The sequence below is a fragment of the Anolis carolinensis genome, chromosome 2, assembly GCF_035594765.1.
Source record: "Anolis carolinensis isolate JA03-04 chromosome 2, rAnoCar3.1.pri, whole genome shotgun sequence".
Classification (NCBI taxonomy): domain Eukaryota; kingdom Metazoa; phylum Chordata; class Lepidosauria; order Squamata; family Dactyloidae; genus Anolis; species Anolis carolinensis.
The window spans coordinates 82,230,207-82,374,385 of NC_085842.1; the positions used below are offsets into that span (position 1 = coordinate 82,230,207).

Here is a 144,179-nt window from a genome sequence, read left to right on the forward strand (position 1 = left end):
TGAGATTTCCTGCTTCTTGGCAGGGGGTTGGACTGGATGGCTCATGAGGTCTCTTCCAACTCTACTATTCTATGATTCTATGACTGGAAGTTTCCCCCCCTGTGAACAAAGGACTGATACATATTTGTGCCAAGTTATTATTATGTTTGCATTATTTCCTGGTAAGTTACTGCAGATATGCACCTAATGACTCTGTTTGTGGACTTCCACTTTGAGTAGTACTGCACTAAGCTATAGGCGGAATGGTAGATAGAATGGGCCCTCTTAGAACAAGGAATTTAACTACATCCCCTGAATATGTCTAACTCCCTTAGACCAGCACTCCTCAAGATAGTGGTCCATGGATCAGTGCTGGTTCATGAGCCAACAGCTGCCAATCCACAGAGAGTTTCCAAGAGAAAAAAACAAAACAAAACAATCATAGCCACTAGAAAGAAATATGGTACAAGTTACTGGTACATTTAAGGTGGGGAGGAGAAATGCCAGTCTTCAACAACAGCTGTTATTAGAAACACTGCATTAGATGACATACAGAATAAATGAGAGATTCTGAAGGAAAATTTACATTAGTAAAGAAACAAAATAGTCTTTACCTGTTCCAAAACTTATGTGATATCTGATAGAATCCTTTCAACTTGTGCTTTTCATGTTTATTTCTTGGTCTTAAAGAGAGAGAAAACATAGGAGGTTGGCATGCTGCTAAGCCTTCAACTCTTTTCTTTTCCAAAAACACTGCTTTTGTATAGTATGAATTTTGCCTTCTAAAATATGGAACATTTCATGAATTTGGGTGCCTTCTGAGTCTTGATTGATTGATTGATTGATTGATTTGGTGTCTGAGCTATTTCGATTTGGCTTCTATGTTGAAACAAATATGGTTCTGTGTTTTGCAGATAAGATTCCCATCCATCCCACCCCCACCACTACCGTATATTCCGTTATTGAGCAGGTTCCATTTTTTGTGTTGTGAATGTCTACTCACACCATAGCTCTCACTTTGTAAAGGCATTTACAACATTTTCTCAACATTTAAGAAAGATCCAACAAAGGTTGGACATTTCTAGGATCAAGGGGAGATTTGTTGTTTCTCGAGCTGAGGGGCAGCCCTGTTATAAAAGGTAAAGATTTCCCCTGACATTAAGTCCAGTCATGTCTGACTCTAGGGGTTGGTGCTCATCTCCATTTCTAAGCCGAAGAGCCAGTGTTGTCCGTAGACACCTCCAAGGTCATGTGGCTGGCATGACTGCATGGAGCACCGTTACCTTCCCACTGGAGTGGTACCTATTGATCTACTCACATTTGCATGTTTTCGAACTGCTAGCTAACAGTGGGCGCTCACCCCCCCCCCCCGGATTTGAACCTGGGACCGTTCGGTCTGCAAGTTCAGCAGCTCAGTGCTTTAACACACTTCGCCACCGGGTATCTAATGATAAAAGGGGAATCTGGGGAGCTTGTTATTTTTGTTAACTGCCTTCAAATCAACTTTGACATATAGCAACCTTATGAATACCTTCAGGTCACCAACAGCCCTGCTCAGATCTTGCAGACTCAGAGCTATGACTTCTTCAATTGAGTCTATTTGTGTATAATGCAATCTTCCTCTTACCACCTTCTATGTCACCAAGCATTATTGACTTTTCTAGTGGGTCATTTTTTAAAATGATATGACCAGAGTACAACAGTCTCGGTATCGTCATCTGGGATTCTCAGGTGAGTTCAAGTTTGATTTGCTCCAAGATATATTTATTTGTCTTCTTAGCAGACCAGAATTTCTGCACAACTTTATTCCAGCACCACATCTCAAATAAATTGTGTTTCTTCTTAGCAGCTCTTTTGCTATCCAGCTGGCATAACTATTAGGCTTGCTCAAATAATTCGATTTCCCCGTTACCCGTTATTAATTCGTTACTTTCGTTTGTTTTGAAGCAATATACGGCCTTGATTGTCCACACGTCTGGATATCGCGGTTTCGAACCGCGAGAGGCCGTTTTTTGTTATGTCGTCGTTTTTTTCGTTAGGAAAAAAAGCTTTTGCAAATCACCCAAACTCCCACCATTCAGGCCCTTTCCTTTTGCCCCTCAGCAAAAGGGGCGTCACGGGCTCAGCCAATGGGAGGGGGCGAGGGGGAAGGAGGCCGAGGAGGAGGAGGAAGACGGAGGGGGGAAATGGCCGCCGCCGCCACCGCCTCGCCTCAGCTCAGACCTGGTGTCTCTCTGTGAGGCAGGAAGGCGGCAGATGGAGCCGGGAATGGAGAGACCGAGAGAGACAGAGACACGCAGAGATGGAGGCTGGCGCGGGGCCCGGTGGTGAGGAGGAAGAGGCCCGGGATGTGAGGGGGTGTGGGCCAGGCCCGTCCTCGGCTGCTCCCAGGGAGGGAGGGAGGGAGGACTACAACTCCCAGGGGCCCAGATTCGCACCCTCCCTCCCCCCAATACAGGTCTCCATACGACGCTACATGAACTTGAATGGATACTGTGGTTGTGTTGTCGAAAGCTTTCATGGCCGGGATCACACTGTTGTGGTATGTATTCCGGGCTTAGAAATGGAGATGAGCACCAACCCCCAGAGTCAGACATGACTGAACTTAACGTCAAGGGATACCTTTACCTTTACCTATATATATATACACACACACACACACACATATATGCAGGGACTATATATATACAGTATATATCACACACACACCAATTTAACAAAGTTTCAGCCACAAAAACAAAGTTTCTGAAGTAGAACAATGACTTTCACAGTAAAGACAACCCAATTTAACAGGAAATAAGACTTTCAAACCAGGAACAGATTTCTGCAATTATTAAAAAATGGTTTTTTAAAAAAGCTATGAAAATTCGCCAAAAATCAGAGGATAAGGGAAACGTTCCAAATTTTGGTGAGCTATCAGTGTTAAATGTGTTCTACCACTGTACCAAGTTTGAAGAAGATCACTCAAAAAATGAGGGCGGGAGAGTCCTGTAAAATCTCCCCTCGTGCTGTTTTTTTTGGCCACTGCGCATGCGCGTCCGCCATTAACGAATTAATTTCGAAAATAACGAATTTTCGTTAATTTCGAATTTTTTGAGGGGCAAAATTTGGAAATGACATCAGAAACGAAACGCTGGCGCCCCCAGCTTTTGAAACGAGTTTAGAATCAATTTTTTCATGGATCGCTCAAGCCTAATAACTATTACTAGTAAAAGAAAACGTGATGGCATGGATCATCCTAACTTGAGTATTCAGTGATATACTGTAATTAATATTTAATTATATATAGCTGCCTTATACAAGATGAGATTATCGGTTCATTTAACTCCATGCTATTCAAAGTGGTGGTCACTAAACTGATGCTAGCCTGCAAGCCAGTGGCTGCCAGTCTGCAATCAGTTTTGAGGAAAGAAACAGCTATTGAAATGAATACAAATAAGCTACTGGTCCCTGCCAAATTAGTAAAAATAATGCCAGTCTTCTACATCACTGATCAAACTCAGCAGTTTTTGAGTTACACACATCAGATGATTAAATGTGGGTTTCCAGTTAGGAGCTAAACTAATCCTACCTGGTGACACCAGGAATTGTACCTGAAATCTTTTGAATGTAAAATTTGTCCTTCTCTGCTAAAAGGTGCTGGTGGCTTACCTGAGCTACAGCCATTTTCTTTCATGCTGTTTTGACTTATTTGTGCTGTCATGCAACTCATAGTCATACATTTTTTCTCTCCCAGGATACCATTTTCAGTCCCAAATTCAGTCTTTGGCAAACTGCTCTTTTATTTGTGCGTACTGAAACCAGGAGATGCTTTTATATTTATCTCTTATTTCCTTTTGACTTTTGGCCTGTAAGTTACCATTTGTTTTTGTTAAAAGTTCCTTATATGTTGGCCACTTTGTCCATCCTAGAAGATTTCTTTGATTGGCTTCCAGAGGTGAGATCCACACTGGAGTATTTTTGTAAAAAAATTCTTTGTATCTTTCCCAGACTCTAATTGGTGAGGATCTGATAAAATTATTCCCAAAGTTTTTCTCAATCTTCCTTTTTTCGTACCAAAGGTACACATGCCATCCCCGCCTTAAATTGTATCCTTCTAGAGTTACGATATTTTCGTTATTCAGTATTTCCCATTCTCTCACCCATTGTAAGGCGCAGGCTTCAAAATATAATTTTAAGTTAGGGAACCCGAAGCCTCCTCTTGTTTTCAAATCTGTCATGATTGTGTATTTGATTCTGGGATTTTTATTCTTCCAAATGAATTAAGAGTTTTTTTTAATTCCATTCTTGAAATGTTTTTAAATTCCGTATTATCGGTAGGTTCTGGAGCAAAATAAAGTAATTTAGGCAGAACATTCATCTTTATTACCGTTATACGTCCTAATAAAGAGATATTTAAGTATTTCCAATTTTGTAGATCTTTACTAATTTTTTTTCCACTTTACGTGGTAGTTGTTTTGTAATAATTGGACATTCTTCGAAGTGATCCAGATTCCTAGATATTTGATTTTTGTTGTCACCTTTATGCTCGTTTTTTCTTGAAGATTTTCTTGACTCTTTTTTGACATATTTTTCATTAATAATTTAGTTTTTTCCTTGTTTATATAGAAACCTGCTAATTCCCCAAATCGTCCTATTTTGTTCAGCCAATTTGTCATTTGAATTTTGGGTTCCTCTATGATACAAATAAGATCATTGGCAAAAGCCCAAATTTTGAATTCTTGATTTTGTATTCTTGTACCTTTTAACTGTTTATCTTGTCTAATATTTCTCAGGAGTATCTCTAGGGCGAATATAAAAATCAAGGGTGATAGAGGACAACCTTGATGTGTCCCTTTGCTGATTGTAAATTCCTCTGAGTAATGTCCATTTATCATTATTCTAGCCTGTTGTTTTTCATATATAGCATCGATTGCATTTGTAAAATGAAAGCCAATATCAACTTTTTAAATACAGTAGAGTCTCACTTATCCAACACTCGCTTATCCAACGTTCTGGATTATCCAACGCATTTTTGTAGTCAATGTTTTCAATACATTGTGATATTTTGGTGCTAAATTTGTAAATACAGTAATTACTACGTACCATTACTGTGTATTGAAGTACGTTTTCTGTCAAATGTGTTGTATAACATAATGTTTTGGTGCTTAATTTGTAAATAATAACCTAATTTGATGTTTAATAGGCTTCTCTTTAATCCCTCCTTATTATCCAACATATTCGCTTATCCAACGTTCTGCCGGCCCGTTTATGTTGGATGAGACTCTACTGTAATAGTTTGAAAAAATTCCAATTAAGGTTGTCAAAGGCCTTCTTCGCATCTATTGCAAGTAAGGCCATTTCTTTCTGATGGTTCATTTCATAGTATTCAGTTATCTCCAAAATACACCTAACATTGTCTTTCATGTTCTTATCAGGTAAAAATTCTCTTTGTTCCTTCCAGATCCAATTGTTTAAAGGGCTTTTGAATCTATTCACCAAAATGGTTGTAAAGATTTTATAATCAGTATTTAAAAGAGATATGGGTCGATAATTCCGCACGTCTGACAAGTCCACATTCTCTTTTGGGATAGTTACTATCTCTGCATGCACCCAGGATTCTGGGATTTCTTTTTCTGGCAGAACTTGATTCATTACTTTCTTTAGATGGGGAATTATTTCCTCTTGCATTGTTTTGTAAAAACTTGCAGAGAAGCCATCTCTGCAATTTCCTCATCTGTTGAATATGTGTTGTCCTTTCCCCTAATTTTTGTAATGTATTGTTTTTCTTTTCTGATTTTCCTTGCTAACCAGGCACCTGGTTTGTTTGCATTTTCAAAATTATTTTGCTTAGCAAACTTAAGTTGTTTTGCTATTTGCTCTAATTCTATACTTTCTTCTTTTTCAAATTCTTCAATTGATCTATTATTTGTTTATTTTGCGGTGGTTTTTCAGTTTTTTTTCTTTAACTTGTATTTTTTTTTAGTTATTTCCCTAATTTTCTGATATTTCAATTTGTTCTTTCTGTTTTTTTATTGGATAAAGTGACCTTTTATCACCACTTTGTACGTGTCCCAAATTATTTGATCTTTTATTTCAGGGGTTGTATTGAACTTAAAAAAATTCCTTGGTTAGCTTTGTATTTTTATTTATGTCTTCTCATTTTAATAAGTTTTCATCGAATCTCCATTTTGATGGTACTCTTTTATAGTTAATCATCATTTCTAGTGGGTTGTGGTTAGATCTGTCTCTGGGAAGAATCTTAATTTCATCTATCTTTGTACATAATGAATTTGACAACCAAATCATGTCTATCCTAGACCACGTTTTATGTCGATGTGAGTATAGTGTATAGTCCATTGAATTCGGGTTGTGAGATTGCCAGGCATCCTGTAGGTCAAATTCTTCTTTCAATTTTATAAAATTTTGAGGAAGTTGTCGAATTCTTTTTACCTTTCTCTTTTTTATCTTATTGCTAGTGTCCATTTTAGTATCCAGTATTCAATTAAAATCTCCTAGGATTATTAGGTGGTCAAATTCTGTTAGTGATATGGTCCCTTAGCTTCTTTATAAATTGTGTCTTCAGGCCTTTTGGGGTGTAAATATTACAGATTAATATTTTGCTGCCCCATTATTATCTTCACTGCTACAAATCTGCCCTCTAAATCTTTAAATTGCAATTCTGTATTGATATTGTCCTTTACATATATAACTACCCCTCTTTTTTTCTTAGTGTCCGCCAAATAAAATTCTCTACCAATTTTGCTATATTCCATAAGGCCCACATGTTTTTGTGAAATATGCGTCTCTTGCAACATGATTAAATCATAGTTTCCTCTTTTGATTTGGTTGCAAATTAGTTTCCTTTTATTTGGTGAATTCAACCCATTCACGTTATTAGAGTAACATTTCAACTGTAGTGTGAGAGATCATTCATGTCCTTGATTCTTCTCTTCGTCATCCGCGTCTTCTGGGGCCTCACTTTCTTCTTATTCCTCTTCCTCTTCTTCTGCTCTGTACAAATTCATTGATTCCATTTCTGCATCTAACCTTTGATTCTCTGGGGAAAGATATCTCCCCCTTTTTGGTTTCTTTCTTTTTACTGAAGGTGGTGAGGTTGTTCCTAGGGATTTGTCTTTTTTCCCTTTCAAATATTTTTTATAGAAATCTTGGGATTCTCTTCCGAGGTAAGCCAGAATTTTTCTTGTTTAAATGTGACCATTATTCCCTCGTTCCTTTCCCATCTGAATCATATTCTCTGTCTTTTAAGTTGTCTGTTAAAAAGAAGTATTTTCTCCTACCATTCAGGGATGTCAGGGGGAATTCTTTAATAGCACAATCTTTTTTTCTTTGTAAAAGATGGGGTTTCAGCTATGTGTTGTAGGACATCATCTCTGATCTCCTTTTTCACAAAGTGGACTATAACATCTCTTGCCACCTTGTGTTTTCTGGCGTAGTTAGTTTGGATTTGGAATGTTTTATCAATTTCATTTTCAATTGTCTGTTCTGGTTGTTGTAGGAGATCTGCTAACAATTTAGTGATTGTTTAATATTTTCATTTGCTTCCTCCTGGATATTCTAGAAGCGAAGTTGATATTCCTTTTCGTTTTGTTCCAGTTTTTCTTGTAGTCGCTCGACCATTGTGTTTTTATAGTCCAATCTCTCTACTTTCTTTTGAAGTTTAATTTGTGATTTTGTCAATTTTGCATTTTCAATTTTTAGCTTGTCCAAGTCCTTATGTATCTTCTTCAATTCATATTTTAAATTGCCGATCTCATCTTTAATTTCTTTCTTCATTTCAATAATCTCCTGATGTATCTCTCTTTGTTGTTTATTTTGTTGATCTAATTTTGCCTGGAATTCCTTTTGATAATTGTCCTGTTTTTCTGAGAGTTTTTGAATCTCTCTTAATATGTCCTTCAGATTAATTTCTTCCGCTTGCGAGGGCCTTCTGGCCAATATTTTGTTCTTTTATGTCTTTTTCAAATTTAGACTTGCTTCCTGCCATATTTTGTGTCATATTTGTGTGATAGACCTCTTATCTGTGCTATGTTCTATTTTTCTGTTGTTGTTGTTATGTCTTGGCCTTCTCTTTCTTTTCTGCCTTATGTTGTCCTTAGTTCTCTCCCTAAGGGCACTAAAAGTTATGTTATTATTTTCCTCTTATTTGGGTCACTTTGTTTCTTTGTTAATTGTTGAAATTTTAATTTATTAAACTTCCAGGTCTCAGTCAATGCCTCTGATCCCTTTGTTATTCCCTAGTAGTAAAGCACTGTCCAGTCCTTGATGTTCCCCTTGTCTTTCCTTCTGTCCCACCTTCTTTCGCTATGCTATCCCTTCCTCTTTCAATCCACCTGTTTACACTCCTCATGCCACCGCTTGTCATTCCACTGCTCCGAGCCATGTTCCTGCCGCCGCTCGTCATTCCGCTGCTCCCCGCCGTGTTCCTTTTGTCTTCAGTCATCTGCCTTCCCGTTCCTCTTCTCCATCTAATCCCGGTTGTCCAATTTATTATTTTAGTTGCTTAGTTTGATTGACTAATTTGTTAATTTTGGTTTTATCCTCCCATTCCTTCTTTCCCTTCTGACACGTCTTTTCTCTATAGTTTTAGACCTCCAGTCTGTCTTATGTCTTATTCTCCCCGGGTGCTTCCGCTGTCTGTTTCCGCTTGGAGGTTCTATGGTAGTACACATTCAGCCTCCCTCCGTGTGTTCTTCTTTGCAAACTAGTTCTGCCCTTTTGTTGCACGGGGGTGGGGGGGTGGAGATTATTCTCTGCTTTTCTCAAGACACACTTCCTCTTGTCGGTCTCCGGATGTCCGTAGTCAGCTCAGGAGAAGATTGTTTACAAGAACTGGAAGATAGTCATAACAATATGTCTTCAAAGTCAGTCCATCCGGAGATCCTTAGACAGTATGATATGTCCTTTTTCCCCAACTAAAGTTCCCGGCCACTCAGTCCTTGTCTGTTTTGTTACTTTTCTGGTTTGAGTTTTTTTAATTTGAAAAGCCCTTTCTCTCCCAAGTTATCTCTTTCTTTCTAATTTCCTTCAATTAATGTATCAAGATTCGTAAATGTCAAAAAATATACTTTAAATACTTTAATCAACTGAATCATAATACTGCCGCTCCAGAAGGGAATTTAATTTGTTGGAAAACTCAGTTCCCCTTGCCTCACTGTTTTGTCTTCTTTTTTTTTGCACTGTGTAAATTAGTTCATACAAACTCAATCCATTTGCCACTATGTACATTATATACATATATATACACATTTCTACCCCACCTTTCTCACCCGAGGGGACTCAAGACGGCTTACAAAACTGGCAAAATTCAATGCTGATAATACAAACCACAGTAATAAAAAAACAAACATTTAAGCACCTAAATATAATCAAATAAAAACAGTATACAAAATTTAAAACATATTGCTTAAGTCCGTTCGTCCAATAACCTTGTGTGTCATCCTTAATCCAGACCATGTTGAGCTATAAAATTTACTCATTAAACGCTTGTGCACATAGCCAAATCTTTAGTTTTTTCCTAAAACCCAGGAGAGAAGGAGCATTTCTTGTGGCTCCATGAACAACTTTTGCTTCAAAAAGGACTCCATGGCTGAAAAAGTTTGAGAATATCTGGTCTATATTGTATTCTTTAAAATGCTTTTAGAGTTATCCTATTTTGTACAAAAATAAATAAATCCTGTTGAACCGTTACAATCGTCCACCATTTTCAGAGGCCTGAACGGCCCCAGACCAGTGAAGGCAAACCTTGCTGGGAGCCCAACATTACTAGGTGAGATTCCTACTTCGTTTCAGAATGAAGTGACAGCTTTCTGAAACCAAAGCATCTTTGGTAACAATAGAGAATCGATCAGCCCACAGTCTCCACATCAGCCTCTACTCTTTGAAGTCAATATTAAACATGTGTAGTTGATATTACTGCACCACCTCCTGGCGGTTTTGCAAAGCTCCATGTTATTTCTAGAGGCTTTTCCAGGAAATCTGAAAATTGTCAGACAGATGCAGCACGCTGTCCCCAAAGAAACCCAATCTCCAGCCGCTTCAGGGGAGAAAAATAAAACCCAACTTCTGCCAATTATAGCTCAGAAAAACAGCTCCTCTGTCTTTATAGAGGCTCCAAGGAAATTAAAACATGTGCCAGCTAACTAAGAATGAGGTCTATTAAATTCTGATATTACGTAAAATGACAAAAATTGCAATATTGCCTGCCTGCAGCTTTAGAAAGCAATTATGAACTCCTCAGCGAGCTTGTAGTCAAATTGTACACTTTCAGTACTCCAAACCACCCTCTTGAGGAAAATAGTAGACCTGGGAGGAGTGCTGAGCCTTTAGAGGCTACCATGTTAATATATTCTGAAAAACTTCTATCCTGTTATTCCAAACATGTATTAAATATTGTGGTACAAAATGTCCTGAAAAAATGGCATGCTTCCTCTTTTAACAGGGCTTTCTGACAAGGAAATACAACTTCAGGAAGGAAGGAATGGCATTTCTCTCCACCCATGTCCTTAAGAGGCAAGGTCTGTTAATGTGGGATTTGTGTATTGATAGTGTTTAAATGCAATTTGTGCCATGCTTGTATTGCAACTGATTGCATCATCCAAAATGTACCATAGTGTGGAAAGTTAATTGCCAAGAAGCTATGATGTCCTTGATGTGTGGCTGGAACTAGGGAGTATCCAGACACAAGTGGTTGTGCATATCGATTGCGTCAGTTCAGTTGAGTTCTGTCTGCCTAGAGTTCGAGTCAAGTTCTGTTGAAGAACAGAACAGTCCTGTGTTCATCTATCATCTGCAAGTCTGTTTGTGTTGATTATTGCTGCATACAGTAAAACTTTGTAAATAGTTTTACCAACGTCTCTGAGTGTCTCTTCATTCTGCGCTCCACTGCTTCCATCCAACTACTGCTGCGCTGCAAATACTCTGACAAGGTCAACAGTTCCCATGCCATCTCACAAAATGTGCCTTCACTGGAGCAAGCATTTATTAAATGGAGAAAAATGTGAGGACAGAATATAGAAATATATACTCAGGTCGTATGAGCTTGATGGCCATGGGTGCAAGTTCTATTGAGGCAAATTTAACTCTGCATCACTCATAAATTAGGAACAATGGCAACAGATTTCACAGGACTACTACTAGGAAGAGTAAAATAAGGATTGCAACAAACAGCCCTTGCAAGCATACACTGCTAAAGATGTGAACACTAAGGGCCCTTTTCACACAGCCCTATATCCCAGGATATCAAGGCAGAAAATCTCACAATCTGTTTTGACCTGGGTTATCTGAGTCTACACGGCCCTATATTCCAGTTCAAAGCAGATAATGTGGGATTTTATTCAACTGTGTGGAAGGGGCCTTAATATGCTGAAACAGAGCAACTTGGGTATCTCTTTACACACAGTACCCTAAAATAGACACTGAGAAATATAATGCAAGTAAGATGTTTGCTATTATAAACGTATTTAAGTTGTTTTTGAGGGCTGTGTCACCACATAGCTATATAGAAGAACCAAAGGGGCCAAAAATGAAGGTAACATTAAAAATGATGCGAATTACACTGTTTCCTAAGTAGACTAATTGCAGTCCTCTCAAATATGTAAGGCACCCTAATACATCTTAATAGCTGGTATTCCTTTTTACAGAAGAAAACAGCCAGAGAATGGCAGGAATTGTTCACTGTTGCCTTTGTGTTAAATTATTAGGAATTAGAATTAGAATCTGTTCTGACAGATTGCTAATCACTTGGTAATCTACTAGTACGTTCTGATCAACTTTCTGCCCGTCCCACCATTAAAACTTGCATTTCCTAAGTCATAAATAATGATGTTCTCATGAATGCCTCTTCAAGTAACTTGCCTAGAGGTTCACAAGAAAAGCAGTAAGTAAATACCAGAAGTTAATTTTTGCTTAAAATCACAAGATGGCTTGTTCCTTTGTCTATATTCGGCTCCTGTTCACATTCAGTCAGTAATCTACTGGCTAGCTCTGACTAGGAACCAAGCCACCTATTTGGAAATGAAAACCCTCTACTATTTGTAACACACACTTTGTTTTTTTTCCCTTCAGGTTCATCTCCTTCTTCTTTAGACATTTTTCCTGGTGGAATAATTTTTCCTGATAAAAAATATGAGGAAAACAAGTCTATAAAGGGGGCTAATGTATAAATCACAATCAATTTTAATGGAGATTAACATCTTGTAAATGAACTTGCTGGCTTGCATGGATCTGGCACAATAATCTTGTTGCTCCACGTGGTAACACCAGGCACCAACAGCTTCTGTCACATTTCAAGTGAATTTGAGGCATACACACTGCTCAAATCCCAAAGTTTAACTTTATCCATTCTATTCTGCAAAGTTGGCCTTCCACTGAACTTCTGATAGCACCCATATGAAGAGACAAAAAGCAAAGGAATAGACCTTTTTCAGTTTTCTTTAGCCATCATATATAAGCTGTGCACTAGAAGAAAGTAGCAGCTGTAACTAAAAATTTACATTTATGAAAACTTCCTGTCAAAAGTTTGATGCAAAGTTGTGTTGAATGTTACAAGGTTTACAGTGGTTGACAGTGTTTCAGTTGGAATGTTCCATTACAGGCAAAGCATTCTGATCACATGGATGCCATGTCTACCAGCATGAGGCAAGATAGCACGTGATCCTCACACAAGCACTGCCTGTCTCAGAATCCATCCTTCGCAGCCACTAGTTCAGGCATTAGAAAATGGGGCAGAAACTCGGGTTTCTTTTACAGCACTAAGTTTCTTTAAAGTTTTTTTTAATGAAGTCATCCATCAATTGATAATATTTTAACAATCCTGCATTGTGTAGAACACCTTTTGGTTTATGTTTTCTTTTATTTTTTCCCTCTACCTTCCGACACAAGCCATTATAGATAGTATCTGTTACAACACTTCTAACACATTGCAGGATGTACAATATATATTGTATTCAAATACCATATACAATTCAATCCACTGCATTGATTTCATATTTGAAACTTCTCAAGCTGGTGCAACTCCTTCTCATCCATTTGATTTTGTTGGATGACACTTTCCATCATTCCTCCACAACAGTTATGGCAGCTAGGGCTGATGGGATTTGCAGGCCATGGGTAACAAGTTGCCCATTCTAATAATTCAGTAAATTTGCATCTATTCCAGTAAATACATTAAAAGGAGTCCAGTTTTTCTGAAACATCAGATCAAAGTCTATGCAACCAGTCCACAGCAATTTGTAAGAAGTACAGTAATTTTATGAATAGATATAAATTACTCATATTCTCTTTTCCCACTGGACAACCAAGCTGACTGCCAAGATTTTGCTAACAGAATTTTCTCTGATTGTAGAAGACATATTCTTCACTGGGTCAGTGACACTAAAAGACAACAATGATGGGAAGTCAGAAATAGTCATGATCTTCTGTGGTCTTTACCGCCCATGCTTCTGAATATGCAGGAATCTTAGTCTGTATAGGAAGAAGACAAATCATAGTCTTAAACCTTATGCGATAAATTATGCAAGATACAAATTAATCAGTTAAATGTGGTATAAATCTTTGAAGCTACATGACATTGCTGGATTTTGTAGCTGCTATTCCCCTTCATAAAATCACTTTAGCAAAGCATGCATGTTCTAAAGCAGGCATGCACAACATCTGGCCCTCCAATTCCCAGAAGCCCTGGCCAACGGTCAGGAATTCTGGGAGTTGAAGTCCAAAACAAGTTGTACGTGCCTACCTTAAGCGTCCTTTCATCAAAGTGCTCCAATATTTAAAGCACAGAGCACCTTATTCCAGTATTTATCACTTTTGTGACATCACTTCAGAGGGCAGCATTTGTATATTTATTGTTTCAACTTTATTCCATGAATTTAAAAGGCCTTCTGGAAAGGCTTTTCTGTATAACACTTTAATAACTTCAGGGTAGGCCTTTCTTTTACTTTCAATACATTTCCAAACATGTTTGGTGGGAATCAGTGAGAGGACCCTCTCAATAATTATCCCCAAGTTTCAGAACTGCCTCTCTAGGAAAGCCAGAATGCCATTCTCTCCTTGCTATTTTTCGGCAAATGGAATTTTTTTTTATTTTTACAGGATCTTAGAAATGAACCAAAATGGACCTTTAAATTATTTTAATTTTAAATGTTATCTAATTGCATTTTAATAAGTTTGTACATTTTTATTTATGTTTTTGGAGGACATTTAATTTGTGCTTGTCTTAATATTGGTAAGTCTCCTTGAGTGCCTGTATTAGGGAAAAAGAAGGAATATAAATAAACTACCACCACACTCTAGAGCACTTCAGATATTGGGCAGCACAATCAGTTAGCAAGCTAACAAATAGAATAAGAAAGAATGTTAAAATTCAGATTTACTTTCCGCAAAAGTCCTTGTGTGTGCCACAGACAACAAGAGACAGGTCAGGGTGACCACGCAGCCAGTTCTTCACCATCTCTGGGTGTCTGGGCTCAACTTCCAGAAAAACACTCCTGAAAGCAGATGGAAGAAATAAGAGAATATTTTAATCAGCATTTCTTTGAGGGTAGGCAGACACTTCACAAAGTCAATCTGGATTGTTGAAAATATAAGGTTTGCCGATCCATGTCAAATGAAGCACAGGCTGAAGTGATTTTGGTGTGATTGCTCAACCACACTGAGCTTCTGTTTCCACCACATTTACTGCTCACTTCTGGCAGCATTGTAGCTTCATAAGCCTGAATTAAATGAAGAGCTGGAAGAGTGCTGACACAATTATATCCTTGTTTGTCCACAGATCAATTCTTAAGACTATGAGAGCATGGCATGTCACTATCATCAAGTACAGTACAGAATGATCTAGATGACATAGTCCATGAAATCTACTGGAATGAAGTTCTCCCCTTTACTTGGGGGAATTAAATATGACATTTTAATTTCATGTCTCAGATGTTTCGCGGGACCTTTGAGAAAATGTTTTCTGTGGGATCCCTCTGAGTGAGTCCACCTCAACTTCCTCATTACTGCCCATCTCCATGCTTCTCTCTTTGGTCCAATTGGCAGAAGATGTGATGGGAGATGTTTCGGCTCATAATCTTAATGAATTATACAATTTTTATAAACCTACAAATTATAAATATTACAATATTAAAATACATTTAGATGTCACCATTATTAATTATTACTATAGAAGTTATTGTTCATTTCGCTTGCTTCTTTGACTGGTCACTCTCAGATAGAGAAGCAAATCACAGAAGAATTGAATAAAAGCATTAAACAATACCAGCCCTAACAGTTAAACTTAAAACAAAATCAAAGAAACCTTCAATTATCAATTATATAAAAAAGAAAAACTTAAAAACCAATGGGGACTTTAGCTGCGACTTTTCTAATAACCTAATAATCTACACATCTATACAGAATTGGTTTGAATTCCAATAACCCTAAGGCAGGCCTTCTTGGGCTATATGCAGGGTCAGTCATTCTCTCCTACCTTCAATATTCCAGGGACTAGTATCATATTTAATAATAATAATAATAAATAATAAAACTTTATACCCCGCTCCATCTCCCGAAGGACTCAGGATGGCTTACACTGGGACAAGACCAAAACAGTATTACATCAATAAAAACAGTAACACAATAAAATCACAATGTAATAACACATCTTATAAAAGTTAAAATAACTTAAAACATAGACAGTAATTCCAATCAGTAGCCAAGCACCATAGGACATGGGCCATTTTAAGGGGAAATGAAACCTGAAAGTGTATATATTCTGCTGAGTTAAGATATGAAGATTTTAAGAGAGGTGTTCTCTTTGGGGACCCTATAGTCATGAAGTAGGCACTTCTTTCTCTTGGATTCCTGTCCAGGTGGTTGTGAAGATGATGTTTCTTCATAGCTGGGAAGTCTGGGCCCATTCCCACTTTAGAATTATAGCATTATGTTTCCACTTTAACTGCCATGGTTCTGTCCTCTGGAAGTCCTGGTACCTTGTTCCGTTTCATGTCCTGGCTTTGGCGAGGCCCTGATCTGTTTTCATCTGACCTCCTGAAATTGGGAGGTCAGACATTTGTTTTGTTTTTGTTTTGTTTTTTGGAGGCGGCGGGAGGCGCCGGCCAAGGCCACAGCACCAGCCAGCGGTGCTCAAACGCCCGGTAAGGAGCCAGGCAAAGGGAGATGAGGGGAGGCGCAGGACAACTCAGCCACCACAACCTCCCCGCTCATTGACGACAACTTTCCTGGAAACACTCTAGAGTAGTACTCAATGGTTTATGGAGCAATACTGGTCCAGAGCACCACTTTGAGTAGCAGTGCCTTAAAAGCCAATCAATACCACATATTTGTATGCAGTTAATGTATTAAAATCTATCATATCCTATTACCTTGAAGATATAATAGTATAGTTTAGCTGGAAGTGTGAATGTCTCTATAAATGACAAAAAGATGACAGGTCAGGTATAGAATGGGCTGATGCAGATGTCCTTACAGACAAATGATCCTGCGCCCATGTGCATTTTTGAGGCAATATAGTCATGTGAGGATTGTACCATGTATACAAATCTTGCCAAAAATTTGAATTGGCTTTGAAGACCAGAATTATATGTTATGAAACAGACTAGGGAAAAACTACACCTTTTAATAATAATAATAATAATAATAATAATAATAATAATAATAATAATAATAATAAGGGTCAGAAAAATTCTCAAAAGCAAGCTCAATGGAGGCAACACCATCAAGGCCATAAACACCTGGGCCATACCTGTCATAAGATATACTGCTAGCATCATAAAATGGACACAGGTGGAACTGGACAATTTGGACAGAAAAACAAGAAAACTCATGACCATTCATCATTCACTGCACCCCCGCAGTGATGTTGACCGGCTATATCTGCCTAGAAGATCAGAGGACTCTTACAAGTAAAACAAGCAGTCAAAGAAGAACATTTCCTGGCAGAATATGTAAAGCAAAGTGAAGAACCTGCTTTGATTGAAGTCCAAAATCAGAAACTCTTCAAAACACAGCAGACAAAAAACCAGTACATGAAAAATGAACTACAAACTAGAACTGATAGCTGGCACAACAAAACATTGCATGGAAAGTTCCTTGACAAAATTGAAGGAAAAGCTGATAAGGAAAAGACCTGGCTGTGGCTCACGAATGGGACCCTGAAGAAGGAGACAGAAGGCCTGATCCTTGCAGCCCAGGAGCAAGCCATCAGAACAAATGCAATTAAGGCCAAGATCGAAAAATCAGCTGATGACCCAAAATGCAGACTCTGCAAGGAAGCTGACGAAACCATTGATCATATCCTCGGCTGCTGTAAGAAAATCGCACAGACAGACTACAAACAAAGACACAACTATGTGGCTCAAATGATTCATTGGAACTTATGCCTCAAGTACCACCTGCCAGCAGTAAAGAACTGGTGGGATCACAAACTTGCAAAATTATTGGAAAACGAACACGCAAAGATATTGTGGGACTTCCGAATCCAGACTGACAAAGTTCTGGAACATAACGCACCAGACATCACAGGTGACAGTCGCATTGACGAAAAACAACAGGAAAAACTCAGCCGCTATCAGGACCTCAAGATTGAACTTCAAAGACTCTGGCAGAAACCAGTGCAGGTGGTCCCGGTGGTGATCAGCACATTGGGTGCCGTGCCAAAAGATCTCAGCTGGCATTTGGAAACAATAGACATTGACAAAATTACGATCTGCCAACTGTAAAGGGCCACCCTACTGGGATCTGCACGCATCATCCGAAAATACATCACACAGTCCTAGACACTTGGGAAGTGTTCGACTTGTGATTTTGTGAAACGAAATCCAGCATATCTATCTTGTTTGCTGTGCCATAATAATAATAAATAATATTATTTCTTTTTTTCCTTTTTTTTCTTTTTTTATTAACTTTTAATTATTAACAGATATTAAAAGCAAAGAAACGAAAAGAATTGTCCATGGGGATTGTGAATGGAAGGGGTGGGTATGGGTAGGGTAAGTATACTGGGGGGGGGGCAGAGAGTGCGGGTATGGGTAAGGTCAGTGCGCGGGGGGGGGGGGGCATTTGATGATGTGTACTTCCAGGGCTGCTCCGGGGTCGTTTTGCATTCTGCCTTTCTTTCTTCTTCTTATCCGCTGTCTTTAGTTGTCTCTTCTCTGGTTCCGGTCCGGTATTTCTTCCTAAGGTCAGTTCTGCCTCGCGCATTATAAGATTTTCTTTGTATTTAAAAAGCTTTCTACTTTATTCCAATCCGTTTCCTTTCTTGGTCTTCCTTGTTGTTTAGCCAATAGATAGGTCCGTCTGTCCATATTCTTAATTTCCGCTACTTTTATTAACCATTCTTCTATTGTAGGGCCTTTGCTCTGTCTCCAATATCTAGCATACACAGTTCTGGCTGCAGTCGAAAGGTATGTTAAGATCTTTTCATCATTCGAACCTGCTTGGATTCTTGATATATTTAATAAGAATATTTCTGGCAGTTTTTTGAGTGCATTCGTGAATCTTTATCCAGAATTCCTTTGCAATTCTACAAGTCCACCACATATGATGGTATGTTCCTTCCATCTCTCCACATTTCCAGCACTTTGTACTATTGTTTTTATTTATTGAGCCTAATTTCTTAGGGGTAAAGTGCCACCTATAAAACATCTTCCACCAGTTTTCCTTCATATTGTAAGAGTACGTGAATTTGATCTTCCTGTTCCAACAGTCCTCCCATTCTGCCATTAAAATGCTCCTTCCAATATTTTTAGCCCAATTCGTCATGCAGTTTTTCACTATTTCAGTTTCAGTATTCCACTCGTTTAGATATTTATAAATTTTTGAGAGAGTTCTATCATCTGAGATCCAAATTTTGTCCCACTTATTCTCCTTGTCCATGAAACCATGACTTTTATCCTTATTGAAGAATTCTTTTAATTGCAATTAAATAATATTATTTCTTACTCGCCTCTCCTCATTGTAAAAATGCCACAAATACACATATTAAAATGTATTTCTATAAAATATACATATTAAAGCATATTTCTATGCTTAAACTATACAAAACAGAGATTAAACAAAGGACACACCTTTAAAATTCATGTTTAAAAACTATTTGGGTAGGCCTGCCAGAAGAGATAGGTCTTTAGGTGGTTTTAAATTCTGACAGCTCATTTAGCTGTTGGAGCTCTTCTGGCAAGTCGTTCCACAGTCTTGGGGTGGCTGAGGAAAAGGTCCTCTGGTGACAGTTGCCAGTCAGGTTCTGGCTGATTGGAATACCCACCCCCCAGAGGACCTAAGTGTCCAGGGTGGATTGTATAGGAGAAGACGATCTTTTAGGTAAACTGGACCCAAACTATGTAGGGTTTTAAAGATCAAAACTAACCTATAGGTTAAATTCAAAGATGATGGGAGGCCAAAAAATGTCCAAGAGTAAATTTTGTGTCCTAGGTGAATAGATTTATTAATCTTTCCTCTACTGGATGACTGATAAATCCTGCACATCCTTCCTCCCAGAAACGTCCCTCCTCCCCAATTTTTTCAGCACTCCAAAAGAGGAAGGCTTCTGGCTCTACTATGTGAAGAAACAAAACACAAAAATAATTTTGGTACAGATAACTAACTGGTATGTCAGAGAGTAACAAACTGTCCACCGAAGTGTTTATTGATATATAGAGACATATAAAATCACAATCTGGTGGTATCACTGCTTTGTCAGAATGGAAGATTATGTCATAAGAACATATGGGAAAAAGTTTAAAGAAAACAAATGGAGCTGTGAAAGAAAATTGTTGGACTCTTGCCTTTCAAGGTTCCAGCCACCTCAGGTTATACTTTCCTCCTCCTGTTTTATCTTTCATTTTAAGTTTATTGGGGTTTTTTTGTTTTGCTTTTTTAATGGTCGGGGACACTGACCAGATGCATTTAAAAAAATAGATTTCTCAACTAATTCCAGTGGGTAATGCTTAGTTCTGACTCTAAACACATTTTACAATACTTTCTTACAGTGAGCCAGCAAAAGAACTTTTCAATCAGACATAAAGGTATTTCTGCCTCCCTTATCTGTGTCTGTTTCTCTTTTTTCAGTTATTGAGTTCCACACCTCTGCCTTACTCATTCATCAGGTTTCCATGCCTCACCTCCCACACTTCCAACTTTCCATACTATTAAGTTATCACTGGGCTATTTGGAGGGGTTTTCCCCTTCAGTGCTTTCAAAAAGCTTTTTCATACCCCTCAGGGGTGAGCCAAGGTTGTGTGTGGGTAGTGAATGGGCTGGGTTATATTTGCATCAGATTGGAAAACTTGTGAAGGAATGAAGCTGCTAACTCGTGTGAACAGCTATGAAAAGGGAGGGACAAAACAACTTTGCATAATTACATGGGAGCCTTACTGATCTGAAATCCTTCCAAGAAGCAGGGCATACCACTCGTATGTTTTTACTAGTATCTAATCTGAATAATGATTACTTTGTTTTGTATTTCATTTCCTAAAACTATAGTACATAAGTCATATTAAACACATAAGAATGAAATATCAAATGCATTACAAAATACTTTGCATGATAATATTGTACATGCTTTCAGGAACTGCTCCTTCGCAGAATTCCTACAACATGCTCAGATTTAGATTTCTGAAAAGCATCTATGGCAGGAGTGGGCAAAGAATCACACAGTCCTAAAAATGCCACTTTAGTTCTTCTTTTAGCCAACTATAAGAGTTCTTCTCAGTTTTCAATCCAGCAACCATACTCCCAAGAGCTTCTGTGTGTATGTTTATATGTGTATGTGTGTGTGTGTGTATGTATGTATGTATGTCACCTGGGGAAGTTTTTCCTAATATCCCCCTCCCCTAATCACAAGCAATTTTAGGCTCAAGGGAGACCTTTTCAACACCATGGCCAGTAAAAAAACGGAAGTGAGGATTTTGCATAGTATTTTGAGGGTTTTTTTTAAGTAAAAAGAAACTAGCTAAATTCAAAAAATAATACTTCTCTTCTGTGGTGTCTCAACAGAGGGCTCTCGTCCCCAGGACACCTGCTTAACAATTATTATTTCCTTTCTTTTCCCAACCATGAAAAACATGTCCTCCCCCCCCCCCCCCCAAATTTTACATCAAAGCCTTATTTACAGGTAGGGGTGTGGGCCTTAGTGATTTTATTCAAATGTGGACAGGCACATCATTTTGAAATTTTTCAGTTTGCTGTAAGTTGTTTAACCGGATTTTGGGTTGTTTTAAAAAAGATCTCTCTTTTTAAATCATTTCAATGTTAATTTTCTTTGTATGGTGTTCTGAGATTTTGTCATTTTAGGGTGTTGTCTAAGATAACTGAAAATCCAAAAAAAAACTAAATAATCTTCTGGGTAGCTAAAACAATTATTTCACATGAGGCACAAAACAAAACAATTAGGACTCCCCCACTTAAATAGGATCTATTTTAAGTACACAGAGTAAATATCAGCGATCATACCAGACTGCACATGGTTCATCTTCTTATCATGACAGTGGCTGGTGTTAAGAACTGAGTGAAATCATGATTGAGAACAATCAAGATTGAGATGGCTGTTTTGAGTCCCATTTTCTGGGAAAGAGAAGGATAAGAAATGAGTCCAATAAATAAAATAGGATTTTTTTTTAAAAAAAAGCCAAATTTCTTGAATGTGCTGTCAGTCTCAAGCTAACTTCCCAGCGGAGAAGAGTTTCTGGGTTGAGAAACTTTTCATCAGAACAGACAATAACAGAATGATGGGGGTTACTATATGTACTTGTGTACAAGTCAACTTCATGTTTCAGTTAGGGCAGGCTGTAGGACCAAAACACTGAAGATACTTTGAGGCTAAAAATGAAAAGTACTTCTATAAATCCGGAAGCATGAGATTACAACACTCCTGCCCACACTTTACAGAACAGATTTTAAGATGTTTTTCTTGGGCTGTTAAGTCAACAGGGCTTTTGAAAACCCACAAGAATGTACCAATATACTTGCTACCAGTTTTTACTCTCTTATGTTCCAGGGGGAAAAAACCCAGTGCAATCTTATTTTTCCCCTCCAAAACTGCATGTTACTCTTCCAGAAAAATATGACTTTTTTTTAAGGCCTCTGTTCTAAAAGTAAATCTTTAAGCCTTTCATTTTGGGATGGCCGAGTTAGCACATTCTTGAATATTAATGGTCAAAGCTTTCTGAAAGCCAGGGACTTTGCCCTGCCAAGCTGCTCCATGGATCACACATTGTCACCACTGCGTCAGTACAAATTTCCCCACTCCTGCATCTCTAGCATATGAGCATCCTCTTCTTGAAACAGAAGTCTTTGAGCAGAGCAGTTTTGGCCAAAATCTGTTCTCAGTTTTCCTTCTAGCATGAGGACAGAGAGATGTTGTGATCACAAGGGGTCCTAAGTCATGACTGTTTGGTGTTAGGAATTGAAGACTACTGCAGTATTGCTTGACTCCCAGGAAACTGTGCTAGGCATTCAGATGTCATGAACTTAATCGTCTCTCTCTTTTCTCCTGAGGTTGTGAAGAATAAGTTTTTGGAGTCTTCCTTTCTTCTCTGCTAGATAAATCAAGGGAGTTGGCAGTCACTTGGAAATGTCATATGATATACCAATATTTGTTCAAATGGGGTTCTTCAGACCAGCATTCTTTTATATTAGCAATTATTTTATTGGTATTTACCCTCTGTATCCAGGTTTCCTTTCATTAGTTTACCATGTCACCTCCTTTGTCATTTTGTTTATGTTACTCCATTAATAGTAAAAAGCCTCCTTTAGTGCAAAGGTCTTTCCTTGCCAAGAGTAGAATATGGAGGGAGACAGCCTAGACTGCCTCAGAAGTAAGTTTTAAAACTTGAGAGCAATTGGAGAGATGGAAGGTTTCCCAAGTCATCTTGTCAGTAATCTCTGACAGATAGCCATTCAACCTCTGTTTTAAAAAAGTCCAATAAAGTGTGTTCTACCAAGAAAGTCCTGTCTTGTGTATTTGCTAGCTGTTCCCTGTGAGTGTCATGGAAATTGTCCTCTATTTTCCCCAGTCTTGGAATTGCATAAGGAGAAGGTCAGAAATTACTTGTTCAGCATACTGGTATGTTTTTTTTTAATGATCTCATTTATTTTGTTCAAGAGATGATTCATTTAAACCTCTACTTGTAATAATCTGATTAGTGAAGCCAACACAACCATTAGAGCGCTTTCTCAGCCTTGTTTGTTTACATCTACCATGGTTTCTGTCCTCCCAGTCTTTCCAATATTCCCACCAGCAGAATTACAGTTTTCTTTCTCTTAATGGGTGTATCCTTAATACTAGGGAGCCACACCTTCTAACAATGCAGTTGTAGCAGGAAAAGGTATTCAGACACTGCTACTTACCTGCATTTCCCCCAAAAAGAAACTGCCTCAACTCATTGTGCTACAGAAGTTTAGAATTACCTTTCCAGAAAGTGCCCAACCCTTTAGACTTACCTTTTTAATGAATGACTTGAAAGAGAATTGATAGCAATTTTCATGTTTTTTCAATTTCTGATATTTATTTATTTAATGGCTTTTGACAAGGGTTACTACAGCCAACAATGCTGATACTTAAAAGACTGATGTGTTGGCGCTTGGGTTATATTTGAAGAACTATTGCATTGGCAATCTCTTTATGCACTCCACACACAATAATTGTTTTGAGAAAAATGTTTAATTAAAGTTTGTGTGTGTTTGTGGTGGGAAAATGCAAAGCTAAACACTGTAAATGTTCTGTCATCAAATACCGTGCTTCCGTTCTCTGCTATCTAAAAGGATAAGATTAGCAAGGGAAAAAGAAATGAGGGCCCACACAAATAACCCACATCAAAAATGAAAGTCTTCATGATGCACCCCAGCATTAGACTCTTTTTTTCGTTTATATGAAAGAACACCAGAACGGGGAAAAGGACTACACTCACTAAACAAACATTGGATCACTCCTTCCAGTTATGTGTTCTTCCCAATTCTTGCTTTATCTGAGATCAGAACAATGCTAGAAAAGTACAGGAAGTGAGAAATAGAAAAGTCTCTCTCATTTGCAAACTGCTGTACTTCTTTGTTCAAGCTATTTTGATTATGAAAGCAGACAACATCCTTTCGGAAACCTTATTTCCCTAATTTTGAGCTCTGTAGTAGATTATGTGAATAGTCAACATTTGATCTCACCCATAGTCCTTGAGAAGATAACAAGCCAGATGTAAAATCTCTCTGATGATGTTCATCCCATCACTCCCTCCATCCAAGGCACCAAGGTCTTCATAGCTAGAAACCGAAAACAAGGTTTAGTTAACAAGGAATTATCTAACTCCACATAGAATCAGCATGGTGTAGTGGTTTGAGTGTTCGACTATGATTCTGGAGTTCAATTCCCCTCTCAGCCATGGAAACCCACTAGATGACTTTGGGCAAGTCACACACTCTTGACTTATCCACAGGCCTTACCAAAATCCATAATTTTGGACACCAAACCAAAATGACTTGTACATGAGTATATATGTGATTCAAGAGAGATAAATTTACATGTAACATGTAAAATGCCGTGCAAGATATGACCAAATTGGTTCGTTTACCTAAACAGAGGCTTCCTCTAATCACCAAAAATGGCTTTTATGATTGTTTTAACAACCAATAGTTAGCCAGAATGCCTCTCTCATCGCACCCCAGGCTCTGCATACTTCGTAATCTGGAACTGACTGAACAGAAAAACCCTGAGTAGATGGGAACAGAGCATGAGAAGTGGGTCATGTTCCTGTTACTCATTTTACAATGTTTGGAAGAATGACAGGCATTTAATAAAGGAAGATTTAATAGTCTTTAATTAAGGAAGACTAAACAAATGAACCTGAATCTATAGTTCTAGACACATTATTTCATTTCAGTCTAGATGAGCCCTTAAGCAGCTAAAATAGTCATAGCTCCCTAGAGACTAGTTCTAGCTGGGTCCCAACGCTGATTATATATTCAGAACCAAATAGGTCTGACACAGGGAAACAATAAAATAAGATTGTTCACGTTTTTCTATAGAGCTAGTTGCAATGATGAGAGTTCCCATTATGTACACTACTCTGTGGAGACCAGTCTGGCTGCAGACAGATGCATCTGGCCAAATTCCTTTAGGTATTATTTTGTTTCTTTCTCAATTCTTGAATTTTGCACCACCTAACTGCTGTTGGTGGTGTGGTATTGTGTATTTATTTATCATGTCAGAAGCGAATTGAGGGTACAAGTTGTACTGTATTTGAAAACACAAAGTTTAAAAACTTGACATTATACCAAATGTCCTTTGACCAGTAGCTGGCCATTTGAAGTGCCTCTGGTGTTGCTATAACAAGACCCTCCATTGTGCATGTGGCAGGGATCAGACTGCATTGTAGTAGGTAGTCTGTGGTTTGCTCTTCTCCATATTTGCATGTCATGGACTTCACTTTGTGGCACCATTTCTTAAGGTTGATTCTGTATCTCGTGGTGTCAGAGTGCAGTCTGTTCAGCGCCTTCTAAGTCTGTTTTGGTCTAGCCTGTGATAGTGTCTGATGTGTCTGATGTCAATGAGGTTTCTATGACTGTGTCTGATTGCAATGGGGATGATGGTAGTGACAGGCTTGCCTTAGAGCCAGAGGTTTTTGTAGAATTTATTTATTTATTTACAACATTTCTACCCCACCCTTCTCACCCAAGGGGACTCAGGGCCGTTTACAACAACCAGCAAAATTCAATGCCAAACAAATCAATAAAAACAGCAACACATCTAAAACCATTAACAATAATCAATAAAATACAATAATCAAGCTTAAAACATATAGTTACTTATTACCATTCTTCCAAGGAACCATTGCACATAAACCTAAGTTCAGACCATGTCAATATAGTATTTATTCATTAAATGCTTGCGCACAAAGCCATGTCTTAACATTCTTCCTGAAGCCCAGCAGAGTTGGGGCCTGCCAGATCTTACTGGGGAGAGCGTTCCACAGCTGAGGAGCCACCACTGAGAAGGCCCTGTCCCTCGTTCCCACCAGCCACGCCTGCGAGGCTGGTAGGACCGAAAGCAGGGCCTCTCCAGACAATCTTAGTGTTCTTGATGGTTCATAGGAGAAGATACGTTCGGACAGGTAAGTTGGACCAGAACCCTTTAGGGCTTTGTAGGTCAAAACCAGCACTTTGAATTGGGCTCGGGTAGCATATCGGCAGCCAGTGAAGCTGGCTTAGCAGGGGGGTGGTACGCTTCCTGTATGCCGCCCCAGTTATTAATCTGGCTGCCATCCGTTGTACTAATTGGAGCTTCCGGGCCGTCTTCAAAGGCAGCCCCACGTAGAGGCTGGAGGCTCAAGGCCACATTCCTGAAAGGGGCTGGTTTTCTGAGGAGGATTTTGCAGATGCAGATGGAGAGCTTAATGAGCTTACAGATAGACGCCAAGGCTTCTGTAAACAGAGAGAGTTCCCAGGTCCTTCAAAGATCAGTTCACCTTCAAGAAAAAGGGCAGATAAATTATCTGGTGAGAAAGTTAAATGAAATGTTTTTTTCTCACTGCAGGAGGCTTTTTAAGATAAAGGGAAAAGCCTTTTGTTTCATTGGGGTCCATGTTGGTGAATCAAGCCAGTCTTGTCAAGTTCATGCTCTAAGTTTCTCAAATAGATTTTTAGCTTCCTGGTTCTTGTCCTGCCAAGTTCTTGCTCTTTGATTGCAAGTATGTTTTAGTTTTATGGTTCCAGTTTACCAAGTTCATGCCTTGACTATTGGGATTTTACACTGCCTTGTGTTTTTGGATTTTGCAACCTTTTACCTACTTTGTGCTTTATTCTTTTATCTTGGAAGTTGTGGACTATTGGTGATATTTTGAAGAAACATTTTTGGACTGTACTTTTATATCCTTGTTATTGCTTGGCTTTTATATATTCTTCAATAAACTGCTTGCTGATAATACCCAGCTGGCATGATGTTTTAAGGTCAGAGGGGTTCCAGCTCAGGCATACAACAGTCGCCCAGCCTTCTGTGTGCCCAGGAAGGAGTCTCTCATCAGGCGTCCGCCACTGATGTAAGTTCCAGGTTTTAGCCTGCGACTTTTTGGACTTTCGCTTGCTGAGGTGTTTCTGCGAGTATCTCTGTAGATCTTAGAAAACTATTTCTTGATTTAAGGCATTGGCGTGCTGGCTGATATCTGAACAGGGAATGGGCCGGAGATGTCAATGCCTTGGTTCTTTCATTGCTGGCTGCTACTTCCCAACGGATGTCAGGTGGTACAATGCTGGCTAAACAGTATCATTTCTCCAGTGTTGTGGGGCATAGACATCCTGTGATAATATGGCATGTCTCATTAAGAGACACATCCAGGGTTTTTTTTGAAAATATAACATTCTTTATTGTTTACTCTAATTCAAAACATTTTCAAAGCAAAATCCACCAGTTACTTCTCCCCCCTCCCTATCATATGCAGAAATCCTTAAAAAAAAGAAAAAGACTCCTTGCAAGGTAGGGAATATATCTTCATGATCAATAGAATTTCAGAGTATGTCTAAACACATCATGACATCACATTAGTAAAAAAAAAAACCCCATAAGAATGAGAACAGGTAATAAAATATTTTCTGTGGTATGAGCTTTTTGACTATTTTACATACACCAGTATGGATAGCTATAAAAACCCAATTTGCATAAATTTAAAGATGTTTAAAGTCATAATTAAATGTTTAATTAACATTATTCCAAGATATTTAACCTTTTCAGGAATCAATTATTTCTAATTTTGTAACATTCCAGCTTGTCCAAATGGCATTACATATTTCTTTTTCTTTAAATATTTTTTCTTTTTCCTCTCCTTTTTTTTCCTCCCCCCTCCTTCCCTTCCCTTCCCTTCAGTGCCGGTCCAACGTAGCGGCCAATGTAAGCACCCGCTTGTGGCGCATTTCACCAGGGGCGCTGTTGGGGACCATCGGGTCCCTCCTTGCCAAATGCGGAAGGCCTCAATTGAGGCCTTCTGCATTTGGCGAGGAGGGACCCGATGATCCCCGCTGCCGCCGCAGGTATGTGCGGGGCCTTGGGGAGGCGCAATTTCAGGGGCGCGCGGCCACTAGGTTCACCTACAAGGCAAAATTACCTAGGGTTGCTTCTGCTTCCTTTCCTTGACAACCGCACATAATACCTTTTCTGAACACAAACTTAACGATCACATCTCAAGGGTTCTGCGATAATACATATACTAAAGAAAATAAAGTCACATCAAATAGTTTCAAAGGATTCTTCATCATGACATTCTTCAGAAAGAAATTAAACCATGTGATGAAAATTTAGATTTTATAATAGTCAAATGTGAAACCCACACATTGAAATAGTCTTTCCTACTAAGAACTTTTTGAAAGGCTCCCAGTCTTTCCTAAACTCTACAGGGTCTTTTGACTGGATATACCCTGTCAGAATGTCCATCTCAGCCACCTCTGCCACTTTCACGATCCATTCCTCAGGGCGGATCACATTATAACACACATAGGGCAAACATTCAATGCCCATAAACACATCAAACAGAGACTGAGAGACACACGCAGAGGCAAGTTAATGGTCTTCTGAGGGGATGTTCGATTCTGGCCACAGGGGGGAGCAGCTGCTTCATCATCCACACTGACGGCACTTCCTCATTCCAGGTCGTAAATTAGTTAATCTTGCCTCCCCACTTTATAAGTGGTACCTTATCTCCTACTTGATAGATGCAACTATCTTTCGGGTTGCTAGGTCAGCAACGAGCAGGGGCTATTTTTTATTTTTAATTGACGGGTGCTCACCCCGCCACGGGCTGGCCTCGAACTCATGACCTCATGGTCAGAGTGATTTAAGGCAGCTGCTCAACAGCCCGGCCCCTGTTTACATTTCCAAGAAGTGTTTTTTAATTGTGGCTGCATTTTGGCTAGTTTAACAGGTGTCATATAGGCTTGATAAAACATTTTGTAGAAATAATTTTGTAGAAATTATTTTTACTTTCCAGAGGTATTCCCATTTGTGTAAGCTGATCGAGTGGCCAATGTTTTTGGCCCATCCACTGTTTTAATGTGGTGAGATGTATTCCACACTAGGCATATGTATCTAGCAGCAGAACAACAAAGTACAAGGGCAGATATCTTCACTATGTCTGGTTGTGATCCCCAGGTTGTGCCAGTTAGCCTTCATAAGATGTTATTTCTAGCAGTCACTTTTTGCTTGATAGTAAAGTAGTGCTTCTTGTAAGTCAGAGCACAGTCCAGGGTAACACAGTCTCAAGTATTTTGGTGTGCTGCAATGCTCAAGTGGGATTCCTTCCCAGGTAATCCTCAGAGCTTGAGATGCTTGGCTGTTCTTAAGGTGAAAAGCACATGTCTGCGTTTTAGATGGGTTAGGGATCAGCTGGTTTCCCCTGTAATAGGCAGCAAGAACACATAAAGCTTTGGTACTGTGTAGCATGGCGGGATCTAGTGCAGAATTTAAAACTCCAATGAGAATCTGAAACTTCCAGCACCCTCCTATATTTTTTTGCCCAAATCTGGATATTTCTGGCACTATACACTTTAAAAATGCAGATATGCAGCTAAAAATAGCCCTCTGAAGGGCTATTTTTGCTTTTCAAAGTGGCAGCCATGACTGACAAATACTTGAGAAACAGAAAGGTTTTCAATTTTGTGACATTTTAGGGGCCCCCAACAAAAGTATTGTCGAACTTGGTTATAGTTTTGTTTGTTTGTTTTTAAACAGCTCATGGACTACAGAACTCCTTTCTGTATTTCTGTAGATACATGGATCTAATACGTGTCTGGTTTGGTTCACAGACTCTGAGCAATCTTCATCAAAGAGAGGAGGAAAACAAAACAGGAGAGATAAATACCTGTGGATTTCTGTTGCCAAGTGAGTCATGTCTTCATGGAAAACATAAGGCGGATTACTGATTATAGTGTCTACTAAACCCCAGGGCAGTAGGTATTTCCAAGAACCTGCACAGAAGTAAAGATTGAAAACAAAATTGACACATAATGATAGACCAAATTATATGCATGTGTACTTCAGTTGAAGTATTTTTTCACAAACAGTTGGGGAGAATTCCTGTTCTATTTTTACCTCTAGCTTTGATCATATCCTGACTTCTGTTCAGACAGTTCATAGTTATGTCTTGACTGGAGAACCGGATGTAAAGTTGATTAACAAACAAGAGGCCTTTTCATACTACATGATTAGAGCACTATACAGTATTTCTCCTTTAACAGACATGGTTGCATCCTATTAAATCCTGGAGTTTATATTTTGGGAAAGTAGATCTTGTAGAGAATTCTAAGTGCCTTCCCTGAACTGCAAACCCTAAGATTTCACAGGATATTCCCATGACAGTTAAAATGAACTGTGAAAAGGCCCCAGGAAAATTAAGCAGGATACATACCTAACTTGTTCTCTTTTGGTGTGTCTTTTTCAGCATAGGGCAACCCTAACATGAACCCATCACAGGGGTTTTTTGGCAAGATTTTTTCAAAGGGCCTTTTGGATGTGTAAAGCAACATTACTCCAGCGTTTCTAGTTTGAACATTACAAACAATTCTCCATTAATATAAACCAAGATCTTCATGCCAGAGCCAACATGTGATCAGGTGACAAAGAATGCTCAGCTCCAACAGTTATTTTCAGTTAGATAAATAATTGTTTATGAAATCTCAATGAGCACAGAAACCAGCTCATTGCTTGCCTCTCCCTGCATCTATACATAAAAAAAATCAATCCTATTCAACCTTAGAAAGAATAAGTTGCAAACAATTTTAACTGAATGTATATTTGGTTGAATCTTTACAAAATGATTATTAAAAAAACATGCATGCAAGCATCCAGCTTTGCAGTATCAGCATTCTGGATGATGCTCCTGAATAGACTGGAAATCAGTGACACTCTGAAGAACTTGGCAATGTGTTTCCAATGCCAGCTACCGGCCTACTATCAGTGTTTTGAACTAACTCTTAGTTTTGGAAGTCAAGTCAAACACAATGTAGTAGCCTAACCCAGAAACTATATGGATAATAATACACTCAGATTCTCTCCACCCATATGCAGTTACCAATCATGAAAAAGGCTTAGATACTGAAAGGCATTCTGTGCTACTGAGGTCAACCACAATATTTGCACACAGGAAAAACACTGAACATCTGAACAAACTTCCCACACTGTAGTTCTTCACTTTGCAAACAGTATATGAATGTCTGGTGTGGATGGAATGCACAAGGACATGATGTTGGAGGTACACAATACATTACTGAAAATTTTATTCTGCAAGTAACTGAAGTGTTTGCTGGCACACTTCGTGGGAACGGGGGAGAGGGCCTTCTCTGTGGCTGCTCCAAGACTCTGGAATTCCCTTCCTAGGGAAGCTAGGTTGGCTTCTCTCCTTGTTCTCTTTGTCTGTAGGCAAAGCCTTCCTATTCTAGCAGATTTTTGGGACGTGATTGTTTTCCATTTAAGATTATTTTTTAATGTGTGGTACTATTTTTACTGAAGGCTTTAAAAGCTTTCAATGGTTTTAATTTTATGGACAATTTAATAATATTTTAAGCTTTTGAGGTTTAGCTACACTTGGTTTTATTTGTTTTTCTTTTCATTTGAAAGACAACTTGAGTCCCAGTCTTGGGGAAAAGGCAGGGTAAGTAAAAGTGGCTGAAGTGAGGAAAGGTATAAAAGGTAAAGGTTTCCCCTGACATTAAGTCCGGTCATGTCCGACTCTGGGGGGTTGGTGCTCATCTCCATTTCTAAGCCAAAGAGTCGGCGTTGTCCGTAGACACCTCCAAGGTCATGTGGCTGGCATGACTGCATGGAGCGCCGCTACCTTCCCGCTGGAGCAGTACCTATTGATCTACTCACATTTGCATGTTTTTGAACTGCTAGGTTGGCAAAAGCGGGAGCTAACAGTGGGCGCTCGCTCCGCTCCCTGGATTCGAACGTGTGACCTTTTGGTCTGCAAGTTCAGCAGCTCAGTGCTTTAACACACTGGGCCACCGGGTATATCTTCAAGTAAAACAGATCTTTGCTCTCATCTGTGTTCTTTTCAAATTGGAGAAGAACTAGTAGGAAATATACTTACTTGAAGAGACCTCATGATGAAGGACGCTGACCCTCTCCTGCAGATTTAATCTACAGAGTAGATACCATATATTTAATAATTGAAAACACTCTTAAATCCCAGAAATAAAACCACATGATAGCAAATAAACAGTTATCAAACTGCAGAACTGTATACCAAGTTTGTTGTTTTCTTTAGCTCAAGTATAAAACAAAGCAAAGTGTTGCTGCTACTGCAACCAAGCAATAATGCCAGAATATTTTATTAAGCAATTAATTTTGCATTTTTTCTGTACTCTCACTCCCACATATTATACTACTAATTATGTTTTATGACACAATGATGCAAATTTAAAAGACTCAAAGCTAATTACTAAGGTGCTTGTGAGAGTCAAGATTTATTTTTGAAGTTCAGCACACTGGCCATTGCACAATGAAAATTTTAATTTAAGTTGGAAAGTCCTGCTCATACAGGCTAACATGTATCCCTTATTTGAAGTCAGATTCCCTGGCTTTTCTTCTCACTGGGATAGACAGTTCAATATTAATGAAGCCATGCTGTGTGAGAGCCTGGACTTGGATATCAAAGAACTAGCTTCAAGTGCCTATTATGCCATAAAAGGGACTAGGAGACCTGGGGTTGCCTGACCTATGACATATAGATGTAAGAATAAAACCTGGAGGGTGACATGCATGGAGGTATGGCAAGCTAGAACAGCAGATGATCAATATGGTGCTGTTATGATATGCTATGCCCAAATGCCCTGTTCCACTTAGCATCTACAGGAGAGCTTGTGTGAACTTTGCTCTTAGAACCAAAAGGAGTTAGTTCTGTGAAAAATAAGTGATCTAGATATCAACTTAGACCCAAATGAACCATCAAAACAGATATTAAAAAGAAACATGACTGCTAAGAGATATGACATAGTAGCCCCTCCTAACCCCATAAAGAAATACTTTATCTCAGATTAAAACCAATATAAGTTACAGCACATTTAGTTGGCTTAGTCAGACCATGCTGAATCCATCTCATCCACATTGTGTGCATGCCTTTTTATTTATGTTTTACAGTATTGTGTTATATTGTTTTATTAATTGATGTGTGGTTATTGTCCATGTTATATTATTTATTGTATTTGTTTGTTTTGCTGTAAGCCACCCTGAGTCCCTTTGAGGAGAGGGGGCGGGATATAAATAAAGATGATGATGGTGATTATTATTATTATTACATCATCATCATTATTATTATTATTATTATTATTATTATTATTTGTGTGTGGGTGACTGTGAAACCTCCGGGTACATAGGTGAGCAGCAATGATTTTGGTACAGTTCTGGTGCATGGAATAATTTCTGACATGCATCAAGATTTTTTAAAAGTGGGTTCACATCTTCACAGAGCTCATCATGCAGCTTTCAGCCAGCTGCTGTGCTAATGTGAGCATAAATGGGACAGCCCTGTGTAAAAGTCCCCCGCAGGCTCTATGGAGGATGGGCAGAGTAGAAATGCGATTAAATAAAATGAATGTGTGTAATTGTATCTGAGGCAGAGTAGATAAACTATGAACTGATGCAGGCAGATCAGCTGTTTGAGAAGTCCTTACACAAGCAGCAACAATAGTCTGGAGTGCCATTAAGAAATAAGGGGTGGAGGTGCCCAGCCTTGCCCATTTCTCATCCATTTCCAGAGAAATGAAGCCCAAAGCAAATCCCAACAAAAATCAAATGAGGAAAAAAGGGAGGGAGGGAGGGAAGAAAGAAAAGAAACTGCATCAGCCAGCAACTACAAATCTTTTGAGAGATACAGGTGTGGTGTTCATTAGCAAAATATTATTCTCCCAAGTTTTGCCCAGAGGGATCCACTAACACTGTAGCACAGAGTTTTAAAAGGCAGGGTGAGTTCGCAATTGACGAAGATTAGAAGATAACATGGCTTAACATGTTGGCATCATGCAAAACAACTGCAGGGAATGGGTTGGCAGTCTTCTCAAGGTTATAATTCGAAATTAAAAGGTGAATTTGAAAAGCCCAATGTTTGCTTTCCACCAGCCACTCCTAATCAGATTCTGCTGTGACAGCAGTTATAGAGTCTCTTTAGACAGTCTGATGCACTACAACACCCAGCAATGTGAAAATTCAGGTGGATTCTGCCTCATGGGCCAGCAGTCAGAATGGAACAGGCGGAGTCTGATTTGCTACAATTACCGCACTTCACCTTTTCATGTATGCTTCCTTTGCTGTTGTGTGCCTTCAAGTCACTTCTGACATGGTGACCCTTTCATAGGGTCTTCATGGCAAGATTTGTTCATAAGAGGATTGCCCTTGCCTTCCTCTAAGACAGTGTGACTTGCCCATGGTTGAGCACGCATTCAGATCCTGGTCCCCAGGGTCCTAGACCAACACACAAACCACTATACCACATTACATCTGTTTATTGTAATTTATTAGATTTATATGTCAGGACAAAGAATAAGGTTCACATGGAAACAATAGGGTGGATCTACACTACTGCAATCACTTTATCTCTTTATGTACAACTCATCTATTTATTTTATTTTTTAGACTTTAAACTACACCATCCCAGATGGTCTAGGCCTAAATTAAAAATATACAATACAAAACAACAATGAAAAGATAATAAATCCAGTAGACAACACAAAAAGATAGAATTCCCAGGGTTTTATCCCGAAATAATGTTTTCTAGATATACAAAAATAATAAAGCGTGGTTTTGCTATATCTTGCTACTTTCCATCTTGGGTTAATATTTGTAGATTATTCATAAGGGTAAAATAAATTGAGATGGAAAGGGGGCTTTGCTTGATGATTCTCCTTCAGTTCACGGCAATGTAATTTATTAATTCAATGAACAAAGAATTCATTTAAATCAAGGACTGACTATATCATCTCTGAATCATGTAAACAGAAGTAGTCCTTTAGTCCTTCAAGGCCTCATATGGCCAAGGAAATATTTCAAGAAGGCCTTTAGTTATATACTTGATTACATAACACACACACTGAAAAACAGTATATCCCATCCACACAAAAAAAGTACAATCTGTGAATGTAAGAGCAGACTGCAATTCTCCATAAGATACAGAGCCCCCCCCCTTCCCCCGGATCTGGATACGAGATTTTAACTGACCACAGATCATCACACCCCACATTATTAAATGGCAGGTGAAGTATGCATGTTCATGTTCATGTTGCTACATTTAATAATATGGGATGTGATTTTGACATGTGCAAAAGGTCCAGAAGCACATCCCTCAGATATGTTGGGTTCACATTACTGCTTTTCCCCATTTTCTTGGTGAGGAGGAGTCACATACTTTCCCCTTTCCTGGGTAAACATCCTTCTTCTGCATCAGGTATTTCCAAGGACTGAGAAATGTACATCCTTTGTATGAATCTGCTCTAACCTAAGTTAGATCCCTAATCCACTTAACTCATGGCTCAGTACTTTGCTTATTTCCGAACTGAGCAAACATGGTACACTTGTTTGAGTCTTGAATTATGACTCAGGAGACCAGGGTTTAAATCCCTGTACAGCCATGGAAACTCACTGGGTGATCTTGGGCAAGTCACACTCTCCCAGCCTCAGAGGAAGGCAATGTCAAATCTTCTCTGAACAAATCTTTCCAAGAAACCTATGTCAGGTTTATCTTTGGCTTGCCATAATTGGAAATAACTTGAAGGCACACACCTATATCCGGAGATTAGCTAAAACAATTGCCACATACTCATGTGGTGGCTCTAGGCTAGTTTTGTTGGCACTGTGACCTCCATGTTTTCCCCCACCCCCAGAAGGATGGTTAATTAAATCTGTGAACTAGAAATGGCACTCTTCTTGGGAAAGGTATGATCCTACATACATGTTACACCCATGGTTATATACCAGTATTACAACAAACTATTATTTGTAACCATTCAAATGAGTTTGGGTGCTGCAGAAAGGCCAAGAAAGAACTGCTCCTACTAACTGGAAGAGAAGGTATTACTTATATATATTTAAAATAGGAGTAGTTCATATAGGATTAAAGGAAATCATGTATATGTATACTTCCCCCTCACTCAATCATGCTTACTAACTCGTGACGCAATCAGTAAATCAAGTTGTATAAAAAGATTTGGGAAGATTAAAGACATCTGTCTAAAAACCTGGTTGAACTCTGGACAAATTAAAAAAATTCTGAACATCTCACAATAATTACTCTGACCAGACTTTTCTTCAGCACATAATTAATTTGAATGAGTTCTCATATTATACTACTGTGTTAAACTCAAGATATTGGAAAAGCAAAAAATAATTGTACATTAGACTACACAAGAAATAATTTGTTGTTAAATGTTTAGCAATGGTAAAATGCATTACTCTTCTGTTGCTTATTGCTTTATTTATTTATTTAAATAATCAAGGACTGAGAAAAATACCACAAATCTTGAAAAATAAGTAAACAAATGCCCTTTAATAAGTAGCCGGCATTCATTGTTGCTTCAAGTAAAGCAACTTGTTCCCACTTTTATATTTTAAACATGTAACTACACTACCTCACCCCACTTACCAAAATGGCAGATAAGCATATTACAGTGTTCCCTCACTTATTGCGGGGGTTACGTTCCAGGACCTCCCGCAATAAGTGAAAATCCATGAAATAGGAACACTATATTTAATAAATACAGCGTCCTTCCCTCCCTCCCTTAATGCACTGTACTGTATTCCTTCTTGTTCACTGAGGTGATGAGGCAGAGCCTACTGGCGCTGCCTGCGGGCGGCTGAGGACAGGGCAGGCCAGGCCATGCACCTCAGCCTGGGCCTTTTTGTGCCTGTGAGGGAGGGAGGGCCATATGAAAAAACCCGCAAAACAGCGAAACCGCAAAAAGCGAACTGCAAAGTAGTGGGGTAATACTGTACTTGTAACCTGTAACCTCTGGGTTAAACAGCCATCTACTGTTCTGAGCCTCTGTCTCTTTTTTTATATCACAAGCTAGGGTCCACAACTGTAAGCCCTGGACATAATGAACACGTATAAAATTGAGACTCTGTGCCTAAACTTCCTGACATATTGCTGCATGACCAGCACAACAACAAAAAATGTATTAAGCATATCCTCTAACTCTAAAGACACCACATCCCACCCGATCTTTAAGCTAAGCAGGATCAGCTATGGTTAGTTTTTGGATGTGAGACCATCAATTAATACTAGGTGCTGTAGGTTGTATTTCAGAGGAAGGAAAACCACTTCTTGTGATGACTCATGGGCCTTGTAGTCCTGTTCCTAGTACAATTGTGGCAGATGAAGAGGAAAACATGGGATTTTTGCCGGTTCAGCAAGAGCCGGAGCCTCTTCACCTGGAGGATGTTGACATTTGCCCTCAAGAATCCAGCCAAACAGGCCTTGGGCAGAACTCCCCCCCGTATTCCCAGAGGGACAATTATACCAAAGATAGGGGAGTCAGGCAGGCTAATCGCAGGAGCCTGAGAATCGCTGCCAAACAAATGGCTGATTAGGTCTGCTTCCCTTGGGAAATTCTAAGGAGTCATGCATCTGGACAGAGTTGAGTTTCGCTTCTCGTTCTCTTGGGAAAGAGTTCTGTTGGCGCGAAAATGAGACCCTATATAGGTGTTTGGCGCGAGGGAAACTTTGCGGAGTCAATTGATCAGCTTGAGGAGAGAGATCGTGTGTGGACTTCGTAATCCCAGTTCCTTGCTTCCCGGATCAAGCTTCAAGCCTTGCCTTGTCTCACGTTTTACCACGGACTATGTTTCATGCTTCATGTTCGTCTTGCCTCCAGTCAAGGATCTAGTCGAGAATCAAGTTTATTCCAGCCTTGTTGTCAAGCTTCATTGGACTTTAAAGACTGTCATTTCCCCACACTATTGCTTGGCAAAGTGTGTGTTTCGGTCAAGTGGATTAAAACTTTGAACTCTAATATCTTATATTGGACAATACATTTCCGGACTATATTTGACCTCATCTGAAAGGTCTGCTTCTGAACTATATTCTTCACTTGTTTTTATTGATTTTATATATTTCCTTAATAAAGATATTAGATAGAAACTGGCCTCTGTGCAAGGTTATTGGTGCTCTGCAGCCTGGGTCCTGACACTTCTGCTCATTTCTTGCCTAGGGAAACTCTATGAAATTCATAGTTGACAGGTGACTTAAATGTTGAGTTCTATTAGCTGTCCACATTTCAGGAAGTGGGCTCAATTAAGAAACTGCACATTTTTTGGAAAAGATGTCTTAAAGGGTTCATTTAAAAAAATCCTCTTTGGATTACATTCACAAAGGACACTTAGGATACAGTCAGTAGCATTTACAGAGCAAAAGAACCAGGGCTAAAAGATCAAAGAAAGGAAATACCGTAGGTGTATCTGGAAGCTATATCACAACAGAGCGTACTATGAGGGATAGTTAAATGTGTTTGGATTTTTAAACCTAGTTGCCTTAACTTGCAATTCCTAGGCCTTTTGTCACATGAGTAAATATTAAATGTCTAATATTAATTCTTCCCTAAACAAAAGACCCTTTAAAAATCATTTGTTTTAATGCTCTGTATTTGGATTTAGGCATATGAGAAAACAACTGCTGGGGAAGATAAGCCGATTACTTATTAAAACAAATACTTGTCTCTTGGACAGCCTCCAGAGTGCCTTACAGGGGCAACTGGACACTCGATTAACAAGAAAAAACAAACAAACAGAATACTATAACGTGGGATGCTCCTGTTCAGAGTTTAAGATATTCCTTTCTATCTCCTCTCCTGGAACCTTTCCAATAGTCAGCCACCATTCGGTGCCCATCCAGCAGGCTCAATCCTAAAGATTCCCTTTTTCCTGAAGTTTTTTCTTATTCACTCCCATGTGGAGTGGGTGATGTTTTGATGAGATGAAGTGCTAGCTCAGTGAAACCTTGTTTGACATTAGCATACAGGATGGGTTTGTGTTTACCTTTCTGCATTTTCTTTGGTGAGGTTCACAGCAGCTTCCAATTTATCAATAGCAATGACCTTACTCTGAGGGAGGGAGGGAGGGAGGGAGTGGAGAGAGAAACAAGCACAACAGATGCAAACATGAAAACAGTTCTTGGGTAAAAATGAATGTCCTTGAAGAAAAGAAAAACTGTGGGGAGACATGTCAATGTTTTGGAAAATGCACTAAGTTTACAAAAGTGTTATGATGAAAATGCTTAAGAAACGGAGAAAATATATCCATTTTAATGTATGATGCAATTCCATGTTTTCTGCTGCACACACATCATATTTAAGATAAGGGCAATCTTGTTCTAAGAAAGTGACAAATGTTCACCAAAAAACTATATACTCAGCAGAATACAACTCCCAGACCCTAACCCATAATGGCTAGGGGATTGGTGGACCTATAGTCTCCCAAAATAATTTTTCCCATAGTGACAGTCCAAATGTCCACATAAAATCTAAAACCAGAAAGGCAACAAGCCTCTCCAATTGTTTCTCTTGAACAACAACTGCTGCTTCTATCCCTGAAGGCCACCACATGGCATAGTTATTGATAGTCTTAATCTCCATGAATATCTTTATAGCCCCTTTCAAGATATCTGAGTTGGTGGCTATCACAACACCCTGTTTCAAAAAATTTATCAGTTTAACTATCCACTGTCCTTTTGTCTGTCCTGAATCATATACCACTCAGCTTCACTGGATACTAGTATTGTTTCTTCCTTTTGGCCTGCTCATGTTATTCCAGCAGGACTAATTAATTCCCAGATGAGCTGGTCTTTGGAATGTTGAAAACTAATGAAGACTGCCTCCAAACTAAGATATGAATGTGGTATTTGGTCTTACTCTTCATTTATTAATTTAAGCTTATTTAAATCTCATTTTCTCACAATACACTATAAGACACAAGGCTTAGCATACAAGCTTTTGTAAGCAGTGGCACCCCCTTCTACTTGTTTGTGTTATTCCAGATGAAAAGGGGGTTATGTGTTATATTTAATGAATATAACAAACATGTAACTCACATGAGGGAGTTTTTTCAGAAGACTGAGTGCAATTGCCCCTGAGCCACAGCCGACTTCCAGGATCACAGGTCCATGGGTCTCTGGGGGCAGCCTGGGCTCTTTGCAGTCGCTTGAGGGCAACCTCTTCCTGCATTCTTCATCCACAACAAGAGTGACCAGTTCCTAGCAAGAAAAATTAATGACTGTGATTATTCCATCACGTTATTGGTTTCCTATCTGAATAAAGAGTGTGCCATGAAACCAACATTCATTGGTTTCTTGAGGCCCTTGGTTTGTAACTGACAACCCAGGATACCAAAGGCACTGCCCATTCTACCTACATTGGCCTGATGAAATTAGCTCTTGTCAATGAAAGTTCATGCCTCAGAAAATACTAACACCTTGTGCTACAGCATATGGGCATTGGTTATAACAGAATTGTTCAACAGAAATAAGGACAAACCTAGACATCTGCTGTCCTCCACCATAATCATTTCATCCAAAACAGAAGTTATGTATTTTCCTTATGCTAGAAGCTTGCACATTTGGAAAGTGAAAGATGCTGGAATTGTACTTCAGACATGACAATTTTGTAAAATAAATAAATAAATAAGAAGACATTTGGGCTTCCTGTTCCAGCCAGCCCACCCATTTGTACAAATCAGTGTTGCTCTCTCTTGATCGCGCTCTTTATAAGACTTGACCTACATGTTCATTAAAAACAAAATATATAGTACAGCGAACTCCCATATCTGCCCCCCCCAAAATTCTAACACCCTTTTAAAGCAATACTGGACCATGATACTTGAAACAGTGTATCTCCTACTATGTACCCGGAAGGCAACTTTGATCGAATGAGGAGGGACTGCTGACACCTCTACACCCCTCCCAAATGTGGCTTCAAGCTACTCGAGAATGAAATTATTGTCCACTAGTCACTTGTGCATTAGGAATAGCAGCAGCAAAGGGTTGGGCAGGGCAGAATGGGATAACAACAACAACAACTACTACCACTTTATTTTTGTACCTTGCCTCCATCTTCCCGAAAGGACTTGGGGCGGCTAGCATGGGGCCAAACCCAGGTAATCACAATATAACAAAAAATACATACATGACACACATCATCAACAGCAAATATTAAAACAAAATAAAAACACAGTTGTACACAGTGACAAAGTAAAATAGTAAAATTGTAAAAAGTGACATAGTAGAACATGCTTTTAAAACAGAGCAAGGATTAAACAAGAGCAAACTGGGTCAAAGTGCGAGGAATGTATGGATGAGGTAGGTGGGTAAAGTGCTGGATTTAATGGAAGACTTGAGGTGGGATAAACAGTGAAATTATTTCCAACTGATGGAGCAGATGCTAGGAAAAGAAAAATGAGAATTTCAAAATAGTTCCTATGTTGAAGGTTAAAGCAGTAGTAGGAAAGCATGTGATTTCTATAATCAAATCTACATTCTAAGTTTTCCAGTTACATTGCATTCCTATATTGACTTAGAAGTCAGCTTCAAACAAATACTGTGGGCGTTTCTCCCAGTTCTGTGCCCTTAGGATCACAGCCTTCTTTCAAAGGCAAAGTGTTGAAATAAGGAGAATCCTGTTTCTGGCAAACATACAACCAAAAAGTGGGCCATACAGCAAAAGAGGCCTTTTGTCAGGACCCAGGCTGCAGAGCACCAATAACCATGCGCAGAGACCATATTCTATCTAATATCTTTATTAAAGAAATATATAAAGACAATAAAAACAAGTGTAGAATAAAGTTCAGAAGCAGACCTTTCAGGAAAGGCCAAATATAGTCCAGGAAAATATTGTTCAATATAAGATATTAGAGTCCAAAGTTATAATCCATTAACCGAAACACACACTTTGCCAAGCAATAGTGTGGGGAGATGACAAGGTCTATAGTCCATTGAAGCTTGACATCAAGGCTAGAACATAAGCTTGATTCTTGGCTGGATCAAAGACTTGAAACGTGGCAACATGAAGCATGAAGCAAGGTCCGTGGCATGAAGCAAGGTCCGTGGCATGAAGCAAGGTCCGTGGCAAAACGTGAGACAAGGCAAGACTTGAAACTAGATCCGGGAAACAGGGAACAAGGAATACGAAGTCCACACACGATCTCTCTCTCAAGCTGATCAATTGACTCCGCAAGGTTCCCCTTGCGGCAAAACCCCTATATAGGGTCTTGTTTTCCCGCCAACAGAACACTTTCCCTGGAGAACAAGAAGCGAAACCCAACTCTGTCCAGATGCATGACTCCTTAGACTTTCCCAAGGGAAGCAGACCTAATCAGCTAGTTGTTTGGCAGCGATTCTGAGACTCCGGCGATTAGCCTCCCTGACTCCTCTATCTCTATTATAATTGTCCTTTCGGGAAAACGGGGGAGAATTCTGCCCAAGGCTTGTTTGGTTAACTTCCTGAGGGCAAACATCCTCCAGGTGGAGAGACTCCGCTTCAAGCTGAAACGGTGTAAATCCCATGTTTTCCTCCTCATCTGCCACAATAGCACTAGGAACGGGACTACAAGGCCCATGAGACATCACACCTTTAAAGCTTAGAAAAGAAACTCACCTCTCTTCCTTCGACTCCCCCTCATCAATGTGTTTGTGTGACATGAAAGCGAGTTGCGAAAACAAGATGCTACAAACAAAATACAGCAGCTAAGGCAGAGAAATCACTGCAGATTTCTTACATGTATTCCAGGGTACTAATTAATGAGTAAACCTGTGTTAGCTATATACTTATGGTAGTATACTTAGAGGACAGAAATCTATAACTGAGATACAAGAGATTTATTTATTTATTTACAGCATTTATATTCCGCCCTTCTCACCCCGAAGGGGACTCGGGGCGGATCACATTGCACACATAAAGGAAAACATTCAATGCCATGACATAGAACAGAGACAGAGACAAGACGCAGGCACCGGGCTGGCCTCAAACTCATGACCTCTTGGTCAGAGTGATTTTGTTGATTTGTTGCAGCTGGCTTGCTTTCCAGCCTGCGCCACAGCCCGGTCAATATGATACAATATCATAGTATGATATTGTTATATTTGAAACATCAAATGTGTTATGTGACAGGTTTTATACTTATACTAGCTGTGCTCTGCCACGCGTTGCTGTGGCCAATTGGAATTGCACTGAATAGCCTTGCTGCTTCTAAGCCTGGGTGCTTTCTATATCGGCGTCTCCATGCTTTTGGATCAGGGGTTATCCTTCCGAATTTGGTGTCATCTGCATCCAAGTCATTAATAAAAATGTTGAACAGCACCAAGCCCAGGTGGCACTCCACTAGTCACTTCTTTCCAGGATGAAGATTGAACTATTGATGAGTACCCTTTGAGTTCAGTCACTTAACCACTACAAATCCACCTAACAGTAGTATTATTTAGCCCACATCTTACTAGTTTGTTTGCAAGATCATGGGAGACCTTGTAAAAGGCCTTACTGAAATCAAGATATGCTATATCCACAGCATTCCCTGCATCTATCAAGCATGTAAACCTATGGAAAAAAGAGGTAAGATTAGTCTGACATGACTTGTTTTTGAGAAACCCATGTTGACTTTTAGTGATCCCAGTGTTCTTTTCTAAATGATTACAGACTGCCTCCTTAATGATCTGCTCCAGAAACTTTCCTGGTATTGATGTTAGGCTGACTGGATGGGGACACTTACTTTCTTTCAGTCTGTTAGAACATCTCCTGTTTTCCAGGAATTCTGAAAGATTGGCAGTGGTTCTGAAATTACTTCTGCCAGTTCTTTTAATACCCTTGGATGTATTTCATTGAGCCAGCAGGCCTAGCCGGAACAGCCAATGCTTTGGGAATACTAGGTGCTGAAGTTCAATAACATCTGAAGGGGCAACATGACTGGCTTACCCTCAGAACAGGTTACAGCTGTAATATACTAATAACAACGAAAGTTTATGACATTACCAAAGGATAGAAATGTGAGACAAGATTCCTACACAGACTTGTCTCCCTGTCCTAGTTCTGTATGTGCCAGCATCCCCCGATCTGCAATGTGCCATTAAAAGAACCACAGCTAGTTACTTTATCCTCCTTTTATATTCAAATCATATACTATGCGCTCTCTTCCATTAATGCAACTGATGTTAAGGACTTATACCCACTTCTGTTAAGTCATGTTATGGTTTCAATCACTTTATGTCCTGGGGACTATGTTTTACTCAAATCATCTCAAAAATGAACCTCTCTAAAGTTGCAATGTTAGAAGAAATACTTGTTTTAAGTATGCTATCTGTTAGAAATGTTTACAAGAACAAAATTTCAGCTCAGCGAGTCCCTCTGTGAAAATGAGATTATAAAGTTTACCCAATGAGAACCTCACATCACCTACGAAATAAAAACAGGGGTTGGACATGATCCTTTCATTTCCTCACACCTCAATGATTGTATTTGGCTACTTTGGCTATCTCACTCCTCAACAGAAGCCACAGTTCTTCTAGAATAAGGCTAATTTTGCTATAAACAATGACAAAACCTAGTGTTTCCTGGCACTCTTGGGATGCTTGAGGGCAAGAAATGGATAGCGTATGGCTTCAAAAATGTTATGATAGAATTAGAACATGTTGAATTGCCTACTTTAATAAGGTCAGGTCAGGATAACACTGCTTTTTACAATGATGGAAAATTTGGTTTTAGTGGGTACAGTGTTGCCCATGGAATATTTTTATAGCAACATCAGGAAGGACTGAGGTCACAACACAAGCAAAACTCCATATCCAGGACTTTCATTTGTTTGGCTCTTTCTTTTTTCAAGCAGAGGGGGAGGAAAATAAATATGGGAATGTGCTGTTTGCAGTTGTGATAACAAAGGCTCTTCCTCAAAACTGAAGATGAAGTTTGTATCTATACCTAGAAATCTTATTCAGCAAATGTAACCTTGAACATGTGGGCCTTCTAGTATTTTATTACAATGTGCTAGACATACAAAGGTTTCAGCACTTTGGGAGAATTGTAAGTTATTACAGAATGCAGATAAATTGTTCACTAATCTAAAAACACAGTTCAGAAGGCTGAATAGCAGAAAGGAAGGAACCAATCCCCCTCCCGCTTTTCTTAATCTCTTTTCTGTTCTTGTTAACTAAATTCCAGTTCCTGAGGTGAGATTATCTGGGAGGAAAAGGAGTGGGTGGTGAGAGAAGGGGAAGACTGAGAGTGAAAGGCTATGGCCAGGGAGGGAACCTAGGATCTCTAGGAGCTGATGAGCTACTAATCCAAACAACATCTCAACACCCAGAAATTCCCCACCCCTGGGCGGAGGTGAGGTTTGCAAAACACATGAGGAAAGTTACATTCATATGTTAGATTTGTATCTCACCTTTCCTCATACCAGCACACATGATCTTCCACCTTCTCTCTTATTCTCACAACAACTCAGGATGTGTGAGTATGACTAGTTCAGGGTCACACACAAAGTTTCATGGCCCAGTGAAGGTCTGAATATGGATCTTTGAAGTCCTAGCCAAACAATCTAGCCACTATACTACAATAGCTCTTGAATTCTCTCTTTTTTCTAAGTCTACTGATGACTAATCACAACTGCAGTTATTCAGCATTTAGTGTACCTACATATCTATTTATTTCTGGTAATCTCAGAAGAACACGGACAGTATGTATAGAAAATGCTCAAGTCTCAAAAGCAGAAAATGGAACACAAACCCTGCTGTGGGTCCAGCCAGGTTATGAAACAATCAGGGAGCAAATTGCTTGTGCTGCAGTTTAATGCTAGAGGAATGAACACAACATTGCTCACTTTCTCCATGTTGTCTATAGCTTCTTCCATGTGTCACACAGCAACACTGAAGTTACATCTGACCTATTTTCATATGCCTACATCCCTGGACAGATGAGTCATCAGGTTGGTGGAGAAGCATTCAAGCAACAGGACTATTACCATACAAATCCTGCTTAGCACAGGCTAGTTACTCACACATCCCACATGCTAGACATCCTACTGGCCTGAGTCATTGGCACAGGTTACAAAACAGCATGGGGAATTCAGCACCTCTTTCCTAGAATTAGCAGTGGAGTAAAAGCTTTTTCCAAGTGAAATCGCCCACTCCTACTCCAGCTAGTGGAGTGAGGGGAAGAGAAAACTCAGCTATCAGCCTTTTCAGGTTTGGTTTAGAAAAGCGCTTCTTAAACTTTTTCGAAATTCAACCCTTTTCTACCTGAGAATTTTTTTTTCATGATCCCAGGTATATTGGTATATAAAACAGGTATAAAAATCCAACATTTACTGATAAATCAGCATTTATAAGGCTTGCATAATACACTGATTTTCTTTTTTTGGGGAGTACAGTCCACTGTAAACACTGCATATTATTGCCAACAGATTTGTGCAAATGGGTGGTGTTCGGAAACCTTTTACTGTTGCCAAATTTTTCCTGACCCCAGCACTCATCTATATACCGTTGGATAAAAGGTACTTCCCCAACCACATATACCATTCCAATCTGGAATAAGAACAAAGACAGCATTTAGCAACCAGTTAGAGCTGGAACCAGATCTGAAAAGGAAGAAAGATGAAAGAGGGCAGAACAGGAATCTGTCATAGTAGTAATAATGTGAACTCAGGGCTATAGCCAAAAAAAAAAAAAAAAAAAAGGGGGGGGGTATTAGGGGTTCAACCCCCTACCCTGAATTTTTTCAGGTTTAAAAAAAAACCTGGTTTACTTATGAATTTTAACTGATTAACCAAATCCCCGTAAGTATCCACTGAAGTTTATCTGTCTTGAGTGTCCACTTAAGTATATTGATGGAGCCTGATTTCTAAATTATTTGGCATTATGGAACCACTGTTCATAATTCGCTAAAACAAAATTTCACACACCCCCCCCCCCCCATTTTTTTCCTGGCTATGGACCTGTGTGAACTTATGCTCAGTCTATATCTTTGTACAAATAATTTTACATACTAGAAGGCTCTGTTGTTTTTATCCAAAGGATTGTAAATTTTGAATCCTTGAAACATCTCAGTGTTTAGAAGTGGAGGGCAAAAATTATACAATATGTAAAAGAAAGTGGGATGAAGCAGCATTGGAAGGGCCATGTTATAATTGAAAAGTAGTATGTGGGTGAGACAGTGTTTCTGCATGCAAGCAGTGCTTAACGTTTCCCAGCCCACAAATATGGAATCTACCATCCCTTATGAAGTATGAATCCTGTTAGCAAGTTCCTATTGCATTTCTTTCTTCCTCTTTTGATTTTTAAAATACTTTACTTAAATGCTTTGCTTGTTTGTTACGTCCTTCAAGTCAACTCTGACTCACAGTAACACTATCAAATATTTTTCTTTGAAAGATTTGCTCAGAGGTGTTTTGCCATGGACTTCCTATAAAGTTGCGAAAGAGAATTCATTCCATAGTTTCCACAGCTGAGTGATGATTTGAACCCGTCTCCAGAAATCTAGTCCAATGCTCAGAATACTACACCATATTGCCTCTTTCTTAGATGAGTTATTTTATTTAAAATCATTTCCATCATTTTTATCTCCTTTTCTGCCTTCCTCTCGTGCCCCAGAAAGTGGGCTCTTAGGCAGACGCTTACTTTTTTTCTATTTCTGTGTGCTTTTTAAGTTAAAAATATTAAATTAAGATGCCAGCAATGATGATATTCTTACTAGATGCTTTAATGACAGGGGGTGGTGATCAAACTATGTTAATGCTTTGCAATCCAAGTGTTATAGTTTTTATATTATGTTTTTAAAAGGGTTGAAGACAAAAAAGGAAGAGCCGTGGCCTTCATTTGGGGATAAGTTACCAAAAGTAGCAAACTGCTAACTTGAAGAATATTTCTCCTTATTTGTAAATTCTGGGAGTTTTTCCAGGGAACAATCATATACAATTAATGTAAATATAACCAATATTTGTTCACAGTCTGTGCCCAGTGTCCTGCTGAAAACTCAACTGGGCCAGATTTTAAAACAATCTAACAAAGCAGTGCAAACGTTTTATGTATTGTCTGTGGGCAACTTGTAATTGTCTAACTTTGGATGATGAAGTAATTAACAAATCCCAGCTCAGCACAGCAAGACAGTTTTAGTAATACTAAGTTCTTCTGTTTCTTTCCAAATATTGTCTTTAAACACTAAAGAAAGTCATGTGTTTCACTGCCATCCAACTCTATCCTTTCTTTCTTACCTAAGTTCTACAAAACTGGTTGACTTATAACAGTGTCTTATAATAATAATAATGGACTGGATGAGGACAAAGCTGGAAAAGAGACAAATGTGTTTGGCCAGTCAAAAGATAGATGTCCAGTAGTGCATTTCTACAACAAACTGCGCCTTCTAGAAATGTCTGATTTTTCCAGTGACCCATATTTTAGCAATATCCTGCTGGAACTACAGTAACACATTCAGCATGGAAACTATTTGGAAATATCCACTGGTCCCCAATGTTCCCGCGTGTGACTTCCACTACTATATCTTTTCTGCTATTCCTGTCTGTTCCTGGGAACAATTCAAAGTTCTTCTTTATGACTCCTATGCAACTTGCGGCCAGACTGTTTGAAGACCCCACGCTCCTTACTAGGTCCTTTCTCTGGGTCTTGATACCCTCTGAGCCATGATTGTGATGCTGAAATCTTTGCCAAGAGAGACTCAGTTGCCACTTTCTCTCTTCTGAAGACAGGAAAATATACTTTTTATCCCTACAGCCCATTTACATCTAAACTGGATCGCTCTTAATGAAGTTTTATCATCCTAAATATTATTACTTTCATAATATATTTTAAATGTGTGTTTATGTTTTAGATATCTGTTTATGTTATACTGTATATTTTATCTAAACGTCATTACTATTAGCTGATTGAATGCTATATTTTTATAGAAAAGTGAAATGTAAATTTAATAAATAATACAGACTATATTTCATAATTTATTTTCTTACTCTTTTCCTGCTTCTCAAGGGCCACTGCAGGGTCAACACTAATATGTTATGGCTTCAAGTCATTTCAAATTACTATTTATAGATTCCAAGCACTTTCCAAGGGACAACTGAATGGTTTCATCTTGGGAGCAATAAACTTTTTTGTTCGTTTGTTTCTTGTTATTGTGGGAAAATGGAGGCCACATAGGAAATTGGAATGCACCTAAATCTTCTGTACTGAGCAAAGGGTTTCTTAGTTTAGTTGTGGAAAGCCCAAAAGACATTGGAGCCCTGGGGGAGGCAGGATGTGTCTCTTCGGAAATTTAGGACAGCAGAAAAGGACTTGCAGTGTCAAAAAGGGAACTAAGTACTTTGCAGCTATAAAGTACAGTGTTCAAATTGTGAATAAACTAATAACACAGAAACAAAAAAATCTGCAGAAAGAAAATAGGTTGGCCACTAAAGTACAGAAACAAATAATCCACTTGCATTTTATATCAGTATATCTCAGGTTGTCTGATATGGGGATTATATTTCCCCTCTGCAATGTGCCATGGGTTGGTACTATACATATGTCTGTCGACTATAATTGTTTCTTTCTTTCTTAGAAGCTTTCCACGGATCAGTACTCAGCGGCTCACGGTCCAGCATCTGTACATGCTTTGAGGAGCACAATTATATATTGCACAGGAGGGTGGCACACAAATAGTTATGACTTAAAAGAGTGCCATAAGAATTCAAAGTCCTCAGTAGTTTCCAAGACACAGCTGCACATACTGTACTAAAGTCCACACTGGCTACATTTGCTAGAAAACAGTAACATACAGAAGTTGGAAAAACGAGAGAGAGAGAGAGAGAGAGAGAGAGAGAGAGAGAGAGAGAGAGAGAGAGAGAGAACACAGCTAATATCTAACCTCAGGAGAGGAACTTATTCTACTGCTAGAACATATTTTTTGTATGCAGTGGTTCCTCATTCAGCTCTGGAATGCCACTCCTGCCAAATTCATTTAATTTTATGGAGAGCTTGGGTTGATTTTTGTCAGCAAACATGACACTACCTGACTGCATGCTCTGAATCTTGGTGATTGAGCTGAGCACCAGGGCAAAAATTATTCTCAAACTTTTTTGGGACAGTTCCACCCTTTCTTCTGATGCAGACCAAACTGTGCTAAGCAGCTAGCTTTGGTCCTGGATGCAGACTTTGTCTGGAGCAGATGCCCATCTCATCTGCTCAGTATCTTTGGAAACTAGATATTTTGGTAGTTTATTTGTGAAGAGCTGTGGCTTTTAGAACAAATATCCCTAGAAATGCTGTGGCTGAGGAAATGCGTGTGTGTGTGTGTGTTCTCTGTAATTCTCCGAATCAACAGAACAAAGACCAGACATAAGTTTTTCCTAGAAGAAAAGGGGGATTTTGAGAACTAGAAATGAACTTTAACCAAACTTATTCCAGTTGCCCTGAAAAGGGAGATATCAGTAGGGAAGCGAAAGAGGAACCAGAAAGCCAATTAAGGGGAGAACAATAATTCCTGGAAGTCATAACAAATAAGTTCTCTCTCAACTGAAAAACTGGACTGCCCTCTGGAGGCCAAACCTATTTGTTACTGAAATAAACACCAACAAAAGAAGAAAACACTCCACAGTAAATTTTCCTAAAAATTAAGAAACATCAACTCCTCCAATAAGCTCATAGAAGCATGAGAGATATCGAGTTAAGAAGTCTGGATGTCCCTTGAAAATGCAAATCCCAGGATTCCACAGGATCCATCCAGCCAAAGTGGAACTGTAGTGCTATAATTAAGAAGTGTGAATGGCCTCCCGCACTTCTGTGGGTAGCGAAAGAGAAGAGTGCTTATTTATTGCTGAAGTGTAAAGCTCAGTTTGTAAGAAGGAACTGTAATAGTGGAAGAACGTTTTATTTGCAACTGACAGGATTGTCTGGTCTCCCTTATTATACGGGACATTACACATTTGGTGTCTGGAACAGTTTTCTTTTTAAATAGACGGACCAAGATGTCCATAAATCTTCTGTTTCGGTGTGTGCCCACTTCATAAAGACAGACAGGGTCACTGTGTAAATTATGAATGTGGGCAATGCGTTAATTGTACAAAGAAATACATGAATAGGTTAACTGAAATCAATGCTATCATTTGATATTTAGGTAGAACACAAATAGCTATTGCCTGATTATCAACCCTGAATGACTTGAATTTTGATTGTCCCTTACTTTGAAAACTTGATAACATTAACCACTGAGAAAGCTGTCATTCAAAATAGAGCTGCCCTTTGATTTTTTTAAAAGACCTGCCAATACCCTTATCTATTCACTTCCCTTCAGCTACAGGTTTGTGCCTTATGGTCCTCCATCTTTAGTGCTATGTATCAGTTTGCACTACATATTCTCTATAGGAATAACTGAACACTTGCTACTCCAAGTTCTTTCCTTGAGGGATTTTCCCCCCAGATAACATTTAGAAATCTAACTAAAGTCTATATTAGGTCATCTTTCAGTAAGCAAACCATACAGCCCAAATGCAGCTGGCTTTATTATAGTTGGCCTGCTTCACCCACAATGTAAGTCTGCATGCTAACAACCTAGTGCAAATAATTTCTAATTGGTGAAAACTTATACCCATAAACAAAATGGGCATCCCAAATTGCATTCACCTAACACTTGCTGGTGATTCCACAAAGCTTTATGTTTATATTCAGCCTTGGTAGGTGCTTTTGGCCAAGGTCTCCATCATTCAATGTAACATACAGATATCTTGATGGGCAGTTAACTAATGTAAACACAATGTGAACTGCCTTTCTTCCCAACCTGCTGTATGCTGGCTGTGGAATTTTGTGAGTTATAATTCAAATAACCTGTTTAAGCTCTGATATAGACCACCAACAAATTGAACTAGCACCAATGGACATGACACACAAGGAGTCTTAAGTAAAGTATTTTATTTAAATTTTGCATATTCAGATTGCTTTAACTATGTTACCTTCCTAATGTTGCCAGCATTCTAGGAAGCTAGACTTGTGTGTGTGTGTGTATATATATACAGACACACACATCTGGGGAAAGGGAATATATGCACCCCTTTCACATATCTTTGTTCAAATACGGTGCCCCTAAATGCGCATTCCAGCTTCTCAATGGATGGAATGCAGAATCAAAGTTAGCCCTCGCAAACAGTGAGCTAAGAATTCCAAAAATTCAATACAGTTCAGGTAACATCTAGATAAAAATTGAGAGGTGGCTTGGGGAAAAAGTTCAATTAGATTTGAAGATGAAAAGAAAGCTCATTCCTGCTTTTTAAGAATATAGCCATTGGTAGGTCTTTGCCCATTGTTTTTGTTAAGTTCTTGTTGTAAGTAAACTCAAACTGGCGTAAGTCCGTGAACTAAACTTGGTTGGCCTGGCACAGATTGGTGGTAATGATGCAATCTATGGGCAGACTGAGAAATACTATAACTGCTTGCATCTCATAAGTAGGCATTTGTTTAATGATTGAGGATGGGTGAGGCTAGTGTTGTTTGAGGACAATGAGAGCATGGCACAGAAAGGCACAACATCCCGGGCCCTGTCAGATTTTTACCTGAGGTGTCCAAACAATGCCTCAGGTAAAAGCAAAGTAATTTGAGACAAAGCAGGTAAACCCTGCTTTGTCCCGAATTCTTTAGCTACCCCATTAGATCTGGGCTTTCCTAATGGGGTAAGGGCCCTGTGGAGACGGACTAGTCTGTCTCCATAGCCCAATTAGCCCTATGAGCCTGGAGGAGCGAACAGGGTACCTCCCACCCAACAGTCTAAAAAATAAAGGAAAACATACTGGGTCGCCATTGGGCCTCTCTGCAGGCTTCTGGAAGGAACCAATGAAGTATGCTGAAAACACACAGTTCAATTTCTCCCTGTTATCCATGTCAGGTGAGGCCATGCAAGTGATGGATTAGTACTTGGAAGTAGGATTGCGTTGGATGAATCAATATGCACTAGACCTTGACAAAATGGTGGTCCTGTGGTTAAGTGGCTTTTTGATTAAATAACCTTTCCCACTGAGTCTCTGCTCAGTATTACAGCCTCCAGGACTGTCTTTTAAAAATCTGGCTTGTTAGAGCATGAAGGAATTGCATGCATCTCAGCAATACTTGTTGTTTGCATCTCATGTGGAAATTTTCAAAAAGTTTGGTTGAAGGTCTGGGAAATTGTTAGCAGAAATAATTATTCATTTGGCACACATTTATTTATCCCAATGAACTCAAAATATAGCTTGCAATAGACATGTGTACGATTTCACTATAAGTGTATTACTATAATTATTTCCTGAGCTTTATAGATGAAGCAACCAAGGTTTTTTTGCCCCCATTTACGAATAGTTTGAGTCAATAAGGAAATCAACAGTTCCCCATCTCTTGTGCTGCCCATGCTGCAAAACACCCACCAATTAGGCTTCAAATTCTATTTTCGATAGAGTTACGAGTTGGGTCGATACAGGGAATGCCGTGGATGTAGCGTACCTGGATTTCAGTAAGGCCTTCGACAAAGTCCCCCACGACCTTCTGGCAAACACACTAGTAAAATGTGGGCTAGACAAAACTACGGTTAGGTGGATCTGTAATTGGCTAAGCGAACGAACCCAAAGGGTGCTCACCAATGCGTCGTCTTCATCATGGAAAGAAGTGACAAGTGGAGTGCCGCAGGGCTCCGTCCTGGGCCCGGTTCTGTTCAACATCTTTATTAACGACTTAGACGAAGGGTTAGAAGGCACGATCATCAAGTTTGCAGACGACACAAAACTGGGAGGGATAGCTAACACTCCAGAAGACAGGAGCAGAATTCAAAACGATCTTGACAGACTAGAGAGATGGGCCAAAACTAACAAAATGAAGTTCAACAGGGACAAATGCAAGATACTTCACTTCGGCAGAAAAAATGGAAATCAAAGATACAGAATGGGGGACGCCTGGCTTGACAGCAGTGTGTGCGAAAAAGACCTTGGAGTCCTCGTGGACAACAAGTTAAACATGAGCCAACAATGTGATGCGGCTGCTAAAAAAGCCAATGGGATTCTGGCCTGCATCAATAGGGGAATAGCGTCTAGATCCAGGGAAGTTATGCTCCCCCTCTATTCTGCCTTGGTCAGACCACACCTGGAATACTGTGTCCAATTTTGGGCACCACAGTTGAAGGGAGATGTTGACAAGCTGGAAAGCGTCCAGAGGAGGGCGACTAAAATGATTAAGGGTCTGGAGAACAAGCCCTATGAGGAGCGGCTTAAAGAGCTGGGCATGTTTAGCCTGCAGAAGAGAAGGCTGAGAGGAGACATGATAGCCATGTACAAATATGTGAAGGGAAGTCATAGGGAAGAGGGAGCAAGCTTGTTTTCTGCTGCCCTGCAGACTAGGACACGGAACAATGGCTTCAAACTACAGGAAAGGAGATTCCACCTGAACATCAGGAAGAACTTCCTCACTGTGAGAGCTGTTCGACAGTGGAACTCTCTCCCCGGGGCCGTGGTGGAGGCTCCTTCCTTGGAGGCTTTTAAACAGAGGCTGGATGGCCATCTGTCGGGGGTGCTTTGAATGCGATTTCCTGCTTCTTAGCAGGGGGTTGGACTAGATGGCCCATGTGGTCTCTTCCAACTCTACTATTCTATGATTCTATGATTCTATGATATCACCTTATTTGTTTACCGTCAATTGCCAAGTTCTAACTAATAGATCATATAATATCTTTTATCTCTACCTTAGTAAAACTCCATCAATCAAAATCTTTAACAAATATATCTGCAGTGATGTTTTTGGAATTATTCTAACAGGGAAGAAAGCAATGGTCATCTCTAAAAGTTTATACGAGACTGGAGTTTTAGACCAACACAAAACATGTTGGAGAAGACATTAATGTGCCAGTGCTCTGGAATAAGGATCGAAAGTGACAAGGTATAAACAGTTTCTTGAAAGACAACTGGCACACTGTTTCCTCCAAAGGACAGGGCTGGGTGGGAGTACATTTGAAGCAACACAACTCACTAGAGAGGCATTTCTGATTACTTGCCTCAGTCTCTCGTCGAGGAATGAAGACCGGAGGTTTCATCTTGAGTGTCAGATCCTGGAAATCCCACTCTCCGAGAACATACTGCACTGGCATTCTGGAAATGAAGGAGGCAAGTTACATGGTGTACCTGGCCTGGATTCCAATTATTTACAAGAGCTTTTTATCACTTTCAAGTTACCATTGTGCCCTCCAAAGCACAAGCAACTGTACTGGCTGTACTTTCCTTAATGGGTAAAACACAAGGGAAAGAGAACACTCAGTGCTCCGAGAAAGCGTCCAAATGTTATTTGATGAGAAGTTAAAAGAATGTAACCACTGGTGACTAAAAAGATACCATCAGTTTTCCATGACAGACTGTATACTATTGTGCTGCCAGCTATTGGACCAGAGTCTTCTTTCACAGGTTTTCTTTACTTTGCCATTACTAGAGAACAGCTGAAATACATGTCATTGAAGACCAACTAAGAAAGCAACCTATATCTCATCCCTGGGCAAAGTGCTTAACATTTTCAGACTGGGAATTGGGATATCTGGGTTCAAGTCCTCACAGAGCAATGAAACTCAGTCTGAACTACCTCAGAAGTCTGATGTGAAGATAAAATTAAGACATCAATGAATGTTCCTTTATGGAATATAAATGTAAATAATAAAGTAGTAAGTGGGCTGTAGAACTTCAGGCTTCATAAGCACTGCACAATAATGTAGAATATATTCCTGCTCTTCCATAAGGCTGCATTCAATGTGCAATGCAAACAGGTTGAGCCTCTGTTAACTGAAATGCTTGGGACCAGAGGTTTTTCAGCTATTTTCATTTTTGGGATGTCTGTATTTGCATTTACATAGTATATGAGGGGTAGGAGTGAAAGGAGGATAGATACATATCCAGCTTCCACTGGATTTTTCTCAAGGAGCTCATGCCCCACCGCTCTCAGAAGTTTGACAGACAAAGGAGAAGAGAGGAGAACTGTAGGTTTTGAAGCTTGTCTTGCATAAAGCCTCTGTAAAAAGCAAATGTCACTGGAGGGAAACATCCACATGTATCCAAGTGCTCTGGCTGCCCAGCCAATCCACACTGTGTTCACCATCTGCCCACCCCAATGGCAGTGAGTGGCAGTCAGGCACTCTAGAAAAGGAGCACAAATGGCATGAATTAGGCAGGCAGCCAGAGCTTTCCAACATTTCTTGAACCCATCATCTGGATGCCTTTGGACTTTTCCATCCCCTGACATCTGCTTTTTACAGAGGTCTTGGGTAAGTCAAACCATCAAATTTCTACCAGTGAAGAAGCGAGAACTTTTAAAGAAATACTCTGCACCATTTCCTTACAGGCTGAATTGGAGACAACAACATTTTTCATATTTGGAGACTTTCAATTTTTTGAAAAGGGAGACCCAACTTTTACTTCTAGATCTATTATGATAGTCCATACAAACCACAATGTAATTAAACCTTCCTCATTATTCTTCCTTTCTACATGGTTAATTTCCAATGACTTCTGTTCATTAAAAAGAATATAGCAGCATGTGATGTGGCCAATTTTATCCAGTAGGACAGAATAAATTCAGGATTCTGTCACCTGGTTCAGCATTTTGATTATCACTATATATATGCTCTTAGATGCAGCTAGCATAAATTAAATACTGTAGTAAATACAAAAAATAAAACCTCTAGGGAAGACCAGGAAGTTGCTGTATTTCTGCAACTACAGTAGAGTCTCATTATCCAACATAAATGGGCCGGCAGAACGTTGGATAAGTGAAAATGGTGGACAATAAGGAGGGATTAAGGAAAAGCCTATTAAACATCAAATTCCATTATGCTTTTACAAATTAAGAACCAAAATGTCATGTTTTACAACAACTGGTAGAAAAAGCAGTTCAATACATGGTAACGTTATGTAGTAATTACTGTTTTTACGACCTTAGCACCAAAACATTGCAATCTATTGAAAACATTGACTACAAAAACATTGACCACCAAAAGGCAGACTGCATTGGATAATACAGAACATTGGATGAGCGAAGCTTGGATAAATGAGACTCTACTGTATCTCAATCAATCCCCTTTGTTGCCATCTCTCATAAGTCAGTCACACATCTCCTTCTAAGGAAGCATAAACTAGGGGACTGCACTCATCATCCATTCATGGCTTCGGAAACTGACAAGATTATACATTTTAGCTCCCAGGCACACTCAGATCTAAGTAATATAGATCAGAGTGTTTGGAAAGACATTGTGATTAAGAGAAGTGATCAAAGTGTTTGCATTGCTTAACAGATCTGATGAGTTGCTAAACTCAATCCCTTGCATCTCTTTTATTCTGCTTCTTTCTGTGTCACAAGAGGAAAAAACTACTGACATATATCTCTGTTAGCAAAGCCTCTAACAAAGACTACGTAATTGGTGCTGTTACAGCAGTCACAATGGCCCAAAGGTTTATGACCTACAGTTAATGTCCTGAGCCATTGGGCCTTTCTGGGTCCCATAACAGCACCAATCACACAGTATTCAGGCAGAACTGCCCAATATTTCCCCACTTATTATCATAGAAATCTGCAGGCTGCCTCATTCACTCCTCAACTTTTATTAGGTGTTCCAAATTTGCATAGATTGGACCTTGAAATATATTTTATAGTTGAGTTTTGAGACTGTTTTTGTTTTGTAGCTTTTAAAAATTAATGTTTAAAAATGTTTTAACCTTTTTTCAATAATAATTTCATCTATCATACATGATTCTAAGTACCCATTCCTTCATAGCTGAGAATCCACAAAGGAATACTTTTAATAAGTTCTACAGTTTCCATGAGTTATTCCAACTGGAATATGGTTTTCTTACTGATATTTTGGGATACAGAATAAGAAATGAAAAATGCTACAGAAAAGGAGCGACAATGTCCTGTGTTGTCCCCTATAATAACACAAACCATATGTCTGTATCTCTTCTGCTTGGTGAGATTAAGGGAAAAAAACTATTAAAAATAAAATCCCTCTGGTCAAAAAAGCTATAATCAAGTTTTCTTCATGTTTTTCCTCTCAAGGACTGTGCCAGCACGATTCTTGTTTGTTTTGTAAACCTCAAGTATAATTTTGCTGGAACAAACCTATGACCACATTCCAGATATCATATTTTAGGTTAATAAGGTATGATGAGAAGAATGAATCTCTTTGCTTCCCCATGTATTCTGGCAAATAAGTAAAGACTTCTTTAATTTAAAATTGTGGGCTGTTATTTCAAACCAGGAAACTCTGGCTAATAGCTTCAGAACCAGTCAGCATAGCACACCAACTTTAAACCATAGTTTTGTATCCTGGTGTGTCCCAAAGCTGTGAACTTTAGTGTCCTGGTTCAGACAAAATGAGGATCTGTACGTTACTGAAGATTTCCTGGCTTATACAGTGACTTACAAAAGGAAATGAGTGAATCAGTTACATGCACAACCATAAACTCATTCATGTTTCTGTTTATTAAGATGAAATAGGATTATCTACATAATCTCAACAAATGGCCATAGTCCAGTCAATAGGAATTAGGTGAACATGCATAGGATCATGCCATTTGGGTTCTATTACTGACTTCAGAGCTGAAACTATGGATACAGTTCTTGCTTTTTTAGGTTTTAAAATTTCATTTCTCCTGCTTTGCCTACAAAGCCTAATCACATGTAAATGTATCTGTACAATCTTCTCACTGATTTCATGAATGGAGATCTTTACATATGACAATTACTGCTACACTTCGGCATCTAGTTTTCCCATCTAATTTCAATCTCCTATGGAGAAATCAGCTTACTATGATTACTAACCTTTCCTATACTTATCAGGGTCAATTAACAATGATAAGGAGAATAAAGGAAACCCCTCCATCCATATATTTCCTAAGCCAAAACACCAAGTTGCTTCATCACACCTTAAGTCAAAGTTCTAATCAAACTGGAAGATGAAAAGGGCCAAATCAGCCATCCAGCTTTAATTTTTTATTTTTTTATTTTTTACTTTTAAAGGCTTTTACAGGCTGATTTAATAGTTTCCTTAGGTTACTGTCAGATACCCTGTTGCTTTTCTAATCAAACAGACTGCTGGAAAAATAGCTAGATAGCTAAAAAAGTGAAATCCCTAAATTGAAATGATATTATCCAGGGGTTTAGAGAGTCTCTTTCTACTCCATATCATGAAGCTTTCGAAATTCTTTACTATAAAGTTTTGGCGATGATAGCATGGCTTGAACATCCCTTATCCAAAATCCAAAATTGACCACATGAGTGACTAAGTTAGCAACGCCCTTGTCTTCTGGAGGTTCAATGTACATAAATTTATTTTGTGCACAATATTCTTAAAATTATTATATAAAATTACTTTCAGGCAATGTCTATAAAGTCTATGTGAAGAAGAAATGGATTTCATGTTGAGATGTGGATCCCACATCTAAAATATCACATTTACAGGCAAAAATTGATATTCCAAAATTCAAAATGCTCCTGGGTCCCAAATATTTCACATAAGGTATTTTCAACCTGTGTCACTTAATCCAGCCAAAACGTGTTTGGATATGGCTCATACATCTGTTATGGAGCCATGTTTGTCTGGAATCTAATCACATTTGATTTTTTTTAAAAAAGACAAGCATTGAAAAATAGCAAATAAGATTACAAAGACAGGACAACTTAGCACAACATAAACTACTGAAGTTAAGAATGTACTCATTCTAACTTTCTACAATTGCAATCCTATGTGAACCTATTCAGAAGACAGACCTACTGAATTCAAACAGGGCTTATCTTTGAGTTGACAAAAAAAGATCTGTGCTGTAAGTTTCCAGGAGAACATACTCTTTTTTCAAATTAGTTCTTGCTAAAACCATGCAAATACAAATCTATCTGTGGCTAATCAAAACCCAAGAGTTTCCATTATGGATGAAACAGAACTAAAATAGGGACATAATATACAACGTGGTGTACATGTTGCAGTTATTATGTCTAGGAAAGATGTGAGTGCTAGCGTGGAGAAGGTGTTCAGCATTTCCAATCCTTTTTCTCAGCACCCACAATGGCAGATGCTGTTATCTGGAAAAACCGATGCTTAGATGATCCATTTAATAATGTTGTTATAATCTTTCATTTTGAAAAATCCACATCAAGAACAACTCATTTGATCCAACAAGATTAATTAGTAGTTACATCACTGTAATATCAGGCCAGAGAACAAGCAAGCAATTTAAATGTACTCTTGTAAAATAAATCTATTACAACCTACTACTTCAAATCCTAATTGTCCCAAATACATAAATAATCAATAAAGAAAATTGCAACTTTAACAGACATTTAGAAATGCACCCAACCCAGGACTTGTAACTACAAATATCAATAATCTGGTGTCTAAGAAACCTATACAACTGAATGCTGTCCGATATGAACTATTTTACATAAATACCCTTGCGTAGCTACTCTATGTAAGCACGTTTTGGAATTGAGAATGTGAAATATTATCTCGTTCCCGTTTGTCTTTTATGGAAAATACTTCATTTATTTAAATTATATAAGACCACTTAATTTCGGAATGACATTTTTTTAAACCTAACTCTGCTTGTCACTTGCTTCTCTCTGCCAGCTCTGTTCTTACTAAAGCCCTGTGGATTTCAAGGGATTTACTTATGATTTATTTAAGTGCTAAATGGAAAACTATAGACCTTCTGCTGTATTGCAGAGTGGGGGAGATAACAACTACCTTTAACACTAGTACTTACTGAACAGAGCTTTTATTTTTTATTACTTGCTTTATATATATTTATTATGTTGTAAAAGAAAATACACACAAAACAAACTAGCAACAAATGAAACTTGAAAAAGCTACATCAACAGCCGAATCAATTACTAACCTACCCACCTTCTTACTCCCATCTACAAAGAAAAAGAATTTAAAATTGATTGCCCACCCTTCAAGCCAATAACTTGAATATATAAGCTTCTCTAAACTTTTGATACTTTTTCTTAAAAATTAAACAATAAAACTCAATTATCAAAACCCCAAAGTGTTGTTTTCTCTATTTTATTCTTTACAAATGATGAAAAGTTCCCAGTCTTTCAAAAAGATATCTTACATCAACTTCTCTTACATCATAGTTGATTATTTTTCCCACTTCTACCATTTCAAGTCTTCAAAAATTCAGTCATCTTTTGTTGGATGGTCAATATTTTTCTACGTCTGAGAATACAAAAGTCTCACTGCCAGAACCATGTAATGAAACATTTTACTCATCAGACTTTTAAGCATTTTTACTAAACAATATATAAGCATGCATCTTTTCTAAACTGGACAGATTCCCCTTCAAAAAAGTAACAAATGTAATACATTTCTTCATTTTTTTCATGGCACAGGCCTCAATGTCAGTGTCATCTGCTAGGCACCTGAGCTGACAGATCCCCTTCCTTCCTATTTGCCTACTTTTCTGTTAAGTCCTGGAAAAAGGCAAATTTGGTAGGTACTGCCACTCACCTTTGTAGGCGTTTTGCACACAGCTGCTCAACCTGTTCCTGTTGCTGTACTGAGAAGTAAGGAGAAATGTTGCCAGCATTTAAGCTCTGGAACTGAAAAGTCAATTGCAGGTGTTTAAATTTACCGTTAGCTCACCAAATCAAGTGTATAATAACAGACAATTGACATGAAGCCAATGGCAGAGTTAGAAAAGTTAAATTGGGACTACAGCATCTAATGGCCATGCTGCTAGGAGGACTGGGGGGAGGGGGGAGGGGGGAGCTTTTCTACACATTGACTCTAAAATAAGAGTCTTGCTTGGTTAGAGGCTGCCAGCCACAGCTCAGGATGAGGCTAGAGTTAGTCTAGTCTCCTATCTTGTTTTCCAATTACCAATGAGTTTGGAAAATCCAAAACCACAGAAAGAAAGCAACAACCCCATTGTTGCCAGTGGGGACATAATTAGAGATAAAATAGTCCAGTTAAAAAATAATGTTTCCATTTTTCCCAAATGGATCGTGTTTTTTTCTTCTAAAATGATAAATAAAATGTTTAAGGCAAGGTTTATGTATTTACTACTCTAAAACTATGAAAGATGAAAATATCTATATAAGCAATATCACATCATTGCAATTTTTGGACTTTATTTTCTTTTTTCAGTTCCTTTCATGGGAAGAAGTGCTTTATGCCTGCTTTGATACTGCGGAGAACCATAGGAGACAAAACACTTTCCTTCTTTGATACTCTCGTCTGCTTTTTTTTTTTTTTTTTTTTTACAAGTTTATCACACGCTGACAAACTCGGTTCAGTTCCTTATAGTTAAGGAGCTGCTTACAATTCAAGATTTTTATTCAAAGGTACTGTTTTGGCCAAACAGCAAAATGAAACAAAATAAAAAAATCCACAAAAGATTTTAACATGACAAAGAAGCCATAAAGAGGTTTGTGCGTTTTGGTCAAAAATGGTACCATGCTTTTGTGAAGTTCAGGATTTGTAACTCTATTGTAACCAAAAAGATTAAAATAAATTCAATTCAATTTGTATGAATAAACTATTTTAAAGTAAATAAAGCATGCTAAGTTTAATGGCAGACAAATTATATTTTACATTACTAAAACAACGAAGTGACTTGTAATCTTTGAAGGATGTTGATATTGTTATTTTTCCTGTTTTTTTCACACAGCTTGTGTGAATTTCACAAAATTTCTGAAAATTTCATATCTCTGGGCATTGTGCCTCTGAACACAGAGGGTACCAAGAGCTATTAGTTGTTAATTTCCCATAAATCCATCTTTAATTCACTTTTCAAGAAGGCTTGTATTTAACTTGTCTGGGATGCAAAGGGATCTTCTAACACCTTTGAGACTAAACGAGAGGAAGAAATTTGTAGGATAAGTTTTCTTAGACTAGGTCTATTTCCTCAGATGCCACTGATGAAGTAGATCCAGTGTTTTAAAGATTAGCATTACCAACATCTTTCTCTCAGACTCAAGATACCTCAATATCCCTTTGGATACTGACCTAGACTAACATCCTCGAACCTGCATGGTAGGCATAACGGTGAAGAAATTCCATGCAGGAGAATGAGACAGTTGGAAGAGGAATTTTTTTTTACACTTGCCACAGAGGTATAAACAGGATGAACTGTACCCAGATGCAACTGCAACATGCAAGTGCATCCTCAATACACCTTTGCAAAAGTAGAGCAGTTTACACTTTACATCTACAAGAGAAAAGGAAAACCTGTGGTTCTTCTGATGTTACTGCAACTCCTGTCATTGCTAGGGCTGATGGAAGTTTCAATGAAATAAATATGCAAGTTTAAACATTTCTCATCTCTGGTCTACAAGAAGCGCTCTTTATCCCACTGACTAGGTTTAGAATTAGATGGAACATCACACATGTTATAGGTCTCCAAATTCATTCCAATGCTTTGAACAGACTTAAAAAATACAACACTTCACAACACTTAACTGTTTTTGCTCCCAGGACATAAGAAACAATATATTCAGAAGAAGCCCGTGCTTCAGGGATCTCATTGGCCTCAAACACATCTTGCCAGTAGCTGACCAGTTCAGCAGCCGTCACCAAGCCTGCCTTAGAATGGGAATATTGTCTTAGCAGTCTGTGGCAGGGATGTAGGACACAGCCCCTGGCAAAAATCACTCCAAGATGGCCACAATAAGGGGACAAACACCAAAGTTTCCTCCACAAAGAACTGTAGAAAACAGTCATGGCTCCAGAAGGTAACAACCTCCAACAACAGAAAGAAATGTCTCCTTTTTAAAGGCCACTACAGTATAATGGGAATCTTCGACAGTATCTGGTTCAGTGATAGGTATTGATCTCTGTAGATCAGCCCCATCTCTTCATTCTTCTTAGATCAGCATGTCAACAGGCGGTTTTGCATGCCTTTCCCCTGGTGGAGAACTGAAATGATTCAACTGTCCTCTGAGAAACCTAAAAAAAAAAAAAGACAGTAAAAAAACCCCTCTCAGATTTAAAACAAGCACAGACCCTCTGTCGGCCTGCATAATTTAAACATGGGTCATTAAGTACAACCTGTGAATTCCTGTTATAGTTCTGGAAAAAGAGAGACACTTTGCTTTCAACAACTTTGGCTTCAATCATGTTTGCATAGAAAAGTTAAGCAAGAGCCACTGAAAATGCCCACACTTGCCTTCTTTAGCAACTCTGGCTAAAAGGCACTTCATGTTACAGAATTCCTACACAAACAAAACATTAATGTTCCTTAATGTGCAATTGTTTCTTTGAACATCACTCACATGCAAGCTATTCAAAATTGGGTTATGTCACAACTTGTATCTTCTCAGCAGTCATATAAAAAGTGTGCATCTCTTTTACTCATGACCTGTGATCTACAGCAATTACATACAGTATATATGAGAAAAGGAAGTCCTAGTTAGTGCTGTGGTGCTTAAAATATCTTTAAACACAATCATTCCTTTGAGTATGATTCTTTTATCAGTTTTAACCTGCTTAGAAAACACTGGAGTTGTTTTAAATGGATGTTTGGGATGGGGTTATGTGCTACCAAGTTTCAAGAGACTGCTAACAGATTGGTGATTTAATGCTGGAAATAATGCATGAGAATAAAAACAGAAAAAGCAGTAATAGAAACTTCAGTGGTTTTCATTTATTTATGTATATCCTGTCTTTCTCAGGAACATGAACAAGATGCCTGCACCAGCATTGAATTCAATACAGTTTTCCTTTCTGGAACAACACAAGGTTAGAATTTTTTAAAATTCCATTCTCAACAGATAATCAGGAATGACAAGAGCAAGATAAACAAAACCACGTGGAACAAAGGAAAGTGGTGTTATGCCACTCTTATTGCATGATACATGCACACATTTTATTGTCCTGAAATGCAACAGATGGAGGTTCCTTCCACACAACTGAATAAAATTCCACATTATCTGCTTTGAACTGAAAAATATGGCAGTGTGGGCTCAAGATAACCCAGTTCAAAGCAGATATTGTGGGATTTTCTGCCTTGTTATTCTGGGGGCCCTTCCAGGATCTGACCCTAGGTTTTCTAATTTACACAAGATTATATGAGGCTACACTGCCAAATAATCTGGGATAAACAGAAAACCTGGGTCCAGATCCTGGGATATAGGGCCTGTCTGGATGGGCCTTAGGTTATATGGCTGTGTGGAAGGGTCTGGAGATCCCTTCTACACTGCCATATAATCCAGATTATCAAAGCAAATAATCCACATTTTCTGCTTTGAACTGGGTTATAGGAGTCTGCACTGTGATATGATCCAGTTCAAATCAGATAAACCGAATTTTAAATGGCAGTGTAGAAGTGCCCCCTAGTGCTTTGACCCCTCCTATCACTCTTCCCCCTCCCCCCTCCCACACCTGCTACATTAACCTGTGTTTTAAAACTGTGATTTCACGGTATTTTTTTCTATAATTGCTTCACTAGGGAACTGTGTTTCCCTTCCCAGGGTGTTTGTGCCCCACTTTGTGCTGATCACAGACTGTAATAAAGATTGATTGACTTAGACCCCTTCCACACAATTGAATAAAATCCCACATTATCTACTTTGAACTGTGATATATGGCAATGTGAACTCAGATAACCCAGTTCAAAGCAGATATTGAATTTCTGCCAGAATTGTAAGCCGCCTTGAGTCTCTTCTGGTGAGAAAGGTGGGGCAGAAATAAATAAACAAATAATAACAAATAAATAAATATTGTGGGATTTTTTTTGCCTTAATATTCTATATAGCTGTGTGGAAGAGCCCTTAGAATGCAACTGTGCAGTTTGTTGCCCCTTTAACTGCCACGGATCAATGCAATGAAATTGTGCGAGTTGTAATTTTTCACGGTTTTTGGCCTCCGCTGCCAAAGAGGGCTTATGCCCCACTAAACTATAAATCTCAGGATTCCATAGCAGTTAGTGGTGTCAAAGTGGAAGAATTCTATAGTGCAGATGCACCCGAAAACAGTGATTCCAGCCCAAAATCCTGTCCTCCAGGTATTTTGGACTTCAGCTCCCAGAAGTCTCAACTGCACTGAACAATGATGAGAGATTCTGGGAATTGAAGTCCAGAGAGAAAGAACCGCAGACCTAAAATAATAAAACGCAGCATTTCAAGCTTCATATACTGTAGCATTGATAATCCCTTCAACAGAGCCGAGCCAACAGAGGACAGGAGGAACGGGGCTGAGAGATACACGCAGCGCATACAGCCCAGTGAGGAAGCAGGGCGGCGCCCAGAATGAGCTCCTGCCAGGGGAAGAGGGGCCTCTGTCCGGTGCGGCGCCCACCCGCTGGAATGGAAATGTTGTCGGGATGCCGAGCTGCTAACTGTGATCCTGAGGCACAGGAGGCCAAGGCGGCTCCGTTCCTACCGACCTCTCTAACGCGTACGGCGAAAACACCCCATGCACTTCCGGCGTGTGCACCGCTATTCCTGCGGCACGGGAAATGACGTTATGGTCATAAGGTTGCTGGAGAGACAAAGTCCCATCTCATCAAAGCGACGGATCCCTTTGAAGCGAGGGAAGCGAGAGAGCGGGGAGGGAGGCCTCTCGTGGCTGTACCGGTGCATTGCAACACTTGCGATACAAAGTCAAGCACAAGAGTTGCCGTGAGTTTTCTGGGCTGTATGGCCGTGTTCCAGAAGCATTCTTTCCTGACGTTTCGCCTGCATCTATGGCAGGGATCCTCAGAGGTTGTGAGGTATGTTGGAAACTAGTCAAGTGGGGTTTATATATCTGTGGAAGGTCCAGGGTGGGAGAAAGAACTGCCTGTTTGAGGCAGGTGTGAATGTTTCAAGGTCTGGCTGCTTTCTGCCTGGGGAACCCTTTGTTGGGAGGTGTTAGCTAGCCCTGATTGATTTATGTCTGGAATTCTTCTGTTTTCTGAGTGGTGTTCTTTATTTATTGTCCTGATTTTAGAGGTTTTTTTAAATACTGTTAGCCAGATTTTGTTCATTTTCATGGGTTCCTCCTCTCTGTTGAAATTGTCCACCTGCTTGTGGATTTCAATGGCTTCTCTGTGTAGTCTGACATGGTGGTTGTTAACGTAGTCCAGCATTTCTGTGCTTCCAAATAATACGCTGTGTCCAAGTTGGTTCATCAAGTGCTCTGCTGTGGATGACTTCTCTGGTGGATTGTTGTGCATTTTCCAGGCTGTATGGCCATATTCCAGAAGCATTCTCTCCTGATGTTTCGCCCACATCTATGGCAAGCATCTTCAGAGGTTGTGAGGTATATTGGAAAACTGAGCAAGGGAGGTTTATTTATCTGTGGAAGGTCCAGGGTGGGAGAAAGGACTCTTGTCTGTTGGAGGCCAGTGTGAATGTTGTAATTAATCACCTTAATTAGCATTAATGGCCTTGCAAGCTTCATTCCTGCCTGGGGGAATCCTTTCTTCTGCACACTGATTGATTCATGTCTGTAATTCCTCTGTTTTCAGAGTGTTGTTCTTTATTTACTGTTCTGATTTTAGAGTTTTTTAATACTGGTAGCCAGATTTTGTTCATTTTCATTGTTTCCTCCTTTCTGTTGAAATTGTTCTCTGGTGGAGTTAGTCTGCAGTGCCTTTCATGTTCCTTGATTCGTATTTGGGCAATGCTGGGTTTGGACTTCTACTGTAGAATCCACGCACTTAATTCCAAACTGGCACTGCCATGATTCTATAGTATTGAGCTTCAGCAGTCAAAGTGGTATCGAACTGCATCAATTCTACAGTGTGGATGTACCCTAAAAACCGATGAAGTCGTCCGGCTTGAGCCTTCATACCACACATTAGCTGTTGCAGGTTTGGAAATATGTAGACCAAAGTACAATCTAAGGACCCAAAGGGCCATTGAATCCATGGATAGAGAATCTGTAGATACCATAATTTGCTTAGTAGTAGTTGGTGCTTTTTCATTTTTACCCCTTTTAGGTTCCCAGAGCAAACCACAGACCACTTACTACAATGCAGCCTGAGCCCTGTTACATGCACAATGGAGGACCTTCTTATAGCAACACCAGAGGCACTCCAACTGGCCAGCTACTGGTCAAATGACATTTAATAGAATGCCAAGTTTTCAATACATTATAACTTGTACCCTAGGTTCACTTCTGACTTGATAAATAAATAAATGATTAGGAATTCGGGAGTCGTAGCCCAGAATCTGGAGGGCCACATACAATGACATGGCGGGCAGTATTTGGCCTATGGGCCTTGGGTTTGACACCTGTCTTACCTGAAAATCTGAAATAACTCCCAAATCTGAAATTGTCTGCATGGATGACTGAGATAGTGACACCAAAATTGTTTAAAATATCATGTGCAAAATTACCTTCAGGTTATGTGTATAAATGTACAGTCAGCCCTTCATATTTTCTGGAGTTAACAGTGAAAACCACATTTTTTATTTTAAAAATGCTATTTTTTAACCTAAAGGAGCATCTCTCTAGGAATCTTTAAGTCTTCCACCAGAGTTTGTCCATAGAATCATGCTGGAGGATCTGTAGAGATAACATTTTAAATACATTCCTGAATAACACTATGTAACAAAATTTGAAAAAAAAATCTGTTCTTGTTCAAAAATGTTATTTCCTGTTTAATTGTGTGGTCCTTACTTCGAAAGTAATTGTTACACTCCAGAAACTTTGTTTTTGTGGCTACCACAAACTATGTTGAATTGGTTGAGACTCTGTGAGATGTTTATTGAAAGACTATAGCAAAATGTGTTGCAGAACGTCCCACAAAATCAAAGTTTTTGCAGTTAAATAATTTTTTCCATGTTTTTATGATAGAATCAATTAGGACAGCGGTTCTCAACCTGTGGGTCCCCAGATGTTTTGGCCTTCAACTCCCAGAAATCCTAACAGCTGGTAAACTGGCTGGGATTTCTGGGAGTTGTAGGCCAAAACACCTGGGGATCCACAGGTTGAGAACCACTGGATTAGGAAATGACATTTATAACCCAGGAACAAAAATAGTGTTACATAATGTAATCAAATCTGTGAAAGTCAAACATGCAAGAGTGTAAGGCTGACTGTATATGAAATATAAATGAATGTCATGTTTAGATTTGGGTTCCATCTCCAAAATAATGTATGCAGACGCATATATTTCAAAATCCTAAACAATCCAAAATTCTGGTCCCAAACATGTTGGAAAAAGGACAGGGGACAGCTTATAAAGAAGAAGGCAACTGAGGAAAAACATAATAACAACAACCATTGAGAATAGGAAAAGCTTTATAGAAAGGAAAGAGAAACAGAGGATGGCTTTACAAAACAAGCAAGGAAGTGTCCACACTGCAGAATGTACGCAGTTTGACACCACTTTAATGTGCCATGGCTCAATACCATGGAATTATGGAAGATGTAGTACAGGCATGGGCAAACTTCGACCCTCCAGGTGTTTTGGACTTCAACAGCCGGTAGGCTGTTAGGAATTGTGGGAGTTGAAGTCCAAAACACCTGGAAGGCCCAAGTTTGCTCATGCCTGTTCTACATTGTAGGATTAGTGCAGTTTGACACAATTTTAATTCCCATGGCTCAATACTATGGAATCTTGGGATTTATAGTTTAGTGAAGCACCAGCACCCTTCAGCAGAGGTTAAAGATCTTGTAAAACTACAATTACTAGGATTACATAGTATTGAGTTATGTCAGTTAAAGTACTGTCAAATTGAATTGTTGAAGTCCAAAACACCTAGAGGGCCAAAGTTGGCCCATGCCCGATGTAGTAGATTTACAAGGCCTTTAGCCTCCCAACAGAGTATTCCCCCAGGCAGGAATCAGCCAGGATTTCAAACTGCAAGGCTTTTCAATGCTAATCAAGGTGATTAATTGCAACATTCACACTTGCCTCCAGCAGACAAGTTCTTGCTCCCACTCTGGATCTTCCACAAATATATAAACCTTACTAGACTAATTTCCCATATATCTCACAACCTCTGAGGATGCCTGCCATAGATGTGAGTGAACGTCAGGAGAGAATGCTTCAGGAACTTGGCCATACATCCTGGAAAACTGACAGCAACCCAGAATGAAAATAGTTTGACACCACTTTAACGTGCCATGGCTCAATACTATGGAATTATGGAAGATGTAGTACAGGCATGGGCAAACTGCAGCCCTCCAGGTGTTTTGGACTTCAACTCCCACCATTCCTTACAGTCTGCTAGGAATTGGGGGAGTTGAAGTCCAAAGCGCCTGGAGGGCCAAAGTTGGCCCATGCCTGATATAGTAGATTTACAAGGCCTTTAGCCTTCTCTGCCAAAGAGTACTGGTGCCTTCGCTAACCACAACTCCCAAGATTCCATAGCATTGAGCCAGGGCAAGTTAAAGTGGCGTCAAACTGCATTCCTTCTCCAGTGCAGATGTACAGTAGAGTCTCACTTATCCAACACTTGCTTATCCAACGTTCTGGATTATCCAACACATTTTTGTAGTCAATGTTTCCAATACATCGTGATATTTTGGTGCTAAATTCGTAAATACAGTAATTACAGTAGAGTCTCACTTATCCAACATAAACGGGCGGGCAGAACGTTGGATAAGCGAATATGTTGGATAATAAGGGGGGATTAAGGAAAAGCCTATTAAACATCAAATTAGGTTATGATTTTACAAATTAAGCATAAAAACATCATGTTATACAACAAATTTGACATAAAAAGTAGTTCAATACGCAGTAATGCTATGTAGTAATTTCTGTATTTACGAATTTAGCACCAAAATATCATGATGTATTGAAAACACTGACTACAAAAATGCGTTGGATAACCCAGAATGTTGGATAAGCGAGACTCTACTGTACTACATAGCATTACTGCGTATTGAACTACTTTTTCTGTCAAGTTTGTTGTTAAACATGATGTTTTGGTGCGTAATTTGTAAAATCATAACCTAATTTGATGTGTAATAGGCTTTTCCTTAATCCCTCCTTATTATCCAACATACTCGCTTATCCAACGTTCTGCTGGCTCGTTTATGTTGGATAAGTGAGACTCTACTGTACCTGAAAGACGCCCCATGGGGGTTTCCTCCTGACGGCAAATCCCGCGCAAATCCTAACCTCGAGGGCGCTCATTGGCCAGCGGGTAGGCGGCGAACCGCTCTCTTTGTGAGTGACATGGGTGTAGGCCCAATCGCGAGTCCTAGCGCCGCCCTCCGCGGGCCAATCCCAGGCGAAGAAGAGATCAAAGCCGACCCTCCAGAAGGGATCCTCCGCCTCCTGTCCTGAAGCATCCTTCCTCTTCTTCCCGGGGAGACACAATGGCCATCCGGAGCCGGGCGGGAGCAGCATCAGCATCGACTCCCGCTGCCCCTCCGGCGCAGGTAACCTCTATAGCCAGGAAGCCGGTCCCATCTGCCGCTGAGCTTCCCGCGAAGGAGGAGGAGTAGGAGGAGTTGGGAGAGGTCCTCCCGCAGGCTTGGTCCCTTGCCGGACCCTCCCTCCATGGCGAGGAGCGGGGTCGGAGGCAGGCTGGCCTCCAGGGCAAGAGGGAGGAGGAGGAGGAGGAGGAGGAGGAGGGCGCCCTAGAGGCAGGGAGACGGCCTGGTAAAGCGGGGAGGGAGATCCTGCGTCTACACCGGAGAATCAATGTAGTCTGACTCCCATCGAGCTGCACTGGCTCTGAATCTTGGGAGTTCTGACAAAGTGTTTCGCCTTCCCTGACCAAGAGGCCCCGAGTGGAATCAAACTGCATTCATTCTGCAGTGTAGACGCAGGGCCTCCTTAGTCGCCAGGTGTCAAACTGCATGGGTTCTGCAGAGGAGAATCAGTCCCAGGGAGGGAGGGAGGAAAGAGGGAAGGACTCACCACCACCTCTTCCTCCTCCTTGCCTGCCTGAGTGCTGATGTCATGGTTTTGGCTCACAGGACTGAGCATCCTCACAACACACGTGCACACGGGAGAGAGAAGGATCACAGTGCTGAACAATTTCAGACCAATCTCCAACCTCCCTTTCTTGGGTAAGGTGCTGGAGCGGGTGGTTGCCTCCCAGCTCCAGGGCTTTCTAGATGACATCAACTACCTAAATCAGTCACAGTCTGGTTTCAGGCCTCGTCACAGCACCGAGTCAGCCTTGGTCACCTTGGTGGATGACCTCCATAGAGAGCTGGACAGGGGGAGTGTGACCCTGTTGGTTCTCTTGGACATCTCAGCAGCTTTCGATACCATTGATCATGGTATCCTTCTGGGACGACTCTCTGGGATGGGTCTCGGGGGCACGGTTTTGTCGTGGCTCCGATCCTTCCTGGAGGGTCGATCCCAGATGGTGAAGCTGGGAGACGCCTGCTCGGACCCCTGGCCTTTGAGCTGTGGGGTCCCGCAAGGTTCTACTCTGTCTCTCATGCTCTTTAACATCTACATGAAACCGCTAGGAGAGGTCATCTGGAGTTTTGGAGTTGGGTGTCACCTCTATGCAGATGACGCACAACTCTACTACTCCTTTCCACCTAATTCCAAGGAGGCCTCTCGGGTGCTGGACGAGTGCCTGCCCGCTGTGTCTATCTGGATGAGAAGGAACAAGCTGAAGATCAATCCCGACAAGACAGAGGTCCTCCTGGTCGATCGTAAACCTGACCGGGGTATAGGGTGGCAACCTGTGCTGGACGGGGTTACACTCCCCCTGAAGCCACAGGTCCGCAGTCTGGGAGTCCTCCTGGATTCATCGCTTACGCTCGAGGCTCAGGCGTCGGCGGTGTCTGGGAGGGCCTTTGCACAATTGAGACTCGTGCGCCAACTGCGACCGTACCTCGCGAAGGCTGATCTGGCCGGGGTGGTCCATGCCTTGGTCACCTCCAGACTGGGCTCGGAAGTTCCAACTGGTCCAACGAGCGGCAGCCAGGATGTTAACTGGGGCCCCTTACAGAGAGAGGTCAACCCTTCTGTTCAAGGAGCTCCACTGGCTGCCATTTATTTTCCGAGCCCAATTTAAGGTGCAGGTGCTTACCTACAAAGCCCTGAACGGTTTGGGACATCCTACCTCCGTGACTGCATCTCCGTCTACGAACCCACGCGTTCACTTCGGTCATCTGGAGAGGCCCTGCTCGTGATCCCACCTGCGTCGCAAGCACGGTTAGTGGGGACACGAGACAGGGCCTTCTTTGTGGTGGCCCCCTGACTCTGGAACACCCTTCCCAAGGATCTCAGACAGGCCCCTACATTGGCAGTCTTCAGAAAGAACTTGAAGACCTGGCTGTTCCAATGTGCCTTCCCAGATTAATAGGAAATCTCCAATACCAAGTCCCATAAGCACTTTATTAGAATTAAGATCGCATATCGCACTCTGCACTTGCCCTATAAGCCTTATATATCACCTGTCACATCAGCACTTTTAATCTTGTACCCATTACTCTGGCCCGGCCCAGTTCTATTGTGTTTTAGCGTATTGTTATTGCTTGTTGTTTATACTGTTTTAATTGTTTTAATTTGCTTTTTGTTTTGTATTGTTATATTGTGTGTTGAGGCCTTGGCCTTTGTAAGCCGCATCGAGTCCTTCGGGAGATGCTAGCGGGGTACAAATAAAGTTTAATAATAATAATAATTATTATTATTATTACAGGAGAGAGCCAGGGTGGAGGAGGAGTTCAGACACTCTGCTCTGCTTCCATGCTAGGAAGGAAAATCGACCTGAAAACAGGCATAGGCCAACTTGGGCCCTCCAGGTGTTTTGGACTTCAACTCCCACCAAGTTGGCCCTTGCCTGCCATAGAAATTGGCTTTCAGTATGAGGGTCATGTCACAGCACACAAACTTGAGTATCCCTCATCAGGCATGTAGGCAGGGGGGAGGGCTTGAGGGGCTTCAGCCCTCCCTTCCCCGAAATTCTCAGGGTGGCCCACGAGAAGGCCTTACATTTATTATTTAAACTGTTATGTTTATCCATATCATGATCTGATCATCATGCTCAATATATCCCATATGCATGGGGGTATTGGGATAATGATACAAAAGGTTTGCTAGGGTAGATCCTCTCTCACCCAGACTCAGCCCCTTCCTCCCCCCCCCCCCCCAAACCAAAATCCCAGCCCCTCCCAAATCAAAATCCTGGCTACGGGCCTGTCCCTCATCCAAAATGCTTGAGACCAGAGGTGTTTTTAATGCTGTCAATCTTTCCTCAGAATTTGGAATGCCTGTATTTGCATGACCTTCTGGCAAGCCTTCTGGCAAACAAGCTAGGCAAAACTACAATTAGGTGGATCTGTCATTGGTTAAGTGAGTGAACCCAAAGGCCAATGTGTCTTCTTCATCCTGGAAAGAAGTGACGAGTGGAGTGCCATAAGCAGGTTTCCGTCCTGGGCCCGGTTCTGTTCAACATCTTTATTAATGACTTAGATGAAGGGCTAGAAGGTATGATCATCAAGTTTGCAGATGACACCAAACTGGGAGGGATAGCTAGTATTCCAGAAGACAGGAACAGAATCCAAAACGATCTTAACAGACTAGAGAGATGGTCCAAAACTAAGAAAATAAATTTCAACAGGGACAAATGCAAGATACTCCATTTAGGCAGAAAAAAATGGAATGCAAAGGTACAGAATGGGGCTCGACAGCAGTATGTGTGAAAAAGATCTTGGAGTCCTCGTGGACAACAAGCTAAACATGACAATGTGATGCGGCAGCTAAAAAAGCCAATGGGATTTTAGTGTCTAGATCCAGGGAAGTCATACTACCCCTCTATTCTGCCTTGGTCAGACTACACCTGGAATACTGTGTCCAATTCTGGGCACCACAGTTCAAAAGTGATATTGACAAGCTGGAAAGTGTCCAGAGGAGGGCAGTTACAATGATCAAAGGTCTGGAGATCATGTCCTATGAGGAGCATGGCCCAATTCTATTGTTGTTGGAGTTCAGAGTGCTCATTGATTGCAGTCTTCATTTGGGTGGTGGGCAGTATAGTGCTGGTGGAGGACATTGTCAGAGCTCATGGACATGTTCAAGGCGCTCACTATAACCTGCAATATCATTGGAGGGAGGGCCATTGGTGTCTCTTGAGAGGTGGCAGTTACAGCTGTTTGTGGAGGCAGGAGCTTGTCTTTGTAAGTGGACACCTCAGCCACATACACAGATACATATTTTCACTTTTATTATGTGTATTGATAGTTCAGCGGTTTAATTTTGCAGAGGATCCCTGCTCCAAATACTGGTATATGAAGCACAAGGCCGATGATGTACTTACTGCGTACATCATCCAATTGGTTTTGGAGAGGCTGTGACTACTAAGGGAAGGGATATTGCGCATTTGTAGTTGAAAGTTTTCTGGCTGTCATGTTGTGATTAGAGTGTTGGATTAGGGGTATTTCTAATCTACACTGTAGAAGTATTGCAGTTTGACACCACCATAACTGCCATGGCTTAATGGTTTGGAGTTGTAGTTTTACAAGGTCTTTCATCTTTTCTACCAAAGTGTACTGGTTTCTCATCAAACTACAACTCTCAGGATTCCATAATATTGACCTATGGCAGTTAAAGTGGCGTCAAATTGCATTAATTCTACAATGTAGATACACCCTGGGACTGTGAGATATTCCCCAGTCATCCATGAAAACCCAGTGGCTGGCCTTTCACAAATCACATTTTTCCAGCCTTCGAAGCAAGCAATAGCAAACCTCCTTTGAAAAATCTTACTAAGAAAACCCCAGGATAAGATTACTGTAGTTGGAATTGACTTGCAGGCACAAAACAACAACAAGAATGTGATGCAGAAGACATTTCTAGCCATTGGTAACTTTTAGTGTTAGGAAAAAAGTCAATACTAGTGGGAAACGGGTCATAACACTATGAATAGAGCAAGAGTTATTAGGAGGAAAATACCATTCATTCTCGTCAAAAAGAAGAACTAGTGTTTCTTCACTGATATTGGTTAACAAAACCAACAACAATATTTTATTTTGGTCAATAACTAGCAACAGTTAGCAAAAGCAGGAATTGTTTGTTCACACAACACATGTGAATATATAGTTTCCATGCTATAGGATATTGACATAGTAGTGAGAAGAAACACTTTTTAATGGCTTGAGTATGACAGTGAGGACAGATCTGCAGTATACCTCAGAGGAGCAGATGCTGGGGGATTAATAACAGAAAATACACAAATCCACACATGTGCATGGTTTTAAATCATTTTAAAGTATTTGATGTGCATGGTTTTAATCCACCATCTTTTAACTAGCTGAACAGAAGGATAAATGTTTAGCCTTTTAAAATTATTTTATTCTTCATGTTCTTTTTAACTGATTTTATTGTGTGCAGACCTTTAGATAGAGGTTGGGATATAAATATTTGAATAAATAAATGAGATGGATAGTGCTTTCATACCTTGCTTTTAGGATCACTGTGCAATAAGAGAATAGGAAGCCAAGCTGGAAAAGACATCTCACATGGCAGCTATTGCATTTTAGTTGTTCCATTACAGGAGCTGGTGTAAATGCCCTCAAGAATATAGCCACTGGTAAGGGATGCTAGAAATTACAATCTGGCAGCATCTGGAAAATCAAGAGTTTCCCACATCTATTTTATTGTAGTATTTCAGTAGGTAAATGTGTGTAGACGTTATTTTGAAAGTGAGCTTACACATTCTTTCCTTTTTTATTGCACCATAAATATGATGTTCGTAAATAGCCTGCGTTCAGCCTGGCTCAGTTGATGGCAAGCTAATCACAACGAAAATGTGCCTTCCTGATCTCAGATATGGAATTTTTCAATGACTGAGCATCTTTAGAGGAAAACATTTGTAAAGTTAGGAGCACATTATTCTCCCTCCTCGCCTTCTCAATCTTTGTCTCTTTTTTATAATACAGAAAAAGTCTTTCTTAACATGCAGAAAAATTAATTGTGGTGCGATTTTGTAATTTCCATTTCTAGGCTGTGTGCAAAGGAAGTTAAGCTGTCTGCTGTACTGGTGGTGTATAAATGCAGACTACTAAGTAGCCTCTTAGTGGGCTTGTTGCTTCTGACCAGGTAAACCATTAAAATGTTACCAAGCAAAGTGGAAGGCAAGGGTGAGAGCATCCCTCACCCCTAATCTCAATTACCATGCTCATTGCAAAAAATGAAACCTTCTTTCTTCTGCAGTTAGCATGGAAACTATAAGAATATGCTGTCCACTTATAGCAGTGTAATATTATTTCAAAGCCATCTCATGAAGTCCTGAAGTTTCTAGTCTGGTGAGGTAGTTAAGAGTTCTAGTTCTGTAGTTCAGGAAGGTGCACTAGAGCTCTCCAGCAGAGGATTCAAAGTACCTTCCCAGACTGTAAATCCCAGGGATTCATGACAGTTAAAGCAGATGTTTAATGCTATAATTGGAGGGCGGGGGGGAAGAGAAATCAATCCTTTCTTCATCAGTTCATTCTCTTGCTTGCATGGGATTCTTGATTGCCTGTGTCTCCCAAACAGCGCATTAAATAGAATGTCAGATTAGATGCAGTTTTAAATACTTTTTACCTGGATTAAGCCTAGTTTGAGCAGACATGTATGGGATTGTGCTGTTAAGCACTGTAGCCAGGCTTGGGTCTTCTCCTTGCCAGTCAAAAAACAGATTAGGGTTACATCCTGTGTTGGATGGGGTTGCAGTTCCCCTAGGAATGCAGGCTTGCAGCTTAGATGTTCTGGATTCAACTCAGTCTGGATGCTCAAATTTTAGCAGTGCCAGGAGTACCTTTTTACAGTTAAAACTGGTGTGTCAGTGATTTATTTATTTAAAACATTTATATTCCGCCCTTCTCACCCTGAAGGGGACTCAGGGTGGAGCACAACATATATACAGCAAGCATTCCATGCTGGGACATAAAATAAATCATAAATATCATAAACACTAAAATCAGTTATCTTCACATTAAAACCATTATTTAAAACCATCACAAGTCAGCTGCACTGTATACAGTCACCAGGGTGAAATTTCCTATTGCTGCCGTTATTGCACTGCCTCAAAGGCTTGATCCCACAGCCAAGTCTTTACCATCTTTCTAAAGAACAGGAGGGGGGGGGCTGATCTAATCTCGCGGAGGGGGGGAGTTCCATAGCCGGGGGGCAATCACTGAGAAGGCCCTGTTTCTCTTCCCCACAAATCACGCCTGTGACGGTCAGATTAGATGCAGGGCCTCCCCGGAAGATCTTAATCTCTGCGGTGGTTCATAGAGGGAGATGCGTTTGGACAGGTAAACTAGGCCGGGGCCATTTAGGGCCTTATAGACCAAAGACAGCACTTTGAATTGTGCTCGGTAGCCAACTGGCAGACAATGGAGCTGACACAACATGGCAGTTGTGTGCTCCCAGTACGCTGCCCCAGTTATTAACCTGGCTGCCCCAGTTATTAACCTGATGCCCATTTCTTAAAATGTTAGATTTGGCCACAGTGACACTTACTTTACTTGCACTACTGTTATGTACTCAACATGAGGCGGCCTTTAGAAACTGTTTAAACACTTCAGTAGGTCCAAAATGCTGCTTCTAGAATGTTGAGTGGGGCCAGTTGTGGTCAGCATACAACTCCCTGGCTACCATTTCCCTCCACCCTCCAAGCACAATTTAGAGTGCTGGTTATGACCTATAAAGTGTATACAGCTTGGGCCGAGCCTATATGGACCTGCCAGAATATTAACATCTACACAAAAGGGCTTTCGCTTGGACCTACCATGGTCACAACCCCTCATGGTGAGAAGTCGAGAAGGAGCTTACTTTGCATTTTTATGGTTATTTACTTTGGTTCACTGTTGTCTACCCAGGCTGTTGCTATTATTGTTGTTTGAAATGGTATATAATGTTTCTGTCACTTGCTTGAAGATTGTTTAATTTTTGGTTCACTTGTGCTCTAAAATAATTTGGGAGACAAAATCAGATTTTAGTGATTTTTTTCTTCTTTTATTGCTAGGTCAGCCGGACTTCAGTTCAGAAGAATTACTAAAAATGCAAACAATCAGAAAGGGCTTAACCATCAAGATTTGTGACTGAAGAGGAGACGCGAGACCTTCATAGCTGAAAGCTTTTGTCTTTCAAGACGCCAGTGAAATAGAAAACAGGACAGAATACACTTACCCAAGATGAATTTCAGCACATCCACTGTGAACACTTTGTACCATGACAGTACTGCCACTCCTGAACCAGACCGGGGAACAACTGTAGATGCAAGTGGCTCAGAAACGGCTACCATGTCACCTGAAACAAGCAGCTTTAATAGCACCAAAATCCCCGATGTTGCCAGCAATAGTTCTGGCATGGGGACCATGCTGCTCTCTTTTGGCATAATCACTGTGATCGGACTGGCTGTTGCAATGGTAAGACAGTGTCCTTTGATGATTCTTGCAGGGAATGGCTGCCTGAGGGTGGCAGGAGCGGGTAGGAAACATCTGAGTTAAGGAAGTCTTTAATATTTCAAGCAAAATACAAAAATGCCTGAGGCTTGGTATATAACGACAGAACTTTTTACTAGTTACTCTGTCATAGATTCCTTGAAAGGCTTCACTTTCTGACTGCTATGACTCAAAGAGCATGTTACTTTTTCACCTGATCTGTAAGGTGATATATAAACATATTAATAATAAATTTGCATTACTTCTAACTTAGCCCGGTCCCACACATATCCATTGTTTTCTCGGTGCTATTTCTAACCTGAAAGCAAGTGCAACCATGAGGTCACATAAATGTACCACATCTGATAGTTTCTATAGATTTAGGAAGTCCATATGCTTACAGGTTTCCTTAGTTTGAATGTTTATATGTTGAATATTTTTATATTGTGGATTGATATTTTAAATTGTAAGTTGCTCAGAGCACCCTGGTGGAGTGCGACTAATTAAGTGAAGTGAAGTTTTCAAGAGCTGCACCATACATTTTCTTGTGCAAAAGATACACATTCTTGCTCAGCACAACATGGAAAAACAGGTGCCATGTTATTTTTTTCCCAATGGGCAAGATTCACATGTTTTCCACGGAACCATTTGGGCAGTTGTTCCCTTCTCAAAGTATTTGTGACAGTTAACCAAAACTGGGGAGGTGGTGTGTGTGGAAGAAATTCTGCTGAAAGTGCTTCCAAGAACCAAACCTTTCTGTTGTTTCCCCCCTCCTCCCTCCTAGGTTTTGTATATCAGGAAGAGGAAACGGTAAGTACTCTCTGCTCTTGAATGCAACAATGTTTCACACCATGTTTCTGGAGATTTTCTTTTGGCAATAAATGGCTGAACCAAGTGAAAAGGCTGGAACAAATGTCTTTCCAGTTTCTAATGTAAAACTGGATTTGGCAGGCATGAGGGCTTGGGAGGGTTGGAAATCAGCACCTTTCATAATGTTGAATTGTAGCTCTCAGCATTCCTCATCATTGCCCATATTGACAGAGACCACTGGATTTCCAATCCAACAATATCTGGAGGACCATATGATTCCCACTCCTGTGTTTGATTCTCCAACTACTTGGCAATGAGAAAAAATGGAAAGTTTCTGTTTAGGATGATGCTTCAGAGGAGTGAAATGTTTACTCTCTTTTTATTTCTTTTTGTAGACTGGAAAAGCTACGGCACCAGCTGATGCCCATGTACAACTTTGATCCTGCTGAAGAACAGGATGAGCTGGAGCAAGAGTTGCTGGAACATGGCAAAGATGCTGCATCTGTGCAGGCCTCTCAGAACAAGGTATTACTATTTTCACAGGCCATTCCTTATCTTTGACTCCAAGCTGAACTCACAAGAAGCCTACAGTGAAATTACATCTGCTTTGCCATTGCTGGTTTTTAGAGAACATCTGTGGGTTTGAGCATTTATGATCCAATGTAGTACACCCCATACTTACTGAAACAAAATGAGGTATTACATACAATTGCTATTGTCTTTAGCAGTCTTTAGAGAGCCAGCTTGGTGTAGTGCTTTGAGTGTTGAGCTAGGACCCTGGGATACAAGGGTTTGATTCCCCACTCAGCCAAGGAAATTCACCGTGTGACATTATCTGAGAGGAAACAAACTTTGAACAAATCTTGCTAAGAAAACCCCATGACAGTTTTACTCTAGAGCTGTCATAAGCTGGAAGTGACTTGAAAGCACACAAGAACAACAAAAGATTATTGTTCTAGATTCTGAAAGGAGAGCCACAGAGATCCTTCAGGCACTACTGATATTTCTTGTTAATACATGAGAGAACAACATGCAAAAGAGTTTTAGACAATCAACCGCAAATGCCATAGTTTTAAAAGACTGATAATTCTCTCTTCACTCCTGACTGGAAATCCCATTGGAAAGCATACCTTATGATTAGAAGATGGATCTGTCATTCCATCAAATTCACTCCCTGCCTAATATCTCCATCCTGGTCACTTTTAGAAAATCAACATCCTTTAAGGGGATCCCTATTTAAATATGGAAATTTACTAAGTGGCCTAGGGCAAATCACTGTCTCTTAGAGGAAAGCAACCTTGTCTCAGTCTGTTGTTTTTGCCTGTTAAGTGACCTTCAACCTATGCTGACCATATAAATGATAGCTCCAGGATCTCCCATCAGCTGCCTCGCTCAGATCTTTGAAGCTCAAGGCTGCAACTTCCTTCACTTAATCAATCCATCTACAATGTGGCTTCCTTGTTGTCTTCCTGCTTTCCCCTTTCCTCAGTATTACAGTATTTTCCAGTCAATCACGTTACCTCATGATATAGTCAAAGTTTAATTGTTCAAGGTTTAATTTAAGTATATACCTTTTGATTTAAGTGGGATTTATTTTCAATAACTACACATGGATTCCCATCATCAAATTCTTGAAAACTAAATGAATGTTAACATATTGAAAATTGGATCTTTAAAAAAATTAATATGTTATGCCACAATAATAGAACCTGATGGGAAAGAGTGATAGCAATGCCTGTAGTCCTCAGAATACATGTCCTGTGAGATTCCTATCTCACTTCTTTGAGAAATGTCCCAATGAAACCTGAGGTGGTTATGGAAGACTCCTTGTGTGGAATATCACAAATTCCTCCATACTAGTACAGTAGAGATTCTTTACCCTAGAGTTTCTAGGGATAGGACCCAGCAACTTGCACCTTTTAGCCAGTGGTGGAGTAACTATGGCTCTCCAAATGTTCTTGGATACAACTCCCATCACAGCATAATCATTGGGCATCCTGACTAGGGCTGGTGAGAATTCATATCCAACAAGATCCAGGTGTCCACATTTTGGTGTCTACCACTGAACAGTGGGTTCTTCCAAACTGCCATAGTGCACAAAGAAGGATTGTACTAAAAAATTACAAACCAGTAATACTGTTATAATGAAATTAAGAGTTTATGCATGCAACTGGATGCAACTGTCAGTCAGCCAAAACCAGCTTTTTCTCAGAACTGATGAGGCAGAACCACTTTGCATGGGCTCCAGGGGTAACTCTCCCCACCTGTATTGTTTCTTAACTAACCTTCTGCACTGAAGAAATTTTCGATCTAAGCCTTGGTTCTAGAACAGTGGTTCTCAACCTGGGGTCCCCAGATGTTTTTGTCCTACAACTCCCAGAAATCCCAGCCAGTTTACTAGCTGTTAGGATTTTTGGGAGTTGAAGGCCAAAAACCATCTGGGGACCCGCAGGTTAAAAACCACTGTTCTAGAAAGTGCTGTGGGGGGTGGGTGGGATAGGTAATTGTTTAGCTGATTTCACAGAGATCTTTCTTTTCCCCGTTGCTTTTTCTTTGAAAGCCCAGTCAGCATGGACAAGAAGAGCCGGTATGTTTCTGTGGCAGTGGTGTGACCTGTATAGATTAGATTCCTTTTTGTGATAAACTTTTCCTCATATAGTAGAGAAGTTGTAGTTGTTTTGGAGAAATTTTCATGGCTTGAGTGCTAAGACAGACCCACACTGACCAAGAACATATTCATTTCCATATTGATGAGGGTATTTAGAGCTTCTACATCAGACTTATGAAATCAAATTTGTAGAAAATACCAGTTTTTGTATAATACTTAAAAAAGTAACATGGAAAAATACAAATAGCATGGATTTATTTTCTTCATAGAGCACCTGAGTTTGGCAGGGTGGGCAGCTTGGGAATGACTTTGAATACGTGAAATGACCTACAGAAGATGTGTTTTTTCTCCCAGACTACAATTTTGCCAGAATGCTGATGAGATTTCACCACGATGTAGTGTGTCACCAGAGATCAGGAGCTAAATTAGTTCTTTTTAGACCAAAAAACAAAAAACAAAAATTATCTCCATTACCAGCTGCAAAGTAACTTCCCTAGAGATCCAGACCATCTCTGTCCTATACAAAGTCAACAGCCCCTTTCTTAGACAGAGAATATTGAATTTCTGAAGAATCCTCTGTATTGTTACATCTGGAAAAAAACTTTTAAGTGCTCTGTTGGTGTAATTTTTGCTTTCTGAAGAAGCCAGTGAAGCTTCAAAGGCTTGCATGATGTATTTTGTGGTTTTGGGTTGGCCCAATGTATCATTTTTTGTGGATTTTGGATTTTCTTGTCTTTTTCTGCACGGCCAACAGGACTAAGCCTGAAAGTGTTTCCTGTATTAAAGATACCCAATTTTGCTGCAACAGAGGAACTTTATACAAGAAGAAGCCACGGGACTGGGACATAACTCTTTGTAGAGCAAGTATCAGTAGAAAATGGCCAAAGCAGTATTGCTTTTTTTTTTTTCAACAGGGCAAGCCATGGGTTTTCCTAGTCCTGCATCCAGGGTCTTGTGTCTGACTTCCAACATACTCTCCATACCTTTTCCATATCACTTTTGCTCCAAAGGCAAATCCACTCTCTCTGTTTTTAGATGAATCTTTCTCTGTATTTGTCCATCTTCTCTCCCAAAAGTTATTTTGACCTCTTCTTGACCCATAGGTCTTCCAACAGGAATATTAAATGTATCTGAATTTTAAGAGCACTTGCATAATGATGCACACATCTTTTAAGAGCATAGCCCACTTAATGGCTGTTCTGGGATTATCCTATGAACAATTCAAACAGTGGTGCTGAATAGTGCAGGTTCTGGGAAGTTATATGAAAGCAAGGTACACAAAGTAGAGATGCCTAGATTTTGTAAGCCACCCCAATTCCCTCTGGGGGAAATGAGGCAGGATAAAAATAAAGATGATGATGATGATTATTATTATTATTATTATTATTAAATCTTTTTCTTAGTTCCAACCAGAGTAGACCCATTAGGAGGTCGTGACTATCTGAAAAACCTTATGTGAGCCTAACTACGTTTTAAGATCCTCGGGGGAGGACTTTTCTGTTGTCAAAGACCAGTCTGGTATTGACCCATAGAAGAGCCTAATTGGTGGCTGTTCCCATTCTGTGGAATTTTCTTCCAGGAGAAGCTCACCTGGCCAGTCCCTTCTCTCCTTTCTACATAGGCATTTAATTGTCCTTTAACCATTTTTATTGTTAGGATTCAAACTGTAGTTTGGGTGTAATTTGTGCTGTAAACTGCCTTGGGTTCCATGTTGGGAAAAAGGTGGCGCACTAAATAAATAAATAAATAAATTGACCAACCAATCAAGTACATAAGTTTGAATCAATATGATTTATCTATTTGTTGACCTGGTATTCAGCAATCGATTGAAATGAATGTATTCCTGTTAGGAGTAACCTCTAGTGTTCAAACTGAATTTTTTTATTTATTCATTTTCTTTTCATTTCCCTCTAATTTTGACATAGACAAACCCAGGAGTGCTCCAGAGACCTAGTCGCCTTGTGTTCACAGATGTTGCAAACGCCATCAATGCATGAGCATTTCTTTCTCAACCTGAGGCATGAGAAGAGGTTACCAACCAAATACGAGCAACTTCGCATGGATGGTGAACTTTGATTCTAGCTGGGACAAATAGCCAAGAACCAATATATTTCAGAAACGTGAAGACTGTTGGTATTTCTGTTGCCATCCAAGTGCCCCACATGTCTGTGCTCTACGTTTTATTGGTAACGGTGATACCAAGCTATGTGCAATAGAAGATGTAAGGGTATTTGTAGATAAATTGGTCAGAATATATATTGCGGTGGACGTGGGTTGGAAGCTAGAGCATCACTTTCTAAGGCTTTGTTCCTTTGGATTGTTGTGAGAGTGTCCTAACTCCAGAGTTCTGCAGGCAGACCTAAGCCAATCTATGCAGTATACTTCTGGCTTCTACTGCCAATTATGTGGGTGTAACATCCTGGAGCTGGAAACCTGAACAACCATTTGCCATGTTATGGTAAACATAAAATAATTATACTAGAACATTTGCTGGGCCACCTAGTTGTTCAATTTCATGTTCTGCATGTACATAGAAGCTGAACATGATCTTTCTAATTGATTCTGCCACCGCCAGGTATTCTTCTAGTTACTCTTATGGTAGTGATAATCTTGGGAGATGGTGCTGTTGATGGTGATCAGTATGGCTTATATGTGTGTTGGAAGTGGTTTATTCATCTGAACTATCACATCCACTGAGCATTCATTGATACTCCAGGCAGGAGAGTCTTAGAGTAGGAGCAGCAATACTAGCATAGATTTCAAGGCCAATAATCAGATTCTTCTTCAGCCAAAGACAGGGAGTCTTGGTTGAAGGGCCATCGATTTGGAAGAATACTGTGTACACATGAATGCTCTCATAAACATGTAACAATCAGAAACTGGTTTTTTATATGGAACAGGTTAAAAATCTGACCTTAACTTGTTGACTATTAGAGAACCACATTCAAAACATTTTGATTTTATTTATTTGTTTTGCCCATTTTAAAATAGGCAAGAACAAGCTGTGCAAAACACAACAAAAAGACAGGGTAATGCTATATTTCCAAGTATATGTTTTGACCTTAGTTGGTAAGGCTATATGGGTGGGTTGTCTAATTTTCCAGGCTTTAAAAAAATCCAATATTTGGTTACTATTTAAAGCCAGATGTATTTAATGAAAGTATTCTAAGTGAACTATGTTCCATCACTTTAAAACTGCACATTTAATGTTGCTTTCCCATTTGTTATGAAAGTTTATGTATTTATATATGTATGTATGTATTTATTTATTTATTTAAGTAGTTGAAATCGTGATCTATTTTTTTCAAAAAAAAGGTGGTGCTCAAATTGTTAGAAGACTGGCAACTGGGTTTGGTTTCATTTAAGGTTATTGGGGATGGGGAGGGAATGGCTGTATGAGGTAAAGTTTACAAATGCACAGTGGTATGTGCTGAACTCAGAAATCCCTACACAGACTCTATACTAAACTTAAGAATTTAATAACAACATTCAATTTCTTCTTCACAGAAGCTTAAGATGCATGCTTCTCCACTCCCCACTAAGGGCTTACATACTCAGGGACCTGCAGTGGCAGTCAACTTCACTTCAGTTCACCCTTTGTAGTGTGATCATGGCTCTGCCTATTTCCGAACCCCCAGGTTATCTATGTATTTATGTATTAATTCATTCAGAATTCATTGTCTTTTCATTTCCACAATAGAGAAGGCAAAAGAAAGCTAAGATGAATCAGTAAAAGGCAAATCCATGGCAAGCATCATAAGTCTTAAAAAGGAAAAATGGTGCTAGTCTTGGACCCCCTTGTGGGTGGCGTTTGCTCTCATATGTTGTGCAGGTGGAAGGAGAATGGCCAAAAAAATCTCATACTTGGGAAACTGGCAGGTTAAAATCCCTTGTGATCACTGTGAAAATCAATGTCATAAGATGACATAAACAACACATTCTGTTCTGTTCCTTCTTTGAACTGCTCCCCCTCCATGAATAGCATGATGACCAAGCGTGGACAGTGAGGAATAAGGTGTGACATTCAAGCAGCAATAGTTAAATTGTGGGACAGGGACGTCTGGTCTAGGACCTGCCTGATCCGGCTTACCTGCCTTGTGCCCCCTCAAAGGTCTGTTCCGATGAGAGATCCTTGAACTGTTCTTTACTGCTAAGGCCCAAAGTAATACACTATGAGTGAAGATTTTTGTGTGAAGTTAACTCATTTTATGCTGTTTGAAACCCAGCCAAAAACCACTGGGCGAGTGTATTGCTTATTAAGATGGGGGAAGTGCAGTCTGATATAAGTAAGGTTTCACACTGAGAGATATGAAGTGGTTTTCTTATTGATGTGTGTGTGTGCATGAGAGAGAACGAGAGAGAGAGAGAATAAGAGAATAAATGAATATAAATCTATATGTATGCTTGTCTATATCTTGGCTTTTCTCTTTTGAGCTCCTATGACAACTAAGAAAAACACCTTCAGCCTCATTTCTTCCAGTCTCTTCTTGAAACTGAACCAGGGGCACTCACACCCATCCCTCATGATCTCAACTCAGTTTCCCCCTCCTCCTTGCTTAAGACAGCTTGTTTGACCTATTTGTTTTGTGCAAGAGCAAGGCTTTAAATCACATGAGACTGGATCTATCTGACAGATACAAGACATTCAGTTGTCTCCCAGATGAGTTAGGGGTGTGATCTATGTAACACATGCATCTGTATATCAGTGCTATGGGTGTATTGTCACTTGATGGGTTTTTCAATGCATGCAGTTTGTCAGTCAGAGGTGAGGTTTGCTCTAGGCTTGTGCAGTGATTGTGTGGAGGTCTATTAGGCATACAGCTGGCTGTGTGAATATATGCAGCACATAACTCCATTAAATGGAACGTCTTGGCTGGTTTCACTCTTCTTACTCCTGTAGATCTTCCAGCCTTTTGAGATATATCTATAATAATCACTGTAGGAAAATGGAATTATAATGAAACCTTTTAAGAAATCCTTTCCTAAGGGCTTTCATGGAAACATGAGCAGCTCACTTCCCTCTAACAGCCCTATTTAACATCCCTTTTGAACAACAAGGATTCAGTTGAATCTACAGTTCACAGCAGACCCTAATTAACCTTTTTCTGACAGTTCTGTCCTACAAAATAATAAGTCAAGCGGCATTGCATAGAGGAGGGGAAGTGGGAACTATATATTTCATTATCACTTGCATTGGTGATATTGGCTGCAGCTAACAAGAGTTTGAGCACAGCAATATTTGGAGTCCACCAATGGCAACTGGTGACTTAATAACATTAATATTATTAACTGGTGTCTTCCATGTCAGGAGGCAATAAATCAGTCCTGATTTCAAAGAGTTATCTATGGTACTGATGCCCACTCCCCAAATAGGTCCAGCACTTTGGATAGTACCTTCAGGGTTGCGACTAGACAGATTTTCCATCCCAATGACACTGAAACTACCAACTGAACATTTTGAAGGTCACAGGTTTCCCACCAGAGCCTGCCATAGAGTCTGCTGAGTATAAAATGAAGGAAATGGAAGCAGCAGGCCCATTACTGAGCTACTATAAGGCAACTTAGATCTGTGAAGCTTTGGGTGTTTTTTTCCCCCCTTTTTTCAGAAATGGCCAGTTTGGCTACTGACACCAGACATTGACACTTCACAGTAGCAGGCCTAATTCTCAGGCACCTCTAGGTTTTGCAGTTAAATGTGACCAGGATTTCCTCCTCTGCTTCTTCTTTTTCACAATGATTTCATTGCTTCTTAAGCATTCTCACCACTGAAGCAAAAAAGAAACAAAAAGGTGCAACTGGAAGATGTAATGTATTCCCCAAATGCAACAATATGCTCTATGAAGTGCTGTTAACTTAAATCCTTGCAATTCTCAGGCACTTGAAAGCACAGTGATTAACTTGCTGTATATGTGGGATGAGCATGCACATTTATTCATTGGATATTTCTGCAAAAGAAACAACTGAACAGTCTTGTGCCCTAGGTTTGTTGAACTGCAACCCCCCACCATCTCCCAGCCAGCATGTCCAAATAGCTGTGGATTCTGGAAGTTGTAGTTCAACAGCTCTGGAAGGTACGAGACTGCAATATAAATAGAAAATGCCCTTCCAGGGCAGGGAATGACCTAAGCCCAATTGTTTGTCCCAAATACAATAGACCTGTTGAATCAACAAGAATTTGGTAAGCGGGCACTTCTGTAAATTGCATTGATTCAACAAGTCTATTATAATTGGGACTAACAATTGGATTCAAGCCAATGGGGACTGTTGTCTGTTCCCTTCATCCTGCCAACTCTGTCCTTCGTTGAAAGCTTTATGGTGAGGTAGTGCTGGTGTCTATCAAAAGAGACGGGCCAATGTGTGTATGTGTGTTTGTGGAAGTATGTGTAGGGCTTGTGCCGCAGTATTCTTCTAATGCAATAGCCCCTCCTTACGGGGTACTTTGAAGCACCTGCATAATGGTAGGATAACTGTTACAATAACATGTATCTGTATTTGAAATATTATTAAAATATTTATGTGAAATCAAGTATGCCTTTTTTTTCTTGCTCCTCAACCTTTGCTGACTCTGAAGAATTTTGTTTTGCAAGTGGATATTCAGTAGTGAAACTCATACATTGGAAGCAATTTTGAAGATCCTCTCTTTGTTATAACAATTTGCACCAGCACTGGGCAGGTTATTCTGATGTAAATCTTGCCCAGAGCAACACTAGTCTACCATGCATATCCTGAATCTGGGGCTGATGTCTAGACAGGCTGGGACTCTATTTGCTGCGCTGGAGCATTTCCTTATCCTCCATGTCACCGGCATCCCTCCCTGCCAACGACAGAGAGCCATGCAGTCTCCCCTCCTTGCTGATCACATGGGCATCAGACACCACAATAACCAGGTGTTCCTATGGAGTTCCATGGCCAGTAAGGAGTGACAGTGGTGATATGTGGTGAGACATCACCCTCTCTTGATCACGGGATAGGCTGATGGCACGGTGTCCATTTGGACAGTGAGTCAGGCCACATTGGGCTGGATGCTGCTGATCACAGACTGCCATGAACCCTTGGGGTACTGCAGAGTTGTCAGCAAACTCGAGTATTCCCCTGGCCTTGCTTAAAGCACGGCAGAGTTGGGTTAAGCTCAGAAAATTTGGGATACTCACTGGAAGTTGCTGTGCATCATAATGGTGGATTCACAATGAATATGGGTTTTCTGTTTGGTGTAGACAACCCCTTAGGAATCGTGATAATGAAGCATGGTTCTACACAGGCAAAAAATCCAAAATTGGAAAGTGAATCAAAAGGAACTGGTTCAGGAATTGGTTCGAGAGTGGGATAGTGGCCAACATATCTGCTGACTGGGTCGGAACTGGGCCCAGGAAGGTTTTTTCTTACCCAGTCCACTGAGATGTGCTGATGTGCATCTCATATCCATTTGGGATCAGCGCTGAGCCATGGCAGGGCGCAGGAAATGAGAACAAAGGGATGGAAAGAGAGTCCCCATGGGAATGATGTAGTTTATCTTCTGGCCAGATGTGTTTAGGAATTCCTTAAAGTTTTTCAGCGCTAGCGGTGTCCTGTAAGGCGCTCCACATTTTCCAGTCCCGATTTCAAGCCCTGCATGGGATATACAGTATAGAGTTTCACTTATCCAGCAGAAACGGGCTGGCAGAATGTTGGATAAGCAAAAATGTTGGATAATAAGGAGGGATTAAGGAAAAGCCTATTAAATGTCAAATTATGTTATGATTTTATAAATTAAGTACTGAAAGATGTTTTACAACAAACTGACAGAAAAAGCAGTTCAATACATGGTAACTTTATGTAGTAATTACTGTATTTACGAATTTAGCACCAAAACATTGCAATGTATTGAAAACTGACTACAAAAATATTGACTACTAAAAAAATTGACTACAAATAAAGATAGAACTGCATAAAATGAACTTACAGTAACAACATTGGCAGAAGTTAAATCTATAAAATGTTCAGTCCTGTGAAGATTTTAAAAATCTGTGATCCTTGCCTGCCTAGAGAAACAGTTGTGGATCCAGGCGAGAGGCATACTGCATTGGATAATACAGAATGCAGAATGAGCAAAGGTTGGATAAGCGAGATTCTACTATGATTTGCTGCAGCAACTGTTTTGGCTTATTTCAGATTTTCTGGTGTTTTTTTTAAATGAGCTGCTTCTGGTTTAATGCGTACTGCACAGAATAGAGAACAATGAAAATATCGTATATTGGATGATATTCTGTTAATTCTGACACTAGAAGTTAGACTTAGGACATTGCAACTAGCTTCTATTTTCATTTGCAATCATGGCACTATTGCCACAACTGCTAATGACCCTGAAACTCACCTTAAAAGCCAATCATCCAGAACAATGGAGGCCTGTATTGCTGGTGAGAGAGGCAACCAACCAGAAGCTGGTCATGTCATTCTGTAGCATCCTGTTTAGCTGCAGAAAAGACCTCCTTTGTTCCAGAAAGCAACCTATTAAAGGGTTTAGGGGTCTGATAGGAAGTTAAAGCTTCATTATGAAATCACAGTATTTGATAGAAGGTCTTGGTCACCCATTAAAATGGTGAGAAATGTAAACAGCATAGCATATTACAGACCCTTTCCTCTCCTACTATCAGTTCCCAAATGTCTGATACACACTATCTTCCTTTATCTACAGAAAATCAAAGAGACTTATCTAAGGCCCCTTCCACATCTATCTAATCTAAATCTAATCTAGTCTAGTCTAATCTAATCTAAATCTAAATCTAATCTATCTAAATCTAATCTGATCTATCTATCTAAATCTATAATAAAAGTGAAAACCCATATGTGTGTATGTGGCACACATGTCTGCAGCCTCCACAAACAGGCTACACTTCCCACTCCTGAGAATCTAGCAAGTCACTACTTTGCACTGACATTGCGGTTACAGCGAGCACCTTGAACATGTAGCCCAACCCCTGCCAATGTCCTCCCCAAACACTACAAACCACCACCCAAGGAATCCTTTCATTTGGGGACTATTTCATCCTACATTTTGCTTTTTCTTCCACCACAGGCAGGCATTCCAGGCTTATCCATTGCTGTGAAATTTGCATGGCCCCGCCTACTGCCCTTGCACCACAGGCAGACATCCCAAGGTTCTCCATTGCTGTGGAATTTGCATGACCCCGCCTACTCCCCTTCCCTTTCCAATCTGTCTGTATAACAAACAGTAAAACTGAGCTACAACTAAACTTACTGGAGGAGTTTGGGACATTGAAGTTGTAGTTTACCCTGCATCAAGTCAGAGCATTGTGACTCCTACTGGGGAATTTATAGGAGTTGTACTTCACCTACACCCAGAATGCTATGAGCCCAAACAGTGATAGCTCTGGGCCAAATTTGCCATGCATACCTGATATGCCCAGATTTGAAGACTGGTGGGTTTGGAGGGGAATTGGCCTGGACATTTGGGAGTAGTAGGTACTAGGATTTATAGTTCACCTGCAATGAATGAGCACTTCGAACCCCACCGGGACCAAAATTGCCACACAGAGCGCCCATAACCAATATAACGTATTGGACAAATTGGGGGAAAAGTCCCCATAACCAATACAATGTATTGCACAAGTTGGGGGCAAAGGGAGTTATAGTTCACCTGCATTTGGCTCTCAGAGTTGTAGTTCACCCTTATCCAGACAGCACTGAACCCAGCCAATGACGGATCTGGGCCAAACTTGGCACACTACCTCATCGTACCTAACTATGCATACAGGCAGGGTATAGGGGTGATTGACCTTTACTCTGTGAGTTGTAGTTCACCCTTATACAGACAGCACTAAACCCAGACAACTTCGGATCTGGACTAAACTTGGCACACAAGTTTCTCAAATGACCCGGGCACCACCGGGTCCTCAAGCTAGTAGCTATATAAAAATCCAGATGATCTGTCTTTAACTGGATTATCTGGCAGTGTAGATTCAGATAATCCAGTAAAAAGCAGATAATGTGGAATATTTGCCTAGATATTCTGGATTGCATGGCAGTATAGAAGGACCCTAGGTGCCCCGGTGGTGGAGTGTGTAAAAGCACTGAGCTGGAGACCGAAAGGTCCCAGGTTCAAACCCCGAGAGCGGCGTGAGCAGCCGCTGTTAGCTCCAGCTTCTGCCAACCTAGCAGTTCGAAAACATGCCAATGTGAGTAGATCAATAGGTACCGCTCCGGCAGGAAGGTAACGGTGCTCCATGCAGTCATGCCGGCCACATGACCTTGGAGGTGTCTACGGACAACGCCAGCTCTTCGGCTTAGAAATGGAGATGAGCACCAACCCCCAGAGTCAGACATGACTGGACTTAACGTCAGGGGAAAACCTTTACCTTTACCTATAGAAGGACCCTAAGTAAAGGGGTTCCAGTGGCATGGAATGTCCCATTCTGACAAAACGTGCCTCCAAATTTTGCCAAGCCTGAAGAAGGCCCTCCTCCTAAGATCTCAAAGCCTGGGAAGTCTTGTATGGATGAATATGGTTTGTCAGATGTCTTGAACAGAATCATAAAGCATTTTATAGGTTAGATACGAACATCTTGAATTGTGCTTGGAACATACTGGCAACTAGTAGTGCTGCTGTAACAAGGGAGTCATGTTCTTCCTATAATGGGCTGTAATCAACAATCTGGCTTCAGCTCTTGAGGAACACTTGAGGTTTCTGAGTGCTTTTCAGAGGCAGACATAAAATGGGTTGCAATGATCCAAACACAATTCTGAGAGCATTTGCAGTGTCTGCCTCTGTGGGTAATGCTGGACTAGAACTCTCATCAGCTCTAGACACCATAGTCAATAGTGAAGAATGCTGGATGCTGCAGTTCAGCAACATTTGGAGGGATACTCGTATATCATTATACTATTCTGAACACATCATTTCCTTCTAATTTTGAAAGCTAAGTAATATCAAGCCTGGTTAGAATTTGGATGGAAAACCACCAGGGAATACCTGGGATTTTCAGGCTGGGACAGGAAAAAAACCAGCCTGAAACAGTGCTGATAAAACTATTTTAGTCTGTGGGGTGTACAGCCAACATGAAACCTCAGTCATTCCTAAACATTTGCTGAATAATATGTCTTTGACAGGCGTGATGTATGAACATGGATACTACAATCACATTTTACATTTAAGATATGCACTTCACATGAGTGAAAAGTGTAAACTTAAAATAAGGGAATAGCTCAGGCTGGCATGTTTTTCACTGCCATCTTTGTGTTCTCCCTTTGAGCCAGTTTTTTAGCTGGACCATTTTTCTATGTTGGACTGTCCCCATCCTCGTCGTATAAGCGTATGCTTTTGTCAGCTCAAGCATTCAAAGCTTAGCTGTCTTATGATGTGCAAATGTCCTGCACTCCCACTGTGCTTATCATATCAAGTAGGAAAGCACAAAGTCCAAACAAACTGGAAGCCCAAAGGTGGTGTCGGAGATACAGGTTTATTAACAGTAACTCAAAGAACCAACCTTGCAAAAGGCTTTTAAAAAATATATGAAAAGACGAAGATCAGCTATCAGAATAGCCCAAACTTTTAGACCTCAGATGAAAGTGGTCCTGGTTTTCTTCTACATCATTGCAAACAGTGGCATTTTAAATACATTAAATTCATTTGATCTTGATTGTTTGGAATTTGCTGCATTTTAAGATTTCAACTTCAGAAGAAAGTCCAGGCATCTTTAGGTATATTTCTTTGGTCTAGGTTCATATGAAAACTCTGTACATGAATAACAGTAAAACATTTAGAAGAAGAAAAATCAATCATAAGCCAATCTATTAAAGCTACAGCTCCAATGCACACAAAAGGCATATATAAATGATTCACAGGAGCAAATGTTTAAAGATATAGAAAAACAAGTATTTAGATTTGGTTTTGCTGGTACAATTTATAGGCTTGTTATGGAAGCAACTTCTATTGAAGTTGTTGGGGAAGACGCCAAAAGAAAAGAAAGATGAAAAGCAATGGACAGAAGGAAGAGTTTCAGCCTCCTGCAATACCGAAACATGAGCTTGAGGTATTGCCTCAAGATGAAGTAATAATCATTTGTTAAATGTTGGAATATAATTATTTATTAATTTTTTTTCTTGAAAGAAACAACAATATTATTGATAATAATTATCACTTAAGAAAGTCTTCAACAATTGTGTGATTTTTGAGAGACTACCGTATTTCATTGCATAATAGTCATTATCACATGACACTTGCACCCCTTTTTGGAGAAGGCGAAATTGGACTTTTGCCATTCCCTGAATAATAGTCACACCTTTAGTTCCACCTTCCCGGCTGAGTGAACAAAGGGTGCGACTCCCAGAAGAGTCAAGGCCCACAGAGCCAAAAGGGAAAGAAGACAAGCGGATGGGGGAGTGAATTCACTCCCCCTGCCTGCCCTCTTCCCCTTTTGTAATGGGTAGGTGAGGTTGGCAGTTGTGGTACTCCCATTGAAGGTGCAGCCATATAGGTGGGTGAACTCATCTGCATGGCTGCACCCTCACAGGAACTACTATTATGTGGTGAAAAAAGCCCCTCAAATGGGGCATTTTTCATCTCATAATAGTCGCCATTGCATAATAGTTAAAACACACATTCGAAATGGAGGGAAAGTATGACTATTATGGAATAAAATATGATATCTGAAATTTTCTTTTTTTTTTCTTTTTTCTTTACGTAATATGAAGGTACAGAAATACTATTGAATATTTATACCTCAGTATGATCAAGCATGTAAACGTTTCCCTTGATTTCACCAGCTATTCTATTGTCACTCAAAATCCTATTAATCTTATACATAGCCATCTGTCTGAGGTTCTCAAAAATACTCATTTTATTTTCTTCCTTATCCTGTATCTTGTTTTACATTTTTTCCTTTCTTTCTCTTTCTTTCTTTCTTTCTTTCTTTCTTTCTTTCTTTCTTTCTTTCTTTCTTTCTTTCTTTCTCTTTCTTTCTTTCTTTCTTTCTTTCTTTCTTTCTTTCTTTCTTTCTTTCTTTCTTTCTTTCTTTCTCCCTTCCTCCCCCTGCCCCCCCCCCCGGGAACAGTTCAATCATGAGAATAATCTTATTTAATTCCTTATATTTATCTTTCCCCTTTATTCTGGAAATGAGGCCCTTCCATTTTGCCTCCCAGGTCTTTTTGGTTTGGCCCATCCTATAATAGCTTTTCCTTTCACTAATATAGTCTTGAAGTAGGTAGTCGGCTAAATATTTGTACCAAGTTTTTGTATCCCATTTCTTTTGGTCCTTCCAACCTAGGGCAACTGAGGCTTTAATTGCATCTAACATATGTTTTATTATTTCCTCCCATTCTTTAAGTTCTTTAAGGATCACTCTGTTGTATATGATAGCTATGTGGAAACTTCAAATTTAAAAGAAATAGGCTCAGGGGGTCAACATCCATGTGTATGAAAGGAACAGATTATTGATGTGCAGTGGTCCCTCGGTATCTTCTGGGATTTGGTTCCAAGATACTCTGTGGATACCAAAATCTGTGGATAGTAAAGTCCCATGATTTACACTACTGTAGAAAATGGTGTCCCTTATATAAAATGGCAAAATCAAGTGGATTTGGGATTTTCTCTTGTTTTTTGAACATTTTCAAGTCTTGAATGATTGAATCTGTGAATAAGTAAGACCAACTGTACCTTCAAGCCCTGTTTACAGATGTCTGCGGAGGTATTTAATCATCCAGTCTGGAACCAAAGAGGCTATATTAAAAGGCCTTCAGTTCAGTTCTGCAAGGATCTTTCTGTGTTGACATAAACTGAGAATACTTAAAGTAGCATTATGTCACATTTCTACAGTTTTTCAATGGGGCATGGTGTAATAGGTGTAATTTTCATCACGTTCGCTCTAGAAACATCTCAAACCAAGCCAAGAGTGTTCTTTGCTCACACTCTGAGATTGGCTGAAACCAATCACCCATTACAGTTAACCAATGGTTCTCCCAGTAGAGAAAGTTGCTGAAGTCAGATATGCATAGGAGGCAGGGGCAGAGGAAGAATTCAAGAAATCCCATGGATAAAACTGATTTAAAGTCTCTTGAAGATCTAACTTAAGGTTTAGAGAACCTAGATAGGTTTCAGGTGCTCATCTGGGAAAGAACAGTTAAATGCATCATGCTATGCAATTGTGGTTGCTGTACAACTTCAAGTCATTTCCAACTTATAACAACGCAAAGGAGAACCTATAATGGGGTTTCCTTGGCAAGTTTTGCTTTGAGATTTGTCATAGCCTTTCTCTGAGGATGTGAGAAAGTGATTGCCAAAGATAATCCAGAGGGTTCCCGTGGCTGAACGGTATTTGAAGCCTGCTCTCTCAGAGTCCTTATTTAACACTCGCTTAAATAAAACCTTAGAGATGTTATTTTCTATGTGGTTCAAATCAGAGCAGAAAATTATCTAAGCAGACTTTCAAGGAAGGAATCTAAGTAAGGATTTTCAGCAAACATACTTAAGAATGTGTTTCCTCAACATCCTTGCATTCTGGGAACACGATCATTCCCCACACAACGCAAGGCACAAAGCTGAGGATAAAGGTTTGAAAAGAACAGCATGTGGGCTATATTTCACACAAATGCAGGTGAGAACTCAGAATCCCTTCTCAGTCAAAGCCTACCATTTAAAAAGTGAACCTTGTAAGAAAATTATAGAACTGGGATGGTGGGGAATACACAGGGAGAAATCAAGTACAGGCTTCATTTTGTATGGGTTACATGGGCAAAATTGAGAATGCCACTCCTTCAGTGACAAATCAACAAGCAGAATGCTGCTGCTGAGCTACAGCCAAGGAGGTGCTCTATGATCTCCTGAATTCAGTCATTCGTCTTGGTCCTGTGGCATCCTTTCCCAGATGTACCTAGAGAGTGAGATGAAAAGCGAATTAGAGTACAGACAGTCCCCGAGTTACAAACATCCAACTTACACATGACTCATAATTAAGAAAGGGGATGAGACAACATGGCGTGAGAAAAATCTACACCTCATGGGGAAAAGCTGTCTCCAGCAAAGCTTTATCACCAATCCTTATCTCCACAACAAGCCAAATTCTCCAAAACCCAATTATAATTAATTTTTGTTGGAACGGGCTTATTCTCATGTAGGTAAAGGTAAAAGTTTCCCCTGACAAGTCCAGTCATGTCTGACTCTGGGGGTTGGTGCTCATCTCCATTTCTAAACTGAAGAGCCGGCATTGTCCGTAGACACCTCCAAGGTCATGTGGCTGGCATTACTGCATGGAGCGCCGTTACCTTCCTGCCGGAGCGGTACCTATTGATCTACTCACATTGGCATGTTTTCGAACTGCTAGGTTGGCAGGAGCTGGAGCTAACAGTGGCCGCTCATGCCGCTCCCGGGGTTTGAACCTGGGACCTTTCGGTCTCCAGCTCAGTGCTTTAATGCCACCAGGGCTCCTTATTCTCATGTAAGCTGCCCGAAGACCCTTCAGGGAGATGGAGGTGGGATATAAAAATAAAATTGTTGTTGTTGTTGTTATTGTTGTTGTTGTTGTTGACAGAAAATGAGGTGAAATCTTCTGAATAGGGGCACAGCCAGCCAAACAAGTACTATATAAAAGCTTTTGATAGCATAGGGAAGGGTTAACACCCCTGTGGCATTTGTTTGGCTGTTTGTGCCCCTATTCAGAAGATTTCTCATCACTTTCTGTCCCTAATATATATATATTATATGGCTGGAGTTGTATTAAAAAATGTTCTGATTTACAAACAAATTCAGAACCTGTCTTGGGAACTGCCTATACTGGTTTTCTAACTGTTTTCCCTGTGATGCCTTAATCCACATAGTGTCTGAAATAGTATATTTTCAGTTTGGATGCACATTGTCTGCACTGTGTTTTGTGAAGTGCTACAGGAATCTTCCTAATCCTTTCCCCGACAATATCGATATAATCCAAAAATCATCCTCATGCATTCTTTTTTAATTTCTAAAGTATAGATGCTTCCTTATTTAGCTGTTGGGGAGTGCCTGTGAATGGCAGAAAAGGCTCAACGTCTCTTCTTTGAATTTTCTCTTTGCTTTCTCCCCCTTCTCCCCCTATCACCCTGTGTTTTAAACATAACTTGCAAAAAACATCCAGATGTTTTGATTTGCACCTCTCAGAAGCCCAGTAAACATGGCCAGTTATCCTAGATTTTGGGATTTAGTGGCAAAAACACTGGGAGAATCAAGCGTTTTTGTTGCTACACATCTCTGTCCTGTCAGAGAAAAGAGTTGACACCTACTAACATAATTTTTCTGACATTCTAAGCACAGCTGTATTAAAGCATTGTCATTTGTATTTCTATCATTCTTAAGGTGTAGGATAGAAGTATGTGTAAGTGCGTAGGTGGATACGAACGCGGTTATTCAGAGCAGAAGTGGAATGTGCAGCATGCTGAAACTGTCGTTTAAAGTGGTATGAAAGGTCTATTTAAAAAACCAGGTTTGACAGAGAATTGGGTAGGAAGTGAGGCCATCACAAAGGAGTCTGTGGCTGTGCTGATGTCACCAAGCACCTTGGTGGGGAGAAGTGATACGACAGCAGAACTGGAAAGGAAATGGATTCAAACAATTGAGGTTAGACACCTCGGAATTTATCAAGTGGCATCTCCACTCAATTTCATACAAATCAAGACAGCAGTGTTTGACTGTTTAACAGTCCCCAGTTTACCTTGTAACCTAACATGTTTAAGAAACATAACAGCATGCCAAAAGGAGATGCAAAGCTAATGATATGACCTCCATATTTCCTTTCTGGCTACCTGAAAACTCTTGGCATATATCTTCTTTCAATTAGCCACAGTCCTTCCACCCCAGTTTCAAAGCAGAGCTGGTTTTCCCATTGTTTTAGAAAAAACTGACACACAAACCTTCATTGGCAGGGCATACATTGCAACTCGGGTCGCCTCTGTCTTCCCGATGTTCTTCTTCCTGAACAACAAGCTGGGTGGAGGGAAAAACAACTGCTAATATATAATGACATTTTAAAATGCCCATGCAACAAAAGGCTACAACTTGATCTCAGCTAATGTTTCTAACATTGTGCCAGGCAATCTAGAGACAGGATACCAGGATTTCATAGAATGCAATTAAAATGGTCATATAGTACAGTAAATAGCAGTGAGCATGGAGTCTGAGTGTGAATCTAGAGTTCTGAGACACCTTACATTTCGAGGTATTTCATTTTGGTGAAATTTTAATGGACCACAGCCCATTTCAATAGATTGAGTTACAAATACCACTGTACTTCTTGGAGAAATCAAAGCTCCTCTATTTTGTATGTGGGAGCCCCTGGTGGTGCAGCGTAACATTGTGTACTTATACAAAGACTCTAGATTGCATCTACCTTAACACAGTTAAACACTTAATTTACATGGTCCTGTTATATGGAATCACAGAACTATAATTTAAAGCTTTTTAGCAGAGAAATCTAAGTACATCAGAAGTCTACAACTTACAAAGGATGAAGTCATGACAATTAAAGGAGGATCAACCTGTGATAAGTAGGCAGAGTAGAAACACTTACTGTTAAATGCAATTTAAAACCACACGAATAAAAGAAACTGCAGTACCCATCCATTAGGTCTTCCATCAAAATTCAGTCAACAGGCCAAAGTCTATCTGTATAATAAGGGGTCTGTCTGCACCAAATAATTATAGCACTTTTTTTCAACTTTAACTCTCATGGTTCCATCCATGAGGCCTTTTCTGTGGCTGTTCACACACTTAATAGCTTACTCCCTAGGGAGGTAAAGATGGTCTATCAGCCCATGGAAACTTTTTAAAAATTTCCAACTGTGTCTTAGGAACTGACTGCAAGGGGTTTTAATAGTATACATTTTGACTTAGTTTTTTTTCTTTTATGGATCTTCTTTAAATGCTTTCAGTTTTATGTATAGTTTAATTGCATTGTAGCAGCTTTCGCATGTGCTACATATATCTTCACAAATGCTCTTCTGTATTTGCTATAATCCCAAAGCTGGTGGAAAGGTGGGATGTGGATGTGTGCATGGTATCTCTTAACTGAAATGCTTGAGACCAGAGGTATTTTTTATTCTGATTTACTTAATTATTTTGGAATACTTGCATAAACATAATGAAATACCTTGGAGATGGGATCCAAGTCTAAACACAAAATTCCTTTATGCTTCATATACACATTGTACACATTTACTGAAGGTAATTTTGTAGGCAATATTTATAGTATTTTTGTGCATGAAATGAAGTTATTGTACATTGAATCAACAGAATGCAAAGAGTCATTATCTTAGCCACCCATGTGGACAATTTTGGATTTTGGAGTATTTTGGAATCTGGTTAAGGAATGTACAATGTGTATGTTTGTGTTTGTGTGTGTAGAAACCTCCTCTGCATTGGCAAAGTATTCCTGGGAAACACTCAGAAGTGCATTGGAAGTGCATTGGGGATCAGATGTGTTTGGTCTTGGACCAATCCCTAAGAACCCCTTGGGCTATAACTTTGGCCCAGATAGGAGAAGCCTCTTCTGTTTCCAATCTCACATTTTCGCCAGCCACTTGTCAATAGGTTGAAAAGTTGCAAAGCTGTGCTGTGACTCATGACTGAGACTTTCTCCCCTCTGCCTTTCGTTGATGGCAGTTTAACCACAGGGCAGCCTATGTCAGCAGGTGTTGTAGAGTTAGCCACTTCATTTAAGATCCTTAGCAACTCCAGCAACTCCCGTCTATTTGTGCATGTTTAAAGGTTATTTTATTTTTGAATGGGGGTTCTCTCTTGGCTATTCTGAGAAAGCAGGCTGTCAATGTTTAATTTACTATTTGCCTTACTGATTCTGACTGATAAGAGATCTCCCTCTGCAGGTGACTAACGAATGGTATTAACACGTTGCTTTGAAACAGGAGCCTAATTGTGGACAATTACAGCCAAGTTTTTCCTTCTGTCTCCACAGGCCAGGCCAGAAGAGTTTTCACAAAATCTAAGGTGTAGTGCACAAAAACTATTGGGCATTGTGGGCGGTAAGAAAACTAACTGGTGAAAGACTCTTACAGTGTGCACTCCTGTGTGTATTTATTTGAAAGTCCCACTATGACTCTTATTTCAGTATTAGTGATAAGCCAGTTTCTTTCATCAAGGTTAGCATTGGAGGTAGAAGAATCTATAGCTTTGTCCTCTGAGAGTTCATCTAGACCAGTGGTTCTCAACCTGTAGGTCCCCAGGTGATTTGGCCTTCATCTCCCAGAAATCTCAGCCAATTTCCCAGCTGTTAGGATTTCTGGGAGTTGAAGGCCAAAACATCTGTGTTTTGGGGTTCTGTGTTCTCAGCTTCATATTTAAATGCCAGTGTTTCAGTTTAGCATTTTCTTGTTATATTATGATTGCATTAATTTATGAAATGTGTTAAGAAAAAAAATCCCAGAAAGTGTGTACTCATAGTCCAGAATCAGACTGACATTAACATTTAACAGAATAACATTTATTCCAGCTGTAACACAGCATACATCTGTTCGAAACAGAATCAGAGACTTTCAAGGAAAATAATACGAATGACTTTTAAAGGCCATTTTAGTGTATTTACTGTATTTTAATTCTGTTTTTACCTTTTGTATTGCACCTTTTAAACTTGTTTAGTGTGGAATGTTAGCCACTTTGAGTCCCCACGGGGAGAAAGGCAGAGTATAAATAAAGATAACTAATAATAATAATAATAATAATAATAATAATAATCTGGAGACCCACAGGCTGAGAACCACAGTTCTACACTTTAGAATGAATGCTGTTTGATACCACTTTAACTGTCCCAGCTCAATGCTATGGACACATAGAAGTTGTTGTTTTCCAAGATCTTTATTCTCTGCCAAAGAGTGCTAATGGCGCATCAAACTATAACTTCCAGCATTTAGCCATGGCAGTTAAAGTGGTGTCAAACTACAGTGCAGCCTAAGAAAGGATTGGGAAAGAGGCTGCTGTTATTCTCTCCACACCATCCAGCGCCTGCTACCTGAGGTAATTATCTCACATTGCGTCATGCAGATGTAACATCCCAGATGTCACTTTCAAGTTTTACTTCTGAAATAGAATGAGAACAATGTGTGTAATCACTCTCGAGCCTTTGTCTTTAGATGCTTCTTAGCTGCGGAATGCCAGACACAACCAAGTTTTGATTCTACCCAACTCACCCATTTTCGTGGTCTTCCCCTGGGCCTTTTTTCAACTGAAGCATGCAACTGTAATAAAGAAGAAGAAGAAAACAACCACCGCTTCAGGAAACACATTGTCTTTATAACCAAAGTACTCAACATTCTTAAAGTTTTCTTAGTGAGGAGCATCCAGCAATAACAGGGAAGGAAGAATAACCTTATGTAACAAAATTAGAAAGTTTTTCTGTTCCTGGTTTGAAAGAGGTACTCCTGCTTAATTATGTAGTACTTACTTTGAAAGTAGTTGTTATATTCCAGAAACTTTGTTTTTGTGGCTACCACAAACTATATTGAATTGGTTGAGACTCGATGAGATATTCACTGATAAACTATAGCAAAATGTGTTGCAGGATGTTACTGAACATTTCCCATATTTCTATGATAGAACCAATTAGGAAATGGCATTTATAACCCAGGAACAAAAATCGTCTTACATAGTGTAATTATTTAGAAAAAGAGTGCAGTGGAAAACTGAGACCAATGGCAAAAGTTGGCACACAAGAAGTCAAAGTAAAGGTGGGAGATGGCCAAGAGGGTATTGCCACCATAGTGGAGGGAAGAATGAGCATGAGGTTTGAGGGAGTCCTGGTCAGGCTCCTCTTCTCTCAGGGTGCATTATGGGGAAGGATTATCTGACTTAGGATTTAAAAATCTTCAAATGTGCCCCAAGAATGCTAAGCCCAGAGTACTGCATGGAAAACATGGCTAGATCGAATCCAGATCCCCAAAAATTTCTTAGTGTCAGCTCAAGGAATGGGGGAAGGTATCAACAATGACAGCTTTCCAGTGCTTGTGCCAACCATAGGAAATCAGTGGAGATAAACTATAAAAAAGCTTTCTAAAGTTTGATTGAGCCTTCTGAAGGATACTATCAATTGGACAATTTTACCAGTTATTATTTGCAGGAAGAACAAAATAAAGACTCGGGCTCTGAGAATCAGCAAGCATATAGAAGTTTACAGGTAAAAAAGAGCTCATTTAGTATTTATTAAAGAAATAGCTGGTACAGTGAAGTCATTTCAGCATTGGACTATGATTCTGATGATTCAACCCCTAGTGTATTACAGAGTACACAATGTTTTGAGCAGTGAGGTGCCTCTCCACCATTTGGAGGTGACTAGCCCCCACATCCAAGCAGATCACAGGCTCCCTCAGCTACATTAAATTAAAATAATAGAGGGAAACTATATATTGAGGAATTGGACAAAAAGCAATAGCTTTGCAATGAGTACATGGCAATGTGTTACATATAAGTGGAGGAAGTAGCCAATGATAGAAGAGACAGGACTCAAAGTGGGAGGAATTGTGTGAACCTGATCACTTACGAAACTTTCAATGGATACAGGAATGAGAGGAAGCCAAAGATTTAAATTAAAAATGGACACACATTATTTTCTCCCACTACTGCTTCTCCATCTGTAGGAAGAGATGGGTTGAGTAATGAACAAAAGGATATGAATATAAAATATGTTTGTGAGTGGGTGTGAAGATATATAGTAAAGGTAAAGGTTTCCCCTGATGTTAAGTCCAGTCACGTCTGACTCTGGGGGTTGGTGCTCATCTCCATTTCTAAGCTGAAGAGCCGACGTTGTCTGTAGACACCTCCAAGGTCATGTGGCCGGCATGACTGCATGGAGCGCCGTTACCTTCCTGCCGGAGTGGTACCTATTGATCTACTCACATTGGCATGTTTTCGAACTGCTAGGTTGGCAGAAGCTGGAGCAACAGCGGGTGCTCACTCCGCTCCCGGGATTTGAACCTGGGACCTTTCAGTCTGCAAGTTCAGCAGCTCAGTGCTTTAACACACTTCGCCACTGGGGCTCCGTGAAGATATATAATAAATAAAAAATATTCAATTTATAACTGCACAGTTCTAACTGTAAATCACAATATGGGAGAAGATCAACAAGATATAAATAATTTGTGGGAGGCAAATAAATTAGTTCAAAGTCTTATCAGATTTTCCATACAAGTAGAAGCCAGACAAGATTTTATTTTGTCTCCATGAAATTCTTACATTATGCAATGTTTCTCTCAAACGAAAGCTAGAGTACAGATTTTAGAGAATAAAAATGCTTCTTCTCTGTCACTCCCTGTAACGGAGGTGGGTTGAGTGCTAATAAGCTTCAGTCACTTGTCCTCTCTTACCATCTGTCCATTACCAGCACTCAGCTTTTTGCTTCCTCTTGGTCTTCCACGTGGTTTCTTTGGTGGCAATGGGTCAGAAGTCTCCTGTTTGGACAGAGAAAGGAAATTGACTTCTATGGTAAATAGCAGGGTGGTGCAGTGGTTTTGGACTTGGGCTTCAGGAGGCCAGGTTTTGAATTGCCACTTGGAAACCTACTGGGAGATTCTGAGCAAGTTGCATTCCCTCAGCCTGAGAAGAAGGCCATGGCAGCCCTCCTTCATTACAGTATATATTTCCAAGCAAAATCTATAAGGTGATAACAGTCCAAATTAGCTTGAAGGAACTTGATAACAACATTAGAGCAGAAAATCTAGGATCATGGATATTCTGACAGTATACACAGAGACTACAAAAAAAACAAAACAAAACTCCAACAGATGCAGGAAACAAGTTGATTAATCCAAACTATTTAAAATCTCAAACAATAAGATTTTCACTAGAATGCAAAGAATAATTCACTTCTTGTACAATTTCTTAGGCCCCTTCTACACTACCATATAAAATCCAGATTATCTGCTTTGAACTGGATTATATGACAGTGTAGAATGGGCTTTGGATGACTAGTTCCAAAAGATATTAATAATTCCTAGAATTATAGCTGACTTCTTGGGGAAATTGTCAAAATTCAGAACAGGTTTTATCTTACTCATATATCAGATTGTTAGATGTTAAAACCTTTTTTTCAGAACTAAAAAAGGCAAGCAAGAATTTCCACTCAGTGGGAGAATTGTGAGAAGTATATTGTATTTCTGCTTTTTATTATATTCTCTGTGTATCCTGCCAGAAAATCCATCATCCTAAGTGTTCTGTTCTGTTGTTGTCACCATGTTACATTTAGCTAAGAAGCATTTATTTAAATTCAAAGGGTGCTAGCACAAACACATTTTTTTAAAAAGCACATGAATATGGAGTAGAACTAAAAGGAATATTGGGGACTATCAGAAATAGGGTCTATTTTCCAATTTCATTATGCAGATTTAAAATTAAGAAATGTATTTCTTAATTTTAAATCTTTAAATTCTTTTGAATGTTGCATTTTAAAAACTCACAATTCAAAGCCTATGTGCTTTAGAAGCCTTGGCATCTCTGGATTTAGTATTTTCTGTTTCTATATATTGTTGTGAAAGTTCAACAGTGAAGAAAGCTGGCAGGAAGAAAATACTTTAAAACATTATGCTGGAGAGGACTGAGTTTCACCTACCTGCATCTGACAAAATATATCCTCTCTAGGAATTCTGTAGGTCCTCCTGCACTTTTCTATTGTAACTTCCAGTAGAAGTCATTCATTTCAGTAGGGTTTACTATAATACATGGTTTTCTGTGGTCCATTCAGGAACATATCCATTGCAGATATAGGGTTTGTATTGTAATTCAAAAATGATTAGTAAATAGTTCCTAGAGCAAACTGATCCATGAAGTACCTCTAGAAGCCAAACAAACTAAGGCTATTGTACTATGGACACATCAGGAGATGACATGGCTTCTTAAAAACATAGTTGGTAAAGTAATGGGCAGTAAGATGATAAGAAGAATTCATTATAGGTGGATTGACCCTGAGTTTGCAAGTCCTGAGTTATTCTTGATTTCTGGAGAGAATTTAGTCTTGCTCTTGAATGCATTTATTTATTTATTTGCCTTAAACAAATGGTGACAGAATCCTATGATCTGCACTTTATAATCACATTTTACCTCCCTGGGTATTTTAGACAGTTTACTTAATTTTGATAATTTTGCGTCTGAAATGAACCAATTTGGGATTATTTTATATTGTTATGTTTTAACTATGGCTGTAAACCGCCTTGAGTCCTTGAAGAAAGGTGATATAGAAATGTCCCAAAATAAATAAATAATATACCTAAAACTCTTTTCAACACCACATTTGAAATTAATTGACTCTCTTCTTATCAGCATTTTTTTACCATCCAGATTTCATAACCATACCTAGAGATAGGCAATAGGGTGGTCTGGATCATCCTAACTTGGCTTCCTCTCTGTTTTTCTTTCAGTGGCAGGCAAATACCTTTTTTTACCTAAACACGTCTCAACTGTTGATAGGTTGAGACAGAAGGGTCTTTATGGATGCATTTTTCTTTTGATCTTCCAACTATGTTTCAAACTGTTTTAAATGAATATTTATTTAATAGTTCTTAAACCTTTTATTATTAGGTTTTTAATGTTATCATCTTAATCCATATTATTAATTATCTTGGGTCCCATATCAAGAGAAAGGCTGGATAAAAATCCAAATAGAGCAGTGGTTCCCAGCCTTTGGCCTCCAGGTGTTTTGGACTTCAACTCCCAGAAATCCCAGCCAGCTTACTAGCTGTTAGGAACTGTGGGAGCTGAAGTCCAAAACACCTGGAGGCCCAAAGGTTGGGAACCACTGAGATAGAGTAAAACTATCACAATTAGCCCCTCACCCTAACCACAGGCCTTGAATTTACCTCTAAAATTTTACTCTATGCACCTGAGGAAGTGGACTGTAGTTCACAACAATTCTAAATCTGTTAGAATCATAGAATAGAATCATAGAATAATAGAGTTGGAAGAGACCACATGGGTCACCTAGTCCAGCCCCCTGCCATGCAGGAAAGCACAAAGTACCTCGGATAGGTGGTCATCCAGCCTCTGTTTAAAAGCCTCTAAGGAAGGAGCTTCCACCATGGTTTCCTGTTAGTTTTAACTCTGCAATGTTTTGCCATCACATAATAAACAATCACAGCTAACTGTTCAGATTCTTTGTAACAGACAAATATTCATATACAGTGTTCCCTCACTTATCACGGCGGTTACATTCCAGGACCACCGGCAATAAGTGAAAATCCGCGAAGTAGGGACGCTATATTAATTTTAATATTTATATGTTATTTTAGTAGTTATACACTATTTTAAGTCTTTATCAACTAGTCGTGTGTTGATAAATCGCCTCCTTCTCCTCCCGTTGCCGCTTGGACTCCTTTTCTCTCCCTTCCTCCCTTCCTTAGGCTATAAATAGTACTTTTTTATGATTTATAATATTCTTTTAGAGTTTATTGACCACTAAACAGCGAATCCACGAAAAGTGAACTGCAAAGTAGTGAGGGAACACTGTACTAAGAGTATTTCCACCCCTCTAACATTTTTGGATAGCCAAAAAATGTCACCCTATAGATATATAAAAGGCAAATATGAAGCAAAGCAGTAATTCAGGGTTTTCAGATTTTTTTTTTTAAAAAAACATCTTTAGGGGAAAAAAAGAAGACATTTGATTGTGTATGCATTGTGTAAAAACACCAGCAGAGATACAAGCAGGCATGGTTTCCTGTTACAATTGCTATATGTTGTTGTTGTCATTGTTAACTGCTGTGGCTATGCTTGTGTTGTACAATTTCAGTGTGGCTTCCATTGGTCTTAATCAGTTTATGTGAATAAATATTCATTCTTCTATGCAATATTGAATACCGTTTTGTAATGCTCAGATCTATATTTGTTGTGATTTAAATATATGTTGTTCAAATACACATATTTGCCTTGCCTGCATTATTCAGATATGTAAACACTAAACAACATTGCTATAGTATATAAGCTTCTTCATAGCAAAGGCGTATCATGCCAGAGAAAAATGTGTTCACTTTGTGTGCCCACATAGGTCTGTTTGCATTTTTTGCAAGCCACAGTATGGATTTAAGAACTGAAATTTGAGGCAAGATGAATTTCCTTCTTCTAAGATTGAACAAATCATAACCTGAATGGCCAAGTTCAGAACCATCAAGTTAATTTCTGCTTACATAGGTGAGTACATGCAAACAAAAAGCTCTTTGGACCGCAGATTAGAACAATTTAAGAGAGTCTCTGTTCTAGTCATCCAATATGACTCTGAATATACCACAAAAGGCATTAGGACCCAATATCATACATCCCAAATTGATAAAAAGCAGAATATCAAATACTAAGTGGATGGATGTTTACCTGTGGCTGTTTCCTTGGTCGTCCCCTCTTTCTTTTTGGTACATCATTCATAATAGCTGGTTCTGGTCCCACTGGTTCTCCAACATTGCTCATAGTGGCCTCTCGCGGGTCCTGCAATGACTTTTCCTTCTGTGGCTGTCTTCTAAAATAACAAAAGATCTCATGAATTCTCTGCATGTTCTTAGGACTTCTGTTGTCAGCAAAGAATGCCATTCACCAAAGACATATACATACAGGTTGAAATCAGAATGCAGTCCATCTGTGACAGCATTACCTTCTAGGTAATTCAAGACTTTGGAGGTTGCCAGAGGAGCCTTAAGACAACGTCTCCATGTTATCCCGCCTTTTCCTTTTCTCCTTAACATATTTTCATCAAGATTCCTCAGCCTCCCCCTAATCATGGTCATGACTGTGATTTAAGTCCAACACAATTAAAGACTGCCTCAGAAGAGGGCCAGATTTGGGAAAGAAAGTTGGGGCAGATCTCGTTAAAGTCAAGGAGATTAATGTATTTGTTTGAAGCTCATAGAAAATCTTGAGCAGGGACTTGTAGTAAGCTGGGGGACCGGGCTGGTGGCAGTGATAGAGATGCAAACCAGCGGTAGCCAAATATGTGGGAGAAGTGTGGAAGATTTTACCAGATATTCGCATCCATGGCTAATTGCCATTTCTCCAACAAAAATACACGTTCTTCCACCCAGAACGTTGAGCTTCCTGCAAGGTCCAAGACACAGGAACATCTGTCACTCCTGGCCTCCTTCCACATTCCAAGAATATATTAGGAACTTTGTTGGCTTATGGATAAAGATGATTGCTCTAATACACAAGGATCTCTCCCACATACACATTTGTATATTTCAAATGCAGATTTATCAGTAAAACAAAAAGTCTGGATCAGACTTACCTGTCAAGAAGTTAAGTTGCTGCACTAACTTTTCAACAGGGCACTCAGTCATCTAAACCAGGGAGGAAGAAAAGGGAGAAGAGACTGAGAGAAATTCAATGAGTCACTCTCTTCTTAGCATGAAGAGGAGGAAAATTGTTCTTGAACATTCATCTCAGGAGCCTTACAAGTTGCTGCACCCAACTGTACTTTGTTCCCAATGAGTGATACGGAAAGCAGGCTGAGTGCTGCCTCACACTGATCTTGCGATGGCAGTCGTGAGCTGTGGTAGCAAGTGAAACTTTCTAAAAGGTAAGGTTTAACTCAGCTGTAGTCTTGTAGTAAACTGACAAGAGCGGAGGAGGAAACCCCCAACTAGAGGTAACCTGCTTTTTCTGCTGCCCTATGTGTTACAAATAGTTTCCTAGAGAGGCAGTAATATGAATAGAAAGGATAGCACGTTTTCGCAGATTAGCCTAGCATCCTACAAGTGGAGGGTGCTTTGCACTTTCATTTCTTTCTCATCTGAAGAATCTGGGCCTGCATGCAAAATTTTAGGGGCTTTTGCCATAAGTCAGAATTGAAACAAGACACAGGACTGGAAACTTGCTGGAATTGAAGTTCAGCAAGATTTACTAGGGATCAAAGATAGCTTCACAAGGAAAATATATGAGTTACTGATCTGAGTTTTCAAGAAATAGCTATGTTAGTCTCTAGTAGCATAAAAAGAAGGGGAGATTAAAATGTAGCAGCACCATTAAGACTATCTGGATTTTACTTTTGCATGAGCTTTCATGGATATGAACTTATTTCTTCAGATGTTCACTCTGTTCTGCATCCAAAGAAGTGGGTTTATACCCATGAAAGCTCATGCAAATTTTAAAGGTTAGTCTTAAAGATGCTGCTATGTTCTCCCTGCTTCCTTCTTTAATTGCCTCTGGTGAGCAAGTAGAAGCACAGGAAAAACTATGCATCTCTCTTGCAAGGAACACAGGACATTTTTAATATACGCTGATATCTCATACCAATTTTGGGGTGATGTAAGATAAGTGAACAAGTGCTTATGCATCTGTATAATTGTGCTTCCACATCAATCTAGAAATAGTGAAAAATTTCACAGTTTTAAGATTCATTCCCCAATCCATATTTTGTATGTGTTTAACTCTAAAATATATAATTGTGTAGGGATACAAACAATGTACTGTATATGTTAACATGAAGCATGCTACATGTTTGAAGATAATTGCATTGCAATGCTTGAAAAACTATAAAAACCGAAGGAGAACAATCCACATATTAGTCCAGGACACACAAGTCAATCAGTGCATTTTAAAAAGCCAAACCAACAAAAACCTTGAGCATCTCTATATCAAATATTTTCAAAGGATAATGCTAATTTATATGTTCAAAGCTTGGAAATATTACTTTTTGGAGACTGTAACTTTGAGCACCCCACAGCAAGAATATAAAAAAGCAACCTTTACTATGCCTTTGTCTACTATAGACATGCTACTGCCATTGCTCAAATGTCAGCTTCTAGAGTCATGAATCTTACATTGTAATATACCAAATGATAATGTGCAATGACAGGTTTTCATTTCCATGCCAATTAATGCTATTATTTCTTTTCATAGCTCAAGGTCCCAGCAAATCTACTTCAATCTCATTTTAGAAACCATGGATTCCATGCACAGAAATAAAGTTCTGCTTCTAATCAATGTGTGTAAAATTCCTGGATAGTTCTAAGTATCTCTCCCTGCCAGGTTAAGTATGGATAATTCTAAATTATGCCAAAACAGAAAGCTCTGATGGCTGGGGATGGGGAAATAGTCTTGTCATAGTGTGATAGCAGCATAGAAACATTATCAGTGTTAAAAAATAATAACCTACTTGGCAAGCACTAATGGTGGCGAGAAAAAGACTCATGACTAGTACAGAGAGGAAGCCATTTATCTTGGTGGAAAGACAATGTTAAGACATTTAGGGGGCCCTTCCTGGCTCAATGTGGTCTCTATTTCATTCCTCATCAGCAACAGCCCTCAAACACACACACACCTTGTGGCTTGATGTGGCAGGATTTCCACCCTGTGCGGCCAGTACTGGAAACAACAAGGGCTTCCTGATATCCAAATGATCTATGGTACACACCGTTGCAGTTTGCAGAAGAGAATGGTTTTTAAGTTATTGCTCCCTGAACCTGTGTAGATAAGGAATGCAAAGAGGGCTCCTCCAGAGCGCAGAAAGCCAGGTGCAGAGGCTAGATTAGCATGGGCATGTATGAATACATTTACTAGAGAAGCAAAAACGGAGGCAGGAGATTGTGCTAATTCTGCACCAACAAGAGCGGGAAGACCACACAGAGTGGGTTCTCTCTCTCAGCTCTAGGCTCATTTGGTCACTCAATGAACAGTCAGATCCCACAGAACTCACCATTATTACAGAAGTCTTCTCTTATAAATGATAATTATGAGAAAGCTCAGACCATGCATTTCATGTGCACCATACTCTTCTACATAGAGGGAAGTCTCATTCTATTCTGCTTTGGTCAGATCTCATCTAGAGCACTTTGTCTAGTCCTGAGCACTACATTTCACGAAAACTATTGACAGCTGGATTGTGTCCAGACAACGATGACCAATATGGCCAAAGGTGTGGAAGCCAAGCCTTATGAGAAACAGCTGAGGGAGCTAAGTATGTTTAGCCTGGAGAAAAGAAAGCTGAGAGGAAGCATGATAGACATGTTTTAATGATGTCATATTGAATATGGAGCGTTTGTTTTTTGCTATTCCAGAGAATAGGACACTAAACAATGGATTCAAATGGTTTTCTCTGGAAGTTTTTAAATAGAGGCTGGATGACGATCGGTCTGGGGTGTTTTGATTCGGTGTTCCTGCATGGCAGCTGGTTGGGATGGATGGCTCTTGTGGTCTCTTCCAACACTATGATTCTTTGCTTGTAACATTTCACACATGAAAATTGAAGCATGTGTGGCCAAGCAACACCACAATGTTATGAAGACAAGATCTACTATTAAGAACAAACAAGCAAAGCTGTTTGTTTTTGCCTGAGACAAATGGGAAGAGCAAGATTTTGTACCCATCTCTACTACAATTGAGTTAATTGTGTACAAACTAATTTTACACTTTGATACGGTTTGCAGCAACTGAAATAAGCTGAGTACAAATGTGAAGGAGGAGAGAGAAACCAGGATACTTTAAAACATCTGGAAAAGTGAGATGACAAGAGGATTAATCAGTTACCCATTAAATTGGGACAGTTGGAGGGTATATATACACACAGGATGTGCTATGAATAAATTGCTTGCCAATGCTCCAAAATTCACAAAATTAAAGCCCTTGGGAAATGTAGAGAGAAGTAAAAAAACCAATCAGCCCCCTGCACCCTATAAAAATTATTAAGGGGCATTTCTTTAAACAGATCTTTTATAGACTTTGCTATGCTAGTCTTCTTCCTCTTCTTCTTTCAAGTTAGAAATCTTATGTTAAAAGAAATCAGAAAAGATTTCGGGAAGCAAAACTGTGCAAAATGTTGAGAGATAAGCTGACATGATTTTAGTTTCACTGCATTTCTAAAATGATATCTGGGCATTTTAATAAGTAGATTATGAAATGGAAAATAAAGCTTATTTTTCATACAATGATTGCAACAAGATGTCACATTCTTGGTACTCGAGGAAGGGACATTATTTATGACATTGTGGAGATTTGACAGCTGGGTATTATGACTTGTTCGATGTTAATCTATTATGTTTGCTATAGAGAACAAAGGCATCCTATATGGGTGCAGAGAAAGGAGCAGCCATGATCATTTCCTAGGCCTTCACTAGATCACAGTGGTCAGGATGGAAGGTAGAAGGTAAGCAGCGTCCCCCCTTCCTTCCTTCAATTTTTAGGTTTAGCCTGTCCCTCCTAACACCAATGTGATTTTCTCAACATCAGTGAGAATGAAAGATCGACATTAAAATTGGAGGATGAAATGGGAGCAGAACTGTACTGTGGTGGCTGCTTGGTTGATATACTTTTTCCATTCCTGTTCAAGGAACAAGGGCATCTTGGACCTTATGAATCCCCATCTCAGATAGACACCAATACCCCCACATGTAGTCTTTCATTGATTCTCCCATCAAAACACACCAGTGGAACTTTCTCCCATGTTATCCAACATTTCATAGATGAAAGCTGGGACCCATGTGTCCAAGCAACATGATCAGGATGATCAGGGTGACAAATGAAAATGAGCAGTTTGCTATCTAGGAAAGGCAAAATTCTGCCCATTCTTCTCCCCTCATGAGTTCATTGAGTGCAAACTACTTTTGCAATTTGAACCTAGTTCAAGTAAGTAAGTTATAGATAAAAGTGAAAGGAGGTGTGATGAAAAAGTGGGACAACAGAGAACCAGAACAACCGAAAGCTTTCATGGTCAGAATCACAGGGTTGCTGTGAGTTTTTTGGACTGCATGGTAATATTCCAAAAAACTCATAGCAAACCAGGATCAGAACTGTCACAACTAAATGCAGATAGTTGCCACCACAATAAGGAAGCTTCAAGAGTAGATCTCCTTTTCCACCTATGAACAATGGGCTATCAATTTCAATCTCCTACCACAATCAAAGTATTCCTGACAGGTAGCCACCCAGTCTCTAATAAAAAACCTCCAAAGGAGATTTAGGTTCTTCTTAATGTTGAGGTGGAAATTCTTTTCTTATAGTTTGAATCCATAGCTCTGTGCTTTAGTGACTGAAACAACCAGAAAATAAGTTGGCTCCATCTTCAATATAATATCCTTTCAACTATTTCTTTCTGCCCATGGAAAGGAAGGTTCATTACATACAACAGCCCTAGATCTTGAGGAGTTCCCCCTATTTTACTACAAAAAAGGGGATTCTTAAAGGGATATTCTGGGAATTGTAGTTCAAAATTGAACTTCTGCCAAAGATAAGACTTCTAAACACACACACACACTCTCACACACACATCTCTGTCCAACATAATTGCACTATGTAACACAATTTTTTTCCTGGGAGATAAATGCTATTCCTAATTGGTTCGATCATAAAACATGGAAAAAGTTTATTAACTGGAAAAAAATGTTTTTGCGGTCTGCACAGTCAAAGGATAAAAATGGCATTTGTTCAGTAAGGAAAACTACGAACGAAGTGCCTAGACTGAGGGAAATAACAGTACTGCCCTCCGCCACAAAAACAAAGTTTCTGGAGTATAACAACTACTTTCAAAGTACTGTAAGTACCACACAGTTAAACAGGAAATAACACTTTCAAACCAGGAAAAGATTTTTTTTCCAGATTTTGTTACATAGTGTGATTTGTATGAAAATAGCCATGGTGCTAAATGAGGATAAGTAAAAATAGGACATAATGAACTGAATAAAACCAAAGGAGTAACATGTGTGTTTTGAAAATCCTATTAATGTTATTTATATCTCACTTTTTCTCCAGTGCTATGAAAATTTCCAAGGCAACTTACAAAATGTGTTCAAAATTCATATTTTTAAAAGTAATTTAAAATTAAAAAAGAGGAAGGGGAAAAAATTGCTTCAGGGTGGAAACTCTGTGTCTTTAAGACAAGAATTTGAATTAATCAGTGCTTGCAAGGCTTTCTGATGATACTTTTCTCCTAATATACTATTCCTTTCTTTTATGGAAACCCAACTTGGATCGGCAGCTAATGGTTCACAGACTAGCACAGTTTTATGGATCCCCATTTTGAGTAGTCAGAATGAGAAAACTTTCAGATCCAGTTCAATTCTTGATGGTTTGTTTCTCTGCATCAGTTCTGTTGGAGAAAGGAGACATTCTAATTGTATTATTTGCTTTGTGCACTTCTTCCTTGCTTCACTGTCAAAGAGTGGCTCCAAAAATAAGCATTATAGATTTTTTAAAAATTGTGTCAGAAGGGACTTGGCAAGTCACTTCTGGTGTGAGAGTATTGGCTGTCTACAGAGACATTGCTCAGGGGATGCCCAGGAGGCTTCTTTCATGTCCCCGCAAGCTGGAGCTGACATACAAGAGCTCACCCCATCTCACGGATTCAAACTGGCAACCTTCAGGTCAGGAACCCAACCTTCAGGTCAGCAGTCCAGCCAGCACAAGGGTATAACGCATTGCGCCAAGGCAGTCCCATTAGCTTTATAGACAAAACCTATCAACATACAATAAGTGTTACAACAGAAATAATTAAAACAAAACTTTACAGGAAAGCAGAAATTCTACAAAGTATGTAAATAAAGCCCAGAAAATCTCAGAGATACATGTATTGCCTCTTAACACTTTTCGCTAATAATGAGCAAGCTTTTCCATTATCTTTGTGTCCCATATTTGACATTAAAGGTGGGAAAAGGACAGATCTGAAGCAGTTCAGTCAGTGTTTAGAGTCTTTTCCCCTTTTCCGTTATCCTACCTCTTTTCCCATGAAAAGATGAATTTATTTCAGTTTCTATTTTTCCATCTAATTATTTATCTGAAAAGTAGTAATGACTTTTACAAATCTTGTGAACAGATACTATAGTGAGATATTTTATTTAGTTCAGTGAAGAAAACTCTACAATTGGGTGTTTTATAGAAAGAAAACTGGAAGAGGGGTAAAACCACTGATTTTTGATGTTGTAAAATTGTTCTGACTAGGGAGAAAATCAGCCAGTGTACAGTATTTTGTCTGATGAAGTACCCTTGTCGTCCACCTGGTGGTGCCCTTTCTCCATGTGTTTACTACTACTGAGTCTTCACATTTTTGTGACATACAAAAAATGACCCAAGTCCAGGTCCCCATGAGATGACCACTGACAAAAGAATCCTACATTTGCAATCCAGGTGGGTTTTCAAATGGTACACCTGCTTGTTTTCTCAAATTTTGCTGCAATTTAAATGGAAGGTAGATTTAGTTTGTATATCTATGAGCAATAGGCTTCTTTTCTCTATGTCATCCCCGGTTATACTATTCAGAGGATTGCTAAAGCACAAATAACTGAGTTACTTTGGATTAGTTTGTATGTCCATGTTTTTTACTTTATGACCGCAGCATCAATTGGAGACATTCCTGTGTGAATGGTCCAGTGATGGTCAAACACTGGCGATGCAAAACATAGGCTCTGTATAATGCTGGAAATGCAGCTTGAGGGATATTTGGGATGGTTACAATGAAAGACAGCTGGTAGGCTTGTTGCAGAGCTATTTTGTCCTAGGGGTTGGCAGTGCAGTTCGTAGGAAAGGTATATGGTTTTTCCAACGCCGAGGTTGATGGGCTCATACATCCTAAAACAAAGTGCTGTCCTGCCCAATCCTCTACCAGTGTGGAAATCCACAACTAAAGTATCATTAAAAGGTGGTCACCCAACCTCTGTTTAAAAACCTTCAATGAAAAGTTCTCTAACAGCTTCTGAAGTAGTCTATTTAACTGTTAAAGAGCTCTTACCATCAGGCAGATCTTCATTTAGTCAGAAACTCCCTTCTTGTAACTTGAATCCATTAGTTTGAATCCTGTTTTGTGCAGGCTCATCTCATAGAGGAAAATACAAGAAAAGTAATTCCTGCATATTGAATAGAAACCTTTGTTATGTTTTTTCCATAGGCTTCAGAGACTATCCTGAGTTATTTCTTTGATTTTTCCTAGAACTCAGTTCTTCAAACATTGTGAAGTGACTTCCCAGTACCTGCCACCTGAGGCATCTGCCTCATTTGCTTAATAGTAGGGCTATTCGTGAAGATTAATCAGGATTGGGCTAGAGAGAATCTTCTATTGGTCCATATCTTCTCTGAAGCCCAGTGGGAAAACAACTGTTTTGCATCATGCCTCTAAGTGCATCTCAACTGCAAACAAAAGCATCTGAAGCTCTGAGTGGTTGCTCACGAATCCACTTTCAGTTCAAAAGCTCTTTTGATTCCCAGTCTACAAGATTTTCTAGCCACAAAGAAACATTAATACACTAGAGGGAAGCATTAGCAGATGCTGAAGAAACTCGGAATATGTAGAAATACCAAAAAAAGTCATAAGAAGGGACTCCCAAGCCATACCACTGAGGACTGAAGGTGTTCTTGTTGAAGTGGGAATGATTGTATATAGAGTTGTTTAAATGTAATTGAGTTATAGTGTTGCAATGTGAGCTGGAGATTGCATCATGCACTGTCTGCTGTCCACTATGCGAGTGTGTAAAGAGTTAACTGTGTATTGCATCAGACAGCAGAGGTGGTTATAAATAGCTCCTTGTGTTATCTGCTCTACCCTCTGCCCTCTGTTCTCTCTGTCTCTCTGCTCTCTGTCTGTATATATTGTCTTGAGAGTTATCCGTTTGTTAGTAAACCTTTTGTAGATAGCCAAACAGGCTTCAGCCTTTTTATTGGTGCCAGTGATTCTTTGTTGATCTTCCGCTGCATGTGTGTTTATCCAAACCGCGCGCTCTGACAGTTCTTTGGCAAAGGAATGTAGACAAAATGTGCTCCAAATTGCAGCATTTTGTTGCATAATCCAGTGGTAATTTACTAATGGACTCTAGGATATGGGATAATAGATTCAATGAACTGAATATACATGTAAGCTGGATACATTTTTAATGTTTGTTTCAGATTCTATTTTCATTACATTTTCCCTTGTTCATATACAGCAGTGGTTTCCAACCTTTTTTTGACCAGGGACCACTTTGACCAGGGACCACTCTCTAACCTTAGTACCAAAAGGGTTACAAATCAGTTTTTGGTTAACTTTAGATTTAGTTTGGTTGTTTGGGGGTGCTGATTCAAAAAATTGCATCAGACAGACCACATCAGCTCTAGTTTCTGATATAGAACATATGCCATTCAGTAGTCGCCATCCGCTTGCCCACATAAAACCATATTAATAATTTAGAGCTGATGTGGTCTATCCAATGCAATTGTCAGCTCTGCAGGAAGAAGCAGAAATAAAATGAATAAATAAAGAGGAAGGAGGTTCACAGACCAGATTTTCATTCTCGTGGCCCACTGCTGGGTTGTGGCCCACAGGTTGAGAATAACTGATATACAGGAATACTGCAGATAACAAAGTTGAGCATGACTTCTTTAACAGAAAATTTCATATCAGAGGCAGAAATAATGTGGAAAGAATGGGAATAGTTTTCTGTACAACAGAAAGAAAGAGCACTGAAATGTATTTCAGCTTTTAAAAAATATTTCCTAAACTAACAAGATAGCCATGTCAAGTAAGCTTTGCACAAGGAAACAAAAGTATTTTGAATCTTTTAGACCACTTGAAGGCAGCTTCCAAAATGGGTCTAAGAAAGACTCCCCCATTCAGTCTGCATTTCTTAAGATTCCCATTTTGGTGACTAGATTTATTGATGTATACTTTTTTAATGTCCTGGGGCCATTATTTAACATACTCCATAAGAATTAAAAAATGGTTAGGCAGACAATGAGAAGAAAAATGGAAGGGATTAAACATTTCTGTAAATAGGTTTTTTTTCAGAAGCTTTGTTACCTGAGGTATGCCTGTTTACATCTGCGCACACATGCACATCCACTCTGTCACAGGGGTTTCTCTTGATAAATTTAACACATTACTGTGGCAGTTTTATGCATGCACCTTTACCTATTAGTAAAAATGAATAGTGTGGAGAGCCATCTCCCTTTCATTTCATAATATCAATGAATTACAAAGGATGGTTACCTAATATACATTGAGCATCCTTCACCCAAAATGCTTGGAACCAAAAGTGTTTGGGAAAGTAGGATTTTCCCAATTTAGGAATGCCTATATTTGCCTATATGTACATAATGCGATGGGATCCAAGTCTCAACACAAAATTCATTTATGTTTCATATAAATCTTATACACAAAGTCTACATGTAATGTACAATCATTTTTATATTTTTGTGTATGAAACAAAGTATGTGCACACTGGTCTATCAGAAAACAAAGGGGTCCTTATCTCAGCCACCCATTTGGGTAATCTTGAATTTTGGAATATTTCAGATTTTGGAATTCAAGATCAGGGATGCTCAATCTGCGGTGGAAATGAAAAGATGTCCTGTTAGATGAGGACAATCCCTGTTCTCTATCCATTCTAGTGGGATTTCTATTTCAGAAGAAGCACATCTTGCCAAGTCTTGTCTTGCCTCACCTTAGCTTTGGAACCTGCTCTTGGCATGCCACTTGCTTCCTGTCTTTTGGAATTAAGCCTTGGTTACACCTTTAGTTTCCTAGTTCTGACATTTTGGACTAGAGTAGCAGCAGCAGAAGAAGAAGAAGTAGAAGAGCAAGGGAAAGGAGGGGGGAGAAAGAGTGAGGAGGAGAGAAAAAAAGCCTACTAATTTTCAGCTGAATTATCTTAAAATGAGGAGGCTTCTTTAATATGATAGGATACAAATTCCTGGTGCCACTGTTGCTTCTGCTGGTGACATTGATCTGGTTCTGCCCCAAGCACTGGTACTAGCATCCTGTTTGCGCAGTGTTTGTAAATAAGACTTTGCAACCGATGGTGTGTATTTAATCTCCATTGAAGTCTTTCAGCTGGGTTACAGTTCAGCTGATGACTCTAGACTGGGCTGCGATATTCATCTCCCTATCATTTTTTCACACCTGCACTCTAGGCAGTTCGAGGCCCCTTCTGGAGCAATGGAGGCCAGTTGCCATCTGGATAATACCACTTGCCTCGAGGTTCATGCCCAATTGAACGGAAGAGGCTAAAATGTGTGGATATGGTAGGATATGCAAATATAGTGTATTTGGAAGCAGCCACATAGGTTCATATCAAAGTGCAGGTTTTACAACTATGAGGCTGGACAAAGGAGTGGAGTGGAATTCCAGTTCTACTTTGAATTTGGGGAATTAGAATGGTAAATACTGTGGAAGGACACATTCAGTTTGTGCTTCTAGGTTGCCTTTGCTCTCTCAATAGTATAGTATAAGTATGTGCCAGGATGGTGTAGTGGTTTGAATATTCAACTCAGGACCCAGAGAGATCAAGGTTTGAATCACCACTTGGCCATGAAAACCTTCTGGGTGACCTTGAGAAAGTTACTTTCTTTCAGCCTCAGAGGAAGGCAATGGCAAACATCTTTTGAAGAAAATCTTATCAAGAAAACTTTGTGCTAGATTTGTCGTAGGGTAACCATAAGTTGGAAATGACTTGAAGGCAAAGTAGTGTTGTATGGTATAGTATGTTTACTAAATAGCAACAATGGGAATTACCCTGTTTCCCCAAAAATAAGACAGGGTCTTATATTAATTTTTGCTCCCAAAGATGCACTAGGTCTTATTTTCAGGGGATGTCTTATTTTTCCATGAAGAAGGTCACATTTATTGTTGAACAACAAAATGAACATTTATTATATACTGTAAAATAGTTGTCATCACCAACCAGCATAACCAGACAAACTGTGAATCCTATCACAAATTTATTGTTACTACCATTATTTACATGTACAACAATCTATGGTACCTCTTGCAGTTTAGGTTTCACAAGGTTTCCACGCTGATTTCTCTCTATTCTAGTTTCAATGTAGTCATGAATAATATAATATAATAATAATAATATGATAATATAATAGAATAATAATAAAATAATAATATAATGATATACAATATATTAATGGGATAATATAATAATAGGATATAATAATAACAGAATATGATGATAATAATATGGTATTAATAGGATAATATAATAATGGGATATAATAACAGAATAGCATAATAATATAATAATAATAGGATAATATAATAGAATAATAGAATATAATATAATTATATAAAATATATTAATAGGATAATATAAAATGAAATATAATAATAATAACAGAATATGCTAATAATATGCTAATAATATGCTAATATAATAGAATAATAATAGAATAATAGTATAGAATATAATGATATAATATATATTAATAGGATAATATAATAATGGGATATAATAGTAACACAATATGAGGCTAATAATATGGTAATAATACAGTAGAGTCTCACTTATCTAACACTCGCTTATCCAACGTTCTGGATTATCCAACACATTTTTGTAGTCAATGTTTTCAATACATCGTGATATTTTTGTGCTAAATTCATAAATACAGTAAATACTATATCGCATTACCGCATATTGAACTACTTTTTCTGTCAAATTTGTTGTATAACATGATGTTTTGGTGCTTAATTTGTAAAATCATAACCTAATTTGATGTTTAATAGGCTTTTCCTTAATGCCTCCTTATTATCCAACATATTCGCTTATCCAACATTCTTCCGGCCCGTTTATGTTGGATAAGTGAGACTCTACTGTAATAGTATAAAATAATAAGTTTCATGGCATATGATAGGAATAAGAATGGGAGGAGAATCCCAATGCCTCCTGTACCTTTAAGAAGCAGAAGGAGCAGGAAAGGGTGTTGAAGCCCTCTTCCTTCCCTCCCACCCTCCCTTGCCCTGGCACCAGGAGCCAATCAGAAGCCTCTGGGACGAAGGGAGCTTGGCCAGGATGGAGCCTTGTCTCCGAAGGAAGAAAGAAACGGCAGCTCAGTGGCAGCGACGGAAGGTTTTTTGAGCCAATGGAACTCTCCTGCAGCCTGAAAGGTCCCATTCTTAGTTGCTAGGTCTTACTTTCAGGGGAGGCCTTATATTTGGCAATCCCCCCAAACCCCTACTAGGTCTTATTCTTTGGGGAGGTCTTATTTTAGGGGAAACACGGTATGCAGTCTTCATAATGTGGTTGAAAACCAACTTCTAGCATGCCTCACAATTGGTTATACTAGTTAGTAGGCTTGCTCAAATAATTCGTTTTCCCCGTTAACCGTTATTAATTAGTTATTTTCGTTTGTTTTGAAGCAATTTTGAAGCATTGGTTGTCCACACGTCTGATATCGCGGTTTCAAATCGCGAGAGGCCGTTTTTCGTTATGTCGTCGTTTTCTTCGTTAGGAAAAAAAAGCTTTTGCAAATCACCCAAACCATTCAGGCCCTTTCCTTTTGCCCCTCAGCAAAAGGGGCGTCACGGGCTCAGCCAATGGGAGGGGGCGAGGGGGAAGGAGGCCGAGGAGGAGGAGGAGGAGGAAGACGGAGGGGGGAAATGGCCGCCGCCGCCGCCTCGCCTCAGCTCAGGCCTGGTGTCTCTCTGAGGCGGGAAGGCGGCGGATGGAGCCGAGACCGAGAGAGACAGAGAGGGGCCCGGCGGTGAGGTTTTGACGTCTGTGCGAAGCTAGGCAAGTGGGGTTTATATATCTGTGGAAGGTCCAGGGTGGGAGAAAGAACTCTTGTCTGTGGGAGGCAAGTGTGAATGTTGCAATTGGTCACCTTGATTAGCATTGAATAGCCTTGCAGCTTCAAAGCCTGGCTGCTTCCTACCTGGGGGAATCCTTTGTTGGGAGGTATTAGCTGGCCCTGATTGTTTCCTGTCTGGAATTCCCATTTTCTGGGTGTTGTTCTTTTACTGTCCTGATTTTAGCTTTTCTGTAGCTAAAAATGCATATAAAATTGATTCTATAGGGAGGATAAATGATTGGATTTCAACTCCTACAGCTTGGCTTTCTCTGCCAATAATGGTACCCATCTTGGATATTGTAAGGGATTTATTATTATTATTATTATTATTATTATTATTATTATTATTATTAGACCTTGCTCCCAGGAAGGTGCCTTCGCTGTGGCTCCCAACTTATCTATCTATCTACCTTTCCACATATTCTCCACATTGTGTGTATGTGTATGTATATTATATATACATGAGCCCCGATGGCGAAGTGTGTTAAAGCACTGAGCTGCTGAACTTGCAGACCGAAAGGTCCCAGGTTCAAATCCCGGGAGCAGAGTGAGTGCCCGCTGTTAGCTCCAGCTTCTGCCAACCTAGCAGCTTGAAAACATGCCAATGTGAGTAGATCAATAGGTACCGCTCTGGCGGGAAGGTAATGGCACTCCATGTAGTCATGCCGGCCACATGACCTTGGAGGTGTCTATGGACAACACTGGCTCTTGGGCTTAGAAATGGAGATGAGCACCAACCCCCAGAGTCAGACATGACTGAACTTAATGTCAAGGGATACCTTTACCTATACACACACACACACAAACACACACACACATATGCAGGGACTATATATATATATACACAGTATATATCACACACACACCAATTTAACAAAGTTTCAGCCACAAAAACAAAGTTTCTGAAGTAGAACAATGACTTTCACAGTAAAGACAACCCAATTTAACAGGAAATAAGACTTTCAAACCAGGAACAGATTTCTGCAATTATTAAAAAATGGTTTATTATAAAAGCTATGAAAATTTGCCAAAAATCAGAGGATAAGGGAAACATTCCAAATTTTGGTGAGCTATCAGTGTTAAATGTGTTCTACCACTGTACCAAGTTGGAAGAAGATCACTCAAAAAATGAGGGTGGGAGAGTCCTGTAAAGTCCTCTCCCTCTGTGCTGTTTTTGGGAATTGCGCATGCGCGTCCGCCATTAACGAATTAATTTCGAAAATAACGAATTTTCGTTAATTTTGAAAAATTTTGGGGACAAAATTCGTAAATAGCAACAAAAACGAAAAACTGCCCCCTCTAGTTTTGAAACGAGTTTAGAATCAAATTTTTCATGGATCGATCAAGCCTACTAGTTAGAGCTCATGGGATCTAGAGTCCAATAGAATCTAGGAATCTATATTATTCCTACCCCTTGCTATAGTCTATAATGTGTCATTTTCGTAGAGCTGGGGTCCTTTCACACTATTGAGCAGCATTCAAAACAATCTTAATAGACTAGAGAGATGGGCTGAAACTAACAAAATGAAGTTCAACAGGGACAAATGCAAGATACTTCACTTAGGCAGAAAAAATGGAATGCAAAGATACAGAATGGGGGACGATGCCTGGCTCGACAGCAGTATGTGTGAAAAAGACCTTGGAGTCCTTGTGGACAAGTTAAACATGAGCTAACAATGTGATGTGGCAGCTAAAAAAGCCAATGGGATTTTGGCCTGCATCAATAGGAGTATAGTGTCTAGATCTAGGGAAGTCATGCTACCTCTCTATTCTGCCTTGGTCAGACCACTCCTAGAATACTGTGTCCAATTCTGGGCTCCGTAATTTAAGGGAGATGTTGACAAGCTAGAATGTGTCCAGGGAAGGGCAACTAAAATGATTAAGGGTCTGGAAAACAAGCCCAATGAGGAGTGGCTTAAAGAGCTGGGCATGTTTAGCCTGCAGAAGAGAAGGCTGAGAGGAGGCATGATATCCATGTATAAATATGTGAAGGAAAGTCATAGGGAGGAGGGAGCAAGCTTGTTTTCTGCTGTCCTGGAGTCTAGGACATGGAAGAATGGCTTTAAACTACAGGAAAGGAGATTCCACCTGAACATCAGGAAGAACTTCCTCACTGTGTGAGCTGTTCAGCAGTGGAACTCGCTGCCTCGGAGTGTGGTGGAGGCTCCTTCTTTGGAGGCTTTTAAGCAAAAGCTGGATGGCATCTATCGGGGGTGCTTTGAATGTGATTTCCTGCTTCTTGGCAGGGGGTTGGATTGGATGGCCCATGAGGTCTCTTCCAACTCTATGATTTTATTATTTATTTATTTAAAACATTTATATTTCTCCCTTCTCACCCCAAAGGGGACTCAGGGCGGAGCACAACATATATACAGCAAAAATTCAATGACGGAACATAAACTATAAATACATAAACACTAAAATCAGTTATTGCCACTTTAAAAACAATGGTTTAAAACCATCTCAACTACGACACAATTATAGTGCTATAATTGCACTATAACTGTAAGTAACATTATATCTAATCCTGTGACTTGTAATTTAGGGAAGAGTATATAGAATTCTCAACCAGAGAGCTCACCAAACTACAATGCCCTGTGGTTGCACAGAATACACCCATAACAATGAAAATGAAATGACAGTGCCACAATAGTGAAAAGGCTGTAAGAGTTGGGAGTCTTCTGCCTCCTTGCCTTCTGATGCTTTGGTCTGCAATTCCCATCCGGCTCATTCAGCACCATAAGACATCTGGAAGCTTCCCCTCTCTTGCTGTAGGGCTCATCTACACTGACCACTTAGGTCAGTGTGAAATTGGATTAGTCCAATGGTGGTTACACCGTATGGAACTGATCCATCTTAACCTGAGGCAAGGTAGGCTCAAGCTAAGCAAGTAAATTCTGGGCTGTCAAGATAGCTAGGCCAGTATCTAACTGAAACTGGCCACAGATATCTTGACTGCCATTCTGTGTTCCCCAGACTCAGGTGGCCTGGGGACACAAATGACTGTCTCCTGTCCCCGCCACTCCTTATGTTGCAACTACCCGAGCTGCAATACCCCACCTAGCTCGCTTTTTGGTGCTCCAGTGGATGTTTGCCCGAGTGCTCTCACACTGACAGAGGGGAGAAGGGGGGCATTCCCCTCCCAGCCTCCTTAGCTTGGTGGCACTCTGACTGTCAGCCAGAGCATCAAAGAGCAAATTAGGTGGCTATCATAATTCGTGACAGTCACAACATGGGGAAGAGGGGCAAGGTGAACCCCTAGGGTGGCTGCTCGGTGACACCGGATTACACCTACATTAGCAACTCCTAAACGTAAATGCTGTTGTAAATCCTGATAATAGTTTCCCAGAACTGCATTTCTTCCTAAATGAAGGCATGTGCCATATTTTGGTTTTGAGCTAAATCTGTTTACCAGCAATTTTAGTAGATGTGCCTGTGAACTTCACTGTGAACATGTTGACCTTGCTTGACAAGGTTCTACTATAATCTCCTATTTGATGGACATTGGCGGATTTGGAGAACTCTTTAGATTGAATGGCTTTAGAGAAATGGACAAGAGAGGCACAGAGGAGAATTTCCCTTCTCCATGAAAAAATTGGGAGGGGGCATGAGCAGGGAATGAGCTGGGAAGAGACTAACCGAACACCAGTAAAATAATGGATGGGTGAACTTTAGCAGCATCATGAAGCCTTTGTTTGCTCTGAGTTGACAATAGCTTCCACCAATGCTATCATAATAAGCAAGCCAAGGTTACTGTCTTAAAATAAATTGCCAAAGTTATTACTGCAACAACCGCAGTTAAATATAGAAGAGCCATAAAAAGTTGCAATTAAATAAAATTACCTTTAAGCAGCTATTTCAGAGCTCATCACATGAAAATAGAACGAGAGACAGGCATGCTGTTGTCTTTAAAATGCATTTTCTCAGAGTGAAACTTCTATCAGACCCATCCATAAAAGTAAGTGACAAATACTCATCTATCTATCAATTCTTTTCAAAACAACATCCTACCCTTCACGATAAATCCTGTCATGGTGGCTAACATACAAAGAGTTCAAATGATAAATCAAGGTTACATTTAAGCAAAGGTTATAAAACACAACAGGCTGCAACCACTAATTCATATAGTGTTTAAGATGTCCTGATAATTTTTTTAAAAAAAATTGCTCATCTTAGCTTGGTGGGTTCCAGGGCACTGACTGACGGAAGTATTGGGGATTTGCTGTATTTATGTTACAATGACAGGCAGTGTTGTATAGTGATTTGAGTGTTGGACTATGACTCTGGGAGACCAGGTCTTCTGCTCAGCCCTGACAGCAAGAACAAGTGGTTGGAACTGCAGATCAGCAGCTTTCATCAGCCCACACAGCAGAGTGTAGTAGCTGCAGAAGGAGAACCCTTAGCTACCACAACCCAGCAAAGGGGCAAGCAGAAGCTCGTACTTCAGGTCAGTTTGTTGAAGAGTTAACTGCACCTTCTCATGTGCAAGCTCAATTATGCAGGTTAGCTGAGAAACAGGCTATCCACAAGCAACACCTATGGCAGTGATTTTCAACCTGTGGGTCCCCAGATGTTTTGGCCTTCAACTCCTAGAAATCCTAGCAGTTAATAAACTGCCTGGGATTTCTGGGAGTTGTAGGCCAAAACACCAGGGGACCCGCAAGTTGAGAACTACTGACCTATGGCTTTCGCATTAAAGACTCCATTTTGTAATCTTGTTGCTGGAGGCAATATCTTGCTGGATGGTGTTATTGTGACTTATTTGTGTGACTGGCTTTGTGAACCCTGGACCTGACTTGGACTTTTAGGATTTTGTCTTGCAATTACTGTAGTTATACTGTTTCTGGCTTGTTTGACCTCGGAACTTGGACACTGACGACTGGCATTTGGATTGTGGATTTAGGCTTTGATTTAAGAACTCTGTATATGACCTTTGGACTTGAGTATTGACTCTCTGTGTTTGAACATGAACGAGATAGCATCGTGACACCAAGTTTCAAGTATCCTCACAGCTACCTTAGGCAAATCACACTCTCTCAGTCTCAGAGGAAGGCACTGGCCAACCTCCTTTGAATAAATCTTGCCAAGATAAGTGCTGTCATAAGTTGTTGTTGACTTGAAAGGTAAGGCCTTTTGAACACGTTGTGTTGTTAACACTCTCAAATATGAAACCCATACGAGAATATGTGGAAGTACAACTGTGGTACCATTAATCAGTGGATTGATGCAATTGTGCAAATTAAGAGAGGTGTGATAATGGAGGTGCTCATGACAGTATGTATCCAGTATCAGTGATCACACAATTGCCATGCCATAACACAGTGGTTCTCAACCTAGGGTCCCCAGATGTTTTTGGCCTACAACTCCCAGAAATCCCAGCTAGTTTACCAGCTGTTAGGATTTCTGGAAGGTTAAAACATCTGGGGACCCACAGGTTGAGAACCACTGCAATAGCATGTGATAAACTCCTGAAACAGATGGGAAAGTTCATCAGAACTGGTTTCCCTAGCATGAATACAGCTCTACAAATCAATTCATACTTGAGCCAAGTAAGGCTTAAATATTCCCCTTTTCATTATGGAGGCTTAGCGATAAAAACTTTTTAAAAAATGCTTTCACCCTAGTGCATAATAATGTTAATTGCCAAGCGAGGTGTGAAATCCCTTGCTCAAGAATGGCCCATATATGCTAATTATATCATGTGCAGATTTGATTCTGCCACCTTTCAATTCTGGATAAAAATCCAGCCTCTTGACCAGAGACTCTGGCAGCTTCACTCAATTCTTCTCTTGTGCCCTTCCTTCCATAATGAAAATTGCTCCCAGGTAATGCTAAATTTCCTGATGTCTCCGTTGTTAATGCTGCACATATGAATCAGATATCTCCCACAGGGCTGCCCTCCCACTGTTACTCTTCCCGTCTCCCTTACAAAGCTGGATATCCCATTATGCTCTGCAGCCTTGCTTGGTGATGAAAAAGATTATCTGCCTGCCTAGTAGGTGAACTCAGTCTCTAGCCTTACGGCTCCCTCCTTCTCTATTGTCTCTTTATTAGACTGACCCCATGTGAACTTGGCTACTCTTCACTCCCTTGTGGTGCCAAGTGTAAAATTAATATTGACTTGGAAATCTGGGCACCATTTTCAAGATTTAGAGATGCTAGTTGGAGTTAATAGGGATGCAACAATGTTTCATACTCATTGCCAGCAATTCAATGACGAACTGGAGTTCATTTTTAACTGCAGCTCTTAACTCTTCATGAGCTCCTGGAATTTAGGTGCAGTGGACTCTCAGGTAACTGGAGCTCAAACAACTGGAATTCTCAAGCAACCAGCAAAAAATCAAAAACGTAATACTGTATTCATGAAGCTGTTTTTTATAATACAATAATATATGTTACATTGTTACATTTCTCGTTATTGGTCTTTATTTATTTTTAATTACTGTATTCCACTATTAATATCAAGTCAATACAGAGTTTAATGTATGGTATTCTATGGGGCATAGTAGTTAGGCCTATTTTTAATAGTAACTCTCAGACAACCAGAAACTACATTTATCTGGCATCTACCAATTCCCTTGGGTGCCAGTTAACTGAGAATCTACTGTATCTTTTGGAGACAGCTTGATTCTTAGATCTTAAGGCAGGTTCCTCTATTACAGTGGTTCTCAACCTTCCTAATGCCGTGACTCCTTAATACAGTTCCTCATGTTGTGGTGACCCCCAACCATAAAATGATTTTTGTTGCTACTTCATGACTCTAATTTTGCTACTGTTATGAATCATAATGTAAATATCTGATATGCACAAAGTATTTTCATTCACTGGACCAAATTTGGCACAAATACCCGAAACAACCAAATTTGAATACTGGTAGGGGTGGGGGGGATAATTTTGTCATTTGGGAGTTGTAGTTGCTGGGATTTATAGTTCACGTACAATCAAAGAGCATTCTGAACCCCACCAATGATGGAATTGAACCAAACTTGGCACACAAAACTCCCAACAGAAAATACTGGAAGGATTTGGTGGGCATTGACCTTAAGTTTTGGAGTTGTAGTTTATCTACACCCAGCCTTCTTTGCCAAAGGTGTTCCTAAGACCATCAGAAACATGTGTTTTCTGCTGGTCTTTGGTGATTCCTGTGGCATCCCCCTAGTGGCCCCCCCAGGGGTCCCGACCCCCAGGTTGAGAAACACTGCTCTGTGGTGAGTAGGAGTTATTAAGCTTCCTAGATATTGCTGAACATATCATTCTTCAACATCAGCTATGTTGGTGTAGCAGCTGGGAGATGTAGTCAAACAACATCTGGAGGCCTGTGGCCTGCTGTAGACTTGAATAAATTAAGGCACTTTATTTATTTATTTATTTGCGACATTTATTTCTCGCCCTTCTCACCCCAAAGGGGACTCAGGGCAGTTTACAAGTATATATACATACAATATATTATATTATATGACTATATTGCAATATTATGAGTAATATTGCATGTAATATAAATATACAATTATAATAGTGAATTATAATTAGTATTACATTGTATAACATCATAATATTATGACTATTACATGTATATACAATATATTATAATATTAGTATAGTATTATATTATTATATTATTATTATATTATTATATCATTAAATTCATACAGGAGACATGGTGGAATGGCAGTTAGACCTGGGGGGGGCGGGGTAGTGCTCCCATCTGATGTAAAGGAGACATGGTGGAAAGATGAACTTAATATTGTGATCACCTTTTTGATACAGCTCTGAGGAATGCCCTTTAGAAAGTAATACTTTTTAAAATAAAAAATTGAGACCTCTGGGCAAAGGTGGTTCAACCACCAGGCCAACTAGGCATTTGCCTGTGGCACCATCTTGTAAGGGGTGCTGTTGAGGTGCTCCTGGGTGTGCGCGCATGCATGTGTGTATGCATGTTGAGATGCACGCGGGAGCATCTCAATGGTGCCCCTACAAGATGGTGCCACCTTCCGGGCAGCCTGGGCCTTGCGGGCGGCGTGCGTGCTCTCAACCTGCTTCAGTTGCAGCGGCTGGAGAGTGCACTCGCTGCCTGGAAGGCGGGCCCACGCCAGCGTGCACCTGGCCTGCATGCCTGCGTGCGCCCGCCCTGCATGCCTGCGTGCCGGCGTGCGCGCTGTACAGGAGGCTGCCGTGGCCTCACCCACCGCCTCCTCCTCCTCCTCCTCAGAGGTGAAGTATTGCAGCAATTGGTTGGGGGGGGCACAAACATTCTCTTTGCCTACTCTTGAAAATTGCCTAGGGATGGCTCTGCCTCTGGGAAACTCCAGGAAAGCCTTCTTTATAATGGTACCATAATCATCCTTACATATTACTCTGAACGTGGCTTCTCATGCAACTGATTTGTACTTGAATATAGAAGCTTGAGCACATAATACAGACACAGGGTGTCTACTGTGAAGGGTATGGGAAGACATTGGTCAAGATCCTGGTCAGTGACAGTGGAATGTAAAGCTCGCCAGGTTTCTTCCACTGGGCACCCCCTTCTGCCTGTGGTGCTCCCCCATGGGCAATTAGTTGCTGAGTGTGTGTACAAGTCTCCAGAGTTCTATCCAACTGCAGTTTTATCACTGGCAAAAAAGTATTGCCACTAGATCTTGGCCCTTCAACATACTCACTGAAGATACGACGTGGGGCCATATGGCATCTAGGAGCTTTTTATCCTTCCTTTCAGTCACTGATTACCTGTGAGGGTATGCCATGGTACCTCAAGATGGGATTGCACTTGTGGGGTGGGTCATCGTGCAAAAAGGTAATAGATTCCCCCTTTTGCAACAATCAGAAAAGTATATACTGCAGCATTATGGGAGCTTCCACCCAGGTATGCCACCTTCAGATTCTATTCATTATTAGCTCTCTGTTTCCTAAGATACATGGATATGTGATATGAATTATTCCCAGCAGCTGTTTATGTGTATATTAAAACAACCACTTGCAAATAATACATATACATACACAACATGTGAAATTGTATCAGGTGCATATTTCAAAGTCTGGGATTTCAGTTCCGAGCTCATAACTTTGATTCCTGGGTTAGATAGACATAGTTCACACAAAGCAAGGCAAAGGCATCAAAGTTGCAGAACTCTGACCTGTTCAGAAAGGCTTTGCTTTCCATTATAAAAACCGAGAGCTCTATTTGATGAGTGAATTCTGTTGGTTCAAGTTGTCTGCCTACATAATAATAGACCCACTGATTCGCCTTCTTATTGTCATTATTGTCATTTCTAGTACTTTAATGACTATGTCAATTACGTAACTACCTCCCCCCGATTTGACACATTTGCCCTTTGGCCTAGACTTGTGTTTTATATCTGTTTTTAACGCTTTTTCCTGCAATATTGTTTTTATGATGGTTTTACTGATATTGTTGATTTATTGTTGTAAATTTATGTGTTTTGATTTGTTTTTATGTTGTGATGTTGGGCAAGGCCCCATGTGAACCGCCCCGAGTCCCTCCGGGGAGATGGGGCGGGATACAAGAATAAAATTATTATTATTATTATTATTATATTATTATTTCAAATATGAGCTCCATCATTTGAAAACTGGGTACTTTTGCCAGGTGATCCCTGTTTTTATTTGAACAGATCCTATCAATTGCAAAGCTATGTGTGTATGTACAAAATAATAGGAGATAATTTCTGGAGATTTTAACAAGAACCACAGGTCACAGCCTCAACTCCACCTGCTGGTTTATTGATGTTTAGGTTGCAGGTATTCTCAAGAATAAATAATAATAATAAACTTTATTTTTATATCCCGCCCCATCTCCCCGAAGGGACTCGGGGCGGCTCACAACAGGGACAAGCCCGAAAAACAACAACATATTTAACATAAACTTAAAACATTCCAACAATACACAAATAAAATAATAGACAAATACATTAAAATCCAAGCAGATAAAATCAGAGTAATTAAAAGAAAAGCTTCTCTCTCTTTGCAAAATAGCAACAATGCCTAGCATAATTGTCGCATTGAGTACTTTTGTCTTACTATTCAGGCTTTAGTTAAGTAAGAATTAATTGCTGAATGAGAATGAGGACCTCTGTCCTCCAAGCTGCTCATATTGAGCTCAGCGTCATAACACGTATCGAAATCGGTGTGAGAAGCTGTTGCTTGGATAACATGTTAAGGAGTGCTGTTTGCTAAATTAAGTGGTGTTATCTTTTCTTCTTGACTTCTGAGGAATACAATCAATCTTAATTCTCATTTCATGTGGTTTTTTCTTTTTCTTTTGTTAATTTAGATGCTGCACATCTGTATTTGCTGATAGTTCTTTAATTGTGGATGTTAATGAAGACTGGTCACTGATTGCTCCCATTTATCATGTTTTCCATCTGTTCAGAAATGTGAAACGCGCATATTATTCAGTAGGCTCCTTTTGACAGAAACTAAGATAGAATCAATATTAGATACTTAAAGAATTTTAGTATTATGTGATCTTTGAAACAAATCTTGCCAAGAAAACCCCATGATAGATTCACTTTACAATTTCCATAAGTTGAAAATGAGTTTGTATTTTGTATTTGTATTTATTGTTGTTTGGAGCATTGAATGTTTGCTTTTTTGTTGCTGGAATCCACCCTGTGTCCCCTCAGGAAGATAGAGCAGAATACAAATAAAGTTGTTATTATTATTATTATTATTATTGATGGTTAACAACAACAACAACAACAACAACAACAAATATTATAAAGCTGGTTCTTTTGTTCAAGTACTTTCACAAGGGACTTCATCATGTTATCGAACAATTTAGAGCAGCATTGGATAGTGAGATCCAAGTTGTGGGTTAAGCTTGGTGAGAAAGAAGCCAATAACTTCCAGAATATAACTCACCAAGTTGAAGTAGAAGCCACCGAGGAATTTTATTTAATTTCAGCTGAAAGTTTTGCCAGCCTGCAATAGTTCACCAAAAATAGACTGAGAAGCACAGCATAGCAAAGCATGCACTTTTATACAGTTTTCAGGTTCAAAATTCCCACTGCCCCTGGCTGGACCCAGCCTTGTTGTGATTGGCAGGGGCTCCCTGGAGAGGTGGGAACTTGACACGCCTCAGCCAATGAGAGAGCACCATCTGTCTGTGACATCTCTCCCTGGCTGGCCAATGGGGGAGATGGAGGTGTGGCAGCAGGAGAAACAAAGGCAATCATATGTTGATGAAAGGATTAATGAGTGACCCTATGTCAGGTCCATTGTCAAATGGTCCAATGAGTGCCCCAGGGCCCTGCTAACCAGACCTGCCTATTGATATACTGATTGGAATAACAAGTCCCTTGGATGGGAGTCTGACACCTGGATGTCAGTCCTATTGTCAAAACAGCAGCAGCATCTGAAATCTTGATGGGGTTAAAAATGATTCAGAGTCCAAGGAAGGGAGATGACTTTGTCTTGACAGCTGCGGCTTACCCTTATCTCCCCATGGAGGAGGTAATTCATATAGGTGAATGATTGGAATGTCCAAAGGTTGCTTCATTCTCAAATGACCTGGCATCGCCCTCCGGAGTTTGAGAAGAAGTCCATTGTTTTATTTCCAGAGGGTGATAATGGTAATCCATACTTGTAGTATATGGCCTGAGGCATCCTGGTGGTGCTTAGGTCAGGATGGTGTGCTGGTCAAAAGTTCACATCAGGGTCACAGTGCTTCATTTTACAAGCAGCAACATATCATATAATAATAAAAAATATAAAAATAAAATAAAATAAATTGATAGGAGACACATGTGGGATTCACAATGGGGGAGAAACATGAGATCCAGCATCCCCATGTGTTGGGAGACAGATGCAGGTAGTCCCATGAGGCATTCAAAGGGCTTTGATCTCATTTGTGTTTCTCATGGGAGGAAAAGAGGGGAATCCCAGAGGTCCTCCAGCAGCCCAGCAGGCAAAAGGGCTTTTTGGGGTTCCCCTAGAACTGGGAGATGGCGCAAGTGTGTGCGAAAAAGACCTTGGAGTCCTCGTGGACAACAAGTTAAACATGAGCCAACAATGTGATGCGGCTGCTAAAAAAGCCAATGGGATTCTGGCCTGCATCAATAGGGGAATAGCGTCTAGATCCAGGGAAGTTATGCTCCCCCTCTATTCTGCCTTGGTCAGACCACACCTGGAATACTGTGTCCAATTTTGGGCACCGCAGTTGAAGGGAGATGTTGACAAGCTGGAAAGCGTCCAGAGGAAGGCGACTAAAATGATTAAGGGTCTGGAGAACAAGCCCTATGAGGAGCGGCTTAAAGAGCTGGGCATGTTTAGCCTGCAGAAGAGAAGGCTGAGAGGAGACATGATAGCCATGTACAAATACGTGAAGGGAAGTCATAGGGAAGAGGGAGCAAGCTTGTTTTCTGCTGCCCTGCAGACTAGGACACGGAACAATGGCTTCAAACTACAGGAAAGGAGATTCCACCTGAACATCAGGAAGAACTTCCTCACTGTGAGAGCTGTTCGACAGTGGAACTCTCTCCCCGGGGCCGTGGTGGAGGCTCCTTCCTTGGAGGCTTTTAAGCAGAGGCAGGATGGCCATCTGTCGGGGGTGCTTTGAATGCGATTTCCTGCTTCTTGGCAGGGGGTTGGACTAGATGGCCCATGTGGTCTCTTCCAACTCTACTATTCTATGATTCTATGATTCTAAGGGATACAAGGGGTTCATGCTGGAGGGGGAAATGAATGGCAAGGGAAAGATTATTAAGCATAATGTTTTCTTGTCTAACCTTTAGCCTAGATATGTAGATGTTTCTCAGCTCAAAAGGGAGTCTCTTTTGTTTGTGAGTCATTGACTGAGATGGGAAACAATTAGAAGAGACATTAATTCTTTGGCCTAGGTGTGGCTCAGATTTTTGTGACATGGTTTCCAGTAATAACTTTGTTACCTTCTGCTATAAATATATGAAATATAGGACACAAGTCTTGATTAAATGTACATACTATCTAACATGGGAAGAGTCCTTGTTGCTGCTGCTGCTGTTGTTGTTAGTGCCTTTGCAAATTGATCAAGACTTAACCCTTATTATCTAGCCTGATGTCCTTGTCCTTAGCAAAACTATAAGTTATTATCTTTTATTGGGGGAGGGGGTCACCTTCGACTTCAATCACAAGGAGCTGGAGAATACAAGGGAAAGTGGGGGAAAGGGTGGAATTTCATGAGGTTCTGTCTTTAAATAAGATAAAGAATTTACTCACTCCCATCACACTAAGATCGCCTCCTCCAGCTTCTAATTCAGTGGTTCCCAACCTTTGGGTCCCCAGGTGTTTTGGCCTACAACTCCCAGAAATCCCAGCCAGTTTACCAGCTGTTAGGAACTGTGGGAGCTGAAGTCCAAAACACCTGGAGGCCCAAAGGTTGGAAACCATTATTCTAACTCAACCATCCTCTTAATTTTCATCACATGGATAGGACATGATCCCTCCCATTTCAAGGACACCAGCACACTTTTTAAAAAGGCATCCTTTAAGGCAGCACTGCCTTCAAGACCCTCCCACTGAAGCAGATTTAAGGCATTTTTCTTAAGGTGGCACTTTCCATGGGGTCGTTTGCACTCAAGAACCTTCCACTGAAACAGAAGCACCTTTCTTAAGGTGGCACTTTCTCTGGGGTCATTTGCACTGATATTTCTTCCCATTGTCCCTCCAGGATTTTGATTATTTATCTTTTTTTAAAGCCCGGATCGTAGGAAGTGGTTTTAAATTAACCCTGATCTTTCCCCAAGCCTCTCTGCATTGGCCATCTGGGGAAATAGACATTTTTATTTGTTCCACACACAGCATCATTGTTTTATTTACAACTGAGCAACAAAAGTGTGCAACAGGGCTTAACATCACACAGGGAAATTAGCCATTTTGCCTGTCTCTATGCTGGAAATTTAAAAGTAAGTCAATTGCCAACTGGCTTAGCAATAGTTGGAAAAACCAACAGTTTAGAAATGGCAAAATACCTCACCCCCACAGTTGAAACTCGTGTCATGTTCACACCATGGGTTGCCATTTCTTAAACGTGTAGAAATGCTAATTTTACTGATCCATGAACCAAACATTTGAAATAGCCTGGGCTGTGGCACAGGCTGATAAGCAGTCAGCTGCAGCCAGCTGCAACGAATCACTGTGACCGAGAGGAGCTGCGTTTGTCTCTGTCTATGTTCTATGTTAAGGCATTGAATGTTTGCCTTATATGTGTAATGTGATCCGCCCTGAGTCCCCTTTGGGGTGAGAAGGGCGGAATATAAATACTGTAAATAATAAATAAATAAATAATGTTTCTCTAAACATTCTGTTAATGGGCATGGAGCCATCTAACATTGTGACATTCCTTTCCTTTCCTTTTAATTCTTTCAGAAGATGTTGCTGTTTAATAGTTAACAACTGCTTTCCTTTATTTCAATAAATGCACATTAAAATTTCCTATTTCTGATGTTAAACAAAACAAAACAAACAAACAAACAAATACAATCTGAGTGTGAAATATAAGTTTCAAACTAACCAAGCACCCCCTGGACACCAGTTGATAAATCATTGATCTAAATTCTGTGTCTTCTACTGTCAGCAACTGCAGCTTTAAGACAATTACATACCATTCAGTTTGTGGTAAACAGAGTATTTTCCCTTCCACCTCCCCGTCTGCATTGTACTGTAACCAGGATTTGACAGGTTTCACGGAATCACGTAGCCCTTGAAATTTGCATCTTGTTCCCTGAAAGATTTATGCCTAGGAAAATGGATGCTAATACAGAAGCCCATGCTTGGATTAGTGAAGCAGATAATCTAAGATTAATTTCATTTGACAATTAGAAAAAACATACACACACTTCCGTTGTTGAACTGTCATGCAGTGCAAGTAGCTTTCTGCATGCATTTTTGGGGACATATTCACATCCAGGAAGTTATGGAATGGGTAAATAAAGGGAGTGTGGTCCTCTTAGTTCTCCTGGGGCATTTAATGGCATTTGATACCATTAACTATCATCTTTTTTTGAGTCATTGGGGCCCATAGTGTTAGAGTGACTCCCATTTTTCTTTGAGGCTATACCTAAAATATATTAGGAGACTCCCTTTCAGCAATTAGACTTTGAGATGCCTCCTTCCACATGTTTTAAAATATTCACAAAAAGCTATGTGTCCTCAGTATACACACATCATATAGATTGTTCTAGTTTCCTGAATGTGAGAGCAGTTTTTGGAATGGGTGATAGCAAAACGCCCTGGGATTAATTGAGAGGATATGGATGCCAGTTTGGATGGAAGTAGGAGACCTCTGTTGTGTAGGACTACATTTCTACAGATGCTGTTTCATTAGTGGGACCGTATAACGAAAGGAGCAAAGCGGGAAGCAGAGAGGAGAGGCTAAAGAGGCTACTTCATCAGGCAGGGGGAATCTTTTATCAATCCCACCGCTGCCACCAATATAAAGGAATGGCGGCGGCGGGGGGGAGGGAATCTTTTAATATATCCCACCGCTGCCTCCAATATAACAAAGGAGCTGAGACACCAAATATAACGTACCCAGTCTCCACTCTAATCACGCTCACACGCACACATATGTGAGAGGCGAGGATATACCGTTTGATTTTAAATTTTCTTTTAAAATGGTAGTTGCCACCAACCTAAAATGTCTTTAGGATTTTTGTGGTTAAATGTGTCTGAGGCAAGCTTCTCCCATTTCCTGCCCACACTGTTTCCGCCCCTGGCTCCCAAACTGATGTTCACTATGAGGCTTTTCTGTGGTATTTTATTGTTGTATTGCTGGAACTTTTATTAAGGCTTCTTGATGGAAAATATACACTGTGGAGGTTCTTGAAAGTTGAAAATAGAATAAAAATTTATTTTCTTAAAAACAGGCAAATAATTACTTCAGAGAGGTACATTAGCGTAAACGGTTACAGGCGTTCTTCAGTTTAACTTAGTTGTATGTTTCAGAATTACTTCACTTAGTTTCAAACAGTTCCAACCAATCTATCTATTGGTCACAAAACCCTCGCTCTATTTGCTGAGAATAGACACGAGTTCCCCTGGGTTGTGTCACGACCCAGGCTGCAGAGCACCAATAACCATACACAGAGGCCAGAATCTATCTAATATCTTTATTGTAGGATTATATAAAGTTAATAAAAACTAGTGTAGAAAATAGTCCAGAATTAGACCTTTCAGGAAAGGTCAGAATTAGTCCAAAAAAGCAATGTCCAATAAGAAATATTAAGGTCCAAAGTTGTAATCCAATAACCGAAACACTCACTTTGCCAAGCAAAGTGAGGGGAGATGACAAGGTCCTTTAGTCCATGAAACTTGAGCGAGGCTAGGAAATAACTTGATACTTGAAACAAGGCTTGAACGTGGAACAAGGTAACTAAGAACAAGAACAAGGTCCGTGGAATAACTTGATAAATCCGTGGAACAAGGCAAGGATTAATCCTGGGAAACAAGGCAAAGTCCGTAGATAAACAAAGGCTGGGAAGCAAGGCGAAGGCTGGATAGCAAGGCAAGGCTTGAGCAGGAGCGAGGCTTGAACCGGAGCGCGCTGTCCAGACACAACTCGCTCCGTAGGCTGACGAATTGACTCCGCGAAGTTACTACGCGGGTAAAACACCTAAATAGAGTCTAGCTTCCCGCCGAAGCAGTTCTCTGGGAATCAGAACCGAAAGCTAACTCTGAGACCAGATGTGAGACTCCCCAAAGATTCTCACGAGAAGCAGTCTTAATTGGCCACATTCTTAGCTGCAATCCTCGCACTCCTGCGCGAAGCTGAATCCAAACTTCTCTGTTGTTTACAAAACTCCCGGCGCAAGAATACGGGAGAAGTAGGCTCTGGGCTTGTTTGACATACTTCTGGGAGACAACTTTCTTGCAGGTGCAAGGTTCCCAGATCTGCCTGGGAAAGATCTGGCTGAGAGGAATCCAGTTCAGACTGGGAAGGTAAAAAACCCAAGTTTTCATCTTCATCAGGAATTACAATGTCCTGAGCAGGACTACAAGGCCCATGGGTCATCACACTATCCCCCTCCTCAAGGCCCCTCCCAAACTGGGGCCCTCTCCCCGAGGCGCGAGGTCGCGGTTTGGTGGGATAGGTCTGATGAAAGCGACGGGTTAGATCAGGGGCATGGACTGTGGAGGCGTCTTCCCAAGAGCGTTCCTCAGGGCCAAAACCCACCCAGTCAATGAGATATTGTAGGCGGCGGCGGTGAAAGCGAGAATCCAAAATGTCCTCAACCTCGAACTCCTCCTCCCCATTCATCAAAACAGGAGGGGGGGCCGGTTGGTCTGTATCAGGTCGCACACCATCCGCCGGAAGGAGCAGGGAACGGTGAAACACTGGGTGAATGCGCATTGAACGCGGAAGTTGGAGTTTGAAAGTCACGGGGTTTAATTGCGCCACCACTGGATAGGGACCAATGAAACGGGCATCTAACTTCCGGCAAGGGCGGTGGGAGGGCAGAAAGCGAGTGGACAGGAAAACCCGATCTCCTACCTTGATTTCAGGGCCCGGCTGGCGATGTTTGTCAGCGTGGCGTTTATAGTCCTCCTTGGCTTGGTCCAGTTGCTGGAGCAAAAGTTGTTGCACCGCTGTGAGTTCCTGCAGCCAATCCTCTGCTGCGGGAACCTCTGAAGTTTCAATGACAGGGGGAAAGAAACGTGGATGGAAGCCGTAGTTTGCAAAGAACGGCGTTTCTTTTGTAGAAGCTTGAACTCCATTGTTGTAGGCAAACTCAGACAGTGGTAACAGAGAAGCCCAATTGTCCTGTTGATAGTTTACATAACAGCGAAGATACTGCTCCAAAGTGGCATTGGTGCGCTCCGTTTGCCCATCTGTTTGGGGATGATGAGCTGAAGATAAGCGAGAGTCTATGCCCAATAGTTTTTGTAGTGCCTTCCAAAAACGAGAGGTGAATTGAGATCCACGGTCTGTGACTAAACTCTTGGGCAATCCATGTAGTCTGAAGACATGTTGAAGAAATAGATCCGCAGTTTCCTTGGCCGTGGGGAGGCCTTCGCAGGGAATGAAATGGGCTAACTTGGTGAATAGGTCCACCACCACTAAGATCGTGGTGAATCCACAGGAAGGTGGTAGGTCAGTGATGAAATCCGCGGAAATTATTTCCCATGGGCGAGATGGGGTAGGAAGGGGGTGTAAAAGCCCTGAGGGCTTCTCCCTTCGTATCTTGGAGCGCTGGCATACTGGGCAGGTGTTGACATATTTTTCCACATCCTTGCGGATCTTGGGCCACCAAAAATCCCTTAGGATCAAATGCATAGTTTTAAATAGTCCGAAGTGTCCTGCTGGTTTGCAGTCATGACACAGACGAAGCGCTTTTTCTCTGCCCGGTCCGGGTGGGATATAGACATGATTTCTATAGCAGAGCAGCCCATCTTTAAGCGAAAAGGGGAAATGCAGACCTTGGCGAAGTTGGTCCTGCGCCCAGGCATCTGCTTGCTGACTAGCCCTGATTTCTTGAGCACAGATGGGTCCTGGAGTAGGGGAAGTTGAACCAATGGGAATGGATTTGGTGTTCCCCACCGTGAGCGTGGCAAAGTTCTCAGGTTGTAGCAGTTGGGATTCAAAGGTCTCCTTGCGTCCTGCAGCGTATTCCGGTTTACGTGACAGGGCGTCTGCTTGCTTGGTTTGGGCTGGGGTCACATAATGGATCTGGAAGTTGAAACGTTCAAAGAATAAAGCCCAACGTTGCTGCCTCTGATTTAGTTTGCGGGCAGTTCTTAGATGTTCTAGATTACGATGATCAGTGTGGACTTCAATGGGAAATTTGGCCCCTTCTAGCCAATGTCTCCAAGTTTCAAAGGCTGCCTTTATGGCCAGTAGTTCTTTTTCCCAAATGGTGTAATTCCTCTCTGGTGTGGTTAGTTGACGAGAATAAAAGGCACAGGGGTGGAGGTGATCTCCCACCGGTTGTAAGAGTACAGCCCCAATTGCCACATCAGAGGCGTCCGCTTGCACCACAAAAGGGGTTCCAGGATTTGGGTGCTGTAGAATTGGCTGGGAGGTGAATAGTTTCTTTAGTTGCTGGAACCCTTTCTCTGCTTGATCAGTCCAGCGGAAAGGCTGCTTTCCACGGATGCAGCTAGTGATGGGGTCGGACCAGCGGGCAAAATCTGGAATGAACTTGCGGTAGTAGTTCGCGAACCCCAAGAAACGCTGCACCTCTTTCTTGTTAGTTGGCGCCCGCCATTCCAATACTGCTGAAACTTTGGCTGGGTCCATGGAAAGCCCTAGAGGCGAGATGCGGTAACCAAGGAAATCTACCTCTTGTAGATCAAAAGCGCATTTTTCCAGCTTGGCATAAAGTCCATGATCCCGCAATCGTTGTAACACCATTTTGACGTGGTTCTCATGTTCTGATTGTGATCTGGAAAACACCAAAAAATCGTCCAGGTAGATTATCAAGAACCTGTCTAGATAGTCCTGAAAAATGTCATTGACAAAATGCTGGAACGTTGCGGGGGCTCCGCATAAACCGAAATTCATAACTCGGGACTCAAATAATCCGAATTTGGTCTGGAAGGCGGTCTTCCACTCGTCCCCTTCCCTGATGCGAACTAAGTTGTAAGCCCCCCGAAGATCCAGCTTGGTGTAAACCTTGGCTCCTCGAAGCCGATCCAGTAGATCCGAGATTAAAGGCAGGGGATAGCTGTTCCGCTTGGTGATATTGTTCAATGCTCTGTAGTCCACCACCAAGCGTAGTTCCCCTGACTTCTTCTTCACAAACATCACTGGGGAGGCGGCTGGGGATTGAGAGGGTCTGATGAACCCCTTGCGAAGGTTTGTCTCTAGGAATTCCCTGAGAGCTTCTTGCTCTGGCTCAGTCAGGGAGTAGAGATGCCCTCGCGGGATCGGGGCCCCCTCCACCAAGTCAATGGCACAGTCATAAGGTCTATGTGGGGGTAATTTTTCGGCTTCTTTCTCATTGAATACATCCCAATACTCGGAGTACTTCTTTGGCAAGGTGATGATGGGCTCGGTGTCTGTGGCATGGCATACCTTGGCTACGAGGCAATGGTTTTGGCAGTACGGTGAAGCAAACTGCAGTTCTCTGTTGGACCAGGAGATGTTAGGGTCGTGGAGAGTCAGCCATGGAATTCCCAAAATCACAGGGAAATGGGGAACCTCGGTAACAAAGAAGGAAATCTCTTCCATATGTTCCCTTATCCACATCCTGGTGGGTTCCGACCACTGACTTACGGGGCCCGTCTTGAGGGGACGGCCGTCTATGGCTTGCACCACACGGGCATTCTTGAAATCATGATATTGTAATCCCAGAGAGTCGGCATACTCTCTATCGATGAAATTGTTGGTAGCTCCAGAGTCTATCATGGCGTGGATCATGACGGGTCCCCTTTTTGCTGACCATAATGTGACCACGAGAAGGAACAGGACCCCGGTTGGCGGCTCTTGGATGGATTTTTTGACCGGGTTGGCGAGCCCCTCTACACCCGGTCGTTGGCTTCCCCCGCCGGCTGTGTGCCAGTCGGCTCAGACGCCTTCGTCTCCGTGGAGGACGCCGCCGCAAGACGGGCGGCAGGCTTCCCTTTGGCTGGGCACTCTCTGGCGAAGTGGCCCCCGTTCCCGCAGTACCAGCAGAGGTTTAAGCGTTGACGACGGGCCTTCTCGGCGGCATCTAGTCTGGGACGCACATTGCCCAACTGCATCGGCACCTCCTCGCCTCCTCTGGGGTATGGGGTTGGCGGTGGGGGTCTCCACACCGGACGTGGCTGAACGCTGGCGGGAGCGGGGGGTTTTGCCCCGGCTCTACTGCCCTGGCCTCGAACCCACTGTTTCCTGTTGGCAATCATGACTTCAGCCCGTAAACATTGATCAATGAGTGCCTCGAGGGTCTGGGGAGGATCCACCTTGGAGATTTCTTCCAGCATTTCAATGTTGAGACCCTCCCGGAATTGTCCCCTGAGGGCTACATCGTTCCAGCCGGTGTTGTGGGCCAGCACTCGGAACTCGGCTATATACTGAGACATAGGTCTGTCTCCTTGGAAAAGGCGACGGAGTTTGTGACCGGCTGCCTCCAAATTGTCCTCGATTCCCCAAGTCTCCTTGAGGTGGTCCAAGAAGTGTTGCGCTGATCTTAG

General features: G+C 40.2%; 3 protein-coding genes across 12 annotated transcripts; 1 reads left to right on the plus strand and 2 right to left on the minus strand.

The window, feature by feature from the left end:
* Positions 1–12,138: 12,138 nt before the first annotated feature.
* hemk1 (HemK methyltransferase family member 1) lies at positions 12,139–71,059 on the minus strand. 7 transcript variants are annotated; one of them, XM_062970086.1, is made up of 11 exons: positions 70,925–71,059; positions 63,385–63,870; positions 61,432–61,523; positions 54,943–55,036; positions 40,011–40,172; positions 38,960–39,024; positions 32,028–32,077; positions 29,802–29,907; positions 24,127–24,222; positions 14,352–14,465; positions 12,139–13,443 (listed from the first exon to the last, which is right to left on the minus strand). In XM_062970086.1, the coding sequence occupies exons 2-11, from the start codon at positions 63,643–63,645 to the stop codon at positions 13,407–13,409; spliced, it is 1,077 nt and encodes a 358-aa protein (XP_062826156.1). In that variant the 5' UTR covers positions 63,646–63,870; positions 70,925–71,059; the 3' UTR covers positions 12,139–13,406. The 7 variants fall into 7 exon arrangements, with proteins under 7 accessions (XP_062826156.1, XP_008103264.1, XP_008103267.1 ...); XM_008105057.3 differs by lacking the exon at positions 70,925–71,059 and adding an exon at positions 66,308–66,412; XM_008105060.2 differs by lacking the exon at positions 70,925–71,059 and adding an exon at positions 66,140–66,369.
* On the plus strand, positions 66,497–89,144 carry c2h3orf18 (chromosome 2 C3orf18 homolog). Of its 3 annotated transcripts, XM_062970087.1 has the most exons (6): positions 71,113–71,244; positions 76,778–76,873; positions 78,783–79,185; positions 79,985–80,010; positions 80,406–80,535; positions 84,544–89,144. In XM_062970087.1, the coding sequence occupies exons 3-6, from the start codon at positions 78,952–78,954 to the stop codon at positions 84,613–84,615; spliced, it is 462 nt and encodes a 153-aa protein (XP_062826157.1). In that variant the 5' UTR covers positions 71,113–71,244; positions 76,778–76,873; positions 78,783–78,951; the 3' UTR covers positions 84,616–89,144. The 3 variants fall into 3 exon arrangements, with proteins under 3 accessions (XP_016847068.1, XP_003217674.1, XP_062826157.1); XM_016991579.2 differs by lacking the exons at positions 71,113–71,244; positions 76,778–76,873 and adding an exon at positions 66,497–66,634; XM_003217626.4 differs by lacking the exon at positions 76,778–76,873 and having other exon boundaries at positions 71,095–71,244.
* A 6,403-nt stretch (positions 89,145–95,547) lies between these two features.
* LOC103277918 (high mobility group protein HMGI-C) lies at positions 95,548–110,367 on the minus strand. Of its 2 annotated transcripts, XM_008105055.3 has the most exons (7): positions 110,001–110,367; positions 109,834–109,885; positions 108,930–109,071; positions 104,942–105,025; positions 102,773–102,820; positions 99,488–99,560; positions 95,548–97,479 (listed from the first exon to the last, which is right to left on the minus strand). In XM_008105055.3, exons 3-7 carry the CDS (start codon positions 109,020–109,022, stop codon positions 97,436–97,438), a joined length of 342 nt encoding a protein of 113 aa, XP_008103262.1. In that variant the 5' UTR covers positions 109,023–109,071; positions 109,834–109,885; positions 110,001–110,367; the 3' UTR covers positions 95,548–97,435. The 2 variants fall into 2 exon arrangements, with proteins under 2 accessions (XP_008103262.1, XP_062826158.1); XM_062970088.1 differs by having other exon boundaries at positions 109,834–110,367.
* Positions 110,368–144,179: the final 33,812 nt, after the last annotated feature.

What these genes read in the sequence shown, in the direction of transcription:
- hemk1 (XM_062970086.1), bottom strand. Translation starts at nt 63,645, where the DNA reads ATGACTGTTTTCTACAGTTCTTTGTGGAGGAAACTTTGGTGTTTGTCC. An exon ending in ACCAAAGAAAATGCAGAAAG is followed by an intron (nt 32,078 to 38,959) that starts GTAAACACAAAC and finishes TCTACTCTGTAG; the next exon opens with ATTAAATCTGCAGGAGAGGG. An exon ending in TTGGCAACAGAAATCCACAG is followed by an intron (nt 24,223 to 29,801) that starts GTATTTATCTCT and finishes TTCGGTTTCTAG; the next exon opens with CTATGAAGACCTTGGTGCCT.
- c2h3orf18 (XM_016991579.2), top strand. Translation starts at nt 78,952, where the DNA reads ATGAATTTCAGCACATCCACTGTGAACACTTTGTACCATGACAGTACT. An exon ending in TCGGACTGGCTGTTGCAATG is followed by an intron (nt 79,186 to 79,984) that starts GTAAGACAGTGT and finishes CCTCCCTCCTAG; the next exon opens with GTTTTGTATATCAGGAAGAG. An exon ending in TATATCAGGAAGAGGAAACG is followed by an intron (nt 80,011 to 80,405) that starts GTAAGTACTCTC and finishes TTCTTTTTGTAG; the next exon opens with ACTGGAAAAGCTACGGCACC.
- LOC103277918 (XM_008105055.3), bottom strand. Translation starts at nt 109,022, where the DNA reads ATGAGCAATGTTGGAGAACCAGTGGGACCAGAACCAGCTATTATGAAT. An exon ending in GTGCTGGTAATGGACAGATG is followed by an intron (nt 102,821 to 104,941) that starts GTAAGAGAGGAC and finishes TCTTTATTACAG; the next exon opens with TTGCATGCTTCAGTTGAAAA. An exon ending in TGTATGCCCTGCCAATGAAG is followed by an intron (nt 97,480 to 99,487) that starts GTTTGTGTGTCA and finishes CTCACTCTCTAG; the next exon opens with GTACATCTGGGAAAGGATGC.